Source organism: Daucus carota, chromosome 8 (assembly GCF_001625215.2).
Source record: "Daucus carota subsp. sativus chromosome 8, DH1 v3.0, whole genome shotgun sequence".
In the NCBI taxonomy this organism is placed as follows: Eukaryota; Viridiplantae; Streptophyta; class Magnoliopsida; order Apiales; family Apiaceae; genus Daucus; species Daucus carota.
Window position 1 is genome coordinate 10,387,825 of NC_030388.2, and position 128,713 is coordinate 10,516,537.

The 128,713-nt window shown below is 36.1% G+C and overlaps 9 protein-coding genes, 2 long non-coding RNA genes and 1 other non-coding gene across 32 annotated transcripts; 6 read left to right on the forward strand and 6 right to left on the reverse strand.

Annotated features, from left to right (window-relative positions):
- Positions 1 to 13,420: 13,420 nt before the first annotated feature.
- Positions 13,421 to 14,592, reverse strand: LOC108199158 (uncharacterized). Its single transcript, XR_010286096.1, has 3 exons — positions 14,277 to 14,592; positions 14,144 to 14,184; positions 13,421 to 13,918 (listed from the first exon to the last, which is right to left on the reverse strand). It is a non-coding gene; the product is annotated as an uncharacterized LOC108199158 (transcript).
- Positions 14,593 to 17,031: 2,439 nt separating this feature from the next.
- Positions 17,032 to 20,338, reverse strand: LOC108197455 (IQ domain-containing protein IQM1). Its single transcript, XM_017365083.2, has 9 exons — positions 20,208 to 20,338; positions 19,307 to 19,756; positions 19,096 to 19,210; positions 18,944 to 19,009; positions 18,619 to 18,707; positions 18,374 to 18,461; positions 18,047 to 18,277; positions 17,823 to 17,924; positions 17,032 to 17,727 (listed from the first exon to the last, which is right to left on the reverse strand). Exons 2-9 carry the CDS (start codon positions 19,705 to 19,707, stop codon positions 17,308 to 17,310), a joined length of 1,512 nt encoding a protein of 503 aa, XP_017220572.1. The 5' UTR covers positions 19,708 to 19,756; positions 20,208 to 20,338; the 3' UTR covers positions 17,032 to 17,307.
- A 5,472-nt stretch (positions 20,339 to 25,810) lies between these two features.
- Positions 25,811 to 30,038, reverse strand: LOC108218274 (aspartyl protease family protein 1). Its single transcript, XM_017391204.2, has 10 exons — positions 29,592 to 30,038; positions 29,182 to 29,317; positions 28,007 to 28,239; positions 27,645 to 27,869; positions 27,401 to 27,536; positions 27,254 to 27,327; positions 27,073 to 27,172; positions 26,930 to 26,987; positions 26,455 to 26,526; positions 25,811 to 26,371 (listed from the first exon to the last, which is right to left on the reverse strand). Exons 1-10 carry the CDS (start codon positions 29,900 to 29,902, stop codon positions 26,142 to 26,144), a joined length of 1,575 nt encoding a protein of 524 aa, XP_017246693.1. The 5' UTR covers positions 29,903 to 30,038; the 3' UTR covers positions 25,811 to 26,141.
- A 14-nt stretch (positions 30,039 to 30,052) lies between these two features.
- On the forward strand, positions 30,053 to 41,498 carry LOC108218411 (3-ketoacyl-CoA thiolase 2, peroxisomal-like). 13 transcript variants are annotated; one of them, XM_064083046.1, is made up of 13 exons: positions 30,145 to 30,281; positions 30,683 to 31,109; positions 31,375 to 31,476; positions 32,169 to 32,236; positions 32,317 to 32,394; positions 32,474 to 32,560; positions 32,659 to 32,701; positions 35,491 to 35,627; positions 35,716 to 35,782; positions 36,751 to 37,739; positions 38,535 to 39,012; positions 41,030 to 41,249; positions 41,388 to 41,498. In XM_064083046.1, exons 3-8 carry the CDS (start codon positions 31,434 to 31,436, stop codon positions 35,511 to 35,513), a joined length of 342 nt encoding a protein of 113 aa, XP_063939116.1. In that variant the 5' UTR covers positions 30,145 to 30,281; positions 30,683 to 31,109; positions 31,375 to 31,433; the 3' UTR covers positions 35,514 to 35,627; positions 35,716 to 35,782; positions 36,751 to 37,739; positions 38,535 to 39,012; positions 41,030 to 41,249; positions 41,388 to 41,498. The 13 variants fall into 13 exon arrangements, 7 of the variants coding, with proteins under 7 accessions (XP_063939120.1, XP_063939116.1, XP_063939117.1 ...); XM_064083047.1 differs by having other exon boundaries at positions 41,038 to 41,249; XM_064083048.1 differs by lacking the exon at positions 36,751 to 37,739.
- Positions 41,499 to 44,411: 2,913 nt separating this feature from the next.
- On the reverse strand, positions 44,412 to 45,268 carry LOC135148546 (uncharacterized). The gene is made up of 3 exons (XR_010286605.1): positions 45,201 to 45,268; positions 45,015 to 45,061; positions 44,412 to 44,619 (listed from the first exon to the last, which is right to left on the reverse strand). It is a non-coding gene; the product is annotated as an uncharacterized LOC135148546 (long non-coding RNA).
- Positions 45,269 to 63,860: 18,592 nt separating this feature from the next.
- Positions 63,861 to 65,000, reverse strand: LOC135148460 (uncharacterized). The gene has a single exon (XM_064083687.1). The coding sequence runs from the start codon at positions 64,998 to 65,000 to the stop codon at positions 63,861 to 63,863; it is 1,140 nt and encodes a 379-aa protein (XP_063939757.1).
- A 4,730-nt stretch (positions 65,001 to 69,730) lies between these two features.
- Positions 69,731 to 74,591, forward strand: LOC108192593 (uncharacterized). Of its 8 annotated transcripts, none has more exons than XR_001803387.1 (8): positions 69,731 to 69,880; positions 70,233 to 70,327; positions 70,829 to 70,942; positions 71,045 to 71,161; positions 71,469 to 71,559; positions 71,660 to 71,805; positions 72,675 to 72,951; positions 73,033 to 73,403. XR_001803387.1 is itself a non-coding variant. In XM_064082430.1 (8 exons), the coding sequence occupies exons 6-8, from the start codon at positions 71,729 to 71,731 to the stop codon at positions 74,292 to 74,294; spliced, it is 456 nt and encodes a 151-aa protein (XP_063938500.1). In that variant the 5' UTR covers positions 69,731 to 69,880; positions 70,233 to 70,327; positions 70,829 to 70,942; positions 71,041 to 71,161; positions 71,469 to 71,559; positions 71,660 to 71,728; the 3' UTR covers positions 74,295 to 74,591. The 8 variants fall into 8 exon arrangements, 7 of the variants coding, with proteins under 7 accessions (XP_063938500.1, XP_063938498.1, XP_063938503.1 ...); XM_064082430.1 differs by lacking the exon at positions 73,033 to 73,403 and adding an exon at positions 74,193 to 74,591 and having other exon boundaries at positions 71,041 to 71,161; XM_064082428.1 differs by lacking the exon at positions 73,033 to 73,403 and adding an exon at positions 74,193 to 74,591.
- Positions 74,592 to 80,948: 6,357 nt separating this feature from the next.
- Positions 80,949 to 83,706, forward strand: LOC108192721 (uncharacterized). Its single transcript, XM_017372448.2, has 2 exons — positions 80,949 to 81,107; positions 82,928 to 83,706. Exons 1-2 carry the CDS (start codon positions 81,062 to 81,064, stop codon positions 83,509 to 83,511), a joined length of 630 nt encoding a protein of 209 aa, XP_017227937.1. The 5' UTR covers positions 80,949 to 81,061; the 3' UTR covers positions 83,512 to 83,706.
- A 311-nt stretch (positions 83,707 to 84,017) lies between these two features.
- Positions 84,018 to 87,398, reverse strand: LOC108192573 (heat stress transcription factor A-7a). The gene is made up of 3 exons (XM_017372451.2): positions 86,959 to 87,398; positions 84,783 to 85,604; positions 84,018 to 84,311 (listed from the first exon to the last, which is right to left on the reverse strand). Exons 1-2 carry the CDS (start codon positions 87,334 to 87,336, stop codon positions 84,786 to 84,788), a joined length of 1,197 nt encoding a protein of 398 aa, XP_017227940.1. The 5' UTR covers positions 87,337 to 87,398; the 3' UTR covers positions 84,018 to 84,311; positions 84,783 to 84,785.
- A 7,128-nt stretch (positions 87,399 to 94,526) lies between these two features.
- LOC135148310 (uncharacterized) lies at positions 94,527 to 99,072 on the forward strand. 2 transcript variants are annotated; one of them, XR_010286351.1, is made up of 5 exons: positions 94,527 to 94,643; positions 95,670 to 95,818; positions 96,026 to 96,117; positions 97,400 to 97,624; positions 98,913 to 99,072. It is a non-coding gene; the product is annotated as an uncharacterized LOC135148310 (long non-coding RNA). The 2 variants fall into 2 exon arrangements; XR_010286352.1 differs by having other exon boundaries at positions 97,404 to 97,624.
- Positions 99,073 to 116,053: 16,981 nt separating this feature from the next.
- Positions 116,054 to 116,983, forward strand: LOC135148461 (uncharacterized). The gene has a single exon (XM_064083688.1). It carries the CDS (start codon positions 116,054 to 116,056, stop codon positions 116,981 to 116,983), a length of 930 nt encoding a protein of 309 aa, XP_063939758.1.
- Positions 116,984 to 117,227: 244 nt separating this feature from the next.
- On the forward strand, positions 117,228 to 121,345 carry LOC108203469 (uncharacterized). The gene is made up of 3 exons (XM_017372413.2): positions 117,228 to 118,175; positions 118,283 to 119,016; positions 119,218 to 121,345. The coding sequence occupies exons 1-3, from the start codon at positions 117,228 to 117,230 to the stop codon at positions 121,343 to 121,345; spliced, it is 3,810 nt and encodes a 1,269-aa protein (XP_017227902.2).
- The last annotated feature ends 7,368 nt before the right edge of the window (positions 121,346 to 128,713 follow it).

The window sequence follows — 128,713 nt, forward strand, 5'->3', positions numbered from 1 at the left end:
ACAACAGGCACCTGTCAATTTCTTGGTGACAGATTGATTTCTTGGTTTAGCAAAAAGCAAAATTCTGTATCAACCTCTACAGCTGAGGCTGAGTACATTGCAGCTGGAAGCTGTTGTGCACAATTATTGTGGATGAGAAATCAATTACTTGATTATGGATTAAATCTCTCAAAAATCCCAATATTTTGTGACAACACCAGTGCTATTGCTATAACTGAAAATCCAGTACAACACTCAAGAACCAAGCACATTGACATCAAATACCACTTCATAAGAGAACATGTGATGGCTGGTACTATTGAAATGCATTTTGTTCCAAGTGAAGAACAGACTGCAGATATTTTCACAAAGCCTCTTGATGAATCCACATTCACAAGGTTGGTAAGTAAATTAGGTATGTTAAATTTCTCCTAATTTAGAATGAATTTTTTCTGTAATTTGGCAGCCAGAATTTGATTAATTTTGATTTATCAAAATTAAATTAGTTATAATTCTGGATAAAGTCTATAATATTTCAACTGGTGAACTAGTGAAATTGTTTCAACTGATGTTTGAAACAATATCCTCTTATTTTGTTTTTCATTCAACTGATGACACCAGTTGAAGACGCTTTCAACTGATCTTCATCAGTTGAATAGGAAGTTTAAAGAGGCGCTTATTTCATCCGTTGAAAGTATTATCAGATCTGAGCCGTTGAAATTTCTTTTGTCTCTCACCTACTTTATACACACGATCGTGTGTGTAATTTTTGTAGAGTTCAATAAGAGTAATTTCTTCTCAACGGTAATTTCTCAGCCAATCACAGCAATTTTCTGAGAAAGTATTTAAGTGTTTTAATTTATTTTCATTTCTCTTCATCTCACTCTTTCGAATTCTTAAAGCTCTCTTCTCTCTCTGTGCAAAAGCAAGTTCTAATTTCTCTTCAAGCTTTCTCTGTAACTGCAATGGCGCCAATGAAAAATTATACTGCATCAAGTGGGTTCATTTATGGGAAGAACAACTTCGCATCATTTGTGGATACCAAGGCAGTAGAGGAGAAGGAGTATCACAAGATGATGGAGTTCATCAAGTCAAGCCAGCTCTCTTATGCTATGCTTGAAGCTCCTACCATCTACCATGAAATAGTGGAGGAAATGTGGACCTCTGCGGAGTTTAATAGTGAGCATGAAACTCTAACCTTCTCTGTAGATAATGAAATTCATTCTGTCAATGCTGATGTTATGAAAGCATGCTTTAAAATTCCTGAAGACACTGTTTTATCTTTGCCTAGTGATGTTCAGTTGGTTAATTTACTTTATGCCATGAATTATGTTTTGCCAACTGATGCCTTAGGTAAAATAGAAAGAAGGGGTCTTAGGAGAGAATGGAGCTATTTATGTGATGCCTTTATTAAGGCATTTTCTGGTAAAATTAGTAATTTCAATGCACTTACTTCCCAGATTTTACAAATGCTTTACATGTATCTGACTAATGAATATTTCAACTTTGGTGGTTTGATGATCCAAGAAATTGGGGAGAAACTAGGTGATAAAACTGGTAGACCTAGGAATATTTATTATGTCAGATTTCTCATGATGCTAGCTAATCATCTCAACAAAAAGCTAGTTATTACTAACAAGGAAGCCAAGCTTCCCAGTTTTGTGCAGGAAAAGAGAGTCTTTAAGGATCTCTTTAGGATGAATTTATACCCCTCCTTGGAGGTGGTGTACCTGCCAATAATGGAGGCTGGAAAGGAAAAGGAGGTACATGGCTTTCCTACTACTCTTTCTCAACCCTCAACTTCTTTGCTTTCTGCCATCAGGGCTGTTGAAGAGGCCCATCAACAGTCCACACAAGTGGCAAAACCTTCTAAAAACAAGTCTTCTAAACCAACCTCAGATGCCTCCCAAAAGGCATCTGTTGTAAAATCCAAGAAACACAAACCTGAGGGGAGTGTGATTGGAGGATGTGAGGGGGAGGGAAAGGGTGAACATAAAAGAAGCCCTAAGAATAAGGATGGAGAGGTGTGTGTTAACCAGCCTGGCCACTCTGCAGTCTCCCAAAAGACTGTAGATGTTAATATGGAATTAAACTCATCCCTAGCAGCATCCTCCCAAAAGGATGTTGCTATTGAAAATAGTCCCCAACCAGGGACACAGTTAAAAAGGGGGAGGGACACCACTTCTTCACCAATAAAAGCTTATGGGAGAAAGAAGATGAGAAGTGACAAAGTTAAGCACTCTGCACACACACAGGCATCTATTCTGGATTTTGTGCCTGTAATTTCTCAAAGTTAGATTGATGTGACTCCAGTAAATGTGGAGTCACAGCCCCCTTCTTCATCTCAACAAATCACCCATATTTATGATCTTACCATCTCTACTACTCAAACACAATCCCCAACCTCTTCTGTGGATGTGGAATTAATTCACACCACACTTGTAAATTCTCCATCTTTGGATTTCATGGAGAAGCCCCCATCTGAGATTGATCATCATCATTTTGATGATTAGTTGGATCTTTCTCTTCCACTTCCTTCTTCTGTGACAGTATGTTCTGTGGATTTTCCCTTAAAATCAATCACCACAGACTCAACTATCACAGCCTCTAAACCTATTTCTTCATTTTCTTCAACTGATCTCCCTCATCAGTTGAATAGTGTTTGTCCTTCAACTGATCTGCTTAACAACTCTCATCAGTTGAATGCCCCCTCTACTTATGTTTCAACTGATGTCCCTCATCAGTTGACAACTGCTGCTACTTCAATTAATTTACCTTTTTCTACAGCAGTTGATCACATGGTAGCACAAACACTTCTAGGATTGAGTGGAGTGAGCTATGGAGTGGAGAGGCAGCCTAGTGTGCTGGCAAAAGGAGAGGGTGTGGAGAGTCTGGCATTTTCTTCTAGCCAGGAAAAAGGAGAGGATAAGAGTGACCCTTTAGTAAGGGTAAGTGAGGGAGAGGTAAGTGGTGTGGTGAGCCAAGGGGAGCCCTTGATGCAAGAAAAGAGAGAAATTGAGAGAAATGCAGGTGTCAATGAAGGGTTTAGTGAACAAGAGTTTCAAGATGAATACAGATCCATATTGGATAGTGTCTCACTAGACCCTGAGACTTTTACTCATGGGATGTCCTCCATTCAAGATTTTGCCAGATTGGACAATCAAGCAGCTGAGAGGCACCTCAATCTGATTCACACTACATCTTCTATGCTTAGAGCAAAGGAGGCATTTACAGCTCTGCCTGCCAATGCTGGAGATGATTTTCATTATGATGATAGTGATGAAGACCTCAATGATGCTCTTGAGGAATCCCTTGTTGAACAACCTACAACTTCTCTACCTTCATGGCTCTCCATGCAGTCTGCGAATGCAATTGCTGTTAGCATGGAGCTGGAAAGGCAAGCCTCCACCATTCTTCAATCACAATCTGGAAGCTCATCCTCCTCTCCAGCCATCTCTGCCACCATTGCCAGTCAAGCTCTGGACAATCTCAAGCTTCACAAATATCAATCTCTCCATTTTCAGCATGAGATAGAGCATCTAAATTCTCTCATTGCCTCTGTTAAGACTGATCTGACCAAGCAAATTGATGAAAAGCTTCCAGCTCAGGTCAGATCAGCTCTTTCTCAATCTGAGCAAAAACAACTCCAATTGGAAAAGCAAGTGGAAGCTCTGGAAGGAAATGTCCATATCTTAAACTCTAGAATGGATGAGATGTTGCAGCATCAAAGAATTCAGACTGGACTTCTTCAACATCTTCTTCTTGCCTCTGGTGTTTCACTTCCCAGTCCATCCCCTACACTTGCTGCTAACAAAAAGGGGGAGAAAGAATTACCAACTCCTGCAGAATTGATCAGTCAAATTCCTCCTCCTTTCCACACTGAAAGGGAAAAGCAAAAGATTGAAAGGATGAAAGAATTAGACTCTATTGCAAAGAGAGTGGCTCAGTTGGGCAAGAAACCTTCTACAGCCACCACAGCTCAAATCTCCTTTCCAACCACCACTACAATTCTCAGGGTGATTACACCTGAGATTGTTATTCCTTCCAAGACAGAAAAGGGTGAGCCATCATTTTTGAATGAGTTCAAGGCCATTCTATCTCCAATCAATTGTGGTTACTCCAAGCCTGGAAAAGATTCAAGCTCAATCTACTTTCCACTAGCCAGGCCTGACAAAAATGAATACAAGCTCTTGGGCCAAGAAATCAAAAGTTACAAAGACTGTACAGATGTGGCTTTAAAAGCTCATTTTGCCATCATCTACAGAGAAGGCCAGAAGCTGTTTATTGGAACTGGCCATCCTCACTACTCATTTGCAAAAGCTGAAGAGGTGGCCAGAGAATGTGAAAAAGAGGAGTTTGAATCTCAACTCTCTTTGAATCAAATAGAGGTTGATGAAAGGTATGCTATTGAGCTGGAAGAGGAGTTGGCAGCTGAGCTTTTAAATGAGGAAAGATTGCCTCTTGAATCTTCTCCAAAGAAAAAGAGAGTCAAATCTAAAACTAAGATGCCTGAGGCAGCCAAGAGAAGAGAAGAAGTGCCAGAAAAGCCTATCTCAAAGCCTTCCTATCCAATCAAAGACACCACAGTGGTACATCCAGATGTCAACTTCCATGATGAGCCAATAATGCCAAAGGAGGAGCCAATTGACTTGGAAGATATCCCAATTCCAGCTTTTCTTGTTCAAGAATCTTCCAAGCCAAAGAAGAAAGTCAAGTCTGTGGCTAAGAGAATGGCTAACCCTCCTAAACCTCCAAAAGAACCTGAAAATCCTGATGACTATCTCATTATTGCTAACATTGAAGAAATTTCTGAGTTGGAGCTGGAGCTGGATGATCTTCAAGAAGTGAGAGGAATAGAAGCAACTTCAAAATTACCTGAAAGATTGGTGTTCTCTTACAAAAACAAAGGTGATGTCATCTGGCCTCTTCACAGAGTTCTGAATTCTGAGGGATTCAGCTCTTTAACAAAAATATATGGATCTATGAAGAGGGCAGGAGGATTTACACCACCTGCAAAGCAAATGGTACTAAAGAGAATCCTTGAGATCAGGAAGGAATGGAACTCAGATGCTAGTTTGCAAAGAAGGCTGAAAATTCCCTACACTGGAAAGAAAATTCATCATGAACCTACTCCAGTCATGGAATTTAGGGACAATCAAGGTGTTAGGAGATTTTTCAGACCTAAAGATCAACTCAAGGTTGCTAGCTTGAATAATCTGAAGACTCTCCAATCCAAGCTCAACAGACAAGATAGTGATGAAGAATGGTTCTACAGGATCTTTCAGAAACAGATCAATATTCTTGAAGAAAAACTTAATTCCAGAAAAAGAAGATCTTCTAGGAACAAGTAACTGCTCAGTCTAGAGGAGCATAATCATCTGTAAACTTTTCTAACTCTTGTATTTAAATTCTGCATTTTATTTTATTAATGTTTTGTTATCATCAAGTGTAGAATTTATGTCTGCATCTTCTCCAGTCATAAATTGGGGGAGATTGTTAGGAATCAATAATTTTTGATGATAACATAAACATTTTTGTAACATGTCTTACTTAGAATCTTTATCAAATTTCAGTTGTAATTGTTATATTTCTTGTCTTTGGGAATTGTCAACGGATGGGTAGAATAGGATGGCTAATTGTAAATATCCAATGCCATGTAATTTTATCTAAGTGAAGGATATTCAACTGATGAGATGTAACTATTCAACTGATGAAGACTGGATGATGTTTCAACTGATGAAAATCAAGCATTCAACTGAAGACAAAGTATTCAACTGATGATGCTGAGGAATTCAACTGATGAGACTGGAACAGCATTCAACTGATAAAGTTTGTAATTCATTCAACTGATGAGCCGGGCATTCAACTGATAAAGTCAAGAGCAGTTGAAAGCAACTAGAACTTTCAACTGATGAAGCAAAAAGCAGTTGAAAGTGACTAGAGCTTAAGTCTGACAAATCACATGGATCGAATTACACTAAAATAGACATGGAAGCCTAATTAGGAAAATAAAGAAGAAGCAGAAACATACTTATCTCATGCAGTGCAATCTGGATCAAATCAAGATGATGGTCAAAGATGAAGACATCTCAGAAAGCATGCATAAGACAAAGTTGTGCAGCATTGTTTTTAGATTAGAGTGCATTTTGTAATCTAGCTAAAAGCTTTGTAAAACTTGGAGTATATAACCAAGTTAGAAGCATCAGTTGAACTTGTTCAAATTACTTGAAAGAAAAGTCTGAGAGTTAGAACTTGTTTGAGTGATGAACCAGCAGCTGTGCGAATTGTAAACAATCCACAGATTCTTCTATATAAAATCTCACGGGTGGATCATTCAATCCACCCGTATTTTTAATACTTGGTGTTTTTCTGTTTACAGTGTTCTTAGTGTATTATTCTTGAATCTTTTAAATTTGTAAAAGATTGTATTCAACCCCCCCCCCTTCTACAATCTTTCTCTTAGTTGGTGTAAAATAACAAAGATGAAGACATCTCAGAAAGCATGCATAAGACAAAGATGTGCAGCATAGTTTTAGATTAGAGTGCAATTTGTATTCTAGTTAAAAGCTTTGTAAAACTTGTAAAACCAAGTTAGAAGCATCAGTTGAACTTGTTCAATTTACTTGAGAGAAAATCCGAGAGTTAGAACTTGTTTTGAGTGATGAACCAGCAGCTGTGCGAATTGTAATCAATCCACAGATTCTTCTATATAAAATCTCACGGGTGGATCATTCAATCCACCCGTATTTTTTAATACTTGGTGTTTTCTGTTTTATTGCTTTAAAAGTGTTTGTTCTTGAATCTTTTAAATTTGTAAAAGATTGTATTCAACCCCCCCCCCCCTTCTACAATCTTTCTTATAGTTGGTGTAAAATAACATTATGATCCATTGTTCGTCGAAGATATCTAAATATTTGTTTCACACCAGTCCAATGTCCTCGAGTTGGACCAAAAGATTAACAGAAAATGTCTTTCCAAAAGGTTAACTGTAAATGCAATATCAGGACGTTTACAATTGGCAAGATACAACACTAAGATATGGTACTTCAGGACCAAGAAGTTCTTCTCTCTTTTCTCTTGGGCGGAATGGATCCTTATTCTTTTCTAATGATCGTACAACCATGGGTGTACTCACAGGATATGCCTTATCCATAATAAACCGTTTAAGAATCTTTTCAATATATGAAGACTGGTGGACAAAGATTCCTTTAGATAAATGTTCAACTTGAAAACCAAGGCATAGTTTTGTTTTACCCAAGTCCTTCATTTCAAACTCTCTTTTCAAATATCCAATCGTTTCATGAAGTTCATTTAGGGGTTCCAATGATGTTTAAATCATTAACATATACTGCAATGATAGTAAAATCCAATTTTGTCCTTCTAATAGAAACAAATGGACATTACATTATTAATATATCCATCTTTTAAATGATATTCAATGAGACGATTGTACCACATACGACCTGACTGTTTCAATCCGTATAATGAACTCTGTAATTTAATTGAGTAAATATCTCGGGGTCTTGAACTATATGCTTCAGGCATTTTTAATCCATCATGGATCTTTATGTAAATGTCACTATCGAGTAACCCATACAATTAGGCAGTCACAACATCCAATAAATTCATTCGTAGCCCTTCTAGAATTGATAAACTTATTAAAGATTTGAATGTTGTTGCATCAATTACCAGGGAATAAGTTTCTTCGTAATCGATTCTCGATCTTTGTGAGAAGCCTTGAGCAACATGGCGTTCCTTGTATCTCACAATTTCATTTTTCTCATTTCTTTTACGCACAAATACCCATCTATATCCAACGGGTATTACACCTGCAGGTGTTTGGATAATATAAAGGTCCAAAAACTTGGCATTTTTCAAGTGATTTCGATTCTGCTTCAATAGCTTCCTTCCACTTTAGCCAATCATTTCTTCTTTTATATTCATAGATCGATCTAGGCTCATGATCCTCGATGTCCTCAAAAATGTCAAGTGCAACTGCATATGCAAATATATCATCCATGACAATTTCTTTTCTGTTCCACCTCTTTCCTGAAATGACATAACTTATCGAGATCTCTTCATTGTCAAAAATTTCAGGTGTTTGATCATCCTTCGAAGACGTCTTTTCAGTGATCAGTTCTATGATGTCATTTGATGTTCCAACTTCCTTATCAAGTTTCCTTGTTTTTCTTTGAGTTTTATCCTTGGATCCAATAGGTCTACCACGCTTCTGGCGTGCTTTAGACTCATTTGCTTGCTAGATTTTATTATCTTCATCGGGAAGTTTAATCTTACAAGGAACATTAACAGCTGGTACATGTGACTTTGTCACATTCTTAACATCAGTAAATGCATCGGGCAATCTATTTGAAATTACGTGTAGGTGGATAATCTTTTGAACTTCAAGTTCACATTTATTTGTGGGAGTACATAATGAGACATGGATAATGCATAGGAGTGTGCATTCGGTTCGGTTAACTGAAAACCGAACCGGAAAACTGAAATAATTTCGGTTCGGTTAACCGAATTTTAAATTTCGGTTCGGTTTTCGGTAGCCAAATTTTGATTTTTCGGTTTTTCGGTTATTCGGTTTTTAAAACTCGGTTAACCAATAAACCGAATGGTTAACCGATTTTTATATATATTATAAAAAAAATAATATTTTTAGTTAATAATACAAATAATCTTATAAGTTATACACGTGTATCTAGTCTGAGAGTACATGACCTAAACCTAAATACCAAATTAAACAATCAGTTCATTAACTACAGATACCATCGGCCATCGCTACCTGCGGCTGCAACACTGCAACACTGTGATTCATCGACCTGCTGCTCAAAGCCTCAATCACGTATTCACATCCGGTGATCGATCCAGCCTCCACTCTCCAGGTATATATTCTTGAATCGATTCTAGCTATCGTTTCTTTGTGTGCCAATTGGGAGATATCATAACTAGTCAAGACTGAGGAGAGAAGAGCTATGGAGTGAAGATTGAAGTCTGTACTGCTTGGCTTGTTTGTTGCTTATCAGAGATTTTTTTTATTTTGATTTGGAATGTAATATATAAACCTAAGTAGTTAAGCCGCTGGTGTTCACTTTTGTTGATGTGCTGCAAGAAATACAAGGTTTACCCAGTGCAGGCTATTGCGTGAGCTCGTGGGTTTACCCAGTGTGCACCCCAAGGGTAGCGGCTGCGGGTTCCTACGTTAAAAAAAAATAATAAATACAAGATTTTAGGTATTTTATCTTTAACAGTTTTGACAACAGTTTTCAGTTTTTTCATACACTGTTTAGCAATTTCGGTTTATAATTTCGGTTTTTGGTTTTAACCGAAATTTAATATTCGGTTCGGTTACAAAACCGAAATTATTTCGGTTCGGTATTCGGCAGGGATTTTATAGAAATTTCGGTTTCGGTTAACCGAAAAAAATTCGGTTTCGGTTAACCGAATGCACGGCCCTAATAATGCATTCTATGAACATTCTTGCTTTTATTTTTCAAATTTTGTCTTATCTCCCCCTAATACTAGAAAAACTGTCTCATCAAATTGAAAATTGGCAAATCTTGCCTTGAATAAATCACCACTCATGGGCTCCAAATATTTAATAATCGAGGGAGAATCAAATCCAACATATACCCCTGGTCTTCTTTGAGGTCCTATTTTTGTTCGCTGGGGAGGAGATATCGGAACATAAACTGCACACCAAAAAAATTTCAAGTGAAAGATATTTGGTTCTTTACCATTTACTAGTTGCATTGGAGAATATTTATGATAAGAAGTCGGTATCAACCGAACTAAAGAAGCCGCATGTAAAATCGCATGCCCCCATGCAGAATTTGGTAAATTTGTTCTCATAAGTAATAGTCTCGCAATTAGCTGTAGCCTTTTAATGAAAGACGCAGCAGGACCATTTTGAGTGTGTGTGTGTGGGCAATAGATTGCTCCACTTCAATCCCAATCGACATACAATAATCATTAGAAGATTGGAATGTAAATTCTCCTACGTTGTCAAATCTTATTTTCTTTATATTATGATCAGGAAATTGTCCTCGTAATCGAATTATTTGAGCAAGGAGCGTGCAAAAGCAACATTACGAGTGGACAATAAACTAACATGTGACCATCGTGTTCATGCATCAATGAGTACCATTAAGGACTGAAATGGACCACTAGATGAGGTAATAGGTCCAGCTCTATCTCCTTGAATTCGCTCCAGAAATTTTGGGCATTCGATTACAACTTTCACAAGAGATGGTTTCAATTTTCCTTGAAAACAAGCAACACATGAAAAATCTTTGGACAATGGAACAATTTTGTTTTTAAGTGGATGTCCATTTGAATTTTCAATAATTCTTCGCATCATTGTTGAACCCGGATGACCTAAACAATCATGCCATATAATAAAATTTGTCGGGTCAACAGATCTTGTATTAATAGTCATGTGTGACTCAACTGGATTTATGAAAGTATAATATAATCCAGAATTATATGATGGGAGATTTTCTATCACATGTTTCCTCCCTAAGACTATAGTCGTGATACATAAATATTCATTATCATGTTCATTTGTCGTCTCAATATGATAGCCATTGTGGCGTATATCTTTAAATCTCAAAAGATTTCTTTGACGAGTGGAAAACATTGCATTTTCAATCAATAAACATGTACCATTAGGTAGCATTATACTTATTCTTCTCTTCCGGAGCCTTCAGTTATATCTGATGCACCCGATATTGTATTGACATTAGCTTTGGCTAATGTTAGATGCGAAATATATGCTTTATTTTTCAAAATTGTATGTGTTGTTGCACTATCTGCCAAACAAAATGATTCTTCATCTTTCATGTCACATAATGAGAGGCTACCGGCCATATTTCTTCAAAATAGAATATATAAATATTTTAGAAAATATAATATTTTAAATAATTTAAACAAAAGGAGATTTCATAATATATACTCAAGCAATCATTTCAGAGTTCGAACATAAATATTTGTATATTTAATAAGCAAAGCAAGACTTTAAATATATGACTTAATTATCGCTACTACCAAATTTGGTCATTTCCACATTCCCATCTTCAAAGAAATCACTGATTTCCATGTGAGTGAGGCCAGAAGGATCAACTGGATCCACTACCAAGATGTGGGTTAAGATGGGTTACAAGTACTTTCAACCCTCTGAGGCATCGCATTTTCCTTTGGTTTCTCCTCATTTTTCCTCCACTTCGGGTGGTGAACAATTCTTTTAAAATTAGAGAAACTGTGGTGATCATGTTCTCGACCATATCCAAAATCACGACCAGGGGCATGTTCATATCCACGTCCATGTCCAAAAGTATTATTATTATTATTATTATTATTATTATTATTATTATTATTATTATTATTATCATTATCATTATCATTATCATTATCATTATCATTATCATTATCATTATCATTATCATTATCATTATCATTATCATTATCATTATCATTATCATTATCATTATCATTATTATTATTATTATTATTATTATTATTATTATTATTATTATTATTATTATTATTATTATTATTATTATTATTATTATTATTATTATTATTCATAATCATGAGTAGACACAACATTCACTTTAAGGAATGTTGTTGAACCAGTCAGACGTGTTTGATGATTTTTCATCAAAAGGTCATTGTTTTGTTCATCAAGGAGCAATACTGAAATAAGCTCAGAATATTTAGTGAACTATTGCCTACTTGCTTAGAGGCCTTATTTCCCTCCTTTATTGTGTCACCAAGGCTCATAGCACTTATATGGATTTTCGCATCCAAAATCCATGTCAAGTACTTTTTTTCCGATGACATCAAGTGCATTGAACTCAAGCTTTGTAAGATTTGATATTGCAAATACTAAAACAAATTAGCTAGAGAGCAAACATCAAGTTAAGCCTTTAATAAATTTATTATGTATGTCACAAATAAAACCGTTATAATTTTTACGTTACATATTATAGCGTTAATATTTACTATTAATATCAGAACGTTCATTCCACTTGTAGGCTGGGCTTTGTTGGAAAGGTGTTGTCCTAGCAGTTCGGTTGCCTGAATTGATTAGAATTGAGCAGTAACAGTGCAGCAATGTGACAGTGCAAAGTCATAGCAGTAGGTTGATTAAAAAATTAAAGCTAGCCACGCGCACTTTAATTTATGCATGTATAATGCAATCTGTCCAAGCAACAACATGTCTCGGTCATTTCGCGAGGATAGAGACGTCAAGTGGCCATGCATCAGGCGTGCTCTAAGGGCATCTCCTACCGTGATAAAAAAATAATATAAATTTGGGGTAGTTTTGCCCCAAACCACTCCACCCGTGAACAAAGTGATTCAAATTTGGACAGTGCAGCAATGTGACAGTGCAAAGTCATAGCAGTAGGTTGATTAAAAAATTAAAACTAGCCACGCCCACTTTAATTTATGCATGTATAATGCAATCTGTCCAAGCAACAACATGTCTCGGTCATTTCACGAGGATAGAGGCGTTAAGTGGTCATGCATCAGGCGTGCTCTAAGGGCATCTCCTACCGTGATAAAAAAAAATATAAATTTGGGGTAGTTTTGCCCCAAACCACTCCACCCGTGAACAAAGTGATCCAAATTTGGATCAGTGAATATTAGTGGTCCAAATTCGGATCATTACTAATCAGTGACCCAAATCTTTTTAACATTAAAATTTTATTACTTCTATTATTTGATAATTTTGTTAATGTTATTAAACATGGATTAATTAAGATTAGAATATAATTAAAATAATGATTAATTATAAATTAAAATTTTAAAATACATAAAATTTCAAAATACATGAAAATTATAAAAACATGAAACAAAACAATACAACATAGATAATTAAACGATAATACAACTTTAAATAAAAACTAAGTCGATTTAGTCGTCGACTAAATCATTTCTTGTTCCTCCGAGATAATCAATACACACAATTGTAATTTTGGGATTCTTGAGAATCTTCTTATCTTTGGATGTGGACCTTTGTTCTTAAACTTCGAAATGCACTAATTGAGCATTTGTGGAAAAATGTACTGGAATAGTATTTTTATGTAATATTATAACGCTTTTAATTTATTTTTATGTACCGTTTAATCTTTTTCGAATTATTTTATAATATTTTATTTTTGTCTAGTTATTGATTTTATTATTATAATTCATAACAAAATTAATTAATCTTTTTCTAAAATATCTTAAATCAAGGTATATGAATATTATAAAGATAAATGAATTTAGATTTATATTTGGATCACATGATTGGAATAAAATTTGAATCTCGCCTTAAATTTGGATCACTTGGTTATCCAAATTTGAATCTATAGTTGGAGTTGACCTTAAGCTGAATATCATAAAAATATACATTTTTGCTTTTCATTAATACTACTGAATGGAATTTGATTTTATATATTTCATCAAAACGAATACAATTTTCACTGAAACAGTGAAACTTGATGGATGTACGATATTTTTAGACTTCAAACATTTGTTCCAGCTAAAAAACTACAGTAAGACCTCTTAACCAGAATAATTACTAATGAAGCAACAAAAATGAAGTTAACAACTCTGAAAACCTTGAAATGACCATGAAACATGTAGTAAATTTTTACACCTGATAAAACTCAATCATAAACACATTATCATTATCCATGATAAATTGTTTCAACTACATATTTCAAGGGGTGAAGAAGACAGAGCCACACTTGCACTTCCAGCCCTCAGGTTCATAGTTAGCAAAGTGGAGATGCAATTGTTGAGTGTTGGTTGGCACTTGAATGGCAATGCATGGGCTGCACTCCCCACATCTGTGATCACAGTTTGGTGGTCTTGACCCCAGTCTACTCCTCCCTAGCTTATATGCCTTCTCTTCTTCAACTTTCTCCATTTTCATTCCTTCAAACTACACACAAATATATCCACAGTTCACATGCATATACTTAATTACAAGTAAACTAATAATTGACACTCATCTTGTTTATCGAACCCTCGACCTCCTGTAAAGAAAGCCAAGAGAGATATCGATGGACCAAGAGGCCATTGGTAATTAAAACTAATAGTATTGCATTATCCCATAAACACACAAGTTTAACTCCATGCAATGTAAATGAAGGGTACTGGAAAATACTTGTTTTGAGTGCCAGGCAGAATGTATGCTGTGGCTTGTGCCTGATCACAAAAGTTGACAAGTTACTTCAAAGTAGCTTATAACCAGTGAGAGAAGAGAAATGGATTACCATCACAGATAGCAGCTAAATCACCTTGTTTTTGAAGAGGAAGAGCTCTATGATCCAAGGGTGAAAAGGGCTGAGCTGCTGCAATAAACCAGCTTATTATCTGCAAAGTAGCCATCAATAAAAAGATGCAACTCTTTCTCCTCATCATCAATACAAACAGAATGCTCTCAATCACTCAAACTTTAACTCATAAAGGTATGACTATTTGTGAAGAATGGAGAAAAAAAGTGGCCTTTTACACAGAATAAACAGGTGAGCCAACAGCATTTAATCAAGTATATATAATTCTATATTGTGTTATGATTTGAGTGTCATTGTGGCATCAGTCATCTGTGGTGAGATTTTGCTTGACATTAAGTGATTCTGCTTTCATGTCAAAAGTCTCAAGACTTATACTGAAAATTTCCACTGTTCTGATAAGTCACTTTACAATAGCTACACATCAATAAGTTTACTAGAGCAAGGACAGATAGGGTAAATTCCCATTGTTTTTTACCTTGTATCAGATGATCAGATAGCTAGCTAGCAATACCAACAGTAAAATAAAATTGACTCCAGCATACTACTCATTTTGAGATGTTCAAATATTTACTGCAAAATGGTAAAAAACAGATTCACATTGTTAATAGTACTGTTCTGGGAAAGCCTGAAGAATGTCTGGCTACCTAGTACTCTCCCTATCTATGATAGCCTTTTTTCTGATACTGCAAAAAGTAAGTATCTTCTATATACTTTTGGTTGGTTTTATTTAACTTTTCAATTACATGACAACTGTTTATTTACAGAATCACAGCTTAGATTACCAACTCTGTTTGAGTAAAAAAAATTAATAAATCATTCAGCAGGGGTTCAGTTGGTGCAGGGGAGAGTTAATGGTGAGACAAGTTATCCTGATTTCCGATAAATGTTCATTTCCTAGAAAGAAGCTTGGGAAACATACATAGCATTGACCATGTCTTACAAATTGCTTGGAACTCATTTATGACATAGCTTTGAGGTAAAGGAGAAAGACATTAAATAACTATGATGAAAATTGGCAAATGAGCTTGGATATGTGTCAACGGCAATCATTTATCTAAGACACATAAAAGACTTGCAAAGCAATATATAAGACGGAAAGGGGAGTAATATAGAAACAAATGAATAATAAAAAAAACTTGTGCAAGGAAGTTTGTGCTTGGCGTGATGGTCAAATATTGACATATACACCGGACCCAACAACTCACCACATGTCCGTCCAAAAATGCTAGCAAATTGGTATACATTAGTTATTTGATTGTGCTTATAAAGGACACAAATACTTTTTAACTAATCGATATGGGATGTTACAAAAAAATGTGTACGTGTTAAGATCCGAAACATTGTTGATGCGTTAGTCTTGTACATTCCATACTTTGTTTTGTTCCGGGGTCGAGACATAAATTTAGATTCCGTCATTCCGGTAATATACTAATGTGTCCATATTGTGACCAAGGTATGGTTAACAAAGTAAAATCCTGCATTTTTGTAGCATATAGACAGACCAGGAGTCCAAGAAAAATGAATCCAAGAGGCCCCTAAAGGCAATAGACTGCAAAATGAATAGAGTGAAGGATGAAACTGAGAGAGTTGGGTAGGATGTGATGAATGCTGACTTCTGAGTAAAGATAGAGTAAGAACTTTCGAACACTTCTGCTTCTGCAAGAAGACAAGTTGAATATTGATGTGCATTGAAATGGTGCATTGGTGAATGTAGATACTTACTGTCACTTTTCTTTCATTCTAGCTGTGAGGTCTATCTAGCAGTACAGTTACTGTAGTGACTTTTGACTAGGTGAAAACAACTTCTCGGGAGGCTAATTTCACCTAAATTAGACATAGACAACATGACCACAATTGTCACCGACAGAGTACTACTGTAGTATTTTTTAGAAAAATCTTGTTTCAAATATTTTTGATACTCTCAGTATTAGTAGATTTTTAAAAGTTCTCCAGAATTGTTAGAGAATCTCAGAGGGTATTAGGCAGATTGATTAGCTAAAATATAATGAAATATTTGTTAGTTAAGATTTGTTGAATCTGCATGGTGGTGTACTTCAATAGTGTTATCTAATATCTGTAATGATCAGGTAAGTTTGGAAAGTAGTATATATGCATGTTTGTTTACCGGAAGCAGGAGTTTAAAAATAGCTTCTGTTTTTCTGACCCGTTCGTGTAAAAAAGCTAGAATTACTTATAAAAAGTTGAGAATGATAGTTTTTCTTTCACGGTATCTACTTCTTTTCCAAACAGTTTAATAACTTGTAAGTCTTAACTTCTCACTTCTCCTCCACTTCTGTAGTTTAAGCAAGAAGTCACTTATTTTAAGTTAACCCAAACGGCCCCTATATTGTGCAATGGATGGGTAGCAACTGATAAAAAAAATCAATTTTGTATGCTAACAGGTGAGTTGTGGTTTTTCAAATCTGGCGACCACATGAATGATGTTCTATAAAAATTTACAGAGGATACCCTTGGAGCCTGGAGGTTGGCACTGAAAAACTGTTAGCTATATCAAAATGTTGTGTATACTCAGCTTCTCTCGGTAACAAAATGTTGATAGTTTGAGTCTAATAAGGCCAGAGTGTATAAACATTCGAAATTTATGCAATTGACTGTTATAAAAGCAGCCTTGGTTTCTTTTTTGGACAAAACAAATACTTATTCATTCCCAGACTCCCAGTGAGTCTCCAATGTATTTCAGTAAGTATGAATAATTGTTTTGATTTCATCCGTGATTATTAGATGAAACTTATATATCTCCAAGAATTTAGTAGTGTAAAACTACTTATTTTGCATTGAATTTGAGTTCATCGGATACATCGAGGAACTAATGAATGAAAAAAACCTGTAATAAGCTTAAAAGAAACAAAAATTGAGAACGAAGAAAGAAAGAAAAAATGATTGTGCAAATTCCTAAAACTAAAGGAATTCAAGTTAGTGCCACCATGTTATGGCTCAGACCTCGGCTCCATCCTTAAAATAACACTGAAGCTGCACCAACTGCAACAGGTTCTCACTTGCCCAGTTCAAAAGCTCAGTTGGATGCAATAGGAGTTCTAGGACTGGGGAGCCCCATGTAAGAAAGCCCGGGAGATAGCCTGACCTTTGGGCTAGGCCTTGGCGACGGAATGGGACCATAGTTTCCATAAGTAGGTCCTGAAGCCACTCGAGTAGGGGACAGATTAACTTGTTCAAGAGCTTGGAACTGTAATTCTGTAGGATAGTCGCGAACACAACCAATTCGTGCTCCAGCTCCTGAAGTCCACTTGCGTGATAGGTGTCTGGCCATGCGGAATATTGGTTCCTCTACGTCGACAGCATCTGTGTTGTCAGTCGGAACATTGACATCAGATGCATTGTGATCTTCTGGTTGAGTGGTTGTAACTGATGACTGTGACATCGATTCCATATCATCAATACTGGATGACAAGCAGTCATCATCCATTGCACCTCTCTGTTCCAATAAAAATAAAAATTAACATACATAAAATAGAAGTACAACTTCTAAAAAAAGCATAGAATGTATATCTAAATTTATAATTATATTACCTTAACATTTGCAAGATCGACATGGTTCTCCTTAAGGAAGCTAATGAATTCCATGAAGTTCTCTTCGGTTGGGTGGTAGTGACCGCTGTAAGGCCATATAGCCTGTAAATGCATACCGACATGAACGATCAACATCACATGTCCTAGTGAACTCCACATTTCTAGTATACATTTATATATATTCAGATGCCCATATTTAATTTTCAGACAGAAAAAATTTGTACCTCAAGAACACCACCATGCGCAACTAATCTTCCAGCTGCTATGGTTGCACCACCTGACAGGAAACTAGAATGCTGGAATACGCCTTTCTTCTTCTGACCCACGTACAATTTCCTAGACGTGCTAAGAACAAAAATCCACTTGGAACCCTCAATGGTGTCAACAAATAGGCCGCTTTGTCTGAACAAAAGCTTCCCATCTTCTACAATCACTTCAAATGTTTCTCTTTCAACCTGACACCAGATATTGTAAAGTATGTTACATTTCGCTTATATAAGAATGACTCTGAATGTAAATAATGTATGTTCAGATGATGATTTCACACTTACCGGTCCAAGGTACTTGATGCATTGTCGTTGTAGACTACTCCTCGGGCATCTCTCAATGTTAACTTCTTTACCATCTCCAACATCCAACCTATATGATTATGGAAGTAAATATCAAAAGATGGCATAATAGATGTCCACTTTATTTTTATTTGAAAAATATTTAGTTTCTTTTCTGTTTATTAATTAAATATTATCATGGACTGCAATCAGGCGATTTAGACCATCAACTAAGTGCGATTACTTACCAGTAGAAGAAAGGTTGAGAGCTTTTACTGTCGAACCAGATATCATAGTACATGTGTAAATTGTGTCCATATCGATGGCGTGGATCGATCTGTAATAAGATTAAGAAAGATTCATCAAGGGAAAACTGATATTATCCCACCTGTTTAAAGCCAAGTGGATCAAGTATATAAAGTTTTATCGGCTGAGGCTTATGTTATTATCCTTTAATTGACAAACTACAAAAGTATGTGGTTCTGTTCGATTCATAGCTTGTCAACAAATAGTTTAAAAAGCAAGCATTCATTCAATTGAAATTCAAACATAATTATATAACTAAGAACTTACAGCTTCCAGCCAATGCTGTAAGGCTAGCTTCCGTGCCTTTTCGCACTTGGACAATCCTTTTCCAACCTGAAATCAAAGTAATCAAGTTTAATCCAAAAATTCTTTGCACAGCACAAACAAAAACCGACTCCATTTCCGAGTTGGCAAAATACCTTGGCAGCTCTAGTCCTCGCCCTAGACCACCGTGAAACAGCTGTTTCCGGCTTTTCAACATTGAAATAAGAAACCGAGCTCCGCTTAAGAGCTGCAAAATCTAATGCCTTCCACCTAAATAAAAACAATTCAATTCCGTTAAGACAGTGAACAACACAAGATTTTGGAACTTAAAAACACCAATCATCAAGAATTTGTGCAGAAACAAACCAGAGCTCCTCAACCACAACAGCACAATCAGCAAGGTTTCTTCGTGTCCGATAACTTTTGTAGACCTTCTGAAGCTTAACAGCAGCAGCATCAAGCTCACTAATCGGTCTTGGCGAAAACAATACCGCAGGTTCAGGAAGTGTTATGAAGGGGACTGAATTATGTCGAAATTTCGACACGTATTCATTGGACTGAACCCCCAAATACTCAGATTCTGATCTCTTTATGTCCTGAGCTAAATTCTTGAATGAAGAGGTGGTTTCAAGCATCACTCTTACTGGCTCACAATTCGACAAATTAATCGAATTCTTCCTACCATTAGTCCTAGGAGACTGAGACCTCATTGAGTTTGTCATGATATCTGAATCTATGTTCTTAAAACTACTACTTCTCAATGTCATTTCTTCAATTATTGGCCTTCAAAAAATCTAGACTGATAATGAAATTAACCTGCACAAAATTAAATACAAACTCAGCATGTCTTTTTCATCTCCCACTCTTGTCCACATCCATTATTAACACTAGCATGAAAAAAATGTACCTCAACCGAATAAAAAGTATTTCAACCCAAACATATTATACTTGAGTCAGTGCTATAAAAAGCGGAAATTGGATTTAATCAGATGAATTCATAAAATAAGGATTAATTGAAGATTAATTATATTGTTCGGGATTAATCAGATAATTAACTGAATAATCGGATATTTAATTGATTCGGCGAAGGAACAGGGATTAATGGGCGATTAATCACCGATTTTTAGAATAAAGACTTGAGTACAGAATTAATGAATAATAGTATTATTATATCAATTTTCTTGTAATGAGTATCACTAACATATCTAGTGCAATAAAAAATTCGATAAGCACAAAAAATAAAATCACAACAAGAGAACTCACTCACCAGCAAAGAGAAACGAAAGCTTGAACCTTGTTCTTTTCCTTCTTTTGTGTGGTTCTCAACTTTAGCTTTTGAGTTTGGTAAGATGTAGTAAATGAATATAGGATATGACCACAAACTTCAACTATATATACACACACCTCAGCTGAGGTGGCAAGAAGAAATAATAGTTTTAATACTATCAAAGTAAACTTGTTGAGTTGTTGGAGCTTGAGAATTTAGATACGTAGTAGACTATGACTGGAACATTTTAATCTTTATCACCTAGCTGACTTTACTTTGGGAGTGATTTTAATGTATTGCTCTTGATCTTGAATGCTAATTTACAAATTTTGGATTTGATTCAAACCCACCGAGTAATTTGATTTTTCAAAGTGTGGAAAATGGTGGACCGAGAATTTGGAAAACTTTACATGCAATATTTGTATTGTTATCTTTGTCAGGCTTCTGCGTCCATATGTGCGCACACTTGCATATAGGTGTCGGACATGTTTAGAATACAAAATACCCCGTCCCCTCATTTCTATATAATTTTTTTTTAATTATTCATTCATTTCCATAAAAAATAATAATTTTTAATAATATAAATTTCATTACAACTATAATATTACTTTGTTCCACTATCTCTATTGTATAATAATATAGAAACTATTACACCGACGGTTTTCCCCTCCTATCTCTAATATATTATTAAATATAAAAGTCTCACCAAAATACTCACTTTTCATCTAAGTTTACTCATTTTTTACACTTTTTTTTTGTTTTCCGTGTCCCAACTGCAACTGGTTGGGACGGAGAGAGTATGAGAATAAAATAGTGTTCGATTATGATTTTTAAAATTTTGTATAAATTTATAAGATTTCAAAAATATATCTAGATTTTTCGGTGTTCAATCTGTATTTATAATTATATTTACAAATGTTCATTTAAAATTTATTAAAATCTCATTATATTTTTTAAAATCTCATTCAATACAATAAAGAATGATTTTTTTTCAATTTATGAATTTATATTTTGTGATATAGTTTAATATTCTTAAAATTTCTTCACAATTGAGTAGTTGTTTCTACAATTTAAGAATTCTAATGTAAATTATAGGGGCCGTTTGGGTGAGCTTAAAATAAGTGCTTATTGCTTAAAATAAATAAGTGGAGTAGAAGTTAGAAGCAAAATAAAACTTATAAGTGATTAAAGTGTTTGGGAAATAAGTAGAAGTCCTGAAACAAAAGCTAGTATTCCTAACTTTTTTTAAGTGCTTCTTGACTTCTTACACAAACGGTACGAAATAAGTGCTTCTAACTTATAAGTCGAGAAGTCCGACTTAAAAGGGGGGCCAAACACCCGCTATATTTTACTCCAACATTTCTAAACTCAATATAAAATAAAAATCAAATAGAATGCACTAAAATTTATAGATTAATAATCATTAACTAATTTAAATATGTATTGAATGCATCACCAAAATTTTAGAGGGATAATCCTGAATTTTATTACAGATATTGTTTTTCATTTTCAACTAAAAGATAAGCTTAGTGAGCAACATTTACATGATTTCACTGCTACACGTCAATATGTTGGTCAAACAAAGGAAGCTCAGAAAGTGGGGAGGAGGTATCCATGAACATTCCAACCAAAATCCAGAAGTTACTGCAAAACTTCCATTTCTATCATGTGCTTGAAAGGTCAACTAGTACCATCTTTTAGTCATGACCGTGTCATGTACTCCCGTTGCCCATTTTCCACAGTTCCCTCTTTAGTCCGGATTTTTATTCACTAAGCATTTATTATATATATTACTCTCTCCGTCTCATTTTAACTGCTTTTGATTTTTTTACACGTATTTTAAGATGTTAAAAAAATTACATCTAAACATGATTATTTTTTATAAAATTTATATCAAATAAAAGTTTAGAGTCTAAACTTTTATTTGATATAAGAATTGAAATTTTTTATTGAGTGTAGATATTGTTTTTTTACACCTCAATATACGTGTTAAAAAGTCAAACATCAGTTAAAATGGGACAGAGGGAGTATTCAGTGTTACAGAAATCGAGAATCGGATATAATCGGTCGAGCTACCAATTCAGTATTAATTGGAAGGATCGATCGGAATGAAAATCAGATGTATTTTAGTATTAAAATATTATTTAATATTTAGTTATTAATATTAATAAATTCTATAATTATTCATATTTAAAATAATATGAAAGGCCTTATTGCAAGGTACATGTCTAAGCCTATTTGTACAACCAGTGATAACTCAACTTGTATTTGATAACCTCTCTACTTGTAACTCAACCTGGATTAGTCTCTGATAAGTTATGTCAGTAGATAGTAGATAGTTTAGTTGGAATCAGATCAAGAATGTCAAGTATATACAAGAATCATAATGTCAGAAGAATTCCAAGATATCAGCTACAAGCCACTGGAAGAAGTTCATTTCAAATGATCAAGCCTCAGTGTCAAATAAATTGTGTAGCAGTTCAAGGAATTCAGAAGGTACGAAGATTCAAGTATTTATTTCATTAGAGATTCCGTATGTGTATTGAAATGAAGTTGAACTAGAAGACAAAGATTCGAAGACCCGACCACAGCTCAAATGTTTAATTGATGGAGAATATTCAATTTGGTTAGGCACAGATGAACCAGACAGTACATTTGTGTGTCAGCTGTTTATATTGAATATTTAACATCAAAGGAAGGTGATCGTTCAAGCGAAAGATAATCAAAGACGAAGATTTAAAGACAAGAAGACAAAAAGATCTGAAGAAAAGAATTAATTATTTATTTATTCTCTACCCTCATATTAATTTAGTTGCTTAATTTATTTATTAAATTAATTCACCTTGAATTAATTTAATTCTTGAATTATTCAATTAAATTAATCAAGTAGAAAATAAATAAATTAATTAATATATTGATACAAGACAAGAAGCAGTTCTACTGAAGATTGGGTGATTAAATATTTTATAGACTATTATTTCACTTCTCAAATAATTATATTAATTATGTAATTTATTTATTAAATTAATTCACTCTCGAATTAATTTAATTTATGAATTTATGTGATTAACTTAATTAAGTGAATAATTTTCTATTTTATATATACTACAATATTACATTCATTATCACCAAATCAAGCTCAGCAAGACAATTCAAGATTGTCTTACTGAACTTGCTTCAAGGAAGGAAGGAGAAGTGCAAGACAATTCATTTGAATTGTCTTGGCGAAATGGGTTGGTGGCAGCAAGACAATCTAGATTGTCTTGCCGTGTGCTTCATGTGTGATCAAGACAAACTCACTTTGTCTTTCTGCCATGTGCAAAGGCTTAGTATACAATCCGTTTGTCTTACCTTGTGATAGATTGTCTTGCCATTGGATGAATTGTCATACCTTCCCTGGAATTGTCATACCTTCCCTCGAATTGTCTTTCTGGCGAGTTTAAAGCATGGTAGACAATCCAAAATTATCTTACCTTGCCTTGTATTGTCTTGCCCAAGCCTGGATTGTCATACCTTCTTTGTATTTGTCTTTCCTTGCTTGTAATTGTCTTGTCTAGTGATTGTCTTACAAGTACAATGTTTTGCCTATAAATATGGCTTAGTTTTCTTCATTTCAAGTGTTCATTCTCTTTGATTTCAAAGCATTGTTAAGCTTTCAAGTTGTTCGTAACTTGCTTGTTATATCCACAGTTTTCTGTGCTTTGATCACTCGGTTGTTTTAACCACTAATCTAGAATACATCCTGTCGAATTTATTCTACGAACATTAGTGGACATTAAAACTGAACCATATTAATTATATAACGACTTAAAACATTGTTATATTAATTAATTAAAATCTGATTAACAAGTTATATTCAAATTAGATTTATTCCGCGATTATTTGGTAACGATTGTATTCAACCCCGCTTCTACAATCGTATTGGGACCTAACATAATAAGATACTTTAATTTTAATAATTTATCATATATACTTCGAATAAGAAATATTTTTAAAGATTAATTAGATTTAAAAAATCAGATCGATGACCGACGTTGCAGAGATCAATCGATTAAATCTGAGATTTTTAGAACACTGATATCATGCCATAATCATTTTGACCGAGAGTGCTTGACTAAGGCTCTTAAATGATCATAAATAAATACTTAATTATACATTAAATTAGGGATACAAGATCTTCTACGCAAGAGTTAAATTAGATGAATAGTGCGAGTACCAACCAACTGTCTGTATGAAAACAGTTTGAATAGATTAGGTACATTGATAATACTTTATGTAGTAATTCAACTTTACGTATTGTAACGGTAATGGTATAATGGAAAATCAGAATTAATTAGTTAATATTAACAAAAAATTATCGGAAGTTTTTTGAATTAATTAAATATTTTAATCAAATAAAATATAATCGATAAATCAGAAATATTTTTTCAAAAATTAATCAAATATTTTTGAACGTAACACAAAAATTTGATACACTGAATTTTCAAAACATCAGCCAAAATATACAAGGTCTTTTTCTAAGTTCTCGAAGAATAGAAGGCTGAAACCACCATTTTCTAAATTTTACAAAATTAACAAACTATATATGCAAAACTCCAAAATTTTGAGTCTCGTTCATTTTTATACAAATTTTATGTTTTATATTAAAATAAAAGTGATTATCTTATCTCTACGAGAACTCATTTTAGCCAGTAGAATTATTATATATATCATTATGTTAATTAAAATTCTATACTTATATTTTTGTTTACAAATTTTGGTTCTAAAAAATAAAATAAATTATTTAGTTATGCAGTCAATGCATCTTAAACTTAATTGACCTTAAACTTAAATTCAAAATACATAGGTGGATTCTCGAGAAAAATGCCTTTCATTATCACAAATCTCATAACAAATGTCCAAAATAATAGTTTTTGTAAAATGACCCCACATACCATTTAGAAACGCAATTGAAGTTGCGTTAAATATATACCAAAATAACATTATATCGTGTGACATTTTGCGTTTTATTAAAACAAAAATATCACATAAATTAGCATTTTCATGTTTTACAAAAATGCAGACACTACACAAAGTTGCCTTTTATGTTTTTCTTTATGTAAAAAAATATATTTGGAATTAAATTTGAAATTAAATTGACTGACTGTTAGGACCGAGGATTTAGGACCTTTTAAGCCCTAATTCTAGGCTATAGGATCGTGGGGCCCCAAAGTCTAGAAACCAGTTTAATAAAATAAATAATTACAACGCAAATTAACAGTCGTTAATATTTAGTGTTCATATTTGGATTTTAGAATGATTAATTTATACATAAAATTAATTTGACCGACGGTTAGGTTTCAAGCCTTGAGCCTAAACAGTTAAACCCTAACTAATTTACAATTGAGTTTTAGAATGATTGATTTAGACTTAGAAAACATTTTAGGAAATACAAAACGCTACATTATGTAACATTTTGGATGTTAAACGCTCGACAAAGTTGCGTTTAACCCTTAAAACGTTACACAATGTAGCGTTTTTCCCTAAAATGCAAAGCACTACACAATCGCTTGTCACTAAATGGTATTCGGGGACCATATATTTAGATCGTCATATTCACGGCATTAAAGTATAATTTTGTGATACTCGATTATATTCATCTATAAATTGAAGATACATTTTGAAATATTATGTACAAGACAGGAATTGATATAATGATGTATTCTCGAATCTTCTTATTCTATGTATTTACAGTAAATAAGGTTAAAGTTGTGTACATTGGAACAGACCTGGCCGCAGAGCGTCCAGACCAAGGTTGCGGTGATCAACCATCCACTCTGAAGCCAGCTGATGTTAGAGACAAGTTCGGCAGTTTGCAGTTATACACATCAAGTACGACTTATAACTCTAGTGAAGCTGTATAGATTCATGTAAAAAGGGTTGGCCGAGGAATGACTATAGGAGTAGAAATAATAAGACGAGAAATCTGAAGCTAATTTTGGTCAGATTTGATGTATATCCGATATACAATTGTGAGGCGACTGAACTTTTATCTCTATTTATAGCTTCTGTTGCCGAATCTGGAGTTTTTCGATCACCTACTCCTGCAGCAACAGCAGGAGGCACAGTAGTAGAGTTCCGAGATAATACGTGAGAGCTGCTCGAATCTTCCACTACGTATTGGCCTGCATGAGGATTAATTAATCATGTCGAAAGTTCCATATAAATTGGGAAGCTCAAATCTATAGTGACTTGTAAGCAAACTTACAATCAGACTTCTCCCATCCAAGGATGCGATCTTCCCGATTAAAGACAATGCGGTATCCAGTCATGAAGTTCTCTGTACAATCAGTTAATATAGTCTAGTCAAACAATTAACAGAGTAGATACACAAGCATACACCAGTATTGTTGCAAATTAAAGACAGTATTGTCTCATATAATGATGAAGTGATTGCTATCTTAATTAGGCAGGCTTGGTTTAAGGTTTAATGACACGCTACTATTAACAGTCGAACTTATTAAGAGGTACTTGTCAGATTATATATTCTGCACAGCCATAACTAGCGCTAAGATATAACAGCCAACTGACCTTTAAGATTGAAATTCACGACAAAAAAGACTAAAGTCATCATGTATGATACTAAAATCACAGCTTAAATATATAGACTACATTTTAATTTGTCTACTACACACATGATGCATCCAAACATTTTAAGTATTGCATCAAGTCAAATGACTTACGCCCAATTATATTCAAGTCTGCACTCCTGATAACAGCCAGACAATATACTAGTTCCCTCTGCAGAATATGAGATGAGAACTTATTATTCAGTGTATAGGGAAAATTAATATTACATATTCACAACTATATGTAAATATCCTACCGGTGTGGAGATGATAACTATCGGATCGATAACAGCAAGTTGGCCCCCACCTTTCAGAGTTAGACTCATGCTTGGTATTAGACTACTACTCTTGTCAGGGCTGCTCATCACGAAAAAGAAGAACAATTAGTCTCCAGTCATTAGTTTACAGAACAGAGTCTGCCATTATATAAGAGGTCACCTCATATCATAACAATATTCGAAAGGAATCCTTGGATCAGCTGCGCGTCGCTTATCTTGTATCTGGGAATGAAACTGCAGTTGCCAAAGTTAGCCTTGCAAAACTTGAGAAAAATGTAGATTGAACATTTAAAGTTTGAGCATTTACACTCTCTGTAAGCCTCTTGTAGGCTGGGTTAATCAGATATGTGAAGGAGGTGCCGGAATCAAACAGAGCTGGGAAATCCAAGTTGATGAGAGTAGTACCCACACGAATCTGAGTTAATGTGATATTGTAGCTTGGACTGCAAGCCAGTTTATATAATGTAAAACAAATAGAGTGCTGAATGAATGATAAACTTGGTAACATTTCTCACATCAAAGTAAGTGGACTGTGAACTTTTACCACTTACTGAAATTTTGCCACATCAAACGGGGTCTCTTCCTGGTCAAGGCTGCCTTTATCCCCAAAATCGATTCTCCCATTTCCGTCTTGTCGAAAACACATAGAGAAAGAATTTGCAGTATAACCTTCCCTAGACAAAATGCTTGGAACTGATATTTTTTCTAAACCTAAACCAAATAAACCATCAGGAGCTGCAACATCAAGGAACGAACCCGTTTGCACCTGTCCGCAGCTGCACGATTATATTTGTACACTTCTGTCATAATCTAATCAAGATACGGATGAGAGAGACGGTATCATGCAGATTTAGATGCTGTTGTGCTTTTTTTAAAAAGGTTGAGAAAGGGATACATTCAGTGGACTACTCACCCAAATGTGATGTACGTCTCAACAGCTTCTTGTTTTCTATCTTCGGATTTGAAATGCAAAACATCCTCCATAAGAATCCCAGAGGTGGAAGTTTCTGATGAGACATAGGAAACTGAGTAGGGGCAATTGTTAAGTATTCCACAGCTATTCTGGTGGGTGCAAAAGCTGTTACCACAAGTAACTTTTTTGCTGGTTGATGACCTTACCGGACTATATATGCTAAGCTCAAAATCCTGGCATGTAAACCCACGTTAGTTGAATATTCGATGAAAAAGTCACAGTGAACTCATAACAATTATATAGCCGATATATTTCCAGGAAGTTAAAGCAAAGATAAAGGCCATGATTTAATAAGATTATGAGGGAATATCTATAAATTTTTATTTTCTGTTCAGTTTTTACTCCAGAATATTAACTCTGGGAAACTGTATTGCAGCATTTTAGATGAGCCAAATTGCCAAATCCACCTAAATACACAAACTTTGCATAAGCTTTACAACACTTTCTTGGAAACACTAAAGATTAGGTGTACCTATCTCTCTGATTCTTCATCCTAGTCAGACTGTTGCAGTAAATAATCTCCTTAAAAGTCAAACCTAATCTCTGCTCAATGAATTGTTGTAATGAAACCTTAACGTGACTCTATACATCGAATGATAACTACCACGGCAAACTATCTCAAGACGTACCAGTGACTTTATAATTCACAAATTTTGTTCAACTGAAGCCTCGTAGAAGTGACAGCATTACAAGATTCAAATCAAACTAAATTGCACTTGATTCATGATCATTGTCTAGCTATGGTAAGTTTTTTTAACATCAAAGATTTACTGGTCTCTGATGTTTTTCTTCTTTCCCGTTAAAGACGATCCTTCATGGAATAGTACTAATCTATCATGCAGTTTAGTACATGGTAGCCGGACCAAGTCTTCATGAGAAGGACATTTACATCACAAAACACAAATCAAAGAAACAATGCTCAAACTATTCAATCAAATTGTTTTCTATAAGAAATTAAGAATATTCACACAATCAATAACACACTGATTTCGAACACGCTTTATGCATATGAATTCATTTACGATCATCCAAATTATTTCAGTTAACACATACAGAACACACATATATGTATCATTCCAAGCACTACAAATATAGGCAAGAAAAAAGAAACATACAGAGTCATCAGGTGCATCTTCAATAGGTGCACACTGAGTACAGTCACAAGGCACCCAAAACAGATCACTCCCAGTATCAAGTGCCACCATAAATTTCATACCAGGTGTCCCCAATGAAACCATTGTATAATGCAAACTATACATACACAACCACAAGAACACAAAAAATTAAAACTTTATCAAAAAAACCCCAACCCCTTTTCAAGAAACACACAGAAGGGGGAGGGAGAGAGGGAGGGAGAGGGAGAGAGAGAGAGGAGGGAGAGAGAGGAGAGGGAGGGAGAGAGAGAGAGGGGGGGAGGGCGGGAGAGAGAGAGGAAAAAAATATCAGAAATTTATGGGGGGGAAAACACAACCCTTTTTCAAGAAACACACACAGGTGTAAATATGTATATATATACAATACTTACAATCCTAATGAGCTGATCCGAAAAGTAGCATTTCCATCAGAAAAGGTGAGAGGTAAATCTTGGGACCCAGAAAGCCGCCGGCGCCGGTACCGTAGAAGATGATCATGATTAGCCAACTGAAAATAATACTCAACACTCCCCTTTTCCGGCCAATTCCCGGCGAAAAAATTGCTCCGGGAACTCTCCGACCAATTCTTGACTAACCCAGAAAAGCGATGGTGAATATCAGAAGTAAAAATCCTTGCATTGCAGCTCTGAATGGCCCAAATGGACAGAAAAATGAGCAAGAAAATGCAGAAAAAAGAACACATTTTCTTGAAAATAAAAAGGTGGATTTTTTGATGGGGAGGAATGTAGATCTTGGGGCCTGGGGGCTGGGGGTGTGTTTGGGAGAGGCGGGGTGAGAATGAAGAAAGTTACAGTGTGCAGAATTTACTGCAACTGATGAGGAGGAGAACAGTAAATCTACTTATAGTGCGACAAGGGGCATTTTGAGCCAAAAAAATCCCTATGAAATTACATGAATACCCTTATTTGTTTGAAAATTACGTGCTTTGCCATACCCGTTGTTAATTAGATATGCTCCCTGCCTCTTGAGTTTCACCTCTTCAGTTTCGCTGCTTGTGTGTATAATATGTACTGAAATTTTTTCCGCAGCTAATTATCAGAGTCTCAAACCCAATTAGAAAGGTAATCTTCTCTCCTTTCCAATCTATCTTAGTGACGTGTATCTATATCTATGTATATATCTTTAGGACCCGATGTTTGTTCAATTATTTCTCATTTGAAATCTTGCGAAATGGCCCTAAAGGTTAAAATTTGTAGTGATATATGCGGATTTTCTCTATGAAAATAATTTTGTTGTTTTGAGAATGTTGTGGTCACTGGTGAGCGTAAATGTAAATAATTCAAAAATATAGTTGTTGTGAAAGGACTTTAGCTGAGTTGAATTTGAAGGTTTTGTTAGATAAAGTTTAAGTTTTTAGAATTGGTATGTAAGATCAGGTAGTCAATATCTTTGTATTGTTTAATTGATTGATCTAATCTGTATTTTTACTTCTTCAAATATAATGATCTAAGTATTTCCACAGGATAGGGGTTGAATGCTATACTATTGATTGTACTAGAATGCTGCTGCTTTGTTTGCATCTGATAGGTAAAAAGAATATAAGTTCATAGAGGAAAAAAAGGGTGAGGATAAGAAAATTGAATATGGAGATGTGGCTTTGGGGTTTGATTTAATAGGGGGAAGAGCTAAACTTTGCCTAAAAGATACATAGAGCGACAAGAAGTCTTAGTGGTAAGGAGATGATGATCTTCTGCGTAGACAAAGTTGATCTCAAGGATTTGGATGTTCAGTTGGAGAAGCACTTGAACAGGTTCCTTCAATCAACTTAAAAACCATATTTGCCTCTACCCAAAGAAGATTGGGAGCTTGATCTATGTAACCAGGGAATAAAATACTATAAAGCTCTGGTACTGTATATAGGGTAACTTGTGAGGAAACAGACGTTGCAGGTAACAGATGTTACATTTCAAGAATCTATTTGTGATTTTTTTTGGTTATCTAACTTGTGTTCTATTACCATTCTCACATTCTCTTTGTAATATGTTTTAGCTACTCTAATACTATTGGATCCATCAGTTCTCTTTTTTAGAGAATTGGCTTTCATTGTGGTTGAGACAAATTGAAACTAGCTATTGTTTTGTACGATTACTTTTTGTACCTTTTTATTTATTTATCTGAAAGATCTCACCAAACTTCGTCATTCTTATATCATAGTGAAGCTGCTGGATTGGGGAGAGGACGGGAATGCAAATAGTGCAGAAACTGCAGCTGTGATGTCATCATATTTAGTGAAGGATCAATTACACTTAACATACGGTAAATCTAATTTTCACCTGCTCGGTTACACTAAGAAGTGATAATATATATAAATTATGATATTAGACTTCAGCTTTCATGGCATTGATTCATTATGTATTACTGCTATTCCCAAATTAATTTTTATTTTAAAATAAAAGCTGAATTAAATGGCAAACTGTAGAGCAGGGAGTGGTAGGGATAGCAAGTACGACTAGGAGTCACAGTGGTACAAAAAATCAGTATAGGCTGGAGGTCGTTAATTGATATCACATACTGGATAAGCCATTAAGATTTAAGATTAACCAAGACACTTGTTTGGGCCAAAATAAATCACCTAAGACTAATAGTAATCAGGAAGGATCAAAATGATTATCCAATTGAAGGTAGATTGAAACAACCAATATTTTCCATTAATAACCTATAAAAAATGTATGCCTGATCAAAATTGGAGATCCTTGCTTCTGCTCCATTTGTGTGGGTTCCATTTGTTGAAGTAATTTTTCCGAATATTACTAATTATTATAAAATTCCGGGCTCCGCAGAAACTGTGCCAATTAAAACAGTAAATAGACAGTGTTCATCCGATCTGCAGCTATCAAAGCTGGATTTTATGACATTGGTAGTGTGGCATTTTATTTTATATCTTTATTGGTGCCTATGATGTAAACCTTTATATTTTCGAACATCTCTGAATGTTATGATTTGAATAGAGATTGGTGTTGGGTTAGAATCCATGACAATAAACTCCATGCGTTGGGATGGAACAGTCAATCCAAGGGTGAAATATATATTTCTCTCAAATTTGTGTTATTTTAAAATGTGCAGTTCACTAAAAACCAGTCCTGTTTAATTCACTAGGTGGAGCAAAACTGTCTTCTACCAATGGCTGTTGCAAGTCGTGATGGAGTTACAAGATTGGAACAGGATCAAGCTGCGGTTGTTTTCTGGATCTGACTGTTCAACATTACAGTAATATTTCTATTATGTTACCTCTTTTTTTTATGTACTTCATTAGGTTGATTTACACAAGAAGGCTTCGGCTGCTGCTGCTGCTGCTGCTTTAGGAAGGTTTAAGGATGAGATAGTACATGTACACACCAAGGTGATCCTCTTCAATTGTAGTTTCCGCAACTGCATAGTACTTTCTGCATCGCAGTTTATATAAATTTGTGGTTTTCACTATATGCTTTGTTTTAATAGATCGTGGACATAAAAAATGGGGATGAAAAACTGTCAGGATCTGGTACTTTCCTGACCTAGTTTGGGACTTTGTTTGGTGTTTTCTATATGTATAAATGCAGAAATAGAGTAACAGCAGAGAATTGAGAGAAGAATAGAGAGAAAGAGAGGTGAGAAACAGAGTTTAGATGAGAAGAGAAGAGAATTCTAGAGAGAGAAAGTAGTTATAGAGAGAGAACCAGAGAGAGAGAGAGGTTTTGGAGGCAAAAGCCAATTTTCATATCATCATGCATAATGGAAAATACAACTGAGTAGATCTATTTATAGACTCTACTAACTTGTGCTACTAACTTGTAATGAAAGGACACAATTACCCTGACTACTATTACTCCTACTACTACTATCAATTTTCATATGACACTGCTACTTAAGCTGATTCCTGACATTCAACCCTCCTTGAATTTCACCATGTCCTCATGGTGGATCATAAACTTCACAACCTCTTTCCACCTGGGTTATGTACATCTCTGGTAAGGCCTTTACTGCTATGCTTGCTTTTCCTTCCAGATGCAACTCTTTTTTATTGAAAACTTGCACCACCTGCTGAATATTTAGAATTCCTACAGAACCATCAACATATCGAATTCCATAGAAACAACTTAAAAAACCTCCTGGATCATATATGTATATTATAACATTTTTCCTTGAGACTTCAAATTTCATAATATCTCCTGGACCTTGTATCTGCTCAGTGTACCTGTAGGATGTCCCCATTATCCCAGCCCTCACAGAACCACAATACAGTTCATCAGCCTCATTAATCTCAGTGAAGACTTGGTCAATCTCATCATCATCCTTTTGAATATCTTGGCCTTGTATGCCAGCTGAATTCTCAAACTGAACTACAAAACCTCTCTTCCTCAACTTAGGGTGTTCCTTTAACAGCTGCTTTATTGCCAAGATCTTCAAACTAAGCCCCTCTTGCCACTGTCCAAGTTGGCCACCAACTGAGTTGCTTAGTGTCGCTTCTGGTAGCTTCACTTCCTTAGCCATGATCATTTCTTTGAATAACATATCAACAGCTGAATGATCTTTTTGCATATAACCCCCTGGATCAAAGATGGTCATAATCTGTGTATCAAGATGGCTAGACTTCTCTTCTAGACCAGGGTAATTTGGAGTTACGGGACTATCTATGCATGGAACATCCTCAATCAATTCCCTCATGCTGGTAAGGATGATTGAAGATTCCTCCACAACAACATGTTGTTTCTCTTCACCCCTGTAATCAACAAGCTTTGGCATGTCACCATCTTCAAATACCTCATCTGATTTGTCCCTCCACTGTACCTCTAATCTTTCACTTGTGCAAAGATCTGAATGTGATAAACAAGATGAGTGTAGGTTATCTCCTCCTAGGACTCCTGAAATGAGTTCATACTCAGGCCAGCACTCATCGCCCTCCATTGGATCTTCATCATAGATAGGGTCATCATTATAGATAGGTTCAACAGCCACAAGGTGCTCCCAATCACGTGATGACTCGAAGACTCTAGCACCTTCAAACTTAGGAGGTCTTAGCTCAAGATGATGCACAGAATCCCCAATCTGATATTCTGAGATTGCAGAAATTATCTCAGACTTTTCCTCTGGGCTTGGTTCTGAATTTTCTGGAGAAGACATATCTTCTTCCCGAGTGACCCTAAACAGTGGCCTGGTTTCCTTCAAGTGATCAGTATACTCCTCAAATTGAGTGAAATGTAAATCCAATGGTTCCTGTTTTGATGCAAAAGGATTTGCCAATCTAGGTCTTCTACTCTTCTGAGCCTTCCTTTTCTCCAATAACTCAATCTTTTGAGCAGCCAAAGCAACTAAATCCTCCAATTCTTGAAATCTTTTGTCAGATTTTTTCTTATAGGACTCAAACTGTTCCTGCAATTCTGGAGATAACTCACATGAGGTTTGTTCATCCTCCATTGTTATACACAGTTTTAATTTCTTCCTCAACACTTCTAATTCTTCTAAGATCTCACAGCAATTCCTCTCAGGCAATTACTCAAACACCTGATTACTAGCAACTAAACTACAGCACAACACCAGAATCAATAGTCAGGCCTCTCACAACAATTCTTTTTGTACTTTTCTGTTGTAACAAGCTATAGCAACTATCTATTACTGTAATCTATCCACAATCAACTGAACTTCACTCCAAATTCACAGAAACAACTTCACAATCACAAATCTGATGAGAACAGTTAAGAAAACAGAGTACCTGACCTGCCAGATCTCAACTTACAAACTACACCTGCGATTTCTATGATTCCACAACCGCACAGCTCGCCTTAAACAGCACAGTGATATGGAAGCAGTAGTTGATCGAAATTTACAGCTCTGATACCAATTTGTCAGGATCTGGTACTTTCCTGACCTAGTTTGGGACTTTGTTTGGTGTTTTCTATATGTATAAATGCAGAAATAGAGTAACAGCAGAGAATTGAGAGAAGAATAGAGAGAAGAATAGAGAGAAAGAGAGGTGAGAAACAGAGTTTAGATGAGAAGAGAAGAGAATTCTAGAGAGAGAAAGTAGTTATAGAGAGAGAACCAGAGAGAGAGAGGTTTTGGAGGCAAAAGCCAATTTTCATATCATCATGCATAATGGAAAATACAACTGAGTAGATCTATTTATAGACTCTACTAACTTGTGCTACTAACTTGTAATGAAAGGACACAATTACCCTGACTACTATTACTCCTACTACTACTATCAATTTTCATATGACACTGCTACTTAAGCTGATTCCTGACAAAAACCTGTTACAATCTCTGTGGATGATGTGATTCGGGCAAACATAGATGTGGCAGATCTTGGGAACTAAAGCCCTCATTTAAGAAAGACGGGACGACGACTGCTGGTAACTAGGGGAGAGCATTTGGTTTGATTAACCGATAACCGAACTGAATAACCGAAGAAATGAAACAACTAGATGAAGGTATATTTATTTATTTATTATTTGATTATTTTTGCACTGCTCACCTTTATATTTATTAAGAATATTTAGTGGTATTTTCTTTTTTCAGCACTAGAGAAAATGAACATGGATGCAAGTTCTGCAGCAGCTTCAGCGACTGGAACAAGTCATCCACCGTAAGTATTTAATTTGTTTTTGTTTTTTCTGATTACTTGTAATCTGGATACAAATGATTATGTGAAGCTGTGATATATTCTGTCTTTCTGACCCTTCAAACTACTTATTCCTTGGCCACTGTTAGCACTTGCAGTTTGAAGCTATATGATGCAGTAGATTAGATGGGTACTCTGAAAAATATATAAGACTGTATCATTAGTTTGGTTAATCAATCTACACTTCACTACTATGTTATCTCAGTTGTACACTTTTTATTTTCTGTATTTTTTTTTGTTTACTGTAATTGTTAGAGGTCTTTGGGAGGTAATTGTGCTGTACATATTAAGTTTGAGTTGGCATTTCAAAATTATCTGCCTAGGCTGCATAAGTTGTACAATAATTATTTGATCGAGCTTGCAGTTTGAAGCTGCATGATTTTGTTTGAACAAAGTAGAGGTACTTCTGGTATATGGTTCTCTAACCTTATGCCTTAGGTCGTTTTAATTGTTTCTGTATTGGTAGCCATGTTAATCCGTCCTGAGAAGGTCATGTTCTTGTTTTGCTGCTGGATAGCTTTCTCTCTTTCAAGTTGAGAATAAGCATAATTGAGTATCTGGCCATGAGTTTGAACTTGCTTTTCTTTAGGAATCATTTGGATTCATTTTCTTTCCGTCAAAAATAGCATCATGTTGCTGAGAGGCACTTGCAGTTGTATAGTTCTGAACTAGTGATTGATCATCGTCCACTTCAATTCTAGAAAATTCAGGATGCTTGATACTTTTTAAATTCAGTTGTTATTAATTTCGGTTCGGTGTTCGGTTGCATTTTTGTTCTATTTCGGTTTTGGTTAACTGAATTTAAATTCAATTCGGTTCGGTTTTTACCGAATGCTTAGTCCTATTGGTAACTAAGAATCTTAAACATGACCTATTTTTGAGGAATATTAATTTATGTCACTACTCATCAATTCATCAATGATATTATATAGGAAATTCTAGCCAGGTAAGTGTGTCACAGAGAAGTACTGCTATGCAGAAAGAATTACCGGGTCTTGAGTATTTAGGTATGTTTATTTTTGTTTAGTTCTTGACTAACAAATTTTACAAGATCTGTTGGGCTATAAGTTATTCATATTTACATGAAATGTATCCGCACCAAAATCTGACTATATTTATGTGTTATACACATACCTAATTTGATGCTAAAGTAGAGTTGTTTTTTTTGACACTCTTTACAAATATCGGCAATATGGTGACATGAACTGATGATCCCTCTTTGCAAATAGTTTCATACAGGAGAAGGTTGACACAATACTAATATACAATCGAAATGAACAAAACTTCTAATCAGATATATATTCAGTTATATAACAGTGCCCGTGCCTCGCACGGGCTTCTACGCTAGTATAGTGTTTATGTTTAGCATCTGCAGGAAGAAATAAGCAGAAATATCGAGCAGACCTGTTCGGTTTAGTTTTTAGTAAAATCGAAATTGTAATAAAAAAATTTTGATTTTAAAAATTGAAAATTGTAACCGTAATTGATGGTTTCGTTTTTAAAATCAGTTTGGTTTCAATTTTAAAATCTCGAAAAATAAAATTATGAAACATCTACTAAATCTATTATATGAGAACATGCTCTTCTCCTGAGCAAATTAATTCAGTGTTAAAAGACAGTTCAGCCCTTCAGAGGAAAGCTAGATGTATTACCGAAGCAATGTTTTTCACAATCCTACCCTTCCGACCCTGGCTCCAAACTGGCTCCCGGCCTAGCTATCATCCTCGGCGGTCATTTCTGTCGGGCCATGCTCGGGTCCTTCCATGTTCTGTCCACAGCGCTGCTTCCGTGGTGATCAAAATGAGCGGAGTTATCTCGTTTCAGAGCTGTTTTGTTGGTTGGGAGGCCTCTCGGTTGTACGCAAGCATCTATTCAGAGCTTCTATCTCTCTAAGCCCTTCAATCCATTGCGGCTAATTCCGGTACGTTCCCAGATAGATTATCGGTCTATATTATCAAGGCCCGCCACATCTGTTTGATAAAAGGTGTGCCTGAGGTTTTTTGGCACAATGGACTATTCATGAAATTAAAGTAATTTTGCTCCCCTCAAGTTTGCCGCAGGGTGTTTGGTAATTAAATTAGTTCAGCGCCCTCTTTCATTCATTTAGTAGTGCTTAGCAATGTCATCCTTGTGCTTCTTTTGCCTTTGATATTTTTTGAATCTGTTACTGCAAGGTTGACCTTGGACATTTTACCCTATGCTATATTTTTTTTTGGGGGATCCTATTTGTGTGATTGATTTTTGGGGCTTTTATCGGCTTCTCTCTTCTCAGCCAATTACTACGTGGCAGTGATGCAGAGGCGACAAAGAAAACTCATTTTTGTGTCTCGTGTCGCAACAAAATTATCATTTATCAAGTTAGAAGTGTTTAGGGTTTATTGATGATGCTTGCAAGTCGTATTATAGCGCCCGATGTTTTACGGGACTGTATGTCATTGTTTCTTATTTGATTCTATAATTTGATTGTTCGATTAGGCTGGTATCCAATAATTGGCCATTGTTTCTGACTCCTTTGGCATGCTTTTTGTTGGTGCTTATATGATTATAAATCCGCGCTGACCTTTGTTGTGCGCATCAAAACTTGTGCTATGTTGGTTACAGTCAGGGCTGTGGGAGGGTTTGTGTTGACTAATATTAGGTTATTTGCTTCTCATATGTCATATTTGGGTGTATCTTTATACCATACTGATTAGGGAGATTTTTGTCCCTTTTGCAGGGTCTTAGTTCATCGGCACATGCCGGCAAAGGTGAATTTTGCACTGATATTGACTCAGGCATTCTCGATTTTCTTGAGGAATGTCACGAAAATTTTGGCATAAGCAAGAACGTGGTTTTCATCGGATAAACTTTCCCAATTCCAACCTTCTTTCCGCTACCTAGAAGGCATGTCTTAATCTCTAAGGTCCACAATTTTGGTACTCAAACTAAATTAGTGTTATTAGCCCCTCTTGTAGCTTTGTTAGTATTAACTCACGTATTTGTGTTCTTGCTAGATGTATCTCTGTTTTTTGGTCTTTATTTATTTTTTATGTTAAAATTTTTCGCCATTTCATAAATTAGTTATGTCTGATTGTTAAATTTGGTGGTTATTGGGGCCAAATTTGATTGTGGAATGAAGGAATATATGTGGGGTAGGCGTGTGTTCTGCAGAGGGACAGGAAGAGGGGTGTTTGGCTGGAAATATACTTGTTAAGGTATTTTTATCCGCTTTTGACAGTTGTTTTTCAAAATGCTTGCATTTTGTTATTCTTTACTCATGCTCTCATGTTTGCCAGACTTAAACTTTGCTTTTAAGATTCAGCTATCTATGGCCTGCCAATAGCTATAATTCTAGAGTAGTTAGGTAGTTACCGGTCCCTTATATAATACACTAAATTGTTACTGTTAGAACTTTGCAGCTATCATAGTTTCGAAACGACAGTTGTATTAAGTGGCTTTCAGATAATCACTTTGGCAGTAGCTCCAGGTATCTGAAGTACACTCTTATTAGGAAGCACCAGATTCTAATTTTCTCAGCCAGTAAGTAGAAAAGTACATTAGAAAATTATTCTTTGTATACAGGGAAGATAAACACTTTTTGTCTCCAACTATATAGTTCATCCTGGAAACTAAATGTCATGGTCATATCTATTCGAACTAAGTCCAATAAACTATGACATAAGATGACTTGTCGAGCGTTCCTGGAGCCTTGCTGCTTTAATTTAAAAACTCAAAAAACTATATGTATGGCGGCCTTTACTTGTGATAGTCACCTGATGAGGTGATTTTCACCTCAATGACATGTTAGACATCAGGCATAACAGCGAAACTGATAAGATTCAGGTTTTTTCTTGGATGCAGCTATTGAATATTTACTTACAGGTAGTATATCTCCCCTTCATTTAGAGTAGGCCTGCCAGCAATCATCATATAACCTGAATATGGACGCCTAGCCAGAAACATAAATCATTTGGTTGTGATTTGGCCGAAGAAAATTGAGACTGGAAATATATAGCATTAGGTAGAAGGATGGATGTACAGATAACTATAGGATATGTGCTAAACATATAGATCAAATTGGAAAAAGCAAATAAGTTGGTAACACAAAAAGATTAGTATAGAACATGTGATTTATAAGTTGCTATAATTTAAGTGATCTAATTTTTATAATCTACTGTACCAGACTACAAACCAAAACCAACGACTAAACTTTGTATGTCTAGATTTAATAATATTGTATAAATATATGAATGTTTAACAAATTAAACTGAAGTAAAAGGCTGCACAAAAACCAGTTAACCAAACTATAATTTTCGGTGTGTGGACATGAAAATGTTGAATCCTATCAACCTATAAGCTATGCAATAAATAGAAACTTGATAAATGATTTGATTGTGCGAGAACTCAGAAGATAATAATAAGCGAAGCTTTTAGAGTCTGCAGATGATATTTGTGTATTAACGTCTTAATTAGATAATGCATTATGGTCACTCAAGAGTAATGCATCTTCCTCCGTAAACTTGTCCATCGTGTAGAGCTGCATACTTTGCTTCGTATCATAACTAATCAGAGGTATTAAAAAGCAGGACAATCACTGGAGAAACATACATAGCTATATTTGGCTAATTGGCTTCCATGGATATATCACATGAAGTTGTGGCAAGTAGAATGACTTGTCTCAGTTTGCTTGTAAGACAGTTAGACATTGTTTTAAATTTTACATGCTGCAGTTAGTTGTATGGTTGTCTTTTCGTTTATATTTTTTGGAAGTGCTTAGTTTAATTTTCTGTGTTGCGTATTCATTTAATTGGAAGTATAAATTTGTCAAATAACTTCTTAAGCCTGTCTGTTATGTCTATGTTGGCAAAAAGCAATGGGCTGATTAAATTTGGAGCTCCCATTGAACCTCCAAAGGGTCTTATCACGGTGTGAGATTTGTTAACCAAGTCATTACATAATAATGAAAATCGACAATGTAAACTACGCAATTCTGCAAACTGTGTTTGAAGATCCCCGATTTTGGCTCTGACTAAATCTACTTCTATATATTAAAGGAGAACCAGGGGCAAATTGAGCCTGAAAAATGGCTGTGAAATTACTTATGCACCCTTGATTAATGTTAAATTTCAAACTGGTCATTTGATATGTTTTTACGGCTGCTCATCAATCATCACATATGCCTTTCATTGTTTTTATGGAGAATTTTGTAGTGATTGAATTTGAGTTGAAAAGAATTGCAGGAGAGCGGTCCACCTCGATCATGTATTTAACCATGTTTCTTCTGCTCAAGGGTCATCCAGAGCAAAGAGGCAGGAGGCAACTTGTGAGTAAATAGTTGACAACTTTTTTCCAAGTGATTTCGATGTGCGTCTATCTTGCAAAGCTACAATTGAGAGCGGTGACTGTGTCCATAATCTGAATTCGACTTTTAGGGAAGAGATTTCAGAGACAGGTATTTGGTGATGCCGGAAACTTGGTGTGTATCAGTTGTATATGTATATGTTGTGACTGAATTGGGTTATTAACATATTTTCATTAGTTAAATTTTTTGAAAGAATTATTTTTATGGAGTTGATTATTGTCTTTGCAGCGATCCTGATTATTATTTGCTTTTATAAATTTGGTGTCTTCAATGTTTTGCTTTCTGGAATTCGTAGAACGATTGAAGCATTTTAATGCACTTTCAAATTTTACTTTAAGGTACTTCTCTTATAGTGTCCGAGCTATTGTTTTTGGTGCAGATTATTTGGGACAATTTGTTTTTTCTTGTTTGATTAAATTGGTTGGTTGTTCCTTATTATTGAGTTATTTAAATGTATTATGTTTGTCTTCTTGCTTCTAGGTTGTTTCATGCCATTTTACATGTCGGCCTCTGTAGTGGTTATGATTGGTATGAAGTTATATGTTAGGGTTTGATGGCAGTGTTTGTTGTATCAGGAAGATGCAATGGTCATGATTTTGTCAACAGAAAAATCATTTTAGTCGTATGAATCTGAGAAGGAAGTGCTGTTTTCTTATTGTTAGGTCCTGGAACGATTGTAGAAGGGGGGGGGGGGGGTTGAATACAATCGTCACTTAAAAATAATCGCGGCAGAATAAATCTGATTGGAATGTAACTTGTTAATCAGATTAAGATTAATTAATATAACAATGTTTTAAGTCGTTATATAATTAATATGGTTCGTTTTAATGTCCACTAGTTCGTAGAATAAATTTGACAGAAAGTATTCTAACTCAGTGGAACAAAACAACCGAATGATCAAAGCACAGTAAACTGTGGTTTTAACGAATAGCAAGTTTAGCACAACTTGAAAGCTTACAAGCACTTTGAACACTTACAAATGAATGAGAATGAACCATATTTATAGGCAAATCTCAAGAACTAGGCAAGACAATGGTGGCAAAGACAATCTAGTGGTTGCTATGACAATTTGGCACTTTGTCTTGCTGAAAAACATAAGGTAAGACAATCATAAGCATTGTCTATAGCTTAGTAAGACAATCAGAAGCGGTAAGACAATCTCAGGGACACGGTAAGACAATCAGGGCACGGTAAGACAATCTGTGGGATTGTCTTACACTCCAAACGGTAAGACAATCATCCTGATTGTCATTGTAGCCACACGGTAAGACAATCAGAATGATTGTCTTACCATCTGCACGGTAAGACAAATGCATGGCACGGTAAGACAATCTGTGGGATTGTCTTACCGTGTATTGGAGGAGGGAAATGGCACGGTAAGACAATCTGTTTGATTGTCTTACCTTGTTATTTCTTAAGACAATCATAGTAATTGTCTTTCCTTTTGATCCAACAAGACAAATACTTATATTCCTTTAATTAATTAACCAATTAACATCCACTTAATTATATTAAATGCATAAATTCATAAATTAAATTAATTCGAGATAGAATTAATTTAATAAATAAATTACACATCATATATAATTATTTTGAGAAGTGGATTAAATAATTAGATAATCAATTATCCCTTTTCTTCTTCTTCAGAGTCTTCAGTCTTCTGTAAACAATTAAGATCTTCGACTTGAATGAACGGCCACTTTCTTTTGACGTAGAATATTTAATCGGATGAGCTGATACACAAATGTACTGTCTGGTTCATCTGTAACTAGCTCAATTAAATATTCCTTGTCATTTAAACAATTAAGCTGTGACTTGTTCGTCGATTCTTCGTCTTCTTAGTTCTTCTTCATTTGTAGACACAATAATGGAATCTTCTGAATAAATAAAGTATTGAAACTTTATACCTTCTGATCTTCTGGACGTGCTACAAAAGATTATTTGTACACTGAGGCTTGATCATATTAATGAACTTCTTCCAGTGGTTTGCAGCAGCATCCTGAAATTCTTCTGACATAAAATCTTCAATAAATCATTTGACGTTCTTTGTACGGATTCCGGATAACAGTACTTGCTATTTACTTGCTTTCTTATCAGAGTTGAGTTGATTCCTCTTAAATACAAATAGGCTTAACATATGCCTTTCACTAATAGTGCCATTTCTCTGTTGTCCTCTTCCAGTTGTTCCCCATTAACTGACCATTGACCAGTCGTTATATTCTTTTGTTTACATTGTTCTATAAGGTACTTTAGGGTAATTTGTATTTGATAAAATTAGACTCATTCCTCGGGATATATTTAGCGTTTGTTTATCTAATTTAATGATTGTAGAAAAATTAAGTTTTTCTTTACCATTTGGGGCCGGTCTGCATTCTTAACTCTTATGGTAATTTACTGTCCAGCACAAGAGTCACACTCGTTATTTATAAATCTCATGTTATACCCATCTCCCAAAACAAGCCGCTACTCACTTCGGTTTGAATGAATATTTTTGGTAATATTTGACAGTTCGATTATTTGTAATCGACAGAAAATCATTTGTTTCAATAACAGGGCCGTGCTTGAAATTCTAGGTGCTATGTGCAAAATAAAAAATATGTGCCCCAACAACAAAAAAAATAATAGTTATTATATAAAATAATAAAAATTAATCATTTTTTTATTATTTTGACATAATTATAAAAAAAGAAAAAACTGGAAAAACAAGTGCAAAAATAGTAAGATATAATAATTATAAAAAAAATATAATCATACAAAAACTAATTTAAATGTAAAATTTATTAAATTTTGATGTAAAACTTTAACTAACGGATTAATTAATTCTAATTTAACTTTCTCATTGAATATATAAACATTAAATAGAAACCTAATTTAAATAAATTAGATATCCAATAATTGAATTATTAAAAATAATAATGTACAAGTTGTCTAAATGAGAACTAGTATTGACCGTTGTATTTAATTATTAAAATTGGTAGTCTAAATTACTAATCAAATAAATTAATATTCTTATTACATATTTTTCTTATGAATCTTATTTTAAAAAAATTATATATTACTTTATCATGAAGACTAATAGAACATTTTTTCCTTGGCAAAAAAAAAAAGACTAATATAACTATTTTTAATTTTGTTAAGATAATATTTTTTTCAAATAATATATACATATACAATGTGTGGCGCCCCCGACTCGGGATGACCTCAGCAACCCGGCCCGGGGATGCCAAACAAACTAACTAACTCAATATATGCTTACACAATCTTAACAACACTTAATAATATAAAGCTCTTACAACGTCTTCAAGTTTGTAACAAAAGATTACATCATAAGCTCCTAACACAAACACAAACATATTACACTAGCATCTTCCTTTACTTGCTACATGCCTCTTGTTGCCACTAAAACCTTAGTTCATCACATTCTTATCCTTTCCAGAACATCCTTCTCCAAAATTCTTTCCTGAGAAAGTTAGTGACATAAAAGAGTGAGCTCATAAAGCTCAGTAAGCATATATTGTACGATTCAACTGAGGTTTATCCAAAAACTAAAACAATCTTTCGATAAAATAATCATCAAGAATTTATCGATATCATCAAAGGTTCATCACAGCAAAATAGTTCACATAAGATTAAAACCGAGTATTCAAACATGATTAGTTCATCAATTCATCAAGTTGGGATCCCGGCCAGCTAAACAATCGGTTTAGCTTTACTTCCAAAAAGGAAGCATCATCATCAGTTCATCAAATATCAATGCAAGAATACTCGTTTTTCATCAATAAAACATGATTTTCAAAATCAAATCATCATTTAAATATTAAACATCAACAGCGAATAAGTACAGTATATACTTACAGTGCACAATGTCCTAATTTAAGTCTCAAGTCCAACAACTTCGTTCCCTAAAATATTCACACGTTTATTTTATTATTATCGAGTCATGCTTATAATAAATCTCCAATTACCACTAATCAAATCAAATAAATCAATAATTAAATAATAACTAATAAAACTATGAAAATACTAAGTAAGGAGACTTACTAGATTTAGCCAAGAGCTTCCTATTTAGTAAGCTTAGACATGTATGTGTTTATATAAGGAAAGTCACTACTTTCCTTTTTCTCCCTCTCGATATGGTATGGTGAATATAGGTTTGAGAAAATAAAACAGGTTGGCGTTAGGGTGGTGCTTGCCTTGGCGCCAAGCTGTGCTTGCCTTGCTTCTCTAATTTTCTTAGCATAGATACTAGGTCATTGGTTATATTCACAAGAATATAGCATATTGCTATCAATGTGGTACAAAAATAATGATTAAAAGAAAAGAACTTCAAAGAAGCTAGCAAGATGCCTAGGTGCACAAGAGATGCATGTCTTGTTGAAATCTCCAAATTTTATTAATTAATGCCTTGCCCCTTGCTATATATATCCATCCTTGCTCCTTTCTTTTGAAGATGTGGGTTGGGAGATTTCTATCCCATTTACAAGTTACTATGTACCACATTGAAAAGATAAAGCAACTCCCCTCCATCCCATGTCTATATAAATCCCACTCACCTTACTCTTTACTTAAGAAAGTTTCTAGCTTTCTCTTGGCTCCGTTATAGCCAATTAAATTCAGTTTAAAATTTTAATTAATATAGTTTCATACGAAGAGAAATAGATAAAGATACATTGCTGAGACATAAGAGATGTAATCATCTCTTTCTCTAAATTAATACTATGAACCCAAGTTAGTTGTTTAACTTGGACTATAATTAGTCCCACATCGAGGAGGTATAGAAGGTACATCATGTCCTCCTTTATATAATTCAAGGCTATAGAGCCAATCCTTGCAAATAACCCGGCTACAACTTGTAGCTTGGTTTGTAGATAATTATATTTTATCCCACATCGAGATAGTTTTAAATAGATCTCTTTCTCAACTCTATATAAAGCCAACAAGTCTCACTTCTTAAGTGATTAAAGGGAACTCACCCTTTCCATAATAGAAGTTGAGCATAGAACTCGCAAGTTCTGCATATGAACTCACAAAGTTCTATATAATTAAAATATTAAAATATAAGTAAAAACATATTCCTTCACTTGGCTTTACTTAGCCTGATAAGAAAAATAAGTTCATAAATATGACATGAAAGGCTAAAATTTCACTTCTTATAAATATGGAAGTAAAGATGGAAATTAATCATCAAGTTACACATTGACAAGCTATAAAACTTAAGATTTGTATTGGCAACTTGTCCCACATCGAGAAGATGTGAGTACGAGGCTCTTGCCTCCACCATATATTGAGGTTGAGCATATGCACAATAAATAAAAATTGGGATTGGCTACTTGCCTAGGCCCATCTAACATCTAAACCAAAACTGTTGGGTCGAAAAGTCCAAAATTTTATTTTTGAGATTGGACGCAATTTTACGAGATGGAAGAAAATATAATAATATTCTTCAAAATCCATATAATTTATGTATTTTCAAATAAAATAAAGTAGGGATATTACATCCTTCCCCCCTTAAAAGAATTTCGTCCTCGAAATTTAAAATTTAATTATACCTGATTTATCGAATAAGTGGGGATATTTCGCCTTCATCATTTCCTCGGGTTCCAAAGTTGCTTCTTCTATATTATGATTTCTCCAAATCACTTTCACTAGTGGTATGACCTTTGTTCTTAACTTCTGCTCGCGGCGATCTACTATTTCTACTGGGAGTTCTTCGTACTGCATATTTTTCTGAATTTCTATCGGTTCATAATCTATAATATGTGATGGATCCGAGATATACTTTCGCAGATATGACACATGAAACACATTGTGAATATGTCCTAAACTTGGTGGTAGTGCTAACCCGTATGCCACTTCTCCAATTCTTCTAAGAACCTCGAATGGTCCGATATAACGAGGACTTAACTTTCCTTTCTTCCCGAACCTCATAACACCTTTCCATGGAGAAATTTTAAGAAATACAAAATCTCCCTCCTTAAACATCACATCTCGGCGATCTTTATCTGCATAACTCTTTTGTCTACTCTGGGCTGTTAAGACCCTTTGTTGTATCAATTTCACTTTTTCTGTAGTAACACGAATTAACTCAGGCCCCAACAATCTTCTTTCTCCAACTTCATCCCAACATAGCGGTGTTCTACATCGACGTCCATAAAGAGCTTCATATGGAGTCATTCCAATTGTCGCTTGATAACTATTATTATACGCAAATTCTATTAAAGGCAAATGTTCTTCCCAACTTCCTTTAAAATCCAACACACAAGCTCTTAACATGTCTTCTAAGATTTGAATTGTACGTTCCGATTGCCCATCAGTTTGAGGGTGAAATGTCGTGCTCATGCTTAGTTTTGTACCCATCTCTTCTTGAAAACTATTCCAAAATCTTGAAGTAAATCTGGGATCTCTGTCAGACACAATTGAAACAGGTACTCCATGCAGTCTAACTATTTCTCGTATATACAACTTTGCTAACTTCTCTAAAGGTGATGATTCTGATATAGCCAGAAAGTGGGCACTCTTTGTTAGTCTATCCACGATAACCCAGATGACATCATTTCCTCTTTGTGTCCTTGGCAATCCTAATACAAAATCCATAGTGATGTGTTCCCATTTCCATTCAGGGACAGGTAGCGATTGTAATAATCCTCCTGGCCTTTGATGCTCCGCTTTCACTTGTTGACAAACTAAACATCTTGCCACCCATTCTGTAATTTCTCTCTTCATCTTAGGCCACCAAAAATGTTGTTTTAAATCCTTATACATCTTCGTAGATCCAGGATGTACCGAAAAAGATGATGAATGTGCGTCAGACAATATTTCTTTCTTAATCTCTATATCAGATGGTACACATATTCGATTGCGGAACCTCATGATGTCGTCGTTTCCTTTCCTTGTTAGGTCCAATCAGACGTAGAAGGGGGGGTTGAATACGTCGTACCAATTTTCTTCGATTTAATTTAATTGCGGATAATCTTTGTTTCAGTCCATGTTAAATAAATCGTAAATAAATAACTCCAGCAAGTCGGGGAATATTCTTGTATTAGAAATAATCCTCGGGTGCTACAAATTCCAACACAAGTGTCGGCTGCAGAGACTACAATCACTCTATTACAAACTCTCGATAAATACGATCTTCTAATTTAACTCTCGAGAATGTGTATAGTGTGTGCACTTACAAAGTGTGTAGTTGTTTTCAAAAGAAAACATCAACCTCTATTTATAGACTTTCCAACAACTAACCATGGTTAACGAGTTCGTCCTGGACGACTTGAGTTCGTCCTGGACGGATTCATTTTATGAAAATAAATCTAAGTCCCAGGAATGCAAGAAGTGGCGCCAGTTGTATATATACACATATATATCATAAAGTTGCGCTTTGAAGATATATATATGTATTTATATATTGCAGGTCAAAGTTGGCGCCCAAGGATGGTCAACAGTTGCGCTTTGAATCTTCTTTCACAGTGTTGCTTTCACTTAGAAATAATCTAAGTGTGAGGGGAAGTTGCGCTCCTGAGTGTAAGGACAGGAGGCGCAACATTTGACTTTCTGGTCAAATGTTGCGCTCCAATCTTTTGTACAGTTACCTTTACTTAGCCATTATTCTTCAACGAAGACATCAAGCGCAAGTTTTGACTTTCAGTCAAACTTGGCGCTTGATCAATCCTTCCCACTGTACACTGTGTTTGAACACTTAGAAAATCTAAGTAGTGAAGAGTTATTGAGGCGCAGACTTTGACTTTAGTCAAAGTTTGCGCTTCAACAAACATTGGCTCCTCCCAGTATTGTACTTAGACAATTTCCCTTGGATTTTCATTTGCACCATTATATATATATATATATATATATATATATATATATATATATATATATATATATATATATATATATATTTATATTATTAATTGTGTTTATTTAATTACTTGAATTATTTAAATTCAGGTAATTCACAATTAATATATATATATATATATATATATATATATACACATAACAATGAATTCTTTGGCAATATATCCTGGAGCAGCTTGATTGACTTAATCAATTAATTCGTTGATCGAATCCACTGAATACTTTCGTATGTCCTGACGTCCTGTGCACTGGTCTGGTTCACGAACGACTCGAACTGAAATAATTCTTTGAATCCTTTGCTTGATAATATACTTGATCAGTCATTCCGGGTTAGATGTTGCTTCGATAAATTTGATTATAAATAATCAAATTAAATATACTGGAATCATCTGGTCTTTGATACTTGATCTTCAGGCAATCTTGATAGCAGACACATTGAACTTTATTCTTCACTGAGGCTTGAACATATCAATGAACTTCTTTCAGTGGACGGATGCTCGTCTCAGATATCTTGATTGTCTTTGTCTATTCGTATCGAATCTCCAACCTGTAGATTCCTGTATTATACTTACGTATTGTTTCCTGTCTTTAGTTGTGTTGAGTTATCGTAATTACATTTACGTTACATTATGCTTTACAATCTCCCCCTATTTGATTGTTAGAGTTCGACAAGCAAATCCTTTAAGAGGATAACTCAACTGACACAATGAAAAAGCATACTATTTTAAACAGGAAATAATGCTAAGTACAGTCTGGATTATATCTTACATTTTCCAGAAATCAAAAGTAAATACAAGCAGCCATTGTTCCTCTAGTCTGAACTAATCTCTCCTTGGTTTCTTGGCTCTTGCATTAATCAGCTTCTGCTCTGCTTTTCTCTTTGCAGCTTCCTCCTCTTTCTTCTGAGTGAGTTTGCTCTCAATTTCTTCAATCCTAGCAGTGATGGTACTCAGTGCCACTTGCTCCAGTGTGTTCTCAGGTGGAGGTTGCTCTAGATTCTTCTTCATCTTCTCCAAAGTCTGGACATGAACCATTTTCTTCAACTTCTTAAAGGTGACATTCATCTCCATCCCTTCAATTTTCATGATGATTCTTGATGGATGAGCACGAACCCTTGAAGTGTTATGGACAGTCTCTACAGCTTTCCTTCTCTCCAGAAGATCAATTAAATCTTTAAGCACACTCTTATCTTGTTTCACAACTGATAACTTGACAGCAGCAACAGCACGAATGATTCTTTTGGAAGAGAACTTTCCAATTTCTGTCAGAGGTATAGCAGTGGCCTCAGAGTCTTTCTTCTTTTTGAATATCACAGAGGTAGGATTGTAGGTTACAACAGGTGCTTTTGGATTTTCAGGATTTTCAGGATTGAGTGGAGGCAGTGGATATGGTGGTTGACGATTGATTGTTGATAAGTCTAAGTCTCTCAGAGCAACAAAGTTCAGACGATAGGCATATAGCAGTTCAGCAGTTAGTCTTCCCTTGCTAGTCCTTGAGCACTTCTCCCTGACTTGAGCTTCCAGATATTTCAGTATACGAGGATTGTGTGTTGATAATGCTTCATCAGTGAGTCCAATACTCTGAATCATACCATCCTTGAAATACTTGATAACTGAAGGTTTGTCATGAATTTCAACTCCAATATCAGTGATCCATTCTTCCACCATATCTCTGAATACTTCATTATGCTTCCTGCCGGTTGAGATGATCTTATTTCTTACCACAAACAGCTCAGTTAAAGATAGATCTCTGAGAAACTGACTTGACACATGCTTAAGTCCATGGCCTTCTCTTTGTAGCTCAAATGACATGTTTACCATCCATCCTCTTCTGGGAAGCACAGCAACAGACACAGTAGAAATGATATCATTTAACACCTCGTGATAATCATGTAAGTCCTTGTAATTGTTCCTGAAGGAGTCAAAGATATCTTTCACTTCGTCATCATTGTTTTCTTGAGTGACCTCTGGAAAGTCAAACACTGATCTAGCAGCATCCCATTCAGCTCCATCTTTATGTAAGTTGGCAAGTCTCCTTTCCCTTCGAATCCGTCTCTGATTTTCTAACTTCTCCCTTACTCTCCTTTGCTCAGCATAATCCTTAGAAGCTTCAGCAATGTCTTGTGGATTAGCAATTTCAAATTCTTGAGGAGGGAAGATGTCATTATGATATGCAAGTTCATCAGCAAAGACTTCATTGTCTGGGATTTCTCCTTCCTCCAACTCATCATTCTCAGCACCAACCATTCTTATCACCCTCTTTCCTTTTGCTTTTTCTGCTGCTCTCTCTCCCCCTCAGTTGAGTAATCCTCTCTGGAAGGTTGAGATGCCAGCAATTTAGCCTCCAGGGCAGCCAACCTTTGTTCCATTGTTGATTTGATTTCTACCAACTCCTCCCGTATAACAAGATTCTCAGCTTCTAGATGTTGAACTTTGAACTTTAGAGCTTCAAATTCTGTCACAGATACAGTTGGAACAGCAGATTCAATTGTAGGTTGGGATGTGGGGTTCTCACTTGTTCGTTCTGTAGGTGTTTCTCTCGTTTCACTCAAAGCTAGAACACTCAGTGGGTCAGAGGGTTTCTGTATGACAGGTTCTGTAAGTGTTTCCCTCTCACTCAAAGAAGTTCCAGCATCTGTTGATGTACCTGCAAGTGAAATCTTCTTAGCCTCTTCTAGAGAGGTCACAGAAGGTGCAATGAAGGTTCGTAAGCCTTCGTCCTCGGTTTCCTCGTCAGATGAATCTGAGTCATAAGAAACAAGTTGCCGACCACTTGAAAGTGGTGAGTCCTTTGATGGATCCTGAGTTGGAATCTCAGGGTGGGTAGACACAGGGCTCGAAGGATGTGATCCTTGAATTGGCGAAGCACCCTGGTTTCCCACAACTGCCTTTGACGGCGAAAGACTTTGTGACAAGTCCTCTATAACTGGCACACTTCCTGATACGAAGGGCTCAGAAACAGATTGCCGTTCACCTTCGAGAGGTGAAGAGTCCTTTGAAGGATCTGGGAATGTTCCTCCCAGGGGGGTAGACAAGGATGTAGAATGTGGCATTTCATCCAAGTTTCCCCCAGAAGCCTGTGAAGGCAATTGACCCTGAATAGGATCAGTAACAACAGTGTCTATCCCTGACATGGACGACAAGGTGTTAGCAACCGTCAATTCTTCTATCGTGTGTGCAACCTCACTGTGCATTGGAGTAATGTTTGGCTGAGGTGGTGAAGAAAAAGACAGATTTGCAGTTGTCTCAGGTTCTATTCTCCTTTCCTCACTAGGAGACAGAGCTGCAGTTTCAGAAACAATCTCCTTATGTGGTGCACTTAAGGCACTTTCTTCCGCTCTCTCAGAAATATGAAGTGGTTGGCTGAGGGGTTGAGAAGTTTCTGCTACAAAAGTTTGTGAAGTGGTGCCTTGGTTATGAATTTGGGGGATTTCAAATTCATTGGCACTTGTGATAGGTGGTGAAAGCTGATTGGAATCTAAAAGATTCTGAACCCAATCAGGTGCATCGAAGGACAAGTTGTCAGAGTCAGAAGGAATACCTGACTGTAGCAGTGGATTGTAAGTGTTGGTGAAGAGTTCATCAATATCCATCATTGCATCATCAGAAGGTGCAGCTACAGGGACTTGAACAGGAGTATCCACTTCATCTTCAGAATCAGTGGAGTTGTCTTGCAGTGAATCCTCTCCTTCAGATTGAGCATTGTCATCTGAGGATGTCTGTGCATCTTCCACTATCACCTCTTCTTCTATTTGTGAAGTTTGAGTCTCAGGGATATTAGCTTGATGAGATGACTCAGGGACTTCAGTACTTCGAGTTGCAGGGGCCTCCTCTTCCTGAACCACTGGATCAGCAACATTTTGAATGTGGGGTGGAGGCACATTTGGATTGTTCAGGAATTCTTGCATTGCCTCCGGAAGAACCACATCTTCATTGTTGGTGTAGTTCTGATGGTTTTCCAGCATAGAGATGACCCTGGTAGTCATGAAAGAGCATATAACATTGTCTATATTGGGATAGACAGCTCTTTCAGCAGGAGTCAGCAGTTGATTCAGCACAATCTGGAAGAACCTAGGATAGAGGAGTATGTTTCTGTTTTTCCTTAGGGAGTCCTGAAAAGCTCCCATGATCATGTGTCCCAGATTTATCCTTGTATTATGAGCTATTGCAATTCCAATCTCCTGGTTGAAGGTTGTGATGCCATGGAACCCTCCAGTCTTTGGTGCAAATACATGAGAAATAGAATTAAAGAAGAAATTCCATTCTCGAGGTAAATGCTTCACGTACATTTTGCTGGGAAGATCACCATTTTCCCTCTGGCAATGGATAGCAAAGAAGAAGTTTGTCCTTTCAGCTCTATCTGGAACATCTTCAAAATTCTCTGTTGGAAGTTGCAGAGCAGTGTTCAGGGTGTTCTCAGTGATCGTCAGTGTTCGTCCCTGAATAACGCATTTGAGTCCAAATACCTGTTCTTCATTTACCACAGAGATAGAGGACAGAAAATCTCGAAGTAGAGATTTGTTAAGGTATACAGACTCAGTCATAGCAAACCTAGCAAAAGAAAATTCTGACATGTATCGAACCCAGCGTCGATAATTCGCTTGCGTAATTAAATTATTATTTTCAACAATAGTGAAATTTGTTTTCGGAATCTCAAAATTTGCAGCCATTTTTAATTAGAATTAAAAATGATTATAAATTTCGTTTCACGAATAAAAACGAACAAATTTCAACTTATGTCACGAAAATAATTAAATAATAACGCTCCGTAAAACCCTAAATTCAAGAATTTCAGATTTCGATGAAATTACAGTATGTTATACTTCTTGAAATTCTAAGAATTATGGTGTCGGTCTCGCAAATTATGGACACTAAAAACACGTAAAAAATCGTCCGAGAAGATGAAAAGGTTCGAAAAACCCTTACGAAAAACGGTCACGGATCGTGAAAAGATTTATATGAAGTGAAAGCTTTTGTTACGGGGATCCCAAATCTGGTCTCAGATCAGTAAATGGACAGAGTTTTGTTTGTGTTTTGGAGATTTAAAAATCTCGAGTTCGAGTGTTTGAATGGCAGTGGAGAGGTTTTGAACGAGTGTATATGTCTGTGTATGTATATGGCTGAAGATGAAAAAGAAAAGATGCCAAGTGCTGTATATATGCATACAGAGGGATGAGAGGCGCAACTTGGTTAATGACCAAGTTGCCCTCTATGCTATACACAGGGAATGAGTGTGGCGCAACAATGGAAAGTACCATTTTGCCCCTCATACACATACAGTGTATGAGTGGCGCGACTTGGTACTTAGAAAACTAAGTAAACAAGTGTGCAGAGAAGTCATGGGCACATATATATGTACTAGAGGCGCAAACTTTGACTTTTGGTCAAAGTTTGCGCTTCAACAGCAAACTTGCCACTTAGACAAAATAAATCAAAGTTAATTTATGGAAATATTTTGTTCGAGACAAAATACTTTGATAATTAAATTCAATAAATCACAATTAACTTAAAATAAAGTTAAACTAAATTAAAATTAGTCAAACAATATTTCATTAATTATGCTGCAAGTATTTTAATTAAAATTCAATTAATGGTCAACTTAAAATAATTTGAATTGCTTCAAATCCATTAATCAAATATAATTAAAATATGAATTAAATAAACACTAATATTCATTAATTGAATATAAGCACTTAAATAATTCAAGAAAATTAATTCTAAATATCTACCACTTAGCAATTAATCACATAATCACATAGAATCATGCAAATCATATAAATTATGGCAAATAATTAAAACTAATTATCAGAAAATTATGTAAAATACTGGATGCACTTTGTAAATTCACAAATCCTGAAAATATGTACATTTTAAAACTTGTGAACTTACGAACAAATTGCAGTTATTTCTTGTCAAATTAATTTGACATATTTAACATCCCAAGTTCACCAACCAGTCTAGAGAAAGTGGATTCGTCTAGTGGTTTAGTGAAGATGTCTGCAATTTGTTGATCAGTAGGTACGAAGTGTAACTCTACTGTTCCATTCATGACATGCTCGCGAAGGAAATGATACCTGATATCAATATGCTTTGTCCTGGAGTGTTGAACAGGATTGTTGGCAATGGCAATGGCACTCGTGTTATCACACAGAATCGGAATTTTATCCAACATGAGTCCATAATCTTGTAGTTGATTCCTCATCCACAAGATTTGAGCACAGCAACTTCCAGCAGCTATGTATTCAGCTTCTGCTGTAGACGTAGACACGGAGTGTTGCTTCTTGCTATACCATGACACCAACCTTCGTCCAAGAAACTGACAGCTTCCTGAAGTACTTTTCCTATCAATCTTACATCCTGCAAAGTCAGAATCTGTATAGCCAATCAGATTAAAACCTGTATCTTTAGGATACCAAATCCCTAGATTGGGGGTTCCCTTAAGATACCTAAAAATACGCTTAACAGCTATAAGATGTGACTCTTTAGGATCAGCCTGGAATCTAGCACATAAACAAGTTGCGAACATGATATCTGGTCTACTAGCAGTTAAGTATAAGAGAGAGCCAATCATACCTCGATACTTCGTGATGTCAACTGACTTACCAGATTTGTCCTGATCAAGTTTGACAGCAGTTGGCATAGGGGTTTTGGCAGGAGATGCTTCTTCCATTCCATATTTCTTCAGAAGATCCTTGATGTATTTAGATTGGCAGATAAAAATACCGTCAGGCTTCTGAATAACTTGAAGTCCTAGGAAGAAGGACAATTCTCCCATCATGCTCATCTCATACTTGCTCTGCATTAACTTAGCAAATCTCTCGCACAAAAGATCATTAGTAGAATCAAATATAATGTCATCGACATATACTTGTACAAGAATTATATCATCCTTATGCTTTTTATGGAAAAGAGTTTTATCGATGATACCTCTGGTGAAACCATTTTCAAGTAAGAACTTGGAAAGAGTGTCATACCAGGTTCGAGGGGCTTGCTTCAGGCCATAGAGTGCTTTGAAGAGAAAGTATACGAAGTCTTCAAATTCTTTGTCTTCAAACCCAGGGGGTTGTTCAACATAGACTTCCTCTTCCAGATCACCATTCAGGAATGCACTTTTCACATCCATCTGATATACTTTGAAGTTGGAGTGTGCAGCAAATGCTAAGAACATCCTGATTGCTTCAAGCCTAGCAACTGGAGCATAGGTTTCATCATAATCAATTCCTTCTTCTTGTGAATAACCCTTTGCAACCAGTCTTGCCTTATTCCTCGTAACAATACCATCTTCATCCAGTTTGTTTCTAAAAACCCATCTAGTGCCAACTATAGATTTTCCTTTAGGTCTTGGCACCAGCTTCCAAACTTTCTGCCTTTCGAATTGATTGAGTTCTTCCTGCATTGCAGATACCCAATCTGGATCACTTAGAGCCTCTTCAACTTTCTTTGGTTCTATCTGAGACAAGAATCCAGCAAAGTTGCATTCATTCTGAGTTGCTCTTCTAGTCTGCACTCCTGTGTCTGGATCACCAATGATTTGTTCAACAGGATGGTCTCTACTCTATACCCTTTGTCTTGGCAGATTCAATCTTGATGATTCACCAAAATCATAGTTGTGTTGAGTGTGATGACTAGTGGATCCACTTTGACTTACTCCCCCTGAGCTGATGTAGATTCTATTTGATGATCCTCCACTTTGACCACTGTGACCATGATGATCATTTGTATTGTTGCCAATACTTCCTCCAGATGGTTCAGGATCAGCATTCTCTTCATTTGCATTAGGATCTCTTATATCAGCTTCAGGTTGATCTTCTCCTAAATAGATGTCTTCAAACTCCAGAGAATCAGATTCATTTTCTTTTTGGAGACTTGGGAGTTTGGTATCATCAAATCTTACATTGATGCTTTCAATCAGTTTGTCGTCATTGATCAGATAAACCCTGTAGGCCTTAGACTCCAAAGAATAACCCAGAAAGATGCCTTCTTCAGCTTTGGCATCAAACTTTCCCAGATGCTCTTCTTTTAACACAAAGCATTTTGCACCAAACACATGAAAGTAACTCAGTGATGGTTTTCTGTTGGCCATTACTTCATAAGGAGTCTTATCCAAATCCTTGTTAATCAGGGTACGATTTTGAGTGTAGCAAGCAGTGCTTACAGCTTCAGCCCAGAAATAAATTGGAAGTCTTGATTGACTAATCATAGTCCTTGCTGCTTCAATCAAGGTTCTGTTCTTCCTTTCTACGACACCATTTTGTTGTGGAGTCCTTGGAGCTGAATACTGACGAGAGATGCCCTTATCAGTACAGAAGTCATTAAGAACAGCATTACGAAATTCTGTTCCATTATCTGATCTGATTGCCCTTACTGGCAGATCTGCTTCCTTTTCAATCTTCTTGATATGATCAATGATGACGAGTGCTGCTTCATCCTTTGAATGTAAGAATAATACCCATGTGTATTTTGAGTAGTCATCGACGATCACAAGAGCATATCTTTTCCTTGATATAGAAGGAATGTTGACTGGTCCAAACAGATCCATATGAATCAGTTGAAGGGGTGAACCAATATCAGTCATGCCTTTGCTCCTGTGTGATGCTTTCTTTGACTTCCCTTTTTCACATGCATCACAGAGTCCTTCTTGACAGAATTCTTTCTGTGGCAATCCTCTCACAAGTTCCCTTTTGACTAAAGAGTTCATAGTCTTAAAGTTCAAGTGTGAGAGCTTCCGATGCCATAACCAACTATCATCAGCAGAGGCCTTGGTGTAGAAACACTTGACCTCCCCCTTACTTGCTGAGTCTATGTCGGCTATAAACAAACTTGATTTTCTTACACCACGGAGTGTAAGATCCTTGTTCTTCCGGTTCTGGATTAAGCAAACTTCCTTCTGAAAGATTACGTCGTATCCTTTGTCACAGAACTGACTGATACTCAGTAAGTTGTGCTTAAGTCCTTCCACCAGAGAGATATCTTCAATGATGACATTTCCAACTTTCAGCTTACCATATCCCGTTGTAAAACCTTTGCTGTCATCTCCAAAGATTACAATTGGGCCGGTTCTCATCACCACATCTGTGAGCAGGGACTTTTCTCCAGTCATGTGTCTTGAACAACCACTATCAAGAACCCACACAACTTTACTTTTCCTTCCTGTGCCCTGCATTCACAAATGGATTAAACTTTCTTTGGTACCCAGACGTTTTTGGGTCCAGGTGATTTAGTAGAAACAGGATTATCAACAGAAACTGGTTTAACATGTGCTTGTTCAGGGGTGACTGGACTCTTCTCCTTTTTAGTCTTAGCAGAAGTGCTTTTAGACTTGGAGTTGGGAGTTTCCTTCTTCTTAGAAGGACTAGCAGTCTTTGCCACAGGGGCAACAGAAGGTGCAGGCATATTCATATTCATGGTAGATGGTGCAGAAAAAGATGCATTCAACATGGTAAAGCATGCAGACATCATATTCATAGCACATAGCATGCAACCTACTCTACCACATGGCAAATGAACAGCATTCATGTTAACAGTATTAGGCATGCTAGAAACAGAATTATCTACTTTAATCACTTTACATGCATGAGTAAGATGATTAGTAGAATTGCAATTATTACAAACCTTTCTAGCATTAGAATTCCTAGAATTGGTGTTCTTAGGATCTAACTTGCCATTCCTGTTGTTCTTCTTTTTGTTGGAACTAGTACTTCCTAATCCAGTTTTATCTGAGTCATCTCTGACATGGGAATTAGAAGGTACATCTTGTGATTCCTGTTTTACTTGAGGCTTAACAACTTCCTCATTTTTCAACTCTTCCTTGATGACAAGGTCTTCTTCTATCAGAGGTTCTGTTTGTGCCATTCTAAAGATAGGGGTCTTGGTGTTCTTCAGAATTTTAGGTATATTTGTTCCTTCAGGAGCATTCTCAGTTCCTGCTGAAACAAATATGCCTTCATTCTCTTTTCTCTTCTTTCTTTTGGCTCTTTCCAAAGAACTATAGTCAAGGCCAATAGCAACCTTCTTATCAACCCTTTGACTATCCAAGATCTCTTTCTGTAGAAAAGCAGAATTCTGATAGGCCCTAAGCTTAGTTTCTAGGTCAGCAATCTGAGACCTAAGGGACTCCTCAATTTCTGCACAACACTTCTCCTTATTCTCTAGATATTCAATTCTATCTTTAAGGTTAGTGTTCATGAGTTTCTCTAAAGCTAATTCATCTACTCTTTCTTCAAGTTTAGCTATCTTTAGAGAAAGACTACGGTTATCTGATTCTGAAGCTAATAAACTAGTGTGCAAGTTATACATCTCTTGACCTAGTTCATTTATAGTCTTTTTATAATCAGCAGTAGTCATGTCATCAACAGAAATTTCAGGAGATACCTGAGATGGAGATTCCTCGACAGTGTCAGCCATTAATGCAAATGCATAATTGCTCTGGACAGGTTCATCATCAGAATCTGTGTCATCCCAGCTTTTTCCCTCAGCAATGTAAGCCCTTCCTTTGTGCTTGGCCACCATTGCTTCCAACTTAGCTTTTAGCTTCTTATTCTCTTTCTTCAGATCCTCATAAGAATTCTTCTTATCATATGAGTTGCTTCTGACAGGAGCTGCTTTGGGTTTCCTGCACTCTGTTGCAAAGTGCCCTAAGTCATTGCAGTTGTAGCATCTGACCTTGCTCTTGTCATACATGTTTGGTTTGAAACTGCCAGTACTCTTTGACCCTGACCCTGAGTATCCTCCTTTACTCTGAAACTTGTTCCCTGAAGCTTTCTTGTACCGGGGGTTCTTTCTGAACTTGATATGCTTAAACCTTGCAGCCATATAAGCCATTGACTTATCTTCCAGCTGCTCCAGCTCTTCTTGAGTGTAGAACTCATCCTCCGGTTCATCAGAAGCTTCATCAACTTCAGCTTCTACAATCTCAGTAATGGTAGAAGGATAGTCAGCTTTGATGGATGAACAATCACTCTGAGCAACAGTGTGATCATTGATACCATATTCAACTAATTGTTGATAACCAAAGTATGGTTGATCAGCAATAAGTGCAGTGGTCTTCTGTAAGGCCACACTCTTGGATTCTGTTTATCCACCACCATATATAATCTTCCTCTGTTCAAGTTCCATCTCAAACGTCTTCAGTTTTCCAAACAGCTTTTCCAAAGTCATAGTCCTGAAGTCGCTTCTTTCCCGGATGGTCTCTGTCTTTACAACTAGATGGGGTGGCATCACAAATGAGAACTTTCTGTTAATCTCTTTCTGTGGATAAGTCTTTCCATGCAGGGTGAGTTCATTCAGTAACAACATGAACCTCTCGTAGATTTGAGAAATGTTCTCTCCAGGTATTGCCTGAAATGCTTCATATCTGACAATTAGCATATCGTATCTGTTTTCCCTGACTTCTTCAGATCCCTCCATCAATGCCTCAATAGTGTCCCACATCTGCTTTGAAGTTTTCAGACTTAGTATCAGATGTGTCATTGTCTTGGTCATTGATTCAACAATTATGAGTTGCAGATTATGATCCTGTGCAACATATTCCTTATCAGTGTCAGTGTATTCACTTTTCTCTTTGGGAACAGACTTCTGTGGTATACGAACACCATTTTCAACAGATTCAGGAATAATCTTCATAGGCACAAATGGACCATTTTCCAGAATCCCAATGAACATGGGATTAGCAACTCTGATGTACAGCAACATCTTCATCTTCCAGTTGTTGTAGTCATCCTTGTCAAATGGAGGTACTTTGATTCCTAACTTGTGTGTCGACATTGTTATCAGATAAAATTACGATTGTACTTTGATAAAATCTTCTTTCACAGTGTTGCTTTCAGTTAGAAATAATCTAAGTGTGAGGGGAAGTTGCGCTCCTGAGTGTAAGGACAGGAGGCGCAACATTTGACTTTCTGGTCAAATGTTGCGCTCCAATCTTTTGTACAGTTACCTTTACTTAGCCATTATTCTTCAACGAAGACATCAAGCGCAAGTTTTGACTTTCAGTCAAACTTGGCGCTTGATCAATCCTTCCCACTGTACACTGTGTTTGAACACTTAGAAAATCTAAGTAGTGAAGAGTTATTGAGGCGCAGACTTTGACTTTAGTCAAAGTTTGCGCTTCAACAAACATTGGCTCCTCCCAGTATTGTACTTAGACAATTTCCCTTGGATTTTCATTTGCACCATTATATATATATATATATATATATTTATATTATTAATTGTGTTTATTTAATTACTTGAATTATTTAAATTCAGGTAATTCACAATTAATATATATATATATATATATATATACACACACATAACAATGAATTCTTTGGCAATATATCCTGGAGCAGCTTGATTGACTTAATCAATTAATTCGTTGATCGAATCCACTGAATACTTTCGTATGTCCTGACGTCCTGTGCACTGGTCTGGTTCACGAACGACTCGAACTGAAATAATTCTTTGAATCCTTTGCTTGATAATATACTTGATCAGTCATTCCGGGTTAGATGTTGCTTCGATAAATTTGATTATAAATAATCAAATTAAATATACTGGAATCATCTGGTCTTTGATACTTGATCTTCAGGCAATCTTGATAGCAGACACATTGAACTTTATTCTTCACTGAGGCTTGAACATATCAATGAACTTCTTTCAGTGGACGGATGCTCGTCTCAGATATCTTGATTGTCTTTGTCTATTCGTATCGAATCTCCAACCTGTAGATTCCTGTATTATACTTACGTATTGTTTCCTGTCTTTAGTTGTGTTGAGTTATCGTAATTACATTTACGTTACATTATGCTTTACATTCCTAAAATCCTTTTTACCTAGTTCTGAATTAGAATTATTCAAAATTTCCTTTAGGCGTTCATCTTGTCTTTGACTTGCCTTTATCTTTTCTAATAACATCGGTTTGACCTTAATTTGACATAATAAGCTCTCATCCTTCTTTTGCATACCAAATTCCATTCCAAGTCTTTCTTCTTGAACATCTAGTGAATCTACTATGACACTCGCACAATTCCCGCCTTCCTTCCTACTTAACGCATCAGCTACAACATTCGCCTTACCATGGTGATATAAAATTTCACAATCATAATCCTTTAACAACTCCAGCCATCTTCTCTGCCTCATATTTAAATCTTTTTGTGAAAAGAGGTACTTTAAACTTTGATGATCTGTAAAAAATTTACACTTTCCTCCATACAAGTAATGCCTCCAGATTTTAAGCGCGAAAACTACTGCATCCAATTCTAAATCATGGGTGGGGTAATTCTTCTCATGATTTCTTAATTGTCGAGATGCATAAGCAATTACCTTATCACGTTGCATTAACACACATCCTAATCCTTTCCTTGACGCATCACTATAAATAACAAAATCTTCAGTTCCATCTGGTAATCCAAGTACTGGAGCAGACGTTAGTCTTTTCTTTAATTCAATAAAGCTTCTCTCACATTCCTCCGACCAAACAAACTTAACGTCTTTCCTTGTGAGATTTGTTAATGGTCCAGCTATCTTAGAGAAATTTTGAACAAACTTCCTATAATACCCGGCCAAACCTAAGAAACTTCGAATCTCTGTCACTGTCCTTGGCCTTTCCCAATTCATGATCACCTCAATCTTTGAAGGATCAACCGAAATCCCTTCTTCTGAAACTACATGTCCAAGAAAACCTACTCTCCTTAACCAAAACTCACATTTTGAAAACTTAGCATACAACTGCTCTTTCCTCAAAGTTTCTAAAACTATCCTTAAATGTTCTTCATGTTCCTTCTCAGTTCTTGAGTAAATAAGAATATCGTCGATAAACACAATTACAAACTTATCCAAATAATTCCTAAATACTCGATTCATCAAATCCATAAATACCGCAGGTGCATTTGTCACCCCAAACGGCATTACTACAAACTCATAATGACCATATCTAGTCCTAAATGCCGTCAATGGAATGCTTTCTTTCTTTACTCTCAATTGATGATAACCCGAGCGCAAATCTATCTTCGAAAAGTAAGTGGCTCCTTGTAATTGATCGAAAAGATCGTCTATTCGTGGAAGTGGGTATTTATTCTTTACCGTTAACTTATTTAGTTCTCTATAATCAATACATAATCGTAGAGAACCATCCTTCTTCTTTACAAATAACACTGGTGCTCCCCAAGAAGAAACACTTGGTCTAATATACTTTTTATCCAACAACTCTTGTAGTTGTATCTTGAGTTCCGCTAACTCGGTTGGTGCCATCCTATACGGTGCTTTCGATACTCGTTGTGCCTCCGGAACCAATTCAATACCAAACTCAACCTCTCTTTCGGGTGGCAATCCTGGCAAATCCTCGGGAAAAACATCTAGAAACTCTCTAACCACATGGGTATTCTCAAGTTTATTTTTAACTTCCTCCTCACCAATCACATAAGCTAAAAATCCTTCACATCCTTTTCTTAACATCTTATAAGCCTTCAGAACTGATATCATGACACTAGGTTTTTCTGACCTGTCTCCTTTAAAATAAACTTTCTTTTTATATGGCCTCCTTAAACATATTCGCTTTTTACTACAATCCAAATTGGCTTTATACTTTGTCAACCAATCCATTCCCAAAATCACTCCAAAATCCTTCAATTCTAAAGGTAACAAGTCTATTAGAAAAGTATGCCCGCTAACTATAAGGGTGCAATCTTTATAAACTTTGTTCACAAACAAATTCCTACCATTTGGGAGTTTTACTAGTAGGGCATTATCTAAACTTTGCGGAGGAGTATTCAACTTATCCACATACTTCAAATCCACAAAAGAATGAGTTGATCCAGAATCAAATAGAACATGAGCATCTTAAGAACAAAGTTGGAGCGTACCTGACACCACCTCATTCGATAGTCGTCATTGCGTAGGTTCTTGCCACTGCCCTAGGTGCTGATTGCTGAAAAGGTCTTGATGTGGTAGTCCTATTTTCTTTAGTTTCAACTCCTTGATTGACTCCTTTTTGTGGGCAGTCCCTTGATACATGTCCCGATTTTCCGCAGCTATAGCAAGAAAGCACTTTCGGCTTTGGGCATTGAGTCGCTATATGCCCCTTCTCTCCACAATTATAGCACAACCCATCTGCTCGGTAACAAATGTCACCACCATGCTTCAGTCCACACTTCTTACACTCCGGTATAGTGGTCTTCCTATCATTTCCCCAGAAACTCTCTTTCGTTGTCTTTTGAAACTTCTTGTCATCCTTCTTATATCCTAAGTTACCGCCGAATTCCGTGTCTCTTCCTCTTTTCTTGTTGTTGAAAAATTGAGTGCGAGCTTCATACTCCCTTTCTGCAATCCTAGCTTTTCCAACCAATTTATCAAATTGCTCTAATTCCAACAAAGAAACCCTTTCTCTAATTTGAGGTTTCAGTCCCTCCTGAAATCTCTGACATTTTCTAGCTTCAGTATTAACCTGATGAGGGGCAAACCTAGAAAGCTTCAAAAACTTAGACAAATATTCTGACACAGACATTCCTTCTTGCTTCAATCCTAAAAACTTCATCTCCATCTCATTTTTCATACATGTAGGAAAATATTTATCAAAGAACAACTCCTTAAACCTCGTCCAAGTCATCGTTGAGCAATCTTCTGTCTGTTTAACAGTGTCCCACCAAAATACAGCTTCCCCCCTTAAAGAGTGTGTTGCGAATTTCATCTTTTGTTCATCCAAGCATTCAGAAATTTCTATCACTTTCTCCATTTCCTTTATCCATGTATTCGAAACATGTGGATCCAAATCTCCTTTAAATATCGGGGGATCAGCATCCTTAAATGTCTTGTAAGTACACCTTCGTTTATTCTCACCTTCTCGCTCCGGATTATCTTGTTCTTCCACACGATCAGTGTTTACCTTAGTTGTATTCGTATTTTCTTGATCTCCCCTAATAGTCTTCAACATATTCCTCATTTCCTCCAAAACCAACATCATCTCAGGACTAATTTGAACGCTAGGTCCAGCGCCACTACTATTTTCTTCATTCATCGTCACCTAAAAATCATATAATATATATTAGAACTTATTCTAATCCACAAATCATACGAGAACTATAGTAGGCACACATAGTTTACACCACATATTCACAACTAAGGTCCACATATTCCTTAGACCTATCCTCCTAACTTAAGATCACACTAGTCTAGAATCTTGAACCCATTTCCGCCGATACTCGAACCTATAGCTCTGATACCACCTGTGGCGCCCCCGACTCGGGATGACCTCAGCAACCCGGCCCGGGGATGCCAAACAAACTAACTAACTCAATATATGCTTACACAATCTTAACAACACTTAATAATATAAAGCTCTTACAACGTCTTCAAGTTTGTAACAAAAGATTACATCATAAGCTCCGTTACACAAACATATTACACTAGCATCTTCCTTTACTTGCTACATGCCTCTTGTTGCCACTAAAACCTTAGTTCATCACATTCTTATCCTTTCCAGAACATCCTTCTCCAAAATTCTTTCCTGAGAAAGTTAGTGACATAAAAGAGTGAGCTCATAAAGCTCAGTAAGCATATATTGTACGATTCAACTGAGGTTTATCCAAAAACTAAAACAATCTTTCGATAAAATAATCATCAAGAATTTATCGATATCATCAAAGGTTCATCACAGCAAAATAGTTCACATAAGATTAAAACCGAGTATTCAAACATGATTAGTTCATCAATTCATCAAGTTGGGATCCCGGCCAGCTAAACAATCGGTTTAGCTTTACTTCCAAAAAGGAAGCATCATCATCAGTTCATCAAATATCAATGCAAGAATACTCGTTTTTCATCAATAAAACATGATTTTCAAAATCAAATCATCATTTAAATATTAAACATCAACAGCGAATAAGTACAGTATATACTTACAGTGCACAATGTCCTAATTTAAGTCTCAAGTCCAACAACTTCGTTCCCTAAAATATTCACACGTTTATTTTATTATTATCGAGTCATGCTTATAATAAATCTCCAATTACTACTAATCAAATCAAATAAATCAATAATTAAATAATAACTAATAAAACTATGAAAATACTAAGTAAGGAGACTTACTAGATTTAGCCAAGAGCTTCCTATTTAGTAAGCTTAGACATGTATGTGTTTATATAAGGAAAGTCACTACTTTCCTTTTTCTCCCTCTCGATATGGTATGGTGAATATAGGTTTGAGAAAATAAAACAGGTTGGCGTTAGGGTGGTGCTTGCCTTGGCGCCAAGCTGTGCTTGCCTTGCTTCTCTAATTTTCTTAGCATAGATACTAGGTCATTGGTTATATTCACAAGAATATAGCATATTGCTATCAATGTGGTACAAAAATAATGATTAAAAGAAAAGAACTTCAAAGAAGCTAGCAAGATGCCTAGGTGCACAAGAGATGCATGTCTTGTTGAAATCTCCAAATTTTATTAATTAATGCCTTGCCCCTTGCTATATATATCCATCCTTGCTCCTTTCTTTTGAAGATGTGGGTTGGGAGATTTCTATCCCATTTACAAGTTACTATGTACCACATTGAAAAGATAAAGCAACTCCCCTCCATCCCATGTCTATATAAATCCCACTCACCTTACTCTTTACTTAAGAAAGTTTCTAGCTTTCTCTTGGCTCCGTTATAGCCAATTAAATTCAGTTTAAAATTTTAATTAATATAGTTTCATACGAAGAGAAATAGATAAAGATACATTGCTGAGACATAAGAGATGTAATCATCTCTTTCTCTAAATTAATACTATGAACCCAAGTTAGTTGTTTAACTTGGACTATAATTAGTCCCACATCGAGGAGGTATAGAAGGTACATCATGTCCTCCTTTATATAATTCAAGGCTATAGAGCCAATCCTTGCAAATAACCCGGCTACAACTTGTAGCTTGGTTTGTAGATAATTATATTTTATCCCACATCGAGATAGTTTTAAATAGATCTCTTTCTCAACTCTATATAAAGCCAACAAGTCTCACTTCTTAAGTGATTAAAGGGAACTCACCCTTTCCATAATAGAAGTTGAGCATAGAACTCGCAAGTTCTGCATATGAACTCACAAAGTTCTATATAATTAAAATATTAAAATATAAGTAAAAACATATTCCTTCACTTGGCTTTACTTAGCCTGATAAGAAAAATAAGTTCATAAATATGACATGAAAGGCTAAAATTTCACTTCTTATAAATATGGAAGTAAAGATGGAAATTAATCATCAAGTTACACATTGACAAGCTATAAAACTTAAGATTTGTATTGGCAACTTGTCCCACATCGAGAAGATGTGAGTACGAGGCTCTTGCCTCCACCATATATTGAGGTTGAGCATATGCACAATAAATAAAAATTGGGATTGGCTACTTGCCTAGGCCCATCTAACATCTAAACCAAAACTGTTGGGTCGAAAAGTCCAAAATTTTATTTTTGAGATTGGACGCAATTTTACGAGATGGAAGAAAATATAATAATATTCTTCAAAATCCATATAATTTATGTATTTTCAAATAAAATAAAGTAGGGATATTACACAATGTGTCCCCTCAAAATTATGAGTCATGTTCCGTCCTCGCACAGACACGACCCTATTCAATACATATAGGGTTACCTGAGTATTGTGCAAATGGTATACGTATTGTGCAAATGATATATACCTATATTTCATCGCTCAATACATTGCTGTAGAAATAATGTGTTCAAGATGGCGTGTCGGCTGATAATTACGAAAATTATTTCTGCTTCCTGACATAAATATCCATATATCATACAAGAGCTCACTACACTCATACAATTTTGGCTGATTTTATTATCTATTATTTTAATAATCAATACAGATATTAATATCCTGTAACCCAAATTCTCTAAAAAATCATTTCCTGATAGATGGCTGTTAAAATAATGAGACTAAAGGTGGTCTACGAGGTTAAATTAATATATCTTAAACTAAAAGCATTATATAAGGAGTTAAGAAAACAATATTAACATACTTCAAAAAATACTTAAAATATAAGTGCACGACAAACATGCTTGAATATAAAAAACCAACCTTCAAAAAAAATTCCGGAAATCCACAGTTCATTCTTATCTAAATTATTTACTGCACTCCCAATATTGTCTTAAAATAACATATATCTCAAAATTGCTTGAATTACACCCTGCTCCGGCCACATTCAGACAGCCAGAAGGCAAGCTGGTAAAGCCTTACACCTACAGCGCAGAGAAACTGTCAACAAAATATTACGATTTCCATTTGCAAGGGCTTCAATTATGGAAGTGGACGAAAGTACATGACTTAGTTCCTACGGCGTCTACGACAAAGCGGTTAAAATTGTTCGCCATCGCCTTTGAGATATTCAACAAACTCATATCAACACTGTTCATGACTGTCTTTCTCACAAGCTATGTTTCGCTGCAATGAAAATTGTCCCAGCTTCATGCCAGGCCCGTGCCTTGCACGGGCACTGGTGCTAGTACTCCTAATTTAATAAATAAATTAGTTGATTAGATTAATGGTTGAGGTAAATTTTGAAATTTACGACAATAACTTGAACAATGTACTATTTATGGTATGTTCAATTGTATACAACGAAACAAATATATATAAAAAAAACTTAATCATATAAATTAAGTCTCAATAATACCATGTTTTTATTAATTAAAAGATTTGTTTGTGCTTTATTCATTATAATAATCATACTTATATATTTACACTTATCAGTTTTTTTTCAGGTTCCATATACTCATAGCTGAGTTGTCTCTCGAGATACAATATCCGCTACAAGTGATTTCATTCATTTAAAAAAGATTTTCATCTAACAGAAAACCATGCAAAGATATCTTCAGACGTTTAGATAATAATACTTTAACGTATGATAGGAAAATACCCATAAACACTCTGCCAAGGTGCCTGCAAAAAACAAACGAAATAAGAACATAAGAGCATCTCCAACGGTATTGGCTATAATCGTTGGCTAAATTGAACCTGTAAGACATTATGTAAAATTTGCTGAACCTGTAAGACATTATACTTCAATGGTATTAGCTATATTGGTTGGCTATAATTTAAAAATAGAATGTTATTAATATTTTAGTTTGTTAAAATAGAATATATCAATTTAATATGGTAATAAATGATGTGCAATCATCCTACAAATTTCTTATAGACCTGTAGAGGTTCGACAAATATAGTCATCCATAGGATGTTGGCTAAAATTATAGACAACAGGTTCACGTGGTTGGAGTATGATTTTTTCAACAGGTTGGCTAAAATTTTTATATTTGGAATGCCAACTCACTATTTAGCTAAGGGGTTTGTATGGTTGGAGATGCTCTAAGTTCATGTATAAAATGTAAAATTATAAAGGATAATATATCCAATAATAAAGTTTTTTTAGAAGTGTGTGTCAATAATCCTGAAGTTGAAAAATAAAACAAAGTCTAACCAAAAAAATATTTTTGGTTAGACACTAAAATAATTAAAATATAATTAATTGCTTCTTACAAGTCAAAATTTACGCCATTGCTTATGGCCACCCATGGATGGTAAAAATACGCCTCAATTAAGGCACAATTAATATTTAAATCGTGTAAAAAAAACATTTATGACATCAATCAATCAATCTACTTCTATATATTAAAAGGGGACTAGGGGTAAAAAGAGCAAGAAAAAGGCTTGTGAAATTACGTATATACCCTCGATTTACACATAATTGCTGTAATACCCTAGCCTCTTCATGATCTCTTCGAGTTTCTCCCCTTTCAGTTTCTCCTGTAATTACAACCATCGCTCTTCCTCACAAAAGTCTCTCGTATCGGTTGATGCTGTAACAAAGGAGATTAACAAGCTAACTCTCCGAATGCTCTGTCAAGGTCACGTGCTGCGCCGGTGCGTTTTTATCGCTTTACATTTTGAATTGTGCTCGTGGAGCAATTTGTTGCTCGCTTACTTTCGTTCTCGGCGTAGTTTAAGTTATAATTTGTAATTGAAAAAATAAATTGTAATTTGATAATGTGATTTTCCGTTTTGAATATTTATTGTGATTGGATGAGTGAAAGGCTTCTGGTGTTAGGGATAATTTTTTCTATACAAAAATTGTTTGCTTTAGGTGTAATGTACTGTCTAAGATGTTAATTGGGTAGTATTCAGTTCGGTTCGTGATTGATGAAAATTTACATATATATTTCTTCTTATAGCATATTTGTACTTCTGAGTATGCTAAATTCATAAATTGCGGCAGGGCAGAGAAGTTTGGATACGTGCTACCTACGGATGTCCAGGAGCAGGCTCTGTCAATCCTGTTTTTTTGGTCGTGATTGTATACTCCATTCTCAGGTCATTGTTTTGTCTGAGATCCTTGTTTTATACTGTAATAATTTGGAGAGAGTTGTCTGCCAATATATTGTTCAATTCATGTGTTCTGATAGTCGCAGAATTTATGTTATAAAATATGATGATAAATTTTGTTGTTGGATATTAAGTATTTGTTATCTCCAAACTTCTTTAGCATGCTCTGATTAGTATGCAGTCATTGGGACGCAGCTTAAGACATATCAAGACAAAATAGCGTTATATCTCATTTGTTTTGCACTGGACTTGTATCTCTATTTTTTTTCCCCGCAAAAAAATGTAACGTCATATAGGCCTGGGAAAAAACAAATATAAGGTAGCACCATGAGGAATATATAATGCATCTTCCTTAAAAAGACTGGTAGATTGATTATTTTCCAGCTTAACAGTATTGATAAAGATTGAAATATATTATTCCTGCTCTCTTGGTGAATTGCTGATGAAGTTTTTATAAATGTTTTTTTTTTGCTTTATTTGGGTCACTAGACAGGTTCAGTGAAGACCCTCGCCTATCTACTATCGGTATTCTCAGTTTTAAGCACTTAGAGGTTAAGTGAGCAAGCACTGATTATTGTTCCCACCGGGGAGCTTGGCATGCGGGTATATACATATATTTGTTTTTTTTAATATTAATTTTAGTGAGATACAACCACTGTTCGGACCAAAGTTTTTATCTTTTGATGAACTATCCTGTCAAGTAAGGTTACAAAAGTTGCTCGTACTCTTGATGCAAAAAGTGGGAAGCCTGAAGACAAACCTTGCACAGTTATGGCTCTTCTTGACGGAGGAATTTTGAGAAGGCACAAGAGTTGGTTGAAGGTAACATTTTTTATTATGGAATGAGCAGATGAGTTATACCAATGATTTACTATATAGATGCTGTTTATGGAAATAACAACGTTTATGGTGCTACGATTTTTCCTCATAATGTTGGCCTTGGAGCTACCAGGCAAGCTGTTTGTGTTATTATATGCTTGTTCTTCATGAGTTTTTTAAACATCTAATATATCACAATTTGGGTTTCAACTTTCAAGAATAGATGGACACGAAAAACTTCATTTATCAGCTTTGCGGTTATTTTGCGAATTTATGTTGTTCTCTACCTCAGTCAGTTTCTGTTGAGCAGGGACCCTATTCTGGTGAAGAAGATTGGGGCGGCAACTGCTCTTGAAGCTAGAGCAACAGGAATTCCTTATGTTTTTGCACCTTGTATTGCGGTATATAATTTAATTTGGAGGATTTAGAGAATATTTCTGCTAAGCCAATATGACTGGTGTGGGTTGTGTTTTTCTCTAACTTGGTATGTTCCATGGACAGCTTTGCAGAGACCCGAGATGGGGCCGTCGTTATGAAAGCTACAGTGAATATCATAAGATCGTTCAGGCAATGACCGAGATCATACCAGGATCACAGGGAGATATCCTTAACAATTCTCGCAAGGGTGTTCCTTTTCTTGCCGGCCAGTAAGTACACAAATTCCATTCAGTATTTTCTTCCTTCTTTGATTATTTGGTCCACTACTCTAATTGAACAAAAATTCTCATTATAATCTTGCTTATAGAACAAATTACAAATATGTATATATAAATAAATAATATTATTTTAATGATCAGCAGTATTGATGATGATTGGAGGTTTGGTTAAGTGGTGGTCCTTGTCCACTATGCATCCACCATGAGTTGCATAGTGTCGCAGTATTAAATCTTAACCAAGCTTTTATCGTGATCTGTCAAAGTTGCTGCTATCTTCCAAAGACGAAACAAAGTTTACTAAAACTTTTCTATGATAAGATCAGTCTGCTATTATGTTCTCTGAAGTCCAGCATATCTTGATTTGGTACTTGGTATTTAATTGAGCAGAGCTTATCTTGTGGACCATAAATCACATTGGTCAAATGAAGAAAAATAAATAATAATAATGAATAAATTGCTTAAAAAACTGTAATGCGTAAAAAAAAGCACAAGATGGACCCTTTTTTATAATTTAGCTTTCAAAGATGGACCCATTTTTATAATTTTTCAAGTTTCAAATTTTGACTTAGTGATGTATAATGTTTTAGCAAGTACATTTACTGTCATGACAGTGTTAAAGAGCCTATCAATTAACTATATTAAATGAGTGGATGAGTCTTGATACTGATACACTACTTACTCATCGGTGCAATTGTTTCTAGAGAATTGTAGGCATCCGTATGATTGGAATTGCTATGAGAAGTAATTTATTTCAGTATGCCATTGCTTTTGCACAATAACGATGTCTATTATTTTTGTAATCATATTTATTTAAGTCAGCTCCCTCATTGTCTTTTCTTTGTTCATGTTTGGTCAAATAGACGGAAGGTTGCAGCATGTGCCAAGCACTTTGTAGGGGATGGAGAAACAAACAAAGGCGTCCATGAAAATAATACCATCATAAGCAGCCTGGGACTATTCAGTATCCATATGCCTGCCTACTATAACTCAATTATTAAGGGTGTGGCAACTGTCATGATAGCTTACTCAAGCTGGAATGGGGATGCCTCACTTGTGCGTATCATGAAGAGTCGAAAAGTCCTAGGCCAGCATCAGTTATTGACGGAGTGTGTTGAGCAAATAAACCACATGTTTAAGGTATTAAAAATAGTATCAATGATATTTGCTCAGTTTGTGACTGTTTCTGTTCTTGATAACTGTTTGTGCAACCTAATTTAGAGCTAATCAAGAGGCGAGTAGAAGTAGTGGAGATTTTATGAACTTCTTTAAATTAAAATCGTTGGAGCTAAGAAACTTGCAGAGCCTCAAAAGCTTTAAAAAAAGATGCATTCACTGACGGGCAACTCTAACATTGCTTCAGTTCAAGCTCCACCTCTATTCGATTGAATGAATGGTACTGAATAAAGTGTGATATTCAACTAGGTTAATTCAGACGTATATAATTTGATTTTTTGTAAAGTTTAATTTAGCTACTAATAGTATAGAGGAACAATACCATTGATCTCACTAAAATGTACACCTTCATAAATTTTTGTTTCACTTGATGGGTGATTCATTATTCAATATATGCTTGTACAATCTTTATTGTATCTGGAGCAGCGTATTTTTGGAAATGCAATTGTATTATTAGAAAAATAATGCATCTATATTACACTATTGTAGTGTTAATTCAATTTCTATAATGTTTATCAACATATAGAAGACCATTATAGTGTAAATTCATAAGTTAGTGTTTTAATTCTATTCATAGACATCACTGCAAGGCTCTAGCTAGGTACAATTTGTTCTGTGCTTGAGAGTTTGAGACTATGTTCAAACAAGTTTATGTTACCTTGTATTAGAGTTTGTATGGATTAGTTTTAATTTTACAAATTTTTTTAAAACAATTATTTATCCCACCACATTTAGCCGTCATTTGTAGAAATTTCGATCACTTTGTGCGTGCAATCAAGCTAACATATAGATAACTTTTTTCAAAAAGAATTGATATTGCTCTCATGTGTCTTTAAAATCCGGGAGTCATAAATTGCAGCTAATATATAATTACTTTGTCCCAGAAAATGTCATATGCATTTAGCTATTACCTAGATTAAGAACTTTTGATTCTTATATCAATTACCTTGAATTAAAAGCACTAGAGGGGAAAATACTCAATGAAGTGTGGACAACTACAATGTCCTATTAAAAGCGGTGAATTGGATCATAGATCTTCTTAAAGATAGAGCCACTTATTTTATTATCTTTACATTATCTAATTAATTGATTGCTCAAATTTACCGCTGCTAAACAAGCTGAAACTAATTGTTATGTCATGCATAATTTTTTCATATGTTCTCTCTCAAATTGACATATTGTGCTTATTTTTTGGTTGAAAACAGAGGAAGAGCCCAGAAAAGGGTGGTCAAAATAATAATGATTGGTTTGCGCTTCTACAAGTGGAGGAAGAACATTGTACAAACACAAAGCAAAGACATCGTTAAAGCTTATGAGCTGTTCTGGGAAAGAAGAAAAAGGCAAGCCAATGTAACGGAGTGCTATGCTTCGATATCCCACCATATTTCTGACGACAACACAACTCAAGAAAAATTATGATTATTAAACATAGAGTGAAAGAAGTGTGGGGGTATGGTGGGCATTTTAAAATTTTTACATTTGGTGTAATTTCTACACCGTTTTGGTGTTGTATTGGAGCAAGTTTTACTTCAAAAATGATATCATTTTAGTGTTTTGATATTACATTGAAGATGCTCTTAATAACATTCGAAATTTTTCTAGAATTTTTGTACCTCACACAAAGAGAGAATATTAATAACAATATTAGAAAATGACCCGTGCCTTGCACGGGTTATTACGCTAGTTCAATTTTAAAGAGTATCACTACAACATGAATTTATAACGGTCAAACAAATTAATGAATTTAAATGCAGCAATTAAAGATGAATAAATAAATTATTCATATATTACAAAGCCGTTATAATCTCCAAAACAATTTGATAAAATCTAATTAGAATTTTGAAGATCAAATACGATTTTCAATTCAAGAAATTGAAACTTTTTCTTTGTCAGGGTCTACATACATGTAGATGAATGGTATCGAATACAATAGCTGTCACAAGGGAATTTTTTCATTCAAAAAAGTTTATTTTCTAACTGAAGGTCATGCAAGATGGCCCCAGAAGCTTAGAAAATAAGACTTAATGATTGAAAAGATAAACCCCTCTTCTATTCTTCTAGCGAATCCTGAAAAAAGAAACAAAACAAAACAAAACATAAATCAATACAACAAATCATATATGTTTATAGGGTCAGGTTCCAGACAGAACCGCTTAAACTTAGAACCTTAGAACCACATTAATAGTCATTAAATGAAAGTAATTTTAATGTATGAAATTAAACATATGAATTGTTTTAATATGGTACATATTTAAATATACATGCCTTCAATTAATGCACATTCTTAATTTATATTTGATCATTTTACAATAAAAATACATTTAATATTTAATTCATATATCTTAGTAAAATACGAAGAGTTCGAATGTGTATGTTTTGATATCTTATTATTATTTATATGCACTGCTGCAGAATTTCATATTTTGTAATATTACATGAGCTAGATATGTACTGCATCAGAATATCGTGTTGTTTAATATTATATGAGCTAGATATGTACTGCAGCAGAATCTTGTGTTTTGTAATATATTTTAGTTAGATATGTACTACAACATAATCTTGTTTTTTTGTAATATTACATGTACTGCAACAGAATCTTGTGTTTTGTAATCTATTTTAGTTAGATATGTACTGCAACAAGATCTCATTTTTGTAATATTACATGTACTGCAACAGAATCTCGTGTTTTACAATATTATATTATTAAAATTGATTGAGAATCACAAGTTGTAGATTTGATTTGCATTTATAACAAAGTGCATATATATATTGGCTCATGATCAAATAGAAACTAATTTTGAAATAAAAACTAGAAACCAATACAAGTTAGTGATATTCTCAGTACAATTTAGTGATATTCTCTTTAGGATTTAGTGATCTGTGTTGCAGGAATTAATGAAAACTTAATCTCCAGATATGTTCTAGCTTAGAATCTCCAGATCTGTTCACGTTTTCGATTAAGATGGTGGTGATAGTGGTGGAGATGGTGGAGGTGAAGGTGGAGATGGAGGAAGGATGATTGTTGCGGAGGTTTGGGCGGCTTGAAGTAGGGGGTTGGAGCGTTGCCGGAATAGTGGTGGCTCCGCGTTTGAAGTTGAGTCAAGGTGGAGAAAGAAGTATGAACGGGGCTGAAGGAGGTTGAAGCAGCGATTAAGATGGGGCTGGTGAAGATGGAGGTGGAGGTTGTGTTGTTAGAAAAATAATGGAGGTGGAGGTGGTGGTTATGGAGGGGGCGGGCGGCATAGAGGTGGTAGTGGTTTCGAAGGAGGCGACGACGGAGGTGGTGGCAGTGGAGTTGGGGTTGGTGAAGATGGAGGTGGGTTTGGTGAAGATGGAGGTGGAGATGGGGTTGTTTAAGAATTTAGTGGTATTTGCTTTAGGATTTAGTGATATTTCAGCTTGATTTTTAGTTTCTAGGATAAAGAGGTTTCTATTAGAGTAAGACTCTATATATATTAACTGATTATTATAATGAGTAGGCAGCATTTAATGATTATTGTGATTTGTAATAATGATTTACATATAAGATAACGTATATTAAATAGCATTAAGTTGTAATTTATATAATATAGCTAGGCAGATCATGACCATTGAATTCATATTGATCTAATGGATGTGTGTGGTCCTAAGTTCTAATTTTAATATTGGTTCTAATTTGAACCTCACCCTATGTTTATATATATATATATATATATATATATATATATATATATATATATATATATATATATAAACTTAATTAAATTAAAAAATAATAAATCAAATCAAAAAAAAAGAGAAAGGAATGAATATAATAAAATAGAGGAAGTAAAATAATAATAAAATGATTTTTCAAAAAAAATATTAATAAAATAATAATTAATAAAAAGAAATCTAACCAAAGGGGATTCCTTTGGTTAGATACATAAAACTTAATTATTTAATCGAGGAATAAAATAATAGATATTAAAACATAATCAAATATATGGTAACACAAGCCATAAAAATGGCACACAATCAGGAAATTAAACGCCATTAAAGGCACAATAATGTCATCAATAATGACCCCCATAAATGGTACTAAATATTCATACAGAATATTTATCCAGCAAGATATTTGAAAGATCGCAGTTACCCATAAAATTAGCCCATGAGATATAAAACATCAAAAAAAACGGTAAATCAACAAAATATATTGCCTAAACATACAAATTAGAATCCTACCAATTTAAAAACAATTGATATTTAAATCATAATAAAACAATAATCTATTCGTAAATTCAACTAAAAACAATTTCAAAAACTACTCCCTCTGTCCCTCTCATTTGTTTACAGTTTTTTCACACTGCTCGACACGCATTTTAAGGCGCATATAAAACATAGTTCTATAACTTATTTTTAAATTTTTTGTATAAAAATTTAAACATCAAACTTTTATTCAGAAGAAAAAAAGTTCAAAATAATTTATCAAACTACGTTTTACGAGAGCATTAGAATGCGTGCCGAGCCCCCGTCCCCCAATGTAAACAAATGAGGGGGACGGAGGGAGTAAAATTTAAAATGTAGAAGATCAAACACACACTAAACACATCCACTAATTAAGAATTACCAAGAACACAAAGAACTCATATAGAAAATTAAAACAAAACCCCGTTTTCGACTAATGTTGTGGCCGACCACAACAAATCCGACCAAGATAAAACAAGTTAGAAAAATATAGGCCACCGAACTCAACAAAATTCATAACCTAATCCGAACAAATTTCAACAAAGTCATAAATGAATCCAATCACCTAAAAAAACCTTATACTACCGGAAGAGAAGAGAAATAAACATGCACTAATGTACATCTACTGTCATAATAAAATACGAAAATCAACAAAACGAACGAAAACACAGAACAAACATTGAGAAAAGACGTATCTTCTAAATAGACGGATAAATTGATTACAAATAAAATAAAGGAATGATGTTACCGATTTTAAAATAAAATCCATAAATCATCATCGGATCGGAATTCTGACGAAGAAGGAGATCGTAGCTTGAAGACAAACTCAACCGCCATTTATTCTCGCCGCTATTGTTCAAAACACCACCAATTTTTTGAGATGAAAAGAATTCAAACATGCTATGACCATTTTTAGACAAGGGTTTTTTGAATGGAGAGGGAGAGAGAATTGTGGGTTAGGAAATTGAAACTTTGATTGACTACAACTGAATAATAATTCAAGCAGGAGTTCAGAATTATACACGTACTATCCCAATGAATCAACACTTGACTAAAAATTATTCAGTTATATTATTAGACAAATTTGATGAAAAAGAAACAAGTGATCACAAAATCAATCATATAGTAATTAAATCAAACAATGATCTTAAGGTGTAAACTAGCAAGAGTTAGTGCACAAGAAACTTAAAATTTAAAACAAGAAATAATACAACAAAATATAGACTCCAAAAGGTTATAACAACTAACCAAAAGAACTATAATACTCGTTTTGAACATCTCATGATAGAATGATCGAGAAAAAATAACAAGTAGCACATACATGAATTCAAGACTATCAACATTCACATTTACATCAAACACTTATAAACACATAACCCAACAAAATCAATATAATAGTAAATCTTCAAAAGTTTAAGATAGCGTACCTTTATTGTGGCGTAAATTCACACAACAAACATTCATAAAAATAATAAAAGGCTAAAGAAAAACATGTTAAAACATCAATAATCACAGAATAACATCGCCTAGTCACCGTATTCCCCAAGTTCTGATGAATTGAAACTCGGATCAAAACCGAATCTCCCATTTTGATGGAGAGCGATAAGGGAGATCTGATGGCCGATAATTCGAGGGGGAAGAACAAACAAAACGGATTAGTTTAGACTTTGTTTTGGTTTTGCTTCATCTCTTTGTTTTTTTTGGTTTCCTTTTTGAAATTTGGCGATTGTTCGAGTTTGAATCGTATGCTTCGTCTCCATCTTCAAGATGAAAGCATCAATAACTTTGTTCTGCCATCCTTTTTTCTTTTGCAAATTCCTTTTTTTCCTTGATTTTCTTGGATTTTTGCAAATATCTATAATTCAAATCGCCAGCACGCAAACAAATATACATACATTATATACCAACTACACACACAGATTTCTATTCACTTTGATTTGAGTCTGGCCACGAGGTTTGAGTAATAATCATGGAGTTGCTGGTGAATACGGGGTCGAAGAGAACGCAGAAGGGCCGTGTATATTTGTCCATCCTCTATGTTAAGCGGGATTTATCGGGAACATTTAATTATATGGATATACTAGAGGTTAGGGTTTCGTTTATCTTCGGGTGTGGATAAAGGAGAATCGACATGGAGGAATTACACAATAAAGAATCGGTTAATTCAAGAAAGTGTGCAATGGCGATTCTTATTCAGTTTGATATCTTCGTTTCAGATCATTATCACCTATCGTCGACCGTCCACAAACAGAACTGTTTAGGTAAATCCCATGTGAAGAAGGCCATGAGCTAAGATATTATATTACTATTATATCACACACAATTTTATTTATTGTGCACTAAGCCTGGGGTCTTCACGAAAACAGCCTCTCTACTTTAAGGGTAAGGGCATGGTCTGCGTACATCTTACCCTCTTCAAACTCTACTCCAAGCTGCTCTAAGCGGGATATAGTGAGTATGTTTGGTTTGGTTTGGTTTTGTTTGCTTATGACCTTGTGATATGTCAATCGATCAAATTCAAATTAATTTGTCAAAATATTAATTTTAAAATTAAATAAAAACAAAAATTTAATTATGAGCTACGACGTAACTGAAAAAATATATATAATAACTTTTGTGTGATTGAATTTTTCTAGAATTGATACTTCCTCTTAAACTTATGAGTTTCATACTCACTGCTCCATTACTGTTACACTACTTTAACATATTATTTGAATAATCCATAATTAGTATGAGATATTAATTTAGTCTATATATTTTTCTTATAAAATTATATGAATAAATAATATTTATTATTTTCTAATATTTGGTTCGGTTTTTTCGATTCAGTTTTCACTTAAAACTGAAACCGCATCCATTGGTATCGGTTTGATTTTAAAATTTCTATTTTGATTGGGCTTGGTTTTTGTTATTTCGGGTTCGGTTTGAATGCCGCTTTTTCCCACCCGTACTCATAAGCATCACTTGTAGTATTTCCGATTCATCGACTAAAAAATAAGGCAATTTTAATATTATTTCAATAATTATATTATTTATAAAATATATTTCAATTCATTAATTTATATTAAAAGAATCTTTCCGTATCATAAAGAATATAAATTTGTCTTTGATATTATTATTTTGTTAATTTACTTCAAGAGAAATTTTAATTTGACAGAAAGAGAGTAAATTCATTTTATTAATAAAATAAAAAAATTGTTGTAATTATGAAAGACATGACTTTGGTGTAAAAATTATATAAAACATATTTATAACATATAATTTGATAATACAATATTCCTCTAACGTAAATATATTTTTACCATTATAAAAGACATATTGGATTTGATTCTAAGTGGATTGGAGTGTTCTTCGAATATTTTCTCTCTTTGGTAAGGAATTTTTAGGCAATTATTAACTTTTTTTTAATAAAAAGGAAATTATTAATTTATTCTTAACTCCTTTTAGTCAATATATGAATAAAATATAACATGAATAAAGTCTTAATATCAAAAAGTGAAAAAGAAATATATGTAATTAAATAGGACGGAAGGATAATATATTCAAAATATAATAAAAATTATATAAGATTGTCAATTTTTTGTTTTTTGTTTGAGGAAATAATAAGATTGTCAATTAAAGAGTGAGATAACCGAATATATTTTACATCATCAACATTCATATAGAATAAAACTAAAAACATATATAATTAAATAAATAGGACGTAAATCAAAAAAATAATAAGATTGTGAAATAAAAAGTGAGATAACCGTGTATATTTTGGATCGACCCAGCATCCGATTCTTCAAACTGACATGTCCATCTGAAAGAACATTCGCAGGGAATAAAACTGAAAAAGGAGAAAGAGGGAACATCTTGAAAAATATCAATGGCGGACCCGAAACATGATCCGTCATCTACTTCTTCTTTCTCAGGTACCCTCTCTCCCCCTCCCTCTCTCTCCCTCCCTCTCTCTCCCTCCCTCTAATATGTTTTTCTGGTGTTTTTGTTTTAAAGGTTCAAACTTTTTCATAATTCTTAAATGTTGAATCTAGATGCATCAGACCCTTATATTTACTGACCCTTTTGTATATTCAGTTGTATAATAATCCTGATTTCTACCAGGATAGAGTCAATTAATATTTATTTTTATGAATGAATTGTAATGTTATGACCTTGATTGCCTTGTCTATGAATTTGATCTTCAAGAGGCTAGGGATGCTGTGCCACTTGTTGCTTGCTTGGCTTCCATTTTGATATATTGAAATTATTCAATAAAAATATTTGTGTAGTTATATGGGAATATAATTTGAATGGACTGAATATTTATATGATCAAATATCTGTTTAATGTTAATTACCCCCCTTTCGGTAAATAATAAATTTAAGGGTCCTGTTTTCTTTTCTGAATGATCAGAGGAAGCTGAAGAAACTAATTTTGAGGCCACGAACTCGACTTTTATTGATCCCCAAATAGTTGATCGCGGTGATGCTACTATAGTTTAGAGTTGCATTTTTAGATTCCAAATCTGTATTTAGATGTCGTGGTATATTATGAATTGTATTTAGGGTCGCAGGACTTCTTTTGCGTGAATAATTTCTCATGATAGATTTCGACATTTTTATTTTTCCAATTCTTGTTGGTTTGTCATACCGCATCTTGCCCTTATATGCCCTTGAGAGCATGGCCACAAACTTTGTTGTGGGTGAGCTACATCCTACATTTACTTTTAGTTTGAGTGGACATGAAAAAGAGGGAGGGATGATTCAGAAATTCTTGAGAAAATAACTTGGAAAAGATATGCACAGGAAATAGCACATAGTGGCGAAGATGGACTCTTTCCCAGGTTTCTGGAGAAATCCTTCGATTTTTTATGGTGATGTATATGATTCTGAGAATAAATGCAGCATATGGCTATATATGATTTGACGAAATTTAATGTTTTCAGCATAAATATTGGGAGTGGTTTTTGTAGAAACTTAGCGCATTGTGTTTCTTTCATAATGCTTCAAATCCAAGCTTTATAAGAACTTGTTTCTTTTTTTTTTTTTTTTCTTGAGAATTGCATGTTAGAAACCTCAATTAGGGCAAGTCCATCGCCACATTCCTGTCTTTCTTCAAAAACTGATAGAACTATGCAAGGTCTCAAGCAGGGTGGGACCACCCTAGAGGCAGGGGACATTTTATGCATAGAACTTGGTGTTATATATTGATTTTAATTGTCATTTTTTTTATGTCATACTTGCACTATTTTCTTCTAATATTATTGTATATCAATTTATTTTATTGGACTAAATAAATGTATGCTTTATCTTTTCATTATCATATTTTGTTGTTTTTATTATAATTAATCATACTTTTTTTTTACTTTTTAATTAATAATAATGAATTTGAGGAAGATCCTTCTGCTTTACTTTGTTTTTTAATATATTTTGTTTAAAGAAAAATTTGTCCAGCCAGTTTTGAGTTAGGAATTTGGTTGTTGAATTCCTCGCTCCACCACTGGTGGCGAGGAATGATCAAGAACACAATCAGGCAAGCACCTAAAGATTATAAATTTTATCATCTATTTTCTATTGCAGGTGTAACTAGATATCACCGTTGGAGGATCAACTTCTTAATTACTGTTAGTTATTGCAATTAAAAAAATTTCAAAGTAGTTTTTATGTTGTTGGTTAATGTATCTTGATCTCTATCCAAATATCTTTGACATGCTTAGATAGTGTGTTGAATTAATCATATTGCATAACTGCAGGCAAGGACAGTGTGGGGTCAAGGGAACAAAGAGAAGTAAAGGACAGAAAGAAGTCTCCATATAAGCACCATAGGGAAACTCATGGGATGAGCGATGATTTTGATGAGAACACGCCCATTGGTGATTTCAAAGGTCCCAACGTATTTGAGCGAGCAAAGGAAGAGTTTGAGGCCTTTATTGATACGATTCACCCTAAGAAAGAATCCAGTGGCCTTGCAAGTGGTGGCAAGAACAATGTGACGCCACCAAAAGTAGAAGTAAGAAAGGAACACAAAGAAGGAGCTGAGCGAATGAAGTCTCCACATAAGCACCGTAGGGAAACTCATGGGAGGAGTGATGATTTTGATGCCAACACACCCATTGATGATTTCAAAGGTCCTAACGTGTTTGAGCGTGCAAAGGAAGAGTTTGAGGCCCTTATCGATACGATTCACCATAAGAAAGAATCTGGTGGCCCTGTATTGTCACCCGACAAGAGAAGTGATGTCTCACCCAAGAAGAAAAGCGATATTTATGACTGTCTTGGACCTCTTGGCAAAGGGCTAGAAAAAGTTTGCTCACCTGGAAGTCACAAGAAAGATTGATGGTATGCCTTTCTATAGTTTGAAAGATGTTCCTGTTTCTCTTGCTACTCAAAGATTTAAACAGATTGTATTTTGGCTTCCAAATGCCTATTGTTTCTTGATAAGGAGGAAGAAGCCTTTGTACTCTTCAGTTTAAATCACAAATGTTGTCAGTTGATACCTGCATTAATATAGTGTGAGATTTATTTATAATCACATCTTTCTTAAATTGAGTTGCATTATAGTGGAATTAGTAGATGCAGGACAGCTATATTGCCTGTCTAGAGTTTATACATGGGTGGGAGGTTATGCAGACTTGCAACAACTGCAGTGGCAAACGTGCAACCTCTCAGACAGGTCTGCGCGTAAAATGGAGGAATGGAGGATACATCGCCTGAGGTTTCTGTGAGCGTATATAACAAGCGGGCAGCTTCAGTTTAGGATTCAAAAGTTGCATTGAATGTGTAATAAAAAGCGTTATTAGCAAGGAGCTGAAAATAAGCAATGATCCTGAAGAGCAAATGTCGTAATATTTGAAAGTATTATGATTTTATAACTACCAGAGAACGGTCTTTATGATAAAAGAACAAAAGGAACCTTAAAAAACACTTTAGAAAACTGAGAATCACAAAAGAAAATTACAAAGTTTATGTACATAACCACACTATATTCTAACTACTACATAATGCGAAACCTCCAGGAAGGCAAAAGGGCCGAAATAGCATAAAGCTCAAACCTGGGGTTGTTGGGAGTTGTGATTTCTTCTAAGAACAATTATAAAACTATCTTAAGATCTTTGTATGCGATAGTTCTCCAATGTCCTGCACATGAATGACAGGAAAGATTTATCAGATTAGTTTGCATCACAAATACCCCTCCCTCTCCCAAGGAAACCGCTCATTATACATTTTTACTTGATTATGGGAATCAACTGAGAATTCTTGTAGGAGTCTCAATGAATTAAGACATGTCAGATGATCTTGATAACTTCTAATTGTCATGCAAGTTGTAGTATATGCAAACAAACTAATAAGAATCTATGTTGGGATTTATCCAGGCCTCTTCTTGTTTTTCACTTTTCTGCATATGACTTGCTCAACATTAGTTGTTCCCATTTGACAAAGTATCGAGAAAAAGGGCAGATAGGACGCGATCAACAAGCTTGAAGACTGAAATATTTTTAAATTCTAATCCATCTTAAAAAGTTACTTATGCTTTAGTATCACATACACAATTTTGGAGGAATTATAGATACTTAATTGTTTACTTACGGTGAGAATTAAAGATCTTACCAACTAGAACTGTGATTGCAGACAAACCGCTTGCTCAACCATCTCCTTCATAGATACCTCCCAATTGGCACTTACCTTTGTGATCAATTCTTCCAACTCAAGAACAACTTTTGAATGAACATTTGCTTGTTCTGTTGCTGCTTTAGTCTCAGAGACCACGTCATCAGCCAATAGATTTTCTACCAGCAAACAATTGTCCAAAGCAATATCTGAAGGTTTTGTAGCCAACACTTCATTAACCTTTTGGCTCTGAACAACGGGGTTTTTTGCTTCATTATGAAAATATGCTTTCTGAGCTTCTGTATCAATCATTGTGAAGTCATCTTTAGCTTGGCTTCCCCCAGCATAATAGATTGCCTCAACTAGACTTTTGTTGCACTGGGGAGCAATCAGCTTTTGTTTCTTTGAAGTTCCTGCAGTATCCAGTGCTTCTTTTTCCCTGAGCTGCTGCATGAGAATCTCGTTGAATAGCGGGTTCTTAAATGCTCTTGCCATGCAAATGAACATCTGCTGTTGCTTGTGTTCGGTTCTTATTAGCCTCTCTTTAACAGATAACAGATAATTATCAGCACTCTCCTGTTCCTTTTGGATAATTAGAAGTTCAGTTCTCAACTTCTCGGTATCGCTCTTCAACTTTTCAAGTTCTGCTTCCTTTTTAAGATTCTCGTGATAAAGTGAAAGTTGTGAATTCTTTCCATCCTGTGGGACTTGTTGATCAGGTTGGTGTTTCTTCCTCTTAATATTCTTTAACAGATGATCTTTTCCTTTCTGAAAGCCTTCATTGGCGTATTCCCACCTCTCTAGACTGAGTTTCTTGAAATTCTTTAACAAAGATAGCAAAAGAAAAAAACAGTTATATATAGAGCAGCAAGCACTGTGAAGTTTTAAAGAAAAACACCAAATACATCCAACAAAGCTCCATATATAGTAGATTACACCTTACAAAATGATTCAAATAACCTTTTTTTTTGCTAATTGACTACACACGCACACCGGGGAGTCAAACTCCTGAACTCCTGCAAGGGGGTACGAGACCTCAACCACCGCACCAACACCTTGTTGGCTATTTTTTTTTTTAGTGTAGGGCTATTTAACCGTTATATGATTCAAATAACTTAACACAAATGTCCCAACTGAAACACTATAATAGTGGAAAGGAGGAATAACTCACAAAATCAAACAAAACCAAATATACCCGCCGCAGCACATGAGATGCGTACACACACACACACACACTTTTTGCATATTCAACACTAGAGTCTAGTATACACGATCTCCTTGAAGTTATAGAGAGGTAGTTAAATAAGAATGACCCTTGTCTAGAACAAATTCCACAAAAAGACAAGGCAAAACGCCACATTAGAGAGTATTAGTGCCCATTTAACAAAACCGAGTAAGTAAAACTTCAGCCAAACAAAACTTTCCTATAAAAACGAACTAAACCAAGTATATTCAAAGATGTGTACACACCCTGCTCCTAGTCTCCTCCTAAACTGTTTTGCACAGGTTCGGACCCTAAGCAAGAGGGCGTTTACATTAAATTTCAAATAGCTCAAAATTAGCGATAATTCCTTTTAGCTCCGGCTCTAACAATCCATGTTACAATTATCATACCGAAAGTCCAAAAACCCATGAAACCAACAAGTCTGATACATGCACAACAATGAAACAATACCAAAACCCATCAAACCCACAAGTCTAGCCAGCGGCATATTCAGAAATTCATAAATGGGGGCTTAACTTACACAAAAAATTAATCTCAAACGTCATATATAAAATTTTAATTTTACTAAATTTCTCTATTATTATTATTTTCTTCAGGGTCCCAATACATGCACAACAATCAAACAATACCAAAAGGACAATACTAAACAAAAACACTTATCAAAATCACTAAAACTACGGTAACAGGTTGGAATATTTTTTCTCTTTTTTTAAACCGGTGTAGGGATCGGCTTCCGTGCACCTCGACTAATCCAGGTGGACATACTAGCACACTCGACCACTCGTGCTTCGAGCATGTAGCCCACATACTCCCGGAGTGTCCAGGAAATCGAACTCGTGACCTCAAGACAGCCAGCCTTAAACGCCACTGTTCAACTATATGACACCCCGCGGGGCAACAGGTTGGAATATTGTAAACAAGAATCACGAGAAAAGAAAAAAAGATACTGACATAAGTGTTGAGTTGGCGAATAAAGCTACTAAAGTTGGCGTGCTTGAAGTGCTTGGGCAGAATCTCCACACAGAACTTGTACTGATCCCTGATCACAAAACTCATCCCAGACTCACTCCATGAGATGATCCCATCAGTCTCTGCATCTCCCACCATCCCATATATTTTCTTGATAAATGGAGTGGGCCCATCTTCATACAAACCCTTCAAAGGCTGTGGCACCTCTTCATCATCCACCACAACTATAGCCTCTTTCTTTAAACTCACTTCATGGGCTATGTTCTCATCACTTGCTGCTGCAAAAAGAGCTTCAAGCTCACTCTCACTGCACAAACTATTTTGATCAAGTCCTGTAAATCCATCCATTACAGAGGTCATGAGAGACTCAAATTAATATTGGGTGCTTTTATTGAACTTGTGGGTCTTGGAAAGAGTGAGGTGGGTTTTTGACACATGTGGTAAAAAAGGCAAGTGGAGAACTCATGGGTTGACAAGTGTACGGTTTGCTTACTCAGACAAATATCGTTGTGGGCCCACTTGACCTTTATCTTGAAGAACTTTGTACGTCTAACTTCGGGGTCGTTTGGCTGGGTTTAAAAAAAGTGACTTATTGCTTAAAATAAAGAAGTGAATTAAAAGTGATAAGTTGATTTGGACTTATAAGCTACCAGAAGTGTTTGGATACCGTGACTTATAAGTTAACAGAAGTTTTTTAAGTGTTTGGATAACTTAACTTATAAGTTGGTATTAGTTTGATAATTTTGTAATATAATAATTTGTTTCTTTTAAAAAATTAATTATAATTATAAAAGATTTTTTATCGTTAATAGATAAAATATTTTACAAGTATAAAATTTTAAACTCTGCATTAAAAAAATATTAATAACCGCAAATAATACTAAGTATAACTTTGGTGTACTGAGATTAATTCACCTTTCACCGAACATAAAGAAGGATTTGCAAGAAAAGCTTTCCCCGGACGTTCCTTGATATGCTTAAAGTTCTGTTCTATTTGATGGATGCACTACGTCCATAGGAGTCAGGACGAAAGAAGCATAAGCAGAGTCTTGAAAATAAGCTAGGCTTTCTAGCTTCTTTTGCTGGGCCTCTTTTGCCTGAATTAAGTGCTTCTTCATATTTGCCAAACAGCCGTGTTAAAAGTGGAAGTGGCTTTTTAGGCTTTTAAGCCCATAAGTCGCTCTCCCAAACACCCACTTCATATGCAGGCTCTATCTTATTTTTGATAAACACTCCAAGGCTGTCTCGTATATTATTTTTTTCCATCAAATACATATGGGAACCGTTTTTTTAAATGAACTGGTTGGAAAGCGGCGGCCTATAAAAATTATATTAATAATTTAAATTTAGTATTTGTAAGATAAAATAAATTTGTGGCAGTCTATAAAATTATATTAATCATTCAAAATTAATATTTATAGAAAAAAATACATTTTATATAGATATAAATAATAGTTAAAACATATAAATTGTGACAAGAAATAATAATTATATATATATTATTCACTAAGAATATTTAGCAAATTAATAAAAAAGCTCAAAATAAATTTAATAAAAAAACTAATTTAAAATATAATTCGGAGTCGACTGTTGTACATAAAACATTTTTGCAGGACTCTTGATTAGTTATAAAAAATGCAATGATAATGAGATGACGTCAGGCAGTATACGTCACTGCTTCCTGGAACACAGTCTAATTATTGTAGGGTCACAACTTACACGGTTACACCACGATAATGATACAGTAATAAGACCAAGTCTAAGTACTTACCTATCTCGCTACGTGTTACTCCCTCCGTCCCATCAGGTTCTTTACAGTTTCCTTTTTGGGATGTCCCATCCAATTCTTTACATTTCAAAACTTACCAAAAATAGTCTGTGGGTCCCGCCACTTACTAACTTTTCCTTCTTTTTCACATTACTTTTACTTTTTTTTCACATTACTTTTACTCCACTATCTTCTTTTTATTCATTAAAAATTAATGGAGCCCACCACTTCACCCACTTTTCTTTCTCTTTTCCACTACTTAATACATATTTCTTAACCTCCGTGCCCAAGCCAAACGTAAAAAATTGGCTGGGACGGAGGGAGTAATATTCTTGTTATTGTTCGACAGTGCCAAAATTAAAGAGTTTAAATTTTAGATCCTTGTTATTGCAGTGTGCAGTGTAAACATATCTTTTATTATTAGAGTGCGATAACTGTTAGTTGTCCTTAAAATAATGTAAGCAAAGTGTCACAATGATATTCCTGTATCAGTGAAGTATAACGTTGATATTCAACTGGTTGTAGTGTATCTTCCTCATTCACCTTCAATATATTTTAATTATTTTTAAAAAAAAATTGACTATTTCGACCAATAATTCACCTAAGAATTTAATTAAACTTAAAGTATATTGTTCCACTGTCAGTGGAACATCACACTAATACTCCCAACACATGAAGTATCACCCTGATAGGTAATTGGTTGTGACGTATCATCATGATAATCCTCTTATAGTAAAAATTTTGTAGATATTTAAGAGTCCTCCTTAGCAAAGTAACACCTTTATATTCAACTGGTTGTGGCATATCATCCTGATAATACTCTAATATTAGAGTATGTTGTGGGTAGTTAAGACCCTTTCTAATTGAATATTTATATTTTGATTAAATATAGTTGAAAATTTATTATTTTGGCCGGAAATTTGCCCAAAAAATTTACCAAGTTTATAAATATGTTGCTCCACTCATAGTGGGAAATACACTGATACTCCTCTACCCGTGAAGTATCACCTTATACTCAAATGCTTACGATATATCATTATGTTAATCCTCTTGCAATCAATGCTTTTGTCGGTATGTAGAGCCTTCCTTATTGAATATACTTATTTATGTTAAATATTGTTGAGTCACGGGCATGCTGGGTATTTAGGGCCCCAACTTCCTGAATATTCATATTTTGGTCAAATACTGTTGAAAATGTGGTAGTTTGGCCGGGCATTTACCGAAGAATTCAATTAAGTTTTTATAAATATATAAGTTTCACTCCGAGTGGAATATCACACTGATACTCCTCTACCATTGGAGTATCATCCTGATACTCAATTAATTGGACGTATCAACATGATAATACTCTTACAGTCAAATATTTTGCGCATATTTAGGACTTCTTTACTAAATATTCATAATTTAGTTAAATATTGTTGAGACACGGTCACACGGGAATGTTCTCATACGCATGGATGGATGTTATCTTGACGTTGTCCAAGTGTTAGGTTCGGGTTATTATTATTGCAAGGTGATGCATTAAGCATTAATATGAATTAGATATGTGAGTAAGGCATCACACTGATATTCTTTTACAAGTGGAGTATCATATTGATATTTGACTGGCTGTCCGTATCAACATGATAATACTCTTGCAGTCAAATATTTTGCGAATATTTAGGACTTCTCTACTAAATATTCATAATTTGGTTAAATATTGTTGAGACACGGTCACAGGGGAATGTTCTCATGCGCGTGGATGTTGTTATCTTGATGTTGTCCAAGTGTTAGGTTTGGATTCTTGTTATTGCAGGGTGATGCATTAACCATTAATATGAATTAGATATAGTTGTCCTTATAATAATGCGAGCAAGGTATTACATTGATATTCTTTTTCAAGTAGAGTATCATATTGATATTAACCGGATGTCGTGTATATGTTGCAAAACTCCGAATGAAATATCACATGATATCCAATTGATTGTGACGTATCCTCATAATTATCCTTTTACGGTAAAATATTTTAGAGGTATTTAGGGCCCACAGATAATTTAGATAGGCATTCATTCAAGAACTTAATTAACGTATTTTTGTTAAAAATTATGCAAAATTAGATTTTTTGACTATAAATTAGTTAGTGTGATACATGCTTTGACAATATAATTATTTACCTACCCATTAATAATTAACATATTATTTACAAATTTAATTATGAATAGATTAATATGTTAGATATAATCACACATATTAATTATAAATATTAATTTAATGTATTAATAAAGAAGGTAAACACATCAATTGCATGTCTAATAATGAATTTATTAAAGTCTTAGATATAATTACACGTATTAATTGCAAGTTAGTAATTATATGTATTAATGGAAGAGTTATTAGTTGCAAGTGTATTAATGAAAGAGAGGGTTGAAAGTGTAATTTACATGATGAATAAAATGTGGTATGTTGGTCTATTATATATATAATAGATATATAAAATTAAAAGTTGGACTATAATTCATGAGTGAAAAAAAATGAAAATAAATTTGTACATATAATTAACGATTTAAAGCATGACGAATCTTAATTTTAGTTGTGTTTTTTGAAAAGCAATCATGTTTTTCCCTAACATTATCATTAATTTTCAAACACTACTTATTAGACATGTATACCATGCCCTACATGTAAAAAGTACGGCTTTTTAACAGAACTGATTGATGACATCTAGTCATATACATTGATTTACCAATAAAATAGACCATAAATTTGCAAAAACATAAGTGCGTAAAAATCAAAAAGATATTAAGATTCAACTCCGAAATCATCCCCGGTTTTAAAAGAGAAATATTATGTTTTAATTATACGAACATTAATCATGTTGAGATGTATGAATTCCAATCCATGCAGGTGTATATTAGTGATTCCTTCCTCCAATTTATTTGGATTAGTTGTCCGCAAAAACATCAGTTCAAATTCATGAGATAGCAGTCTACTCCCACAACCGACAAAGTATTATTTTTGTCAATCAATCATCTCTATCGTCATTCAAAACATTATTCATACTGTAACTCATTATTGTATTAGATGGTGAAGATAAATAGGCAAAGAATAATTGTTTATAAAACGTATTCGCCTCCTCACACCGTATGTGTATAACGATAGCTTCTCAGGATGAAACAGGTTACGATGTCGTTGCATAAGAACGGCACCACCAGCGAGTAGGGTTGTGGTATTAAGAGAGAGTAAGTTCTGTTTAGATGATCCAAAACCCTACAACCTGTAGGGGTATTTATAGGTACAGATAGACTTGTGTGCTACTCTTTTCCATAATTAAATGATTTGAAACAAAACCAGATTAAAAAACTTGCAAGCTACTATATTCCATAAATAATTTGAAACAAAATCAGATTAATTTATGCCAAAATATATACCAGATCAATTAATCTGAAACAAAAGAAAAAGTAGTTTTTATTTTTAATATTTTTCATCTAAAAATTCCAGAAAATTAGAAAAATAGAACGAATCTATCTGAAAGGCGCCACCTCCACGCCCCTCGCTTCTCCTTTATATAAGTATATTGATATTGATTTTATAAAATTTATAATTTAAATTCCAACTAATTATATATATATGGCTTATTCCAATACAAGTTAGCCTAAAAACCACTAAGTACACTCCTATTTTTGCTATGAGCACTCCATAATTGCTAACCGCACTCTATTTTTTTTATTTTTTTAATTTATGGGGAGACCCACTGCTGACGTGGCAACAGACCCGCTGCTGACGTGGTAGATCTGCCGACGTGGCAGCCTGGGGTGGCCCCCTGCTGACGTGGCCGGTGCCACGCCAGCACTTGCTGACGTGGCAGCCTGGCGGCCCCCGGTGCTGACGTGGCAGCCTGGGTGGACCCCAGTGCTGACGTGGCAGGTGGGTAGAAAGTGTAAGTTTTGGAACATTGATGGCAAAACTAGGGGAATATTGTTAGTTTTTAAAAGTTTGAGGAGATATTTGATCATTTTGAAACTAGTTTTTAGGTTTTTATGCTAAGTGTGATTTGTATTTAAACAAGTGCCTATATATATATACTAGCTTATAACGCGTGCAATGCACGGGCAGTTATAATATTTATTATTTTATTGTATATATTTTAAGTTTAACTAATTTTATTGTGAAAATAAATTATTGATAGAATAATGTGGTTAAACAAATTTTTTATTATACGGCCGAATAAATTCTTGGCTAATTAGAAATTAGGTCATACATATATATTTTAATGATAATGCTAAAATATATTTTTTACATGTTATAATTTAAAATAAATCCAAATATAAAACAACTAATCAACCTTTTAATATTTCGTTATTAATGATTAATAATATGGTATAAAATATATTATAAGTTAAATAAATGCGTAAACCCAAGTACCGACCCATCATAGTGTTTTACTTTAATAGAAAATAAAAAAATATATCATAACATATTATAAATTAAGAAGTTTCGTGGATCGAATACTAACTGACTCACCAAACTCGATTGACCGACTAATCGACCAACTGAACTTTTCATGTTTCGGCTTTATTCTTTAACAATATAATAATATATAGTATAGTATAGGTTTATAATATTACGTTTAAAGTGAGATCATTAGAGTATTTTAAAATAATGATAATGTATTTTGGTTGAAAAATATCATCGGTTATTTTTTAATAATTATATAAAATAATATTATATTTTTATATATATATGTCGCCCATGTTAATTGTAGAAGATTGAGTTTTTTAGTTAGAAAATCTAAAAAGGATAATATGTTTTAGTTAAAAAGGTAATTATCATATTTCTCGATGTTATTTTAAAAGATGGAGGTGTTTTAGTTAGAAAATATAAAAAGGATAATATATTCTAGTTTAAAGGAAAAATTGGTTATATAGATAGCCCCATATTTCGACCCACCTGGTTATATAGATAGGCCCATATTTCGGCCCAAGTACCGACCGACCAAACTTTTAATATTTCGACTTTAATATAATAGTATAGTATAGATAGTATAGATATAGAGTAAGGTTCTAGAGAAAACTTCTTATCAGGAAAACTGAGGATACCCATCTAAGACCATTCAAAATTTTATTTTGTAATCTATTTAATCAATTATCTCATAGGGGCAATTTGGTCGAAGACTAGAATTGTACAAACAGATACAATCTTGATATATACGATTATATCACTTCAGATTACACAATCAAGATTCCGAGAGAAAATCACGGAATCTCAATTAAAAACTTACCTAATTAGAAGGTCATGTCTTCATCTTCTCGCTTGATTTGTTTTAAAACTCAGAAGCATGTATTGTGTTAATTTGTGGTTGTGTGGAATCCAGGTAATCATACTACTTATTTCTTATTGTTTGTTAATTATTAAGTTTCAAACTCGTTAAATTCTTCCAGATAGTGTATTGTGTAATATGTTTTTATATTGATCTATATTGATCTTGGTCAGTGGATTTTGGATGTAGCTATTGAAGTTTTAGATTGGTTGTCGCAAGTCAGAAAAGTAAAAGGGTGGGATAGAAAGATTCATGACACTTTAAACTTTAAGTGATCATTCAATTGGTTAGTCTATGTTAAAACACTTACGATTTGGTATTGTTTATATAAGAATTGGTTGTTTTTCAGTAATTTTTTTGATTTTGTTTGTTATTAAAATTGTAGATGATATAGATCATAGTTAAGGATACTTTGATATAGTATTGACGTCTAATCATTTGTTGTTATGATATGTATAATTTTAATTTTTGTGGTTTAAATGAATCATGTTTTTTATTTTACACCGATGTTGTCGAGAATCTTCAATGTAGAAGTTATATAGTTATACGCGAAGGGGTAGTTAGCAAGTGTTGTGTTCAGTAGTTCTATCAAGCGTAGTCCAGGCAAGTGAACTCTCAACTGACCTCTTTAATTTTGTTTCTTTGTGATTGATTACCCTGTGTATGCATGACTACAGTTTTAGTAGAATCAAATAGTCCCTGACACCACCCAATAATTATACCTTGAATTTAGATAATTGCTTTTCATACTTGAATTGACCTTTTCATTACATATCACCTCACACCCACATCAATACCTTGTCTTAGTCTCTTAATACATAATAAGTACCCTAAACCCCTCATAAATCTGAATTATCTCTTTGGAATCTTGATCTTAATAACATTCCATCACCTAGTCAAATTGTCACCTGAACCTTGGAAATACATACACTTGATATTGTCCTTGATCAAAAACCCTTGTAAATTAAAAGGATTTGATTAAAAGGAATTGGATGGTTTTCTTTAATAAAACTGAGGCGCCAGTCACTGTAATTAATTTCAAAACCTCAGTAGCGGGGAGCCTGATGATTTTATATGGCCAATGTGTGCCGAGGATCCTCAATAGTTGTGAATCACTTGTTATATGGTTCGGAGCTATGATGTGGGCTGATCACCCCTCGTAGCTCATAGCATCGTGCAAATTTCCAATTCCATTCACTTGTTAAGATTTGAATTGTTACCTTGAGATTTTATATTGTGTTGATATACCTTCTGTTATGGAATTATTGTGCAAATGATGAATTATTAATTTGTTATAAACTGTTATTCCCTTGCTGGCTATAGCAACGCCAAGTCTAAATTTTGCTCATAAATCGTTGCTGTTTCTTAACAAATTTAAACAGACTTATAGCTATTGCAATATTTTTAAGAAATGTTACAAATGAGCGTAATTTTCTACAAAATCATTACCAATTGCAATGAATTTCTATGACCGTTGCAATAAGGTTCAAAATTTTGGGCCCAAAAATTTCCCGGGCTCTAGAAGTAAGCGGGCTCCTTTTATTTTTTAGTTTATGCCGGCTTTCCACCCGGTCAACACAGATACATTATTATTACTAATATTATTACTGGATACATTATTGTTTGAAGATTGAAGCTCAAAACGACTATCACTCAGGCTAGAAAGGGGCGATCAAGGGGAGATTCGAGTTGGACGATTCAAGCTAGAAAAACTCTCGAGCTCCAAGATTCAAGCGCAAAAAATCGCTCAATTGCTCGGACAATATTCAAGATCAAAGGTAATAACTGAACTTTATAGTTGGTTTTGTTCCCCAAATCAATTTTCTTCCCCCAATCGATTATTATTTGTTAGTAAATCAAAATGGGTGTTTCAATTAAGACTTTGTTTGTTGATTAGGGTTTCAATTATGATTGTGTTTCTATTTAGGTTTGGGGTATCATCCTATAGTTTTAGATATATATTGCTGATTTGGGTTCTTTTCCAGGTGATTTAGGGTTTTATTTTGATATGAATATCGATTCAGGGTGCATCATCATGTCTAACTCTGTTCCGACTTTCATCAGTTAGTGATAGTAGGTATGCTTTTCTTGTGTAATCTTTGATGTCTTGCTGTAGTTATACTACCTAGCTTATAAATGAATTTGTTTTTCAGTTATATCACGTTAAATGAGCAAGCTCTCTTAAAGAGACGAACTTTCTGATTTTAATTAGTTATAAGACAAACCAAGTGCAGGTAACCCAAGCCTCAGCCCAGTCTCGTTAAGGTTGTTTTTCCTTGTTATTAGTTGAAACATCAGATGAGGAGAGCTTATAATAAGTTTCCATAAGGGCCTGATAAATCTATGTTATCAAGTGTCCAATGATTCCGTCTCTCTTGTGTTTGTGTACTAGTTGTCCATAGAGGTGTAAATTACACTTTCTTTTGTATCGTTTAGAATTCTGCCTAAGAAAGTAATGCAGCTACAACTAATTTGTATATATGCACCATGTAGAAGTGGTATAGAAACAAGAGCATTTGTACATTCAAGGGTTACCTGGTTTTTTGATGTTAGCCTAGAATTTATCAGTTAATTCCAGGCACTGGTACTCTCACTTTGTATACTTATCTGTACCACTCATCTGTTATGTCGAGATGTCTTTCCTTTCAAATTATGTTTACTCTGATTTTTCCGCCCCCTAATTGAAAGTTTCAGCTTGTATATGCTGTGTTGCGTGAACTTAATAGATCAGTACTTTCATAATCTAAACATGTCTCGAGCGTTTGCAGTAAGCTAATTTATGTTCTCCTAAGTTTTAGTTGGAAAGGTATCTATTGTTTTTAATTTATTTTCCTCCTATTTTGTATCAGGTTCATTTGCACTCTGCCTTTGATCCTTTTAACTTGTAACTAATGAAAGAAAAATTAGTTTGGATAGCTTTATGGAAGAGAAATATAAAAATAACCATACACTTTCATCTTGTGTTATTGCCATTTTAAAGCGAAAATGGAAGCAGTATAAACGTAAGTTCTACCTAATGTTACAAATGTATCCTTATATAGTTTGTTAATGTATAAAATCAACTGAACCATAATATTATCTGTTATATACTTTTCCTGTCAAGTCAACCATTTACTATTGGGAGCCTGTGAAATGGCCAAGTTTTCCTATCTTTCGTTTCAAATATTTGAAATAAGAGACAAGTGTAGACAAATTAAATTATGTCCTTTTTCTCTCGTTTATTCTTATTTCAACTAAAAATGACACTGTTTGAGTAATTTCGGGCCTTGGCCATGTATGAAGGACATGGAGATTAATGACCTGGTAATCTCCAAGAACTAGGAAGTGGATTTGTAATTTATTCATGTAATATCGATTAGTCAGGTGTCATTACAAGAGTTGGAGCATGCTCAAGATGCAAATGGAGAATTTGGGGGAGATAATAGAGCTAGAATTACTGGTACCTTGCACCGCATATCTGTAATTAGAAGCTAAAATGGTTCATTAGTTGGTTTAACTTGCCGAGTTGGCAGGGCTGTCAGGGGTTATATTGCTATGGTCCAAGATCTTCTTCAGTATGGAGAAAGCATCTTGTTTGTCAGAAGGTAAGTAATTGCATAGTTCGTTTTGAAATTATTAAAAAAAGACTTTAATCTATGAAAATATTGGAATATAAAGGAAGGAATGTCACATCACCTGCCACACCTTCACAATTGAAAGTATATTAGGTAAAAAGGAAAAAAATAATAATTATACAATATATAATAAACTTGATCCAGTGAGTGTATTAACCTCATGAGGTTTGAAGTACTAAGAAAATGGGATGAATGCAAGTAACAACATAATAGGTGTTAACCTTAGCAAGTAGCAATCAATAATTAGACATCTAAAAGCAGGCTTAAATATATATAAATTTGCATCCAAGTCCAGCCCCCTCTCTCCCAAGAATTTTAGATTTTATAGAAGGGATTACAGATGTTTGTTTAATTGCCTTCTACTATTTTCACCACCTCGTTTCTACTATAATAGCTTATATCATACCAACCTCGTTTCTACTATAATAGCTTATATCATACCATATATTTGAGGTTTTATGAGATGTGTGGAAAACTGCTTCATTGTATTATGTGAGGCTGAATACAAACATATATACATGAGCTGCTATACATCAGTGCCTTAATAGGATCCTCAAAACCAGGATCTAAATCATACATATCTTGACTAATACAAGAAATCAACATTCTAGGTAACTGATCCCCTTCAGGCTTCAAATGGGATGACTAATTATTTGCCCAGACTGATTTTTAACTCCCTTGTACCTAATCTGATGAGAGTACTGCACCACCAGTAATTGACTTGTAATCTACGAGGAGGATGAATAATATTCAGGTACATATATTTAATACAAAATGAACAGGTTCAGAAGGAATAGAGCTGAGTAGATATCAAGACCAAATTTTTGTATGATATTTTAAATACATTTTGCTGACACTAAACTATTGATCTTGGCATTACATATGCTTGCTTCTGAACATAGTAGATTCCTGTAGAACTTTTAGGCATTCTGTTTCCACTTAAAAACAGAAAGAAGTTTGGTCATATGTAAAAAACAAACAGCTCAATTATTGTTGTGTGATTTTGTGTGGTAATCATATTTCAAGTTTGGCTGCGAAATTTGTTAGAAATACGGAGTTTTTCAAGTTTGGCTGTGGAATTTGCTTTCCCTGACCTCAAAAACAGTATTGTGATTTTTTTGGTTAGCTCACTTTATGGTTGTTTCCATTTGAATCAATTTTTGCTATTTTTTTGGCCTTTTTACTTAAAAAGCACTCAACATTCAATGTGTACTTTGTATTTTGACGGTTTTTGTTTTAATACACTATATTTATGCAGGTTTTGCCGGTTCGTGCTAAATTCCAACAAGCCCAGAAGCACAACAACCGGAGCATTGACTCCATTGTCCCTGCTGGTTTAGAAACTGCAATGTTCTTTCAAAAGAGCCCAAGGACATTGGCATATTTAAATAGCAGATAGCTAGCCAATTAGAATTCCATGCATCTGTAAGTCTAAATGTAAAGACAACCCTATCTGTTACAAAGGGATGATAACTCAACAATAGAACGGGACAAGTAAATAACACTACGCCTGCACCGGAATTGGAAGATACGAAGACAAAGGTTGAAGAAGCCATCTACAGTCTTGAAGGAATAAGTTCACTGGAAGAAGTTCATTAATATGTTCATGCCTCAGTGAAGAATAAAGATTGAAGTATTCAAGATTGCGGAAGCAATGAAGATGTTGTCCAAGTACTCGAAAGATTTCAGTGCAACTCTTGAAGCAAGATATTTCTATATATCTTGGTTGGTTATTTATAATCAACAAACTGAAGCATAAACTAACCCGGAACCGACTGATCAATGTTTGCTGACAAAGACGGTACAATGTTTAACTTCAGTGTTAGTCGCTTGTGAACCAGACCAGTGCACTAAGCGTCAGCACGTACGGAGCTTTGCAAAGTATTTATCGATCGAAGAATTGATCCAGTCATATCAAGTCATTTGTTCCAAAGCCAAGCCAAGCCAAATGTCAGCTATGCCAAAGCTTACTGCTCAAATGCCATATGTCAAAGCTTCCACATAAAGCCATATCAGGAAGTGACATTTTATATATGTGTGCACTTATATATTTGTATATGTACAAATATAATTATATATGTATATATGTATATTTAATTAAATATAATATATATAATATATATGTATATATGTTTTTAAACATATGTATATGTATATTTATATGTATATATATTTAAATAAATATATATGTATATAGTATATGTATTTATATTTTACATAAACATTTATATATTTAAGTGTATATACATATATTATATTATGTGCATAAATATATGTATATTTATATGTATAGGTAATTATATATATTCTATATATATATATTAATATTTATATTTACATATAATTATATGTATATTATATATATTTAAATATATGAGAATATATTTAAATATATGTATATATATATATTACTATGTTTATATAAATATTAATTATATATATTTATATGTATATCTTTATTTATACATATATTTATATAATATTATGAATATAATATAATATATATAATATATGATTTGTGCCAACTCAAGATTTGAGCTAATTTGGCTAAGTTGGGAGAGGAGCAAACTCAAGTCAATCTCAGTCAAAGGAGTGATAACAAGGAAAGCTTTTACAATGGTGGAGCAACTTTTGACTAAGTCAAAAGACACTATGGTGGAAGCTATATGAGGAGCAACATTTGACCGAAGTCAACAGCTCTTCCTCACTTAGAAAATTCTCTAAGTATCATCACAAGTGAAGACAATGCACTCTTGAGGAGCAAACTTTGACCAAGTCAAAGTTCGTCCCCAAGTGATGAGAGAGAACAAGGAAGCTATGTGAGGAGCAACATTTGACCAAAAGTCAAAGGCTCTTCCTCACTTAGATAATTTTCTAAGTACATCACAATGGAGTATCCACACTCTTGAGGAGCAAACTTTGACCAAGTCAAAGTTCGTCCCCAAGAGATGAGAGAGAACAAGGGAGCACATTCAATATGGAGTTTCTTGGAGTTAGATTTATTTTGTTAAATCGAATCCGTCCAGGACGAACTCAAGTCGTCCAGGACGAACTCGTTAACCATGATTAGTTTATGAAAGCCTATAAATATGTGATTGTGGTTCTCACAATTATCATCATCCTTCGGGATGGATGGCCAAGTGCTATGCACAAACTCTCTCAAATATACACACACCCTAGCCTAGTTTTGTACCATAAATATTTGTAGTGGATAGGGCTTGTAATATTTAGAGGAGTGGTCATTGTAGCCAACCTTCGGGTTTGGATTTGTAGCACCTTCGAGGTATTTATCAATATACAGATATACCTTGGAAAATATTGTGTGTTGGTTTAATATTTTCATATCCTCAGAAACCGACCCGATATATATCCGGAACACGAAACCCATTACAGGACTGCAATTTATTTATCCGCAAGATTCGAAAGAATTTTAAATTGTAGTGAGTATCGTATTCAACCCCCCCTTCTACGATACTTTGGACCTAACAATTGGCATCAGAGCAGGCTGATATACAAATCAGGATCCTAATCGTACGGAAAATCAAGAACCTAGCTTTCGATATTTGATTAGGGGAAATGTTCTTCCCGTTTGTGTTGCTGAATTTGTCTGTAGGCCTAAGCAAGGATTATCCGTCGGATACTGAACTTTGGACCAGGACTTATAAATTTATACTTTAAATTTTAATAAGTTTATTTTATAAATTTGACTTAATTTATTTTAAACTTATTAATTGAGTTTATTATGAATTAATTAAATTTATTTTATAAACCTAATTAAATTTACTTTATAAACTTTACCAAATTCAATTATTAAATTTGTTTAAATTTATTTTAGACTTGTAAAGTTTACTCTTAGACTTTACCAAGCTTATCATAAATTTTTATAAATTTATTATTTAAATTTGTATAGTTTATGATTTAAATTTAAGTTAAAATATAAAATATAAATTTAAGAGGATTTAACTGATTATGGATATAAGTTCAAGTTCAAGGGTTCTATTTCATTTGTTCTGGAAGCTATGATTTAATCGGAGACGAGACACTTGAATATTTTCAAAAATTAGATTTATACAATAAATTTTAATATATTTACTAAATGAATTTGAAATAAATTTATTCTAAACTTTTCAGTTTATTATGAATTTATTTGAATTTATTTTTTAAATATAATTAAATTTATTTTATAGATTTGACTAAGCTTATTTTATACTTTATTTTCTTTCATCTTTTAAAACTTTTTTTTAAATTTATTTTCTCTATAATTTAAACTTAGTTTAAATAATCAAGTGTCCCGTAACCTTTTTAATTATTCTACTCCAAGACAAATCAGATTGACATTTAGTTGAGACAGATCAGGATGACAGATTACAAGACAAACACCGGGATTTCAAATACCAGATTCTCAGAACCGGTAATGGAAGTACATTGATAACCCAATCCAATTGATTTCTCAAAGGATTATTGGAAGCAGTTTTCTATGTTCGACAAAGCTGATTGTGATTCGAAGAAGATTCTATTGAAGACTGATTGGACACTACTGACAGTGAATTTTGAAGAAGGTACTTCAGGCCTTGATCTGAGTAATTACTATGACTTGATTATCAGATCACCAGATCAGGATGGGAATTTGTTACATCTACAATGAAGCATCTTTCCAGGGCTCGGAATGTCAACTTTGAATGGCACCACTAGTAGTAGGAAAAGAGAAGTTTTTGCAGAAGAATCTTCAAGGGATTTCAATCTAACTCAGTGATTCAGGGATATACAATTACTCAGTGAATTGTACCAATGCTAAATCTATCTGGAACCAGCTGAGATCAAAGACAGAGAATTGTGGAGGTTTAAGGATATAATTATCGAGTTACTACCGCACCAAATCAGTTTCGTGCATTTATGTCAGAACCTTAGGATTGAACAGAAAAGTTTGTAACTACTGAATTTGAGGAAGCTCAAGTCGACGAAAGTTAACACTTTTGAAGAATGTGAGGACATAACTTCAAGGATTAGCATAACACTATCTGAGAGGTTTAGTCATGTCAGATTCAGATGGAATCCATTGGTTTCAAGTGGAGACTCTTCGGGGTTCAGTTCGACAGGTTGTTTGAAAACTGAGTTGGTCAGTACACACAATATTGTTTGGTATCTTAAGCAAAGAAGGGTTGCTATATATATTGAAGCCTTGACAAACAAGGATGATAGGGCTTGTCTGAAATTCAAGTGGATGTTTTGAAAGAAACATCACAACAAGTTCTTATGCTATTTTAGGAAAGGTGCGAGCTGGATCAGTTGCTGATGAGAAGGATGATTATGGTTATCTGGCTATCCTAGCATTCTCTGAAGATGACTCAACTCGCACATCTCAGGTACGAATTCTTTCTAACTATGCAATACATATTTCTTTATATTCAAAGCATGTTATAAATCTCTGAGTAGAATTGTTTAACACACAAGCACAAGCATGATAGCATCACAGTAGAAAATGTTAAACTGGTATGCTAGATGACTGTTCTAGTTACTAGGCTTGATGATAATCTTGTGCATGTGTCTTTAGCAGATTCTTAACATGTGTATGAATATTTAGGATTTGATTATTTGCAATGGTGAGATTAGAAGCTTTCCTTTGGAACACGACTCTTAGTTTTATGGGTTATGATCCTAGCATATATAACTTTGTTAAAACACTTAGTTTCAAATTCCCTAGTACAACTAGATTTGCTTATTTATCTGAATTGTTTGTTAAGGAATTTATTTGTTCTATGATGGAATGTCTACCTTATGTTAGTAGAACTTTTAGAACTTCATGTTATATCTAAAACTAACTTAGGTAATAGAGATAGTATAATGCTGTATAACAACGGATTGGGATTAATCCTTATGCTCTTAGAAGATTATTGAATATCTGTAATTCTACTTGCTACCTGTTACACTTGTGTTAATTGGTTTAAGTAGAGAGTACTGAATCTTCTGAATTGCATAACTGCCTACCTTGCTCTTGTCTTATCTTTGATTATTTGCCATGTGTATTCAACATCATGTCTGCTTATTTTCTTGTCATGAATGCATGTCCGTGTACTTGCATTGATTTTAGAAAAGCATGTTTGAGAATCAAATTAGGGCAATGTCTAAATAAGAATTAGCATGTTAAGGTTGATTCTGTTGTTACCACTGTTAAAGAAAAATCTCTAATCCATCCGGACCCAGTTATGATTGGGGACCATAGAACACTTTCCATTTGTGATTGCAGGTTACATATGTTCCATATGATTTTTGGTGCACTCTGTTTGCTGAGTAGCTGAAATCATATATTTACCAAAAGTACCCTGTCAGCAAATGTGATCGTGTGAGCAGTTCCGTCAATAATCTTTGAAAGATGACAACAAAGATTCTCTTGCGGGACATGCCTGTTTTCCTGGAATGTCATCATGGAAACATATCTTTCTTGGAAGAGTAAAAGCACACAAATTCCTAGTATCAAACGGTTCTCTGACAAAGGACATTATGTCAGTTCATGGAATAGTGTTTTATCTTAAATCAAGAAGGATGTGAATATTGCTCGTAGCTAATATGGAACTTCAACTGAAGATGGAGTGAGCTGTTTTGATAGTGAAGCCTCATCAGATGAGTATTAGCTATGGCACTTGAAGCTCTCAAACTTGTATGTCAAAACAAGGAGCTCTTTTTCTTAGTAAGAAGAGATTTGGTGAGAGGACTGCCTCATCTGGAATTCATTATGGATGAAGATTATGAGGTATGTCAATAGGGAAGTCAAAGGAGCATCGCACAGAAGCAAAGATATGATCAATATTGCTGAGCCGCTTCAGATGATACGTATGGATTTCTACGGATCAGTTAATGTCATGTCTACAACAAAGCCAAATATCTTTTTGCGAAGATCATTGACTACTCTAGATTCTTTCGTGTTGTTCGTATGTGTTCGAAGGACAAGACGTCACAAATGAAGGTTGATCAAGATGAACCCTGATCATTGATAAATCCAGAAAGACACCATTCTTGTCAGTGGCCAATCAGAAGCAAACACTAACTCTTGGTATGTGTTTGGAGGAAAATGCCTCTTTGCAAGTCTTGCATTTGAAGCTCAAAGAATATTTTCCTCGGCTACTCAATGGAGTCTACAGTCTACAGGGTGATTGTGATTAATCAACAGAAGGTGATTGTAAGTCTGGACAGGACATTGAACGAAACTTTGCTCCAAGCTGTTAAAGGTGATATCATTGGTATTATGATGATTCAAATCCAAGCAGAATCTCTTTGCAAGGATAAGGATTGTTAAGAAAATCCCAGCAACAGCTTAGGGGGAGCATTTGGTGGATCCACTAGTCAAACTCAACACCACATTGAAGATGAACAGGACATATCAAGAACGTATCTGCTTAGACAAAGGGTCTGGAGTCAATATCATTCCCGGGTTCTAGTTCTTAAATGTTCCGAATGATGAAGTGAAGACTAGGAGAGCTATTGTGAAAGGATATTGCATCTTTGGATTTCAATCTGAAGTGAAACTTGGGGAAGATTCAGAAGCTCTTAAAGGGATCCAGATTGACTGATTGCACAGAAAAATGATCTCAATCAGTTTAAAAGCAGATTGTGCGGATTCTGATACCTTGAATTAAAGACAATTCAGTATTTAGTACTTGTCAGGTATTCAGATTCCAACTGGATGTTTTTGGCTCTGTTACGAGGGACAAGCCAATTTGGTTGCTTAGAGTTACTTCAAAAGAGAAGGTTATGAAGATGATGGAAATAGAATCTTCAAGTTCAGGACTCTACATCTTAGTGGACTCAACGACCTTCATGATTAAACTAAAGCACCATTGACGAGACTTTGGTTCAGGATATTACAGTGAGCTAAAAGATAAAGCTTCATACAACATTTCAAGGACTTTGCAGTTGCAGATCCAACAAAATTTGTATTCTCTTTCTTCACCAGCTCTCTATGGGTTGCTATCCAACACCTGATGATCGTCACGAACATGGTATGACTTCTGATTAGCATATTATTTTAATATCTGTTTGCTAGAGTCATATTTGGTATCCAAATTAATACCTCTCATGATACAAGGCACACACAATACAACTATCTGTGCTGTGATACCATGATTATATTATATGTGGACTAACGTCACTTGTGCAAGATAATTGCTAAGTGAATGCAGATTAGTGATATGATGAGTTTGTTGGAAAGTTGCAATTCTTTATGGTCTACTAGTTAGCCTAAAGAATGATGGCAATAAAAGGAAGTCAAGGATCTTTTGAATATGCGCATTTTGGAAGATTCTAGACCTGCCAAGACTTATGCCAACAACCACTGGACTTGATCAGTACAAGAAAGGTTACATCAACTGAAATGTCAAGTCTCAGAGGTATTCAACTCATCACTTTACTTAACTGCAAGTAGATCACATACTATATTTTCTATAAGGTATTACTTCTTTCATGAGCATGTCTATCGTATTTCTTGAATGAATTCATGAGTATTAAATTGTCTATACATATGACTTGTGAATTTATTTAAAATCCAGTACCTCGTGCTTTTTGCTATTATATGTGATTGCCATGTTTATTGCTTTGCATGATTAGATGGTGATTATATGTTTTAGCATGAGTGTTTGTTATTTCAAATTATTTAAATTATGGTGCATGACAATTAAGTGACTTACTTGTTCATGATTTAAATGATTAGAGATGACATGAAGCTGACTTAATTATGTTAATTTTTTCTTGATCTACACCTCTTTAACAATTGGTATCTAGTAGAGAAATTTATCATAATCTAGTCGTGATGTATCTATATTTGTGAACATACTTAGGATTATTTTCTAGGTTGAATTCATTTTTATAGGTATAAAATCTGAAGCATGACTTATCTATTTCTAGACTTATAACTTGTATCAGTAATTGGAATGTGGTTAGAATCTAGTTAGAATTTAGTCATGATATACTAGTATTTGTGGAGTTACTTAGATTCTCTCTAGGATGAATCCATTTATATTAGTGTATATACTTAAAGCATAACTATTTGTGTTGGATATTTGATGATTTATTAATTGATATTTTATTTCATGTCTAACTGCATATAGTTGTGATACTTTTATTGTTAGTGATATTTTGGATGCTTATATGTAGATCACTAATATTAATTGTTAATATTTTCTGCGAGGAGTTGTGTGAGTTCACTTGTGTTTAATGATTATTTATATAAGACTCGTGAACTTTTCTTCAACTTTCCCTCGGGCTTGCGAATATCTTTGTATGATTGTCATGATTTTAGTTGTTATATGCTGATCTGATAATTATATGATATTGCGTAGGTAATTATTATTTTATCTTAGTTAAATTGTGATCCATGACAATTATATTCCTATTTGTTTCATGATTGACTTTGATAGAATAATAGAAGCATGATTAATTCATTTTTGAAATATTTAATTGGTATCTATTTTTGATGCTTTATTGATGTTTTATTTGTGAATTGATTGTGATGTATTGGCACTGGTGAAATATTGTTGCATATTTCTTAAAACCACTGGTGCTAATATATTTTAGGTGTTTAATATTCTGAGTAGAAGGGAGACAACATAATCTTTATTCTGTCTCATATTTATGTTCTGGAGTGGTGAGTTTCTTCAAAGAAATTTTCTTATCATTTGATTTCAACAATTGGTATCCTCTACTCTATTTCATAAATATTTCTTAGAATACTTTGCATCTATACATGTAGCGTCATAGGACGAGACATTGATTATCTTGTATTTGTGTACTTGGTGATCTTTGTCACTTGCAGCGTCTATTTTGACGATGTGCTAGTATGAGGCCTTTTCACTAATTAGTGTGGCGAGTGCTTTATACACTGTAGCGCATAAATTTTCTTGTTTCCTTTTTAAAATTGTAGTGAGAAACAGGAGTCTGTGTCTTTTTCAAAGACAAGTTCATTTAAACCTTTTATGCATAGATTCAGACTCTTGTACTCAAACCAGTTTTTAATGGAAAACTTTGATTCTTTCATCGGTTGTGATTGTCATTCTTTATGCAAATCATTTTTACAATCACAACTGATTCATTTTTCCTCAAAAGATTAAATGCAATTGCTTTCATTCAAAATCATAGATTTTCTAAAATGCATTTATATCTCTTTCTGTTCTTCGGAACTTAATCAGCTTCTTGGCTTTCCTAGATAGTCATAAGGTTGAAAACCAACAATCTTTATCCCAGACTATAAAACCAAATTCAGAACACATCCCGACTTTTCCCCTGGAGTAATAAGGAACTTATTAGACTAGAGGTCAATAAGGGAGAAACTGTACTCGTTGCAGCAAATAAGGATGTGAGGGATAGTGTACCCACAGCTCTACCTCTCAAGGAGAAAAGGTGTTTTCAAACTTGAGGTAACTGTTGCTCATCTGTATTCTCCCAAAAGAATATAGAGCTGAAAAGGCAATAAAACAGTCTCTGGAATCATTCTCTCAACAGGATGAGTCCATTGAAATTCGCTCGTCAGCCAGAGCATCTTGTATTGAGTCAAGCACATCATCAGTAACCACTCTGATGAAGAGCCTAAACAAAAATCTTATGGACACAATACAAGAGAGTGCACAGTAAGGTTAAAGGTTTTGTTCCAGAAGCAACTTCTTCATTTACCATTTTACGGTAGATAAGATGGTTGATGCCTTTACAGGTGTAAGGAGGAAACGAGGATCTCAATTGCCAAATCTTCAGGATTCTCGTCTCCCTCCCCAGATAAGAACAGATCTGGATCCAATCGGAATGGATTTCCTATTTATAGGAGATCGGCAACTCTCTGACTATGAGTCAATTTATTGATGAGTCAGTTGAGGATCGGGGATTTACGAAACCCCATTGCACCGCCAGTGACCTCTCTTGAAGGGGCTATGGTGATTTTCTCATGCAGGTACAGAAGACCATACTTTGAGTGCTGAGAGAAACACTGTGAGCCAAACACTGAGAGTTAAACACTTGGTGAGATTCTGAGAAGAACCAGTGAGATATCAGAATGAGAAATATGTGAGCATGAGTGAGTGCAAACACATAGGAAATTGAGAAGAGTGAAACACTTGTGAGGTACATATTATAATATTTAGTATCGAAAACTCACATGTTGTTGAAAGAATTGACGGAAGCAACTACGGTTCATTCCATTTCACGGTGTGAACTTATGGTTGATGATTCTCTTGAATCAAGTGTCTTCACAGACATTGAGGAGGACTTAGGCCTTTGCCATAATTAAGCCTTTGTCTAACCTCCCAGAGCAAACAACTCTGGATCCTTATTTGGATAAGCCACCTAGTGGTTGGCAACTTGTGGACCATGATTCGGATTTATCTGATGAGTCTGCAGGGACTGGGAATTACGAACTCCCATTGCACCACCGGTGACCCCCTTTAAGGGTGGCTAAGGTGATTTTCTTGCAGGTACTCAGCATTTTGGAAGCTCAGTATTTGTGTGGAGGGATACACTTACAGAACTCGTGAGTGACACCCTTACCCAAAAACCGAGAGAAAACTGAGTGTTGAGTGATACACCTGCAGAACATTTTAGTGAGACACCCACTAATTACCAAATTTATACCTAAAGACAAAGTGGATGTTGTTACTGGAATGTCAGTTTTTATTCCTTACTTTTCCGTTTGGAACCTATTCTTTCAGCATAGGGACCAACCCAATCAAAGTAAACCCTTCTTCTGAACTCTTTCTTCGACCCCAGCTTTAGCGTTGTTTAGTTCTCTATGGGGAGATTATCTTTTGGTACAGGAAGTATTGTACACGTTCCTTGACCTATTTGATACCACATATCCTCGGAGGATTCCACAACTAAGGGGGAGAATATATTTAGGGGGAGAATATATGAAAGGGGGAAGAAAAAGTAAGTTAGCTTTCTTCTGCCGTCTACAACTAAGGGGGAGTAAACTACTCTTTAGTGGTGTACTGCTGAGGGGAGATTTATCTTTCAACTAAGGAGGAGGATTGATCTTTCATCTAAGGAAGATAGCTACTTATCACTAAGGGGAACCTGATCAAGGTAACGGGAGGAGAAGTATAAGGTGATACAATTATTCTTCAGTAAGTGGTAGACAAGAACTTATTCATTACCACTGAAGAATTCAATGAAGCTGCTGATTGTTCTTTGCATAATGGAATGTTTTGAATTCTCTTCAAGACAGACTATGAGGATTATCTGGCAGGTAAGCAAGAACCAAGGAAATACAGGTGATATGCACATCTGTTGTTTCTATTAATGAAATCTGGAAATGTATTATATGATCCAGAAACTTTGTAGCATTATTTACTAGTCCAGGACTTTACTTTTTCTAGTGTTAGTTGAGTTATCCTCCAGAGGATTTGCTTGTTATGATTAACAAACAAATAGGGGGAGATTGTAAGTCTAAATGTAAAGACAACCCTATCTGTTACAAAGGGATGATAACTCAACAATAGAACGGGACAAGTAAATAACACTACGCCTGCACCGGAATTGGAAGATACGAAGACAAAGGTTGAAGAAGCCATCTACAGTCTTGAAGGAATAAGTTCACTGGAAGAAGTTCATTAATATGTTCATGCCTCAGTGAAGAATAAAGATTGAAGTATTCAAGATTGCGGAAGCAATGAAGATGTTGTCCAAGTACTCGAAAGATTTCAGTGCAACTCTTGAAGCAAGATATTTCTATATATCTTGGTTGGTTATTTATAATCAACAAACTGAAGCATAAACTAACCCGGAACCGACTGATCAATGTTTGCTGACAAAGACGGTACAATGTTTAACTTCAGTGTTAGTCGCTTGTGAACCAGACCAGTGCACTAAGCGTCAGCACGTACGGAGCTTTGCAAAGTATTTATCGATCGAAGAATTGATCCAGTCATATCAAGTCATTTGTTCCAAAGCCAAGCCAAGCCAAATGTCAGCTATGCCAAAGCTTACTGCTCAAATGCCATATGTCAAAGCTTCCACATAAAGCCATATCAGGAAGTGACATTTTATATATGTGTGCACTTATATATTTGTATATGTACAAATATAATTATATATGTATATATGTATATTTAATTAAATATAATATATATAATATATATGTATATGTTTTTAAACATATGTATATGTATATTTATATGTATATATATTTAAATAAATATATATGTATATAGTATATGTATTTATATTTTACATAAACATTTATATATTTAAGTGTATATACATATATTATATTATGTGCATAAATATATGTATATTTATATGTATAGGTAATTATATATATTCTATATATATATATTAATATTTATATTTACATATAATTATATGTATATTATATATATTTAAATATATGAGAATATATTTAAATATATGTATATATATATATTACTATATGTTTATATAAATATTAATTATATATATTTATATGTATATCTTTATTTATACATATATTTATATAATATTATGAATATAATATAATATATATAATATATGATTTGTGCCAACTCAAGATTTGAGCTAATTTGGCTAAGTTGGGAGAGGAGCAAACTCAAGTCAATCTCAGTCAAAGGAGTGATAACAAGGAAAGCTTTTACAATGGTGGAGCAACTTTTGACTAAGTCAAAAGACACTATGGTGGAAGCTATATGAGGAGCAACATTTGACCGAAGTCAACAGCTCTTCCTCACTTAGAAAATTCTCTAAGTATCATCACAAGTGAAGACAATGCACTCTTGAGGAGCAAACTTTGACCAAGTCAAAGTTCGTCCCCAAGTGATGAGAGAGAACAAGGAAGCTATGTGAGGAGCAACATTTGACCAAAAGTCAAAGGCTCTTCCTCACTTAGATAATTTTCTAAGTACATCACAATGGAGTATCCACACTCTTGAGGAGCAAACTTTGACCAAGTCAAAGTTCGTCCCCAAGAGATGAGAGAGAACAAGGGAGCACATTCAATATGGAGTTTCTTGGAGTTAGATTTATTTTGTTAAATCGAATCCGTCCAGGACGAACTCAAGTCGTCCAGGACGAACTCGTTAACCATGATTAGTTTATGAAAGCCTATAAATATGTGATTGTGGTTCTCACAATTATCATCATCCTTCGGGATGGATGGCCAAGTGCTATGCACAAACTCTCTCAAATATACACACACCCTAGCCTAGTTTTGTACCATAAATATTTGTAGTGGATAGGGCTTGTAATATTTAGAGGAGTGGTCATTGTAGCCAACCTTCGGGTTTGGATTTGTAGCACCTTCGAGGTATTTATCAATATACAGATATACCTTGGAAAATATTGTGTGTTGGTTTAATATTTTCATATCCTCAGAAACCGACCCGATATATATCCGGAACACGAAACCCATTACAGGACTGCAATTTATTTATCCGCAAGATTCGAAAGAATTTTAAATTGTAGTGAGTATCGTATTCAACCCCCCCTTCTACGATACTTTGGACCTAACAGCATCCGTTCTCTCTCGACTGGAAAAAGATAAGCAAGTGATATCACTGCTATACAAAATCTCCGACCACTTTTCAACGAGTTTCGCTGGTGGAGAAATCTAGGAAGAAACCAGAAGATAGGATGAAAACTCTTGTAACTTCTATTAGGCTAATTTGTGTATGTCACTTTCTCATTTATTTTGACTTGGATTTCGATTGGTTTGTATGACGATTATTGTACCTCTTTTGGATTATTGGATATTTGATGTTTGGATTTGTGAAATGATGTTTGGATTTGTGGCATATATGCCTAGATTATCATGTTTACAGGAAGAGTTTTTGTTTTTTTTTAAAAAAAAATGTTGCTATTTCATCGAATTATGTTGCTAAAAAGTTATAAAAGTATTGCAATATGGTCGATATTATTGCAATATCTTGGTCAAAATCATTGCTATTGATCTAATATTGTTGCTTTAAAGTCATTAAAAAGATACAAATTTAAGCTAATGTAATACTATTTAGACGTTGCTGTAGGCAAAAAATTGTTGACAAATCGATTTATTGCAATGAACTAACTCTGTTGCTATATGATGCTATATTCGTTGCTAAATTGACCAATTGCAACGCGGTCAGATGCAACGCCAAAATTTTGCATATTTGTTGCCATAGACTCTGTTGTAACAAATATAGCACTTAAAGCAATATTTTCTCAGCGTTGCTATAAGCAATCTATGGTGTAGTGCTTTTTGCTCATTAATATTGTTGTTGATTCTAACCCTTCAGTTAAACCCAAAGATGGCTCGTTTCAAGCAAACCGCGCGTAAGACTTGTGGGAACTCGGGGTATGCCTATAGCAGGATGTTGGAGGGTAGGGAACTAGTAGTTCCCTAATGTTTAAAAACTTTTGGGTTTTAAACTTGGTAGATGTAATTGACTTAAGATATTTTGACTTAGGATATTTTGGTTTATAATATTAAAAGATGTTTAGATGTTGTTCAAACTCTTACATGTGGATCCGGGGATGTGGTTTAGGGTTGTAGCTCTATTATTCTAATTAATTGTAGTACCTCACTGTTTAATCAATATTATGCATATTTCCGCTAATTAGTATTCTGGGTCCGTCACATGTTTTGTGTATTATCATTTTCGGTAAGTTGAAGCTCATCAATGTTGTTTGGCTTAAATTTATAGAAACCATCCAAGTTTACCTCTTTGAACACCACGACAACTAAAGAAAAAAAGTCGATAAATTAACCTTCAAAGTTCTGAAAATGTATAGCTTAACCATGATTGAGCAAAATAAAACCGAGTAACGGAAGAGTGAAGCACACTTGCTGTTTGGTGGAGGTAAAGACACAACTTGGAAGGCACAAACATTATTGAACAACTTAATCATCCAAGCCTGTCCAAAAAAAAAACACGGTGCAATAGAAATTAATATAGAACCTCAGTATATGTTTTGGTCATGCTTAAGTTGTTAGGAAGTTTCTCAGCACCCGTATCTTTCTTAATCTAATACAATTAAGCACAGTTCTAAAAGTCGGTAATTAATCATAATTAATCACCGATTAATTCATATTCCGTAACTCGTCGAACTGATTAAATATCTGATTATTTTATTAATCATCCGATTAATTCTTGATCAATCTAATTAATCTCCAATAATTATTGTTCCATGACTTCACCGATTAAGTCCGATACCCATTTTTCACAACACTGCAATTAAGTAATTTCGTCGGGTGTTATGGCCAAATATCAACTCGGCGGATGATTGCGTAGACCTCGCCTCAAGTCACGGAAAGCACCAATCTCCGAGATTTTCCTCGCCCATTATATGGACCTCGCCATCTATGCGGCCCGGGAAGTGAGGACCAGTAACAGATGGACCCAGGTCAGCAGAACAGTCCTCGCCCAGTAAGGGTCCTCGTCCATTATGGACCCTCGTCCTAGGCATGTGTTAGACCTCGCGGCCCAGTGACTAGCGGCCCAAGTCTTCAAGGAGTCCTCGCTCATTGTTGAAGGACCTCGCCCAGTGCTTACCTTCCTCGCCCAATGTGGAAAGGGCCAAATGCGCCTGGTCCTCAGGCCTAGTTATTATTGTTTTATCTTGGGCCCAGGCCCACCATCAGCCTCGCCCTAAGAGAGGACGGGGGGCTAGCCCATACAGTTGAGTCCAGGGAGGTCCACATGGGCTAGTGCTGGTCAGCCCACCTAGTTCCGTGCTCCTTGGAAGAAGCTGGGCTCCAGAAGCCCATATCCATCTGATCTAAGGCGGTGGCCCATCGCTGGAACCAAGGAATGAGAAACCTATTCTGATTAGGTTACTTGTTCCCCAAGAACTACGTCTGGCTTGATCCCTATAAATAGGGTACGTAGGCACATCGTTTGGGGATAAGTCACAACCCTTGCAAGAGCGAATACTCCTTCGATCTTGTGAGAAAACCCTGATTCCCTGAACGATCTCAGCCAAACCCAAAATCACCACCCATACTCCGTCGTCCGCCGTCATCATCCACCACAAGTTCCAGCAACCCTCCCCGAATCTTGTTATCACCAGATTCCTCCGTTAATAATTGGCGCTAGAAGGAGGGGCTTTTTGACATCTATTGGAGGAAGGATGTCTCAGGATATGAAGAACGACGCTATGGATCAGAACCAGAAGGCTAGGGTGGACCCAACTGTCATCGAGATTACTGATGCGCCACCACCGCCACCGTCCGACAATCAACAATCCCTATTCAATACTCCCTTGACGACCATACAGGCACCCATCATGATGTCCAACACCCAAACCTTCGACACCTTCACCGCCTTCACCAATACCATGAAAGCTGTCTCCGGCCGCATGGACTCCATGGAAGAAGTGGTACGGTCGTTGCCAAGAGACACCGGGAAGCCACACGAACAGAATCGTCGTCACCACACTGGAGGAGATAAGAGCAAGGGAAGGTCCTCCCATGGGACACATCGCCAGGGAAAAGAACCCATAACGAAACCACCAGAATCACACAAGAAGGCTGATGATAGGTTTCGCACTATAAAACCCTAGAACTTGCATTACGATACTCCCGGGACGCGACGTCCCCCTGAAGACAAAGGCCAAGCAAAAATCGTGATATCCCAATACATCGACAAATCCGTAACCGAAGAGCAACGTCGGGAGGCCAATAGAAAGTACGAAGAAGAACTTGCCCGGGATATCCGTAGTATCAGACAGCAACATCGACTCGTAACCGTCAAAAGTGAAGCCAAAGACCATCCCCCACCACCGATCGAAGGTAGTAAGAAAGTCCTTGGAACCACCACTGAGGAAAAACGCTCCTCTGGGGGCGAAGGAATCAACAAGGAGAAATAATTAGTGGTTTATGAGGGAAGGAGAAAGCCTTATTATCAGCGGGAGACCCCGGAAAAGAATCACTCTTACAGGCAGAATCGCCCCCTTTCACCTCCCAGAGATCGAAGCTATCGCCAAGGCTTCTCTCGTTATTATCATTCAGGCTATCGTCAGGACTCGTCTCAGGACTACCGACAGGATTATCTACGACCCTCGCCTCGTCATCATCGTCGCCCGACGCCTCCGATGTACCGTAGCTCAACATCTCAGTCTTACAGACGCCCGACGCCTACCAATAACCGAGGCCCAACTCCGCAAGGAAACCTTCCTCCTCCTCCACAAGGAAACCTTCCTCCTCCGCAAGGAAACCTTCCTCCTCCACAAGGAAATCCGGTAATGATTCCAGGACTAGATGGTGTATCTGTCGACGCTCTGAAAGGATTGTTGGTACAATTTGGTGTGCAATGACACACGGTTTCAGAGGAAGCAGCCTCTCCCTTCTCCACCGCGGTACGACAATCCCCCCTACCGGCAACCTTCCGAGGCACAAGAGATCTAAGGTATAATGGAACAACGGACCCGGCAGAGTACATTGGGCGCTTTACAACGGAGATGGAGTTACACCAGGTATCTGATCTGACCAAGTGCCGACTTTTAGCTTCAACTTTTAGGGGAAACGCCCACCAATGGTTTCAGAAGATCGGACCGGGTAGCATTGGGTCATGGGAGCAGATGCGTAGGATGTTCCTCACTCAGTTTCAATCATCAATCCATTATGCCCCACCTGTTACCACTTTAGCCAATATCAGACAGAAGGAAGGAGAGACACTTCAAGCCTATTTCCGAAGGTTCAACGCTGAAGTCCCACAGGTAAGGGGAGCAACCGACGAGACCGTTAAGAATTTCTTGATAGCGGGAGTAAGAGTAGGCACGGACTTTTGGAAGGCACTTCAGAGGAAAGAGCCACCTACACTAGCAGCCCTGTATCTCTTGGCGGAACCATATAAAAGGGAGGAAGAGGCTCTCGCAAGTATTACCAGACATGACGCCAGTTCATCAAGGACATCTAGGCAAAGGAAGAGAGATAGGACGCCTAGTCCTAGGATGGAGAAAAAGAATACTGTCAACGCCCTTGATGTCAGACCTGTCTCGGAAGAACGGAACAGCCCACCACGCCAACCTAGCCCCATAAGAAGAAGGTCAGATATCGATCATTACACTCCCTTGGTTGCATCTATTGAACATATATTCGAGGTGAACAAGAAATCAGGGATCTTTAAGAAACCAAACCCACTGACCTCTACTCAAGTCAAAGATAAGAAGAAGTTCTGTGCCTACCACGAATCACATGGTCATGATACCCACGAGTGTCGCCAACTTAAGGAAGAGATTGAACAGTTGATCAGGAATGGTAAGCTAACGGATTGGGTTGTTAGAGAGGTGAGAAAGCATAAGGATACTCCCATCATCACTTTAGTACCCGAAGCCGAGTCTGAAGTACCTGCATCAAGTGGGAGGAGACAACAGGAGTGCAATGGATAGGTATGCCAAAGAAGCTAGACAACCCCCTCTCACTAATGTCTTTCGTCTTTCGGAGAGACCACCTAAGTTGTTCAAGGGAGAGGATACTCAGATCATATTTTCAGAGGAAGATGCTTGATGGGTCCATCACCCCCACGCTGATGCTCTGGTCGCAAATGTAAGGATTGGATCAAGGAACGTTCATAGGGTGTTCGTGGACAATGGCAGCTCCGTGAACCTATTGTACTACTCCACTTTCCAGAAGATGGGTTTACTAGACAAGGATATGGCTCGAAAGACGACTTATCTATACGGTTTAACGGGGGATGCAGTCAGAGTTAAAGGGACTATAAGGCTACCAGTGACGCTCGGAGAGGATCCGGTCTCCGCTACCCAAGTGGCTGAGTTTATGATCGTAGAAGCCCCAGCCTACTATAATGCTTTAATCGGGAGACCTATTTTGAAGGACATGAGAGTTGTAGCCTCCATATATCATCTGTCTATGAAGTTCCCAACTCCCAGGGGGGTAGGTTGCATCAAAGGTTGTCAATATGACTCTAGGGATTGTTATAACCGTACCATAAAGACAGCCTCGAAGTTCAAAGCTGATATTGATCCTGACGAAGAGATGCTCGACTTCAAAGAAGAGAATGCGGAGGAGACAAAGAGATCCTTTAGACCACTCAGGTTCACCAAAGCCTCCACCAATATGATCTATACAGTACAGTTCCCCGAGGAAGAGAACTCACAACAAATTAGATGGGAAGAAGAAAAGCAGAAGAGGTTAGAATGGAAGGAGGCGGAAACAACACTCCCCAGCCAGACCATATTGCAGATCGAAGGACCTCCGCCTGTGCCATCTGACACAGTCATCGAAGGATTAGTCGAAGAAGCCAGCGAAGATGAAACAGAAGAACAGAAGCTGATGCGGGCGAGAAAGGGAAAGATGGTTATTGATGATCCAGCATTACACCCATCAGATTACCCAAGGCTTCCCCCGTTTGAAGGTGAAAGTTCGAAGTCTGCTGACACAGTTCACCCGAAGGTTGATGATGACGATCTAAGAGATGTCGATCTTGACCCCAGACTACCAGAAACACTGCAGAAGGTAGGACCGGCCGAGGACACAGTTGGGATCCTGGTTGATGAGAATGATGCTACGAAGGTCTTATTCATTGGTATTCGTCTTGACAATCTAATGAGGAAGAAGATGGTAGACTTTTTGAAAAGCAATCTTGATGTATTCGCCTGGAGCCATGCTGATATGACAGGATTGATCCGAACATTATATGTCACCGCTTGAACATTGATCCGAGGAAGAAAGGTATCAGACAAAAGCGCAGACCCATCAGCGGTGAACGAGCAGAAGCACTAAAAGCGGAGGTCGATAGACTTCAGAAGGTTGGTTTGGTTAAAGAAGCTTATTATCCGGAATGGCTGGCGAACCCAGTGCTGGTGAAGAAGGCCAATGGAAAATGGAGAGTATGTATCGATTTCACAGATCTGAATAAGGCATGTCCAAAAGACAGCTTTCCTCTTCCTAGGATTGATCAACTAGTTGACGCTATTGCTGGCCACGCCCTATTAAACTTCATGGATGCCTACTCCGGCTACAATCAGATCCCAATGTATGAGCCAGACCAGGAACACACCTCTTTCATCACGGACCGTGGTCTCTACTGCTACGTTGGAATGCCTTTCGGAATTCTGAATGCTGGTGCTACTTATCAAAGACTGGTGAATATGATGTTTAAAGACTTGATAGGAAAGACGATGGAGGTCTACGTTGATGATATGCTTGTGAAGTCTAAGAAAGCCCCAGACCACATCAAACACCTTTCCGAGATGTTTTCGATACTCAGGAAGTTTAACATGAAACTCAACCCACAGAAGTGTGTCTTTGGCGTGGAGTCGGGAAAGTTTTTGGGATTTATGGTAAATCACAGAGGTATAGAGGCTAACCCAGCAAAGATACAAGCCTTGCTCGACATGAGATCGCCCAGCACTGTGAAGGAGGTCCAAAGTCTTACAGGAAGGATAGCCGCGCTCAACAGGTTCGTCTCCAAGTCAATAGATAGATGCCAAGAATTTTTCAAAGTCATCAAGGGAGTTGGGAAAGATTTCAGGTGGACGACCGAATGCGAGGCAGCTTTCCAGAGTTTGAAGAATCATCTTGCCACACCTCCCATGCTCGCCAAACCCCTCGAAGGCTAGACACTTATCCTTTACTTGGTTGTTTCTGATTATGCTATTAGTGCTGTTCTTGTTAGAGAAGAGGGAAACTTGCAACTGCCTGTGTATTATGTGAGCAAAAGGCTGCTCGATGCTGAGACTAGATACACGAATATGGAAAGGCTGGTGTTCGCTTTACTCCTGGCAGCAAGGAAACTTAGACCATACTTCCAGGCTCATAGAATCGATGTACGAACATCCTACCCGTTACGCCAAGTTCTGTACAAACCTGAGGCTTCAGGAAGGATGTTGAAATGGGCGGTTGAGTTGGGACAATTCGATATTGAGTATAAGCCTAGAAGTGCCATCAAAGGCCAGGCGTTGGCCGACTTCATATTAGAGTTTCCAAACGACCCCGTGCTGGTGGATGAGATACCAAGTAGCGAGGTAGAAGTTAAGACCGGAGAAGAAGAGGAGGCTTCCTACCCATGGTGGGTGATGAATGTTGATGGGGCAGTTAATCAGGATGGCGCCGGTGCGGGCATCTTACTTACCAGCCCCGAAGGAAGGAAGTTCAAAAACGCCATACATCTTGGCTTCCCTGCCACCAATAACGATGCTGAATATGAAGCCTTGATTGCTGGATTGAGATTAGCAAAAGAGCTCGGCGTGCAAAGAATCGCAATCCACAGCGACTCGATGTTGGTAGTCTACCAGGTCAATGGGGGGTACCAGGTAAAGGCATACATAACAGAGCTTTACATGAACCTAGTCCGAAGGCTGATTGAAAGTTTCAAGACGGTTAGACTCGAAAAAATCCCGAGAGAAAGTAACGCCGAAGCTGACTCCCTGGCCAAGGCCGCGTCTCAGAAAGATCCTGGAGTTTTAGGAATGATCCCTCTTGAGTTACTTGATCACCCTAGCGTGCCCGAGGCTGAGGTACATCAGATCGAAACCGAAGAGGCTGTTGACACATGGATGACCCCGATCTGGTCTTATATTAAGAATGGAACTCTTCCAGAAGACAAGACGGAGGCAAGAAAGCTACGCTATAAGGCGGCCAGTTATGTTGATTATAAGGGGTCGCTCTACAAGCGAGGCTTCAACCAGCCTCTACTGAAGTGCATCGGAGGCGATGAATGTAACTACATCCTGAGAGAAGTACATGAGGGAATATGCGGTAACCACTCGGGGGGTAGCTCGTTGGCCCAAAAGATACTTCGGCAAGGGTACTACTGGCCTACGCTAAAGGAGGACGCACTGAAATTTGCTAAGGCCTGCGATAAGTGTCAGAGGATCGCCAACTACGTCAACAGTCCTGCAGCTCCGCTTACATCGTTGATGAGCCCATGGCCCTTTGCTATGTGGGGAATATACCTGATTGGCGAGCTACCAAAAGGCAAAGAAGGTGTCAAGTATGCAGTGGTGGCGGTTGATTATTTCACAAAGTGGACAGAAGCAGAGCCATTAGCAACTATCACAGCAAAGAAGTTGGTCGAATTTGTGTATAGGGCTATAGTGTGCCGCTTCGGCATTCCATATAAATTGATCTCCGACAACGGAAAACAGTTCGACTGCAAAGAGATGAGGGAGTTATGTGACAACCTAGGAATCAAGAAAGGTTTCTCGGCTGTCAGCCACCCACAGTCGAATGGTCAGACAGAAGCAGTTAACATGATCATAAAGCATACTCTGAAGGCGAAGCTCGAAGACAAGAAAGGCAATTGGCCTGAAGAACTGCCCAATGTGCTTTGGTCCTACAACATGACTCCTAGAACAACTACCGAAGAGTCACCTTTCAACCTTACCTATGGATGTGAAGCTATGATAACTGTAGAGCTAGGAGCCGGATCATTCAGAAGAGATAATTTCAACCCAGAAGTGAACGAGGTCAACCACCGTCTACACCTGGATATGCTCGAAGAAACCAAATCAGGAGCCCAGCTAAGGATTGCATCATACCAGCAAAGAGTGGCGAGGCATTATAACACCAAAGTCAAGGCTAGGCCATTCCAGGTAGGCGATCTAGTTCTACGAAGAGTCATGCCAAACACCAAGGTAGCGAGCCATGGAGTCTTCGGAGCTAATTGGGAAGGACCGTACAAGGTGAGAGTGGTGCTGTTTTCTAGAACATATTATCTGGCAGACCTAGAAGGGAGAGATATCCCCCGAGCATGGAATGCCGAGCACCTCAAGAAGTATTATCAGTAAGCTGGAAGACACCCTCGTCATCCGACTCATGTACTCTTTTTCCTTCACTAGGGTTTTTCCCACTGGGTTTTACCTAGGAAGGTTTTAACGAGGCATGGTGAAGGATCGACTCGCAAGAGGGGAGGTAGCTGTTTATGTTTTCCTGTTTGTTTTAGTTTCCTGTTTAAAGTATTCAAGCATGAGCTTTGGAACCAATAAAATTACTCCCAAGCCTTGGGGGGTAGGGGTTGTACGTGCCCTTCGGCAAAAGCATCATGTAAGCGTACTACTATCAATAAATTTCGAATTTCTAATATTTTTGTATTGCTTGGAACATGAAGACCAGGGACAATCTCCCTGCTGCTTAGGAACCCGTCTACGTATGTAATCGAGACATATGTATGACACCCTCGGGATGCACGGAGGACCGTCTCCACATGACGGTTCGAAGGAATTCCTATGCCCTGATGTCCCGTACTTCCGGTAAACCATCAAGAAGACCCTCAGGGGTGCAGCTTTGGAAAACCCTCCGGGGTTGGAGTTTTATGTGAAAATTGTTTTTATTTTTTACTTTTATTTTGCCCAAGGAAGGTAGAGGTTGACGACGTACCTCCTTGGATGCCTAGGATTTAAGTAGACGTGGTCCCTACTGTCCCAGAGGTTGTTAGTTCTTGCCCAAGTAAGGTAGAGGGCGACGACCTACCTTCTTGGATGCCTGGGATTTAAGTAGATGAATTCCCTACTGTCCCAGAGGTTGTTAGTTCTTTCCCAAGTAAGGTAGAGGGCGACGACCTACCTTCTTGGATGCCTGGGATTTAAGTAGATGAATTCCCTACTGTCCCAGAGGTTGTTAGTTCTTGCCCAAGTAAGGTAGAGGGCGACGACCAACCTTCTTGGATGCCTGGGATTTAAGTAGACGAGGTCCCTACTGTCCCAGAGGTTGTTAGTTCTTGCCCAAGTAAGGTAGAGGGCGACGACCTACCTTCTTGGATGCTTGGGATTTAAGTAGATGAATTCCCTACTGTCCCAGAGGTTGTTAGTTTTTGCCCAAGTAAGGTAGAGGGCGACGACCTACCTTCTTGGATGCCTGGGATTTAAGTAGATGAATTCCCTACTGTCCCAGAGGTTGTTAGTTCTTGCCCAAGTAACGTAGAGGGCGACGACCTACCTTCTTGGATGCCTGGGATTTAAGTAGATGAATTCCCTACTGTCCCAAAGGTTGTTAGTTCTTGCCCAAGTAAGGTAGAGGGCGATGACCTACCTTCTTGGATGTCTGGGATTTAAGTAGATGAATTCCCTACTGTCCCAGAGGTTGCTAGATTTCGCCCAGGTAGGGTAGTGGGCGACGATATACTCGTAATGGCGGAGTTTCTTAGGTTTAATGTTTGTACTCAATGAAATATAATTACAAGCGACGACTATTTAGACATCATGCGAGATATAATCATCAATTGCTATGAAGATAAAAGTCGAAGACAAAAGAAGAAAGCAGCATAAAGAAGATATTTTCATTAGTAATAACCCACAATGGGGCAAAGATTACATATATATGACTTAATAGTCATTATCTGTCTTATCCTTAAGATAAGAGTTTTCCATCTTAAGGTCCCGAACGACCTCCTGAAGCTCGTCGATCTTGAGCTCCAAGCGATCGTTGCGTCGCTCCAAGATTCGAATCCTCGCCTGAAGCTCGGATACCAGCACTTGTAGCTCGGCAACCGTCGGGCGAGGAGGAGGTGGAGGAACCGCATTCGGGTCTGGCATCAGAGGTGGAACCTCGCCTTCCACTGCCTTGTCGAATTCTGCAAAGAGGTCTTCAGCTGACATAGCTAAGGGGCTGCAAGAAGTTAATGGATGTTGAAGAATGAAAAGTGAACGAGCAGAAACTCTATTTATAGAAAACAAGCGACTCCCTGAATTCCAACCTCGTTTTTAGTGAAAGGTCGTGACTCTTCACCGAACAACGACCGTTGAGCAACCTCGGGAAGATTAAAAGTCTGGAAGAAGTCGACATGTAAGTAGGAGTAAAACGTAGGAAACATAGGCAAGGTCCTCGCCCATTTGGAGGACCTCGACCTCAACGTTTGTGGAACAATGAACGAATGTATGAAGATAACGCCTACGTAGGAAGACAAGGAAGTACCTCACTCTTTATCAAGGGCGAAGACGCTTCTGAATCAAGAACCCGTCATTATTGATAGTAGGGTACTATGCGAGCCTACGAGGATACGACAAGAAATGCTTGTAGAAGGCTGAAAGCCTCGCCCGAGGAAGTGTGCTCGCCACGAAACTAAGGTGGCCTATCCTCGTCCTCTTGTAAGGGGGTACAAGCATATAAAAAGAAAGCTGGATTAAGGTGAGAGATTTCAAGATCTCGCCCAAAGTTGAGTTCTCGCCCAGTGCATTTATCTTAATAGGAGACTTTACTTCTAAGCACGCAAGGCGGATTAAAAATAGGTTGAGATCCTCGCCCAAGGATGTATCATCGCCCTGTGCAGCTATCTAAAAGATGAGTGGTCAAGGGTAGGATGAACCCTCGAAGTGCAAGCAGATATAGAGTGATAAATAGCAAGGGAAAGCAAAAGCATACGAAGAAACAATTGCATCACGCTCAGAGGTTCAAGAACCTCGCCCATGGTTAGAACCTCGCCCTGTGCAGCTATCTAGAAGGTCAGCGGACGAGAGAAAGGTGAGACATCCCCTACAAAAGGGTCAAAGTAAGAAAGAGTCCTCGCCCCTTATCTTTTGTGAAAGGGAAGCTAAAGAGTCCTCGTCTAATATAGGTCCGCGCCACGTTTGTCTACTTAAAAACAATATGATAACCAAGGACGAGGAGAGTCCTCGCCCATTACTATGTTGTCGCCCTGTGCTGCTAAGCATCTACAAACAGACATAAAGTAAGAAAAGACGTGGCGAGGAAGAGTAGAGCATGATAAATTAAATGTACAAAGTCAGACAACAGCCAATAAATTTTTATCCAAATACAACAGTGAAGCCAATTACGGAGGGCTCGCACTCCAAGTGTACTTAGAATAATTTAAAAAAACAAAAAGATCATTTGTTCTGCTGGTCGTCAACATCAGCCTCGCCATCTCTTTTGTCTCCTTCCTCGCCCTGGATGGTCCCATCGCCCTTTTTGGCCAAGGCTTCCTTCTCAGATAATATCTTCGCCTGAAGATCAGTCCTCGCCTTTTCAATGGCGGCAGCCTTGTACACCTTGAATTTCTCCATGAAGGTAGGTGTAGAAGGAGCGAAGAACTTAGTCCAGTCATAGTTGGGATCTCCAGCCAAGAAGTTGACAAGATAATCTTTGAACCCCAAGCTATAGGCGTAGCTTAGTTCTTTGGACTTGGAAGCCCTTTCATTGTCAAGTTCTGCCTGAAGACCGGAGATGGTGGAGTTGGCGAGATTGGAGGCGGCGGTCGAAGACTCAGTCAGGTCATTGAATGCCTTCTGGAGGCTTTTGATTTGGTCATTCCTCGTCTTGATATCATCCTTGTATTTCAGTTGAAGATCCTTCAGCTTGTCAGAAGACGAGGTTGCTTCCCTCCTCAGTTCAGCATTCGCCTTTGTCAACTCATCAATGTGAGCATTCTTGGCAGAAAGAACATTCAATCCCTGAAAAAAGGCCTCGCCCAAGCCTAATTTGAAGCCATGCTCGGCTTCCTCGGCCCTTTTTGACGACCAGACTTTGACGTCTTCGGCATCAAAGTGAGCTTCTGCCAAGACGCCAAAGGCTACAGATATAGAGCTGGGAGTTGATTCCTCGCCCCTTTTTGGTTTCTTCTTTGAAGCAGCGGCTTCTTCTTCATTTCCCCGCTTGCCCTTGTTCCTCGCCCTTTGATCTTTCTCCGGAGGAGGGGTTTGCTTTTGGTGAGGAGTAGAGGTTGCGTTGATCGAAATTGTAGTGCGAGGCTGGGAAACAGGAACTCGCCCGCCTTGGGCAAAAGGATTGTTGCCAAACGGAAGCTCAGCCATTTTTCCTGAAAAGAAATCAAGTGTAATAATTAGGCGACGAATATATAGTTGGCGAGAAACATGTAATGGACAACAATGGAAATCTAAGCAGTTAAATGATGACGAATAAGTATATAGGGCGACGACCTTACCTTTACCCGTCAATGATTCTAGAGAACTTTTGAGGCACTCTAAGGCCTTCTTCGACTTGTTCCTCTTATCAAATTTTATAAGAGGAACCTGGCCGACGCCTTTGTTGTAAAAGCCGTATTTACGAAGCGACGCAAGAGTGACAATCTTGTCAAGGTCCTTTTGGGCGACGCTGAGGTTATCGACAGCCTGGGCGCGAGTCAAAAGCTCGCCCTCTAGGTCGGTCAGCAGAGGCTTGTCTGGAAAAATGATGTCGATAAGAAGGTATAATAGGCGAGAAAGTATAAAAGGACGAGAAAGAAGTTGCTTACAAGGATTAAGATTGAAGGAGACCCTTAGGCGATGAACGTCATAGAGGTAGAAATAGTCTGGTTTCCAGAACTTCATGTTGCTGGGGTTCCCGACTGAAAAACCCTTCTTGTGGTGACAAGGGTGGAGGGTAAGATAGAAGAAACCATAATCCTCGCCTGTCTTCCTCAGAGAAAGGAAGTGATCCATCTAGAGCATAGAGGGTTCTGGATATCCGAGGTCGCGGTACATCATATAGATGCCAATGGCGAGCCTCCAACTGTTGGGACCAACCTGGATGGGGGCGACGTCATAATGTTTCACCAATTTTTCTAACCAGGAGTGCATGGGCCACCCAAACCCAAGTTCCACTAACTGGTTAGTAAGCACCATGCGAGGACATGGAAGACCATCGAAATTAAAGCGGTGCATCCTCATGAAGCGGCGAGGCCTATACCATTTGCCCTGGAGGTTGTAGTATTCGATCATCCACATGATCTCGTCCGAGGAAATTTGTGAGGAAAGGCCTGCACAAGTAACTGTGTTGTTGACATGGCGATGCTTGTTCCTTTCTTTTTCCGGGATATCTTCTCCAAAGTTGAAGTCGATATCGTGATCGAATGTCTCGGGAATGTAGGGATTGTTGGGAGGAGAAGGATATTCCATGGCATAACAAATGGGCGAGGCCGATATCGTGGCCTCGTCATCCTCACCTGTGGAGGAAGATTCATTATGGCCGGAGCTAGCATCACCATCTTCATTTTCGTCTTCGCCTTCAGCATCTTCCTCGCCCTCTGGTTGATTAGGGTAGGCATCTCTAACCACCTGTAGTTGTTTCCCTTCCCAACTCCGAGAAGAGGGCGAGAGAGATCTGGTTGCTTTATACCTTCGAAAAGGGAGTTGAGAGAATCATCATCCCTCTGAGGTTTATGGACGCAATCTGCGTCGCTTGAAGAGATACTCAGTATTTGATGTTGATCCGCGCGACGAGAAGGACCTGCCTCGCCCTGATGGGCCCTCAACCATGCTGGATGCAAGTCGTCGCCCGCGTTTGGGTCGACATTAAGTGATGACCACGAATCGATTTGAGCATTAGCGTTGGGGTGAGATTGTTGGGAGTTCGTCATCTGAAAGAGAGATGGCGAGAATAGAATCAATGGTGGTAATTGATGAAAGGCGACAAAGAAGAGATCAAGATAAGAAGTCAGAGCACAAAGGGCGACGACGCTAACGAAAGGTCCTCGCCCTAAGCAAATGAAAGGATCTTAATTTAACGAAGTCCTCGCCCTCAATTATCTTAACACTTAAGTTAATATTCCTGGTCGATACTTGGGGGGACCTAAGACGCTTAGGTTATAATTAAAAAGCATATATAGACGAAGAAAATTGAAATTGCAAAGAGTGAAGGATGATGTGTGTACTTGTGATCTCGGAAAGCAGAATAAGGTGCGAGGCCTTAATAAGAGCGTCGCCTAATGCAGATCTTTCGAGAGAGAAATCTAGCAGCACTTCGTGGAAGTAAGATGAAGAAATGAGAAGAAAGGAGCCGCCTTTATATAGAGGTGGAAATAGGCGGGAAAATTCCAACTGTCAGAGCCACGTGGCACGCCTCGATTGGCCAGATTTCTCGTGCTTCGAGGCACAACTCTTGAACCAGCATGGTATGTTATCGAAGATCAATATAATTTTTTGAAGATTTTCCTGGCAATCTATGAACCAAGACAAAGATTTTTATATATGATGAGTTGGAGGAGGCGAGAACGAATCATATTCCTCGCCCATTGCTTCTTCAAAAACCCTTTCGCACCAGTGCTTCAAGGGCTTGGGGGTAGTTGTTATGTCCAAATATCAACTCGGCGGATGATTGCGTAGACCTCGCCTCAAGTCACGGAAAGGACCAATCTCCGGGATTGTCCTCGCCCATTATATGGACCTCGCCATCTATGCGGCCCGGGAAGTGAGGACCCGTAACAGATGGACCCAGGTCAGCAGAACGGTCCTCACCTAGTAAGGGTCCTCGTCCATTATGGACCCTCGTCTTAGGCATGTCTTAGACCTCGCGGCCTAGTGACTAGCGGCCCAAGTCTTCAAGGAGTCCTCGCCCATTGTTGAAGGACCTCGCCCAGTGCTTACCTTCCTCGCCCAATGTGGAAAGGGCCAAATGCGCCTGGTCCTCAGGCCTAGTTATTATTGTTTTCTCTTGGGCCCAGGCCCACCATCAGCCTCGCCCTAAGAGAGGACGGAGGGCTAGCCCATACAGTTGAGTCCAGGGAGGTCCACATGGGCTAGTGCTGGTCAGCCCACCTAGTTCCGTGCTCCTTGGAAGAAACTGGGCTCCAGAAGCCCATATCCATCTGATCTAAGGCGGTGGCCCATCGCTGGAACCAAGGAATGAGAAACCTATTCTGATTAGGTTACTTGTTCCCCAAGAACTACGTCTGACTTGATCCCTATAAATAGGGTACGTAGGCACATCGTTTGGGGATAAGTCACAACCCTTGCAAGAGCGAATACTCCTTCGATCTTGTGAGAAAACCCTGATTCCCTGAACGATCTCAGCCAAACCCAAAATCACCACCCATACTCCGTCGTCCGCCGTCATCATCCACCACAAGTTCCAGCAACCCTCCCCGAATCTTGTTATCACCATATTCCTCCGTTAACATCGGGCATCGCCCATCTTTTATATCGAAAGCTTGTAAAAAATTTCAGAAATATATATTATATCAAATTACATAACATCATAAATATATATTATATTAAAAATTAAGAATATATCATAATTATAATATATCTAATATAATAATAAAATTGTTTATACATCATATAAATTATTAAAATTAAATTTATAATTTTAGTAAAAATCTGTATCATGACAAGGATTTAATAAATTTATAATTCAACATATTCAGTATTTTTATTTGATTCCAAACACGTTTATTTTTTATTTAAAAATCTTTTAATTAAAAAAATACATATTATTCTAGAATCACT

Bases quoted from the DNA above. Each gene is read 5' to 3' on its own strand.
- LOC108218274 (XM_017391204.2), bottom strand. From the start codon at position 29,902: ATGTGTTCTTTTTTCTGCATTTTCTTGCTCATTTTTCTGTCCATTTGG. The intron at 29,318-29,591 runs GTAAGTATTGTA...GTGTATGTATAG, and splicing joins CGGATCAGCTCATTAGGATT to TTTGCATTATACAATGGTTT. The intron at 27,537-27,644 runs GTAAGTGGTAAA...ACTGGCTTGCAG, and splicing joins TTTGATGTGGCAAAATTTCA to TCCAAGCTACAATATCACAT.
- LOC108203469 (XM_017372413.2), top strand. From the start codon at position 117,228: ATGGGTTTACTAGACAAGGATATGGCTCGAAAGACGACTTATCTATAC. The intron at 118,176-118,282 runs GTAGACTTTTTG...GATCCGAGGAAG, and splicing joins ATCTAATGAGGAAGAAGATG to AAAGGTATCAGACAAAAGCG. The intron at 119,017-119,217 runs GTTCGTCTCCAA...TTATGCTATTAG, and splicing joins AGGATAGCCGCGCTCAACAG to TGCTGTTCTTGTTAGAGAAG.
- LOC108197455 (XM_017365083.2), bottom strand. From the start codon at position 19,707: ATGACATTGAGAAGTAGTAGTTTTAAGAACATAGATTCAGATATCATG. The intron at 19,211-19,306 runs GTTTGTTTCTGC...GTTTTTATTTAG, and splicing joins GTTGTGGTTGAGGAGCTCTG to GTGGAAGGCATTAGATTTTG. The intron at 17,728-17,822 runs GTAATATAATTA...TTATTGGAACAG, and splicing joins TCGATCTTGCAAATGTTAAG to AGAGGTGCAATGGATGATGA.
- LOC108218411 (XM_064083050.1), top strand. From the start codon at position 31,434: ATGTCATCATATTTAGTGAAGGATCAATTACACTTAACATACG. The intron at 32,237-32,316 runs GTGAAATATATA...TTAATTCACTAG, and splicing joins ATGGAACAGTCAATCCAAGG to GTGGAGCAAAACTGTCTTCT. The intron at 32,702-35,490 runs GTACTTTCCTGA...GGGCAAACATAG, and splicing joins TGAAAAACTGTCAGGATCTG to ATGTGGCAGATCTTGGGAAC.
- LOC108192593 (XM_064082429.1), top strand. From the start codon at position 71,729: ATGACCGAGATCATACCAGGATCACAGGGAGATATCCTTAACAATTCT. The intron at 71,806-72,674 runs GTAAGTACACAA...TTGGTCAAATAG, and splicing joins GTTCCTTTTCTTGCCGGCCA to ACGGAAGGTTGCAGCATGTG. The intron at 72,952-74,192 runs GTATTAAAAATA...GGTTGAAAACAG, and splicing joins AAATAAACCACATGTTTAAG to AGGAAGAGCCCAGAAAAGGG.
- LOC135148461 (XM_064083688.1), top strand. From the start codon at position 116,054: ATGGAGTTACACCAGGTATCTGATCTGACCAAGTGCCGACTTTTAGCT.
- LOC135148460 (XM_064083687.1), bottom strand. From the start codon at position 65,000: ATGAATGAAGAAAATAGTAGTGGCGCTGGACCTAGCGTTCAAATTAGT.
- LOC108192573 (XM_017372451.2), bottom strand. From the start codon at position 87,336: ATGACCTCTGTAATGGATGGATTTACAGGACTTGATCAAAATAGTTTG. The intron at 85,605-86,958 runs GTCAGTATCTTT...TCTTTGTTAAAG, and splicing joins TTCGCCAACTCAACACTTAT to AATTTCAAGAAACTCAGTCT.
- LOC108192721 (XM_017372448.2), top strand. From the start codon at position 81,062: ATGGCGGACCCGAAACATGATCCGTCATCTACTTCTTCTTTCTCAG. The intron at 81,108-82,927 runs GTACCCTCTCTC...GCATAACTGCAG, and splicing joins ATCTACTTCTTCTTTCTCAG to GCAAGGACAGTGTGGGGTCA.